The sequence below is a fragment of the Amphibalanus amphitrite genome, unplaced genomic scaffold (genome assembly GCF_019059575.1).
Source record: "Amphibalanus amphitrite isolate SeventyFive unplaced genomic scaffold, NRLGWU_Aamphi_draft 000530F_arrow, whole genome shotgun sequence".
In the NCBI taxonomy this organism is placed as follows: domain Eukaryota; kingdom Metazoa; phylum Arthropoda; class Thecostraca; order Balanomorpha; family Balanidae; genus Amphibalanus; species Amphibalanus amphitrite.
This window is the reverse complement of record NW_024882024.1, coordinates 1-144,179: the sequence shown is the minus strand read 5'-3', so window position 1 is coordinate 144,179 and position 144,179 is coordinate 1. Positions and strand designations below refer to the sequence as shown.

The following is a 144,179-nucleotide window of genomic DNA, read 5'->3' as shown; positions in this document are numbered from 1 at the left end:
TTGACGACTCCAAAAGCAGGTTTGCCACCGAGGCGTCGAACCTCTTCCAAATAAGTTTTCTGGGCGTAGTACGATTCATGGCGGAAACCGTATTTCCTAAGCCCCTCCTGAAATGGCTCCCAGGCCCTCAGCAGAAAGCCATCGACTTCTTCACAGACGTGGTAAACAAGACCATCGACTATCGCGACAAGCATCCAACCTCGTCACGAGACTTTCTGCAGCTGATGATGGACACCAAGGACAAGGACGGCAACCGCATCCTCACCAGTAAGTCCATCATGGCTCAGGCGGTGCTGTTCTTCATCGGCGGGTTCGACACCACGGCGAGTCTGCTGACGTTCGCTGCGTACAGCCTCGCGACCCATCCGGAGATCCAGGAGCGCGTCCAGGAGGAGACAGACGAGGTGCTGTCCAAGCACGGCGCGCTCACCTACGACGCCGTCCACGAGATGCCCTACCTGGACCAGGTGCTGGCCGAGACGCTGCGCCTGTACCCGCCGTTCAGCCGGACAGAGCGCGTCGCCACCAAGGACTACACGCTGCCGGGCACGGACATCCGCCTGCCCACCGGCACCGCGGTGCAGATGTCGCCGTTCGCCATCCAGAGAGACCCGGACCACTACCCGGACCCGCTGCGGTTTGACCCGGACCGCTTCCTGCCCGAGGAGAAAGAGCGTCGCCATCCGTGCGTGTACCTGCCGTTTGGCAGCGGGCCGCGAGTCTGCATCGCCACCCGGTTCGCGCTGTTCGAGGCCAAGGTGGCGCTCGTGGCACTGCTGAAGCAGGCGACGCTGAAGCCGACGTCGACCACCCCGCCTCCTCCGGCGCCTCTGGACAAGAAGTCCTTCATCCTGAGCCCGGAGGGGCAGAAGCTGCCGCTGCTTGTGGTGCCCAGAAGCAAGACCGGCTGAGCTGGTTGTTGTCTCAGGGATGAGTTCCGCTGACCCTCTCACTGCCTCCAGGAGCGAGGACAGACAACGCCAGTAGAGCTACGCTTTGATAGCCAAAGATACTGATTACTGATATGGCCCTCAGCCAACCCTCAGCCTCAGCCCTCAGCCATCCATGATATTATATTTGATTACACTGCTTCTTATCGATTTAATTATTTGGTAATACAGGTGCTAGGAATGATTAACGTTCCCTCCCCATTCCCTCTTTTACATTCAAATACCTAATTGTGGTTTACGAGTCCAAAACTGCTAAGCTCATTTCCATAGTTTAGCCTGCCAGTCCGGGTCGGAGTAGGTAGGCTAATGAATAGGAATGCGCTGATAAAACTCAAAATCCGAGTTATAGACCTCTGTTCACCCCTCTTACGTACAGGTCCAGATACCAGCTGAATTCTTGCATTGTTTGGCATTGTGTGACGCTGGTATGTACACTCGGGGGCAGATTGATGTTCCACAACTCTTTATCCACCGGGTTCCTATGGCTCAGCATTGGCAGCAGCCGCCTGGTACCGGTAGACTGTGCCGCTTCACTTACTTGTCAAGCGGCACAGCCTACCCACACCGTATGCCACCGGTCTGGGTCGGTGGCTGGAAGGCGATGTGGGCCGCCTGTGACGTCAGCGCAGCGGTGAGGGCCGAGCCCGGAGGCATGGCTCGGGTCGGCGCGGCGCGGCGGCTGGCGAGGGCTGGGGAGTGAGGTGGGGTGGGGGCACGGACCATCGCGCGGCTGAGCGAGTGTAGTTAACTTTCGCGTCTCAAGGCGCCAATTATTCTACCTAACAATTGTGCTAAAGCAGTTGTTAAAATGTCCTATCCCCAAGACAGCGCCTATCATCATACTTGCCATGCACATTACGACACACTTAAACGTGACATTGGGACAGCCGATAGAATTTATATCACACGTGCATCGAGTTGCGGAGCTACATTGTTTTTAACAGATATGTATTAAGGCCTTGATTGAGCTCATTGGTGTCTATTATTTCGCACAGCAATCGTCCAGAGACGTGGGAACTGGGGTTTTTGGATAGCGCGGCGTCCCAACTTTAAGCAACTCTTATGTTCCTCTAATGTGTGGTCGCAGCCACCAATAGCAAACCGTTCCATCTAGGAACAAATAAGTCTCGCACCTGGGACGGTTCGAACCGGGTTTCTCCAACCGGTCACCCCACGACGCTAGCGTGTATCCACTGAGCTGCCGAAACCAGCGACCACCCGCCGCGGTCAAACGCGATCAAATGTCACAATACTGTCATTGCCGGTCAGCGGGTCAATGTCATTTTGTTTTGTGCGGACGAGGACCATTCTCGGTAGCTCAGTGGATGAACGCTCGTGTCGTGAATTGGCCGGTGGGGGAAGCCCGGTTCGAGCCCCCCTGAGTGGCTGACTTTTTGGCTCCTAGTTGGAACGGTTTGCTATTGGAAGCTGCGACCACATATTAGAGCAACAGTAAATCAGTCTACCGCTTTAAATTGGAGCGTTGGCTGCGGCACTACTCATAACCCCCAGTTCCCACGTCTCTGGACGATTGCCGTGCGAAACAATAGACACCAATATGCTCAATCAAGGCCTTAATACTAATATGTTATACAAAATATAGCTCCGCACCTCGATGCACGAGTGACATAAGTTCTATCGGCTGTCCCATTGCCACGCTTAAGTGTGTCGTAATGTGCATTGCAAGTATGATGATAGGCGCTGTCTTGGGAATAGGACATTTTAACAACTGCTTTAGCACAATTGTTAGGTAGAATAATTGGCGCCTTGAGATGCGAAAGTTAACCCTCGCCGGACCTATTGGTTTTCTACATACGCGCCGGCCGAGGGGGGGGGGCGGGTACAACCCCCCCCTCGCCGTTTCGCCCCTGGTGGAGCTAGCGCGTCGCGGAAAAAACGAGCGTGTGCGCCGTTACGAGACGCAGAGATTGGTACCCGATTTTAAGGTCCTAGGTCAACCGGTGACCTCTGAGGTCAGGTCAAGTGCCCCAGGGTACGGTTCAGTTTTTGGTGAATAACTTCGCAAAAAACGGCCGCAGAGCCGCGATTTTGGCAGCATCGTGTTCGCCTCGCTCAGGCGCGTCGAATGATATACTTTTTGTCCGGGTCAGGTCAATTTGGGGTGTTGACCTCAGGTCAAGGTCAGGTCAGCACCCCCAGGTCACGAAGTTGGTTGAAAGAGGTCATGTCGCATATCATTCGATTGGGCAGGTCTTCCTGAGCCCATTGGTGGCTTTCTCGACTCGCTAGCTCAATTTGATCAAGAGTTATTGACGAAAAACTAATATGACCTTGATGACGTCATAAATGACGTCACGCAAGGTCAACATTGCAAAAGTGACGCATCTAACCTTGCAAGGAGTGCATGAAATCACGATTCTGTGTGCTTGAGATAGTTGGAGATCGTTCCCGGCGCCAGGATAGCAGTTTTCATTTTTCCCCATTGACTTATAATGGTGAGGTCACGAAAATGACCTGACCTCATATGACCTTTAGGAAAAATCCGAGATATACAAGTTGTGAGACTCATAATGGATACTAGATCCTGCAAGTTTCATTTCCCTGTGACATCTCCTCTGGCAGTGAGGGCGTTGCGAAGTTGCGACATCTGAAGACCGTGTAGAGGTTCACTTATGACGTCATAGGTCAGTGACCTGACCTGACCCAAAAATGCGGTTGGTGTCAAAAGATGCGGCTTGGATCAAAGGTCAGGTATGCCAAGTTTCAGCTCTCTATCGCCAGCGTGTTCGGAGCTATCGCGAAAAAACCCTATGGGGGGGCGGCACCCGCCCCCCCCCCCCTCGGCCGGCGAGGGCTATACTCGCTCAGCCACGCGATGTCCGTGCTCCCACCCCACCTCACTCCCCAGTCCTCGCCAGCCGCCGCACACTGGGCCGATCGCCAGGTCTAGCACGACATGGGTAAAAAATCGAACTTTATGGATGTGCAATGAAACCTATACCAATTTGTTCAAAAATGATCATACTACATTGCTGTGGTCTTTGTTTTCCAACATAATTGCTATTTCATGGCGAAAACTCAGCTTAAACACGAACTTCGGAATCGTTTGGACCGAACTCGTCCCGCGCACTCTTCGACAACGTATCTTTGATCCACGAAACAATCACAATTTGAGGAGGAATTCCACATTTATATACATCAAACGATAGCTCCGGGTCTGCAGAACACACATAACCACATGAAAATGGCGAGCTCTTACTTGGTTCTGATGTATTGGCACCGCAAAGATTTAAAGACGAAAATATAATTTCACATAATTGATGTCACACACAAATAGACTTTTAAAAAAAGTACCGCAGAGTACCGCTTCGAAAATGTCGCTACATGTCAATGATGCATTGCACTACAAGATCCAACAGTCATTTTTTGCGACTTTTTGCGACTTTGGATGTAGCAGCCAAACATCAACCCGCGCCGGACCGGTGCTCGGCGTCAAACGCGCCGGGCCGGGAGGTGTTGATTGAACACTCCCTTTCTAACTCGGCTCTTGGGCCACATAGCGACACGTAGTAAGTGGCATTCGAAAGAGCGCCCGAAATTCCAGATGGAGTAATTAGTCATTTCTAGGTCAGGTCAAAGGTCACGTCACCAGAGGTCATCAAAGGTAAAATGTTGCATATATCAACATTTCTCGAAAACCGGCTCTTACTTCGGGGACCAATAGAGCTACATCGTCGCGAAAAAGTGCATTCAATTGCTCTTTTAGCGGTCTTTCTGAAATGAGCCCTCAGATTTGGCTTAACCCTCGCCCCTAGTGGTGTTTTCCAGCCGCGAACGTATAGAAGGGGTCCGTTGGACCCCCCCCCCCGTTTCGTCCCTGAGCGAGCTAGAGCTTCGCGGAAAAGACGAGCGTGTTGCCCGTGACAAGAGGAAGCTGATGATACCCAATTGTAAGGTCCTAGGTAATCGGTTGACCTTCCAGGTTAGGTCAATGACCCAAAAGTCGGGAAAATCGGGACCTGTTAGAACGTCGTAAAGGGTGGCTGCTATGGTTTTTTTGGGTGCTGATCACGAATATAATGTTATTTACGATCATAGATGATGTCTTCATACATTTAGGCCAGGTCGGGTCAGGTCAGGTCAACAAGTAAGGGTTTTGCCGGGTATTTGCAGTAGGTGGCAACCGCCTCTGACAGCTTTGTAACATGTTACGAAGGCACCAAAGCTACATAGTAAATGTTCAAATGGTTGCTAGATTCTAATTCAGCTCCAAAAACTAGCCTAGAAACATGAAAAACTCGAAAAAGTGAACCAAGGTTATCGAAGGTCAATGACCTTACCTGACCTTCTGGTGACCTTGACACCCACCCTAATGCATGGGAGCAACATAATGTCCCATGTTTGAACGCTTTAAACCAAGAAAAGACTGCAAACCGGCGGCTAATGCGAGCCGACATACGCTGAATCGCGATTCCGGCCAAACATGGTCTCAAAATAAGGTCACAGGCCAAAGATCATTAACCCGGCACCGCCTGGGCTATTTCCGTACCCACATCAGCCGGGGGGGGGGGGTCGGATCCGACCCCCCCCCCATGTTATCTCGAGAACCAATGGTCGTATCGAGCCCCGCGAGGCGGCGTTCGAAAGGTCTCTACGAGACCTTCCCAAAGCACTCTTAAGATTTTAAGATTGAGGTCAACTTCCGGGTCAAGGTCAGGTCAAAGGTCAAATTCAGGGGTTTTGCATGATTAGGCTTACGGACAGCGGAATCGATAGCTGCTGCTCGAAACTCACCACAAATGACCTCAAAGACCTAGTGAAGGTACCATGTGCGTATAGGGGTCATACTAAGTACGGGTCAAGGTCAGGTCAGGTCACGAAAGGTCACGGTTTTCACTTTCTGCTACATGGGCGTGCGACACATGTTTTATGGCTTATTTTTCACGCCAAATCCGATGGTAATGGTTATATGTGACCCCAAGTCACTGTGCTGGTGATAAGTGTGCATTGAAAGCATAAAAAATCGTTTATACCATCCATAACTAAACGAGGGCTAAGAAAAAAAGTCAATTTTTCAACTTTTTATTTTTGACATAAAAATGCACTTTTCTAGACGAGCTTTGTCCCAGGAATCTAGTGGTGCCATTTGTTTTCACATGCTATGTACAGAAGTGCCTCTAATTCGCGAAAATGCTTATGACGTCACCATGCCCTATGCATGTTGGAGCTATTTTTTTACAATTTGGGGGTCAAAAATCAAGATAGAAAGTTGAAATTTGGGACATCTAATGTTCTAATAGAGCTCTATAACATATATTCCGGTTTTTTGGAAATTCTCAAAATTTTGGATTTTATTAGCTGTTTTCCAAAAAAATATAGTTTTTTGAATTTTTAGGGGTGAAAAACGCATTTTATGGAAAATCCGAGATAGCCATTTTAAAGAACTTGCTGAGCTGCGTCTTTTCATGTCCTTAATTTGCAATTTGCTTAAAATCTTGATTTTTGGCGATTTTTTAAACGTTTACCATTTTTTGACTGAAAACGCCATGTAGTTACATCACTAAAATCGATATATCTCAGAAATTTTTGAAATTTTTTTCTTTAAAATTGCACAGGAGACGTCAAATTGATGGGGGAGAAGGTATGCAAAGTTTCAAGTTGATAGCTCAAGCGATTCATGAGTTATTCAAGAAAAACGGAGGGGGGGGGGGGGTCGGATCCGACTCCCCCCCCCAGGCGGTCGCGGGTTAAGGTCAGGGTCATGAAATTTTCAGGTTAGCTGTAAAAGTACTTATCGCGAGGGTACTGAAAGTTTCGTTGCGATCGGCCGCTTTTTACGCGAATTACTCGCGAAAAACCAAGGGTTCCGTTCGAAGATTCAGGCCCTGTCGCGCTAGAATGGCATATCGGCCCACTGTGCGCCGCGCCGCGCCGACCCGAGCCATGCCTCCGGGCTCGGCCCTCACCGCTGCGCTGACGTCACAGGCGGCCCACATCGCCTTCCAGCCACCGACCCAGACCGGTGTCATACAGGTGGGTAGGCTGTGCCGCTTGACAAGTAAGTGAAGCGGCACAGTCTACCGGTACCAGGCGGCTGCTGCCAATGCTGAGCCATAGGAACCCGGTGGATAAAGAGTTGTGGAACATCAATCTGCCCCCGAGTGTACCTGTGTGTGCTGACACTATCAACCACCTGACGCATGAAACGACCAACTATTGAGCTGATAACGGCGCCTATCAGTAGTAATGTTTATGGCATGTTTGTTCAGTCGTGTGGGAGTACAAGAAATTCAGCTGTGTGCTTACCTAGCTTTACACTTATGCGAGTTTAAGCAACCGGACACCCGCTTACCAAACCCAGTGGCGCAATGGGGGACTCGTAGCTCAGATGAGGCATAACTTCAATTTGTAGAGTTGCTGCCAATGGCCTTGGTTCTGTTCTTAGGTCAGATATTGTATCTCTGGTTTTACTCAAGCCAGCAATATGAAATTTCCAATGTCACAGGCTTATTGGCTAAATATCATTGTCGTTCAAAATATGGCCATCTGTCCGATACATAACTGAAACCGTTGTTTGGCGTCTTTTAGTCACTTAACAATTTTACATCCATACGCTTAGTTAATTATTGTTAGTCATTCATTGTATCTTTTATTATCAAATGACTAATTATATTTATGAATAAAAAGCATTCAACCATTGTCTTTTTTATCGGACGGGGAACTCAAATCGTCCGAAGAATGAACAGAAGTAATCGGAATTATGACCAAACGCTAATTATGTAAGCTTTGATTATAACATGGCTTTTTGAACACAGGAATAAGTAATATTTTTAGAGGAAGAGGATTATAAGTAATCCTTATTCGGTCTGTCCTGGGCTTCTTGAAGACATTTCTCTAAGAGCTAGAAGCTAAATTGACCCAATTAATAGTGAAGCCGCTTTCGGCAGGTATCCCCTCGCCCAATGTTCCTCTACAGGCCAGCCTTGTTCCTATGTTGGATATTTCAGGATCCGATAGTGCACCACACCTCTTGGGCTGGAACGGTAGCCTTCGGAGTTCGGCAACAGCCATTCACGCATAGTCATGAGTCATTCATGCGTCTCGGCTCGGCCCTAAGGGACGGTGAATGTCGCCACCTGACAGCGAGAGCTGTGACTCTTGGGGCAGAAGCAGTTACGACATAAGTCACGTGACCGACAGAGGTTAGAGACCGAACGATACGTGACATGGGATGCGTGACACGTGACGCACGTATGCTATATGGCACTTGACACGTCACAAGTGGCATGTCATATGACACGTGACAGGCTGCTTATGGCGCGACATATGACACATGACAAATGACAGATGGCACACGGACATAACATGTGAGCTAGGTAGGTAGGTATGTGAGACTTACCTTTTAATGATAACTTGCAATTTGAAACTTTTTGGTCCGTTAGTGGGGTAGCGTTAACAGTTCAGCATAATCGCTATTAGGACGAATGTTATGTGTTATGTGGGTAGCATGCTCAAGTTCTGCTTTCTGATATTGCGTATGTAGGTAGTAATGCATTAAGTACCTAACGTCACTAAAGTTGTATAGGAACTATGTATCTCATGTTGATACCTATTAGTGACATAACGTGATGTAGGCTTCTGTTGTTCCGTTCGTGCAATGGTTTGGTAAAATTTTGAATGAAAGGAGAGTTCATAGCAGCATTCTTGGTTGCATTCTCTTCAGGACCTCGTCTAACATGTTAACTGGGGGGGGGGGCAAACCCCCGCAGTCACCGGCCTACCCCCCCCCCCCCAGTCAGGGTAAAAATGTCACGACGGGGGGCCGGCAAAAGCGAAAAGGCAAACGAATTTTTTTACTGCAAGGCGTCAGTACACATAAAAACAAATGCGTAGGCGAAACAAGGATGCAATGCAGAGCACATTGGTATAACCGATTACCTCTAACTGTTTTCACGTGTTTATTTTGTTTACCTGATACCATTGTTTTTTTCTTCGCTCAGCAATACGTTTCATTTCGGGTTTTCAGGCGACCTAACTCCGTGTCCCGCATATTCTCTTTCACGTATTCTCCTGTTGTTTCCGTCCTCGGGGCGTTAATCTGTTGTTTCTACCGTTTCTTCCTATCGTCGTCCTCACTACGCGATGTCGAACTTCTGGCTGGACGGTCACCGGCGTGCGGCAAGAGAAGCTCCTAATCGTGATGAAGCAGGCTCCTATTCTGGGTGATCGTAAGCTCAGCTTGGTGGCCTGTCTCTGTGAGCTTACAGAGGCCGACGTGGGTCCAGAAGCTGGCACTGGCCATCAGAGCTCGGCACCTGACGCTCATAAGCCGGTGGGGCCCATTAGAAACCGATGTGGTTCGCAAAAAAAAAATGTATGCGTTCATAGTAAATTGCTAACATAAGGTCAATGTTCAGGTCATTCGAGGGCATCAATTGTCCATTTCGCTCGATTATTCTCAGAAAATAGTCGATTTCAACGTTTTAACTCTGCCTTGCAGGAACAGAGGAGCAGCAGCGCATACAAATAAGTGATGGCTCCCTTAAAGCCATATAACGGGAGCAAGATTCTTAGATAAGCGGAAATAAGTCGTTAAATTTGAACTGTGATGAACAGTAAAGCATTCAATGAGAGGCTGAAATCGTAAACAAATGACCGACTTAAAAAGGTGTAGGGGGTCCAAAAACTATATTTCATTCTTTGTGTGCTAATAACCTTCTGGTGGGGCAATGTGAGGGGTTATAAACTAATGCAAAGGCATGGGTCGGATGTTCTACTATTTTTATTTATTTAGTGTTAAAAAAGTTCATCAGGTTTCAGGGCTGTGATGAAAAATAAGTGGCCTAAATCCGGTGAGAAAACAGGATTTGGGGGTACCCTAGGTTTGGCTCATTGAGTCCCTGCCCCCCCCCCCAGTGAAAATCTGTTAGACGAGGCCCTGATTCTCTTAGATTCTTTCTTGCGCGTGACACATGAATCGTCAGTGTTTACTTTGAGGTACAGGCGGTATTCAACTATCCATATAGTATATTTACGTACATTTCCTACATATATGCACGCATGCGTTAGGACAAGCGAGATACACCATATGTATATCTGACGTATCTACGTACGCGTCTACGTACAAGCGTCTGTACAAACAATAAATATTCTGCTCATCGCCCATGCGCGCAAACACGCACGTACGGAGCAATGAAGCATGGACCGAGAGCTCCCCACTCCCGTAGCGAGCATGTTGAGACCATTTGTAATCGGTACGCCCCTGTGCCTGAAAGGAGATCATCTCTGTAGCGTCGCCTTTCACTAGGGGGCGCCAACAAGGAGCGAGCTACGCGCATCCGACACTCACTAACGAAACACTGGAGCGAGGGGCAGCTACGTGACGTGAAAATCGCCTTTCAACAGGCGCATGAATGTCTTTTTGAATTGTTGATTGGCCATGGCGTAGCAGATGGGGTTGATGGGGCTGTTGGCGTAACACAGGAAGTAGGCGAGCATGTAGACGTGGCCGTTGATGCAGTTGGGACAGAAGCTGGCGATGACGGAAAAGATGTGGTAGGGCGTCCAACAGGCCACGAACGCTCCCATGATGATGGAGATGGTCTTCAAAGCCTTGTTGGCGCGGTTCTCTGACTTGGAGACGTGTCGCTTCTCCTTCACCTTCTTTCTCAGTCGACGGCCGATCGCCTTTACCAGGGAGCGTTTCTCCTCAGATGTGCCGGCCGCCGTCCCCGGCTGGGACGACGAGGCGCGCTCGTCCCGCTCGATCTTCTCTTCGGCGGCCTTGGCGGGAGTGGGACTGGGGGCGGGAGCGGGGGCGGAGGCGGTGGTGGGGGTGGGGGAGGGAGCGGGCTTGGCGGCAGGGGAGGGGGCCGGCACCGACGCTGTCGCTGGAGCGGCCGTCGAGGTCGTCGGTGCGGTGGTGGTCACGGCAGGTGGCGCTACTGACCCGCCGGGCGCTGCTGAGGTGGTCACAGATGTCGCTAGCGTAGCTGCGGCTGTAGCCACGGCTGGAATAGAGGTCGCTGCTGTAGCCACCGGCTGCTGTGCTGAGGTGGTGGAGGGGACGGAACCAGGGGTGACTACCGCGGCCGCGGTGACCTGTGTCTGTCCAGCGTTGGATACCGCAGAAGCAGACGTCAGTCCACCGTTCACCTGACCGTTAGTCGTGGCTTTTGGAGCCCCGGAGCTCGGAGCGGCGGGAGCCGGAGCCTGCTGGGGTGCCGGAGCTGTAGGTGTCCGCGGAGGGGAGCAGTGCACCGGTGGCAGACCCGTACCGTTCATACGGCCGATAGTCTGCACACCTGTGGACACCAGCCGCCGCTTTGGTGACGCCGACCGGCACGTGGCATCATCGGAGCTGCTTTCAGGGCTCGCCCACGCTGACCTCTGACCGCCTGGCCGGGCGTGCACATACGTCTGAGCGCCTGTCTCGGTCAGCCCCCCGTCCAGCGGTGGGCTGAGCTCCACTGGGGTGCTAGTAGCGTACGGCAGGCGCGGGTCGGCGGTCGACGCGACGCGGCACCGCTCGTCGGGATCGGGCGGCACCGGGGTCTGACTGGGCGTGATGATGGCATTCGGCGGCGGGGAGGGCACACCAGGCTCGAACGTCTTAGTCGGAGAAACGGGTGACGACAGCGCGCCCGGGTACCAAAACGACGACGGCGGGGTTTCGGACGAGGGCGACAGCAGCAGCGAGCTCTCGTCCATGTATCGGAGTTGCGAGGCGTCGAGATCGACGTGCACCTCGTATTGGAGATGCAAACCGCCGGGCCCGCCGCCGGTGAACACCAACCGACGGTCCTCTGCCGGACGCTTCAGCAGGAGGTGGTCAGGCCTCAGCGGCTGGCCGTCAGCGAACATGTCTGGAGGATCAATCGCCTCCAGTGAGTGACCCTCGCAGATCACGTCCAGTTCTGGTAGGAAGCCGCCGGTACGCTGCGCGACGGGTGCTACTAGGCCGTTCAGAGGTAGGGCGGATACTCGGCAGCAGCCGCCCCCGCCCCCGCCCCCGCCCCCGCCGCCACCGCCGCCCCCGCTGGAGCCGGTAGAGGCCTCGTCACTGGCATCCATCCCCGTGGATGAGACAGTATCCATCTCCGTCTGAGTACACGCCGGCGCCGTGGCCACTAGCCCTGCCTGGCGCTTATCTACCGAACGGGTGATCACATGAGCAGGCCGGCCTGGGCCATGGCCGTTCGGTATGATGGTTGTCGCCGACTTAATGTCAGGTTTTACATTGTTTATCGGCTGGTTGATGATGGTTGCGGAGCCATTCTGGCCCACAACCATCGTCTTTGGCGAGCCGTTCACTGTGGGAGGGTTGTGAGTTGCGTTTGTGGTTGAGTTGTGGCCAGATGGCGCAGTTGGGCCGGGTAACGGTGCGGTGGTGGCGGTGGTGGCAGAATTCGCCGCACTAACGGGTGGCGCGGCCGACGTGGCCATTATTGCCGAATTCAGCGCACTGGTGACAGTTGTGGCGGCTGCTGTAGCAGATGGAGGGGTAGGGTTGGGTGCAGAAGCCGCTGTGGCCGGCGTGGTTGACTGTGCGTTCAGGGAAGCAGAGGATGCCGCTGCCGCTGCCACCGGTGGTGCCGAGGTACTCGCCGCTGGTGGCGCTGCGGTAGCTGATGTAGGTGGCGCTGGTGTCGCAGCCGGTGCCGTGGACGCCGGCGCCCCTGCAGCAGCGGTGGTGGCGGTTGCTGCCGGCGCGCTAGTAGTGGCCGCTGTCGCCGTGGTTTTCGGGACAGCCGTTGGCTGCGGTGCGGCTCTGACCACCCTGTCTGCGACCTCCTCGCGCTCTGGGATCAGCGGCAGCGGCGCCCTGGCCGGCGGCGGCTCCAGCTTGGGCACGCTGGCGGCGGCACCCTTCTTGGACGACTTCTGATCGGAGGTTGCCTCGTCTGAGTCATAGCTGCTAGACCGGTCGTCGTTCATCTTCGAGAAGCTCGTCTCCTCCGCGGCCGCTCCCTTGCCGTTCTTTTTGCCGTCCTTTTTGCCGGAGCCAGTCTTGGCGGCGTTGGTGGCGGTGGTACTCCTGGAGGCTGCGCCTGACCCGGCGCCGGTGGCCGCGCCCGCCGCCCCACCCATCGCCTTCTTGATGAGGCGCTGTTTAGCTGCGGCCTTCTTCTGCATCTCGTAGGCGGTCTGATAGATCCCGGCATAGAGAACCAGTAGCACAACCAGCGTGATGTAGAAGTAGAACACGATCAGGGCCGTGTTGAACACAGGGTCTTTGAGGAACTGCACCATACACTCTCCCTCCAGTAGGTCCCGATAGCCGATGAAATGCTCCCAGCCGAAGATGGAGATGAAGAAAAGCAGCGCGGGTATTAACCACGTCACCACGACCATCCAGATAACCTTGCTCTTGGTGCGCCAGTTGCGGTATTTCGCCGCTATTTTCACCTTGACCGAGCAGAAACGGTCGATGGTGATGAGCAGCACCGTGTACTGCGACACCAGACACACGGTGTAGTCGACCGACAGCCATAGGTCACACAGGATCGGCCCCATGTGCCACGATCCGCGCAGCACGTACACCGTGAAGAACGGCATCGACACACAGCCGATGAAGAGGTCGGTCACTGCCAGCGACGCCAGGAAGTAGTTGGATGGCTGGCGGATGGTTCGCTCACAGATGAAGGCCAGAAGCACGAGCAGATTACCACCGACCGTCAGGAGGATCATGATGATCATGCAGATGATGATGAAGATGGCGAACGGCAGCGGGAAGACGAGGTTGTAGTCGTCGCCGTCTGCCAGCTCGCCGGCGCCGGTGATGTTGGTCATGTTGCAGCCGGCGGTGTCGTTCCACTCGCACTGCTCGCTGTAGTCGTAGTCGTCGTAGGAGGCCGTGCTGTTGAGTAGTTTCACCAGGCCGGTGTCGTTGCTGATGGGAAACAGCTCTCGCAGCGGCACCGAGCCATTGAGTCCGAGCCGGCGCCGCTCCTCCAGCAGTTCTCGCCTGAAACACAGAGAGCAACACAGTCAGATCAGAGCTACGACTCAATCAAAATTTTCACTCGGCTTCATACACACACATTATGCTTCTTTTCTGTCAGCATATTCTGCTGAAATTTTGTACGAGTATTCCTGTGTAATCCCGGCAGGAAATCCGAGTGTCTCGTTAAATTCCTGCCCCTCAGCCAGTGTCCTCTCTTTGCATTACTAATGGCCGGCCAGGCGGTGGGGTCAGGACCAGTGGCGCTTCATGCATGATGAGTGAAGAGCGCGGATGTGGGTGACACCGCTGTCAGGGGCAGCGTCCTCTCCAGACGGGACTAAAGCCGAAATGTAGAATTTAACAGAGCACGAGGCACGTGGTGCCGGCGGCAAAAGGAAAAATGGAACATGAAAAATTGAAAATTGCATTTTTGTGTTGCTACATTTTGTCTAATGCAATAAAACATGAATCGAAATGCATCGCGAACTTGAATAAGTGGTTTCTCTTTATCTTTCTCTGAAGTATTTTTTTACTTATACCTGCATCACTTTTCCATTGGTGATTGGACAGACTGACAAGTTGGTGCATCAATTAGAACCAACTTGTCGTCTCTATCAACTCCCCCTTTCGGCGTCCTATTCAGCGACACAACCGCCAACCATCTGACCTGCCCAACCCATGTTCTCGCACATCATCGCACATATAATCATATTCGTTCATGCCGTGCCCCATGGACGACCCGCGACCACCAGGCTGGGGTTGCGCCAGGGTCACCGAGGCCGGCACGTCGCGTGTGACATTCCTGTGGCCCAGCGACACCTCGCAGCCGACTGGCATATTGATTAGGTGCAGCGAGGGAGTGCGAGGTGTGTGACATCGGTACGAGGCGACACTGGGACCGGAAGTAGTGCAGGACTAACGCACGCCGAATAATGAATATGCAATATGCATGGAAAGGGCCGTGACGGAGTCCACGCCGGAATCTGGCTATTTCTTGGGGAGGTTTGTGGCCCATCTAATTGTCAGTAACTTTCTGTCAGTCTACTTCTCGGCGTCAGTAGCTTTGTACCGTATTTTAATTGATTTACTTATTATATTTTGTTGTGCCTAGAGCTTCAAAGAGGCAGGATAAAATATGTTTGCGAGACTCGGCGAACCGTAAAAAAAAAATCATGAAATATGCTAAGCAGGGTCACATAATGAAGTTCGCTTTTTAGGCTCATGGTCCATGGACAGTTTGGAAATTTCGGAAATTAGTATAGCCATAGATAACATAAGTCATGTAATCTACTTGTTTTTGGGTATACCAATCAGAATAAAGGCTGCAGAGCACGGGAGCCGGAGCCACAAGAGCGGCACATTTTCCCGTAATCCTAGAAACAAAGAATCTGGGAATCGGGAAGGGTGGGACAGCCCAGGCCCCCGGAGTTACGAGCACCGGTCACAGTCATGCGCGTCTCCGCCGTCGGTTACTTATTAGCGATATAGCTAATTCCAGCGGACGCCGCAGGCGGTGCCGGTCACAGCCATTCCAAGCAGCCGAGCCATTCCAGGAAGCCGCAGTCATTCCACAGCCAACATTTCGAGAACAACTCTGACTAGGAGCGAAACTCTGTACTCGAAACATCAACTACGCTGCCTGCTTGTGTCCATTGTGCCCATTTTCTATGATTTGGTTCAAAATCGCAGAACTAAAAATCAAAATAACGCTGCATACCCACTACCCAGCCTGTGTCTGTTGCTGATAATGCACTACATAAACGTCAGCTTGCAAATATCATTCCTTTTGTCTTATCAGTGTCAGGTATTTGTATTAGGAATAACCATTTATGTAACATGTCCTGAATAAAGTATATAACTCCTTACAGCTGGATGTGAGAAGGTTTTAGACATTGGGTGTAGGTAAGTACCTTACAAGCACTGCAGTCGAATAAGGCGGCTGCAATGATCCAACATAAGGCCGTGCCTATCAGAATGGCGCACCGCAGCATCAACACACGGATTTGAAGACGCGTAAGCCTTTGATTATGAGGGAACGTCAACTTCCTCTGATCGGCATTGACATATGGCATTTGAAAAAAGATTGATCAAGGAAAAAGGAGCTGGCTCAGCGTGTTTAAGAACGAATATGTGGTAGGAATATTACAGATTCAAATCAACAAGGGATTTCAACGAAGATGGAAGGCAAAAATCATTGGCGAACAAAAAATGGTTGAATTCATTGACAGTATATTTTTACGGTAAGGGTACACGTATAACTGTAAGGGTATTGCACCTAACTGGGGCAGACTTTTACACGTAGTGCAATAACTCCGCCAGAACGGCGTAGGTATTCCTGTTAACCATACTCTTTCCAATAAGTCGCACCGTTATTGGAAAGGGTCACTGACCAATGACCATGTAGCCACCACCCGCCACTCATTGCCGTGTTTCAATAAGCCGCCATAGGCCAGTGGGCCCGTTCATATCTGACCGTGTTTCAATAACGGTGGCCACGGCGGCCGGTGCTGACGATAGTAGGACTGTAATGAACAATACCACCCGCATCCCTCCATCGTTGTTTCTATAACCAGCTCCCTGTAAAGGTCAGCACTATTCTGGTGCTGGGGTGGCCGATCCCGGCCGATCAGTCGGTGTTTTGTGGATGCTTCACTGTTGTTTTTGGTTACATTCAATGTTTAGCAGGAAAACAAAGCGCTTGGCCCTAAAATGGCCCCATACCTACAGCTATGCAAAACTATCGCCCAGCCGGAGAGGACGATGATGGAATGGATCAATTCTGTGATATGTAGTCACAGCTGTTATGTATGTTGCATCGAGCTGGATCTCAAAGTCGGTGCCCGTGGGGTTATTTATCCAGGCTTAGTATTCACTCTTTTGACAACAAAAATGATAGAAATGGATCGAGTCAGTGCATGTTTGGGACTAGGTAGGTAGTAGGTAGGTACGCATGAGGAAGTTCGGTGTAAGAGATGCAAGCTCTTCTTTATATATTTTATATTTTTCACAAAATCCTGGATATCGTGACGTTACCGGATGCTGTGGACCATATAAGACATAAGTGACTATTGGTTTATTTTTATGCAGGCCGAGTTTGAATGTCTTTTATTATTAATTTAAGTTTAATGCAATTTAAAAGCGACAAAGTGACCTAATCATAATAAAGAATAATACCTATAGTTTAACGTTGTTCTCTGACGCTATATGCCTCTCTGTTTGATAAAACTTAAACAACACAAGCAGTTTTATTAAGCAAACTACATAGGAGCAAATGTTACAGAAGATAAGACCACCGGACAGACCATTAATTAATTAACCGTAATGATGACGATGAGTCGCCTCACGAGTCCTTAGAGGACTCGAGCTCCTTCGCCAGGTCGTCAGTTCTAGCTCCGATGGCTGTGTGCGTAGTGATTGCCGCCCAGCGCAGAAGCCATCAGTGGCGCGGTGCGCCAAGACCGCCGCGACGCACTCTGAGCCATGGCCGCTATTTCCGGCGTCCTATCGTAGCGGCGTCACTTCCGGCGTCACTTCCGGCCAGGAATGACGCCCCATCCGGCGACAGCGCCGGCGACAAGATAACTGGAGGGGCGATAGAGTGGCGGCGAACGAGAGTCGACCGCGTCGCCCATTGGATCCATTTGGATTAACCGGAATGGCAGCGGACAGAACACGAGCTACTGCAGCTGCCAAAAGCAGGTGGAAGAAGGCAAAGTTGTAGATTCGGCTTTGATATTTTATATGATTATTAAACGGTGCAACACTGTCTTGAGCATGAATTATCAATAGTAGTGTTAAAATATACCTTTTGGAACGGATGAAACTTTTTTTTTACTATCTACCACACCCTCTTATCACTCACCCTCGTTATCATTATGCGGCAGATTGGCCAGTGAGCCCCGGCAGCCCCGGCTGGGAGGCCCTGCTCTCGTTCGGGTCGTGATGTTATGTTCCGGTCCCCCTACGTCGGAAATGTGGCGTGTCAGCAGCCTCGCGGCCCGACGGGACGCACTGATGAGAGCTGATGTTATTCGAACAGATCGAAACGGTGGAAGGTTACAAAACAGACGCCAAAATGAACAATGGGAAGAGCTGGGTTGATTGACGTCGCGAATAGATGCATACAGGCGGTTAAATCTGGTGGCGTTCTATGGGTGTTGCGACCTAATACTAGAATGTCGAATATTTGTAGGCCGGCTCAGTTCTGTCCAGACTCCAGATCAAGCCTCAGGTCTATTGTCCTAGTGAGCACAATTCAGTCAGATTTTGTAGGTACTGTGAGGTTAGTCTGTTCACCGTTGCACATTTGATTTGATGGTAAGCCAACCTCAGAACTGACAGTTACACATTTAATCAGAGTCGAGTTGAAATCCAGCTACCGGATTCCATGATGTAATTAAGTTTCAAGTGTTTAACGTCTTGCCTGGGCAGTGTTCGTGTTCGTGTTTGTGTTCGTTTTCGAATTTACGATACAGCAGGTTCGTGTGAAACACGTTGAACTTACGCTACCACGAAACATGCACTACGTTTTATCACTGCTTTAGGAGCGGGAACGAGCTGCATCGCGATACCGTTTTCAGGAGGCAATCATCGAGCTTTCGCGGTCAGTTCGGGGAAGATTATCGCTACCCGATTTGTCGGCGCCCAAACGGTTCAGCTCGCTGGGCTCGGTTCGAACGCCGCTCACGGGCGCGGTCTCACAAGTGGGCTCCTGAAAATAGCCGACCGAAATCACATCCGACTTCTCGACCAAATAGGCGGCCCAGGTGAATGCCCGCTAACTCGCCGGGCGACCTGGCGCAGTTCTGCGCACTCCATTGTCGAGGCCGAAAAATCTATAGGTCTCGTGGACTGAGTGGCCTGCGCGTTTTGCTGGTCGACCGCAGGGAGTCGCCTGCCGGGGGTCGGCCTCATTCATGCTACGGCTCACCGCGGCGGGGTTCCCTGCACGTTCGACCTTCAATTTGTGCCCGATCAATGGTCTGCAATTCATCGGCCGACTCGCAAGTGCGTTGCGTCGCCGAAAACTGGCCCGAAAAGTGTCGTACTTGATATTGATTTGGTCGGGTAATTTGAGTAGACGTGTGGACACTTCCCTTATGCGTAAACGCTTTGTGCTGTGGGCGTGGCGAGAAGGCCTTTGTCACAAGGGGCTGTCTTAATTCATACGAAAACTTCTACAACATTTGAAGGGGTGTCTTAATTAAAGCTGACAGAATTCCTCGTTAATATTCTCCGCCATCATCCGAAGGAATATTTCGTCTTTAATTTCCTGTGCCGTGTGTGAAAAGGAAGGCTAGGGATATTCCATCGACTCGGCTGTGTCGTGTTAAATCTGCATATCACTCGCAGCTGATGAAGAAAAATGGAAGTTCAAATAGATTTGATTCTCGTCATTCACCCATCGGATCGGGCAGTGGGGCGTTTAATCAAGAACGCTGCTATTCGACGAATCGAGTCCTATTTTGTTGCCTCAAAAAGCTGAGGGAATTTACTGTGAAATTAATTTCGTTGCAAGATGACTTTGATGTTTGAGTGTTTTCTGGCACACTTGTCATCGCAAAACAGGGCAGTTTAATGACTCATCACCAACACAAATGCTGGCACCCAGCACAAAGCTCGTTAAACGGAACCTCCATGATCCAAGCTCGATGGCTCGATATGTTTCACAATACGCAGTCCTTCAGATTCCCTACGTTTGTCGCGACTCGTCGCATCCTTCAGTCACACCTAAGTCAATCTCGAAACGCATCCCTGTAGACATCTATCACGTCTTTCATAGTCTTTGGACTCATTTCTGGGCGCCGGGCCGCGGCGTACTCCATTACGACTCGCGATATTAGCGATATTACGCTACTGGCCGATCGGAGACAGGGAGCCGCCGTCGCGCGCCGACTTATCGCTTCACTAATGGCACGGACCGTATTAGCCCTCTCGGCAGGGGCGCGGCGAAAGCGGCGCGCAAAAACGCCGCACGTCGTGACCGCGCCGCGATCATCGCGGCCGCGCATCGATTGGCTCCTCCTCCTGGCGACACCGCGCCCGGGCGGCGGCGGCGGCGGCGGCGGCGGCGGGGGCGGGGGCGGGGGCGGCGGTCATCAGCAGCCGCCACGGGAGAGCGGCCCGGTTAGCGCTGCCGCTGGTTGGCCCCATCAGAAGGAAATGACGCGGCGACGCGACTGCCAGACTACACTGCCAACGCATAGCTGTTATCACGGGACATCGATTTTCGCGAGGGTGAGAAAGAACACGGGAGCTATCGCAATTTGACTGGTTTTTATTTAAATAAATATGCACACTATAATTTTCTAGGAAGCTGCAGTAATCCATTATGTTCCCAGTCCCGAGGGAAGATATGCATGCATTTTATGCTGTATTTTTGCAATAGATAAGGCCTCTTATAACTACGTGCTACTGTTGAGTGTCATACCTATTTACCGGTTTCCCCTGCGCAAAAAAAAAATGAAAGAAATTGGTTAAAAGTTTAAACTGCAGTTAGAAGCTTTTCCTCGGAAAAAGTTGTTTATGAAGAACTTTTATTCGGATATTTATGCTGCCGTGAGTTTGTTTTCGTCTCCAGGCGGGTTGGCGACAGCAGTGAACCCAGCCCGGGGACGGAGCCACGGACCGTCTATTGAAATACCGGACTGGATCAATGACGAATTGTTGAATAACAACGGTCGCAGCACCGGCACAGGAGGCCGCCGCGCCTGTTTAGGTCCAGGGCGGCCGCACGGCATAGGTGCAAAAAGACTGCAGTGCGGACAGAGTTCGCCGCACGGTGGCGATCGGCGAAACAGTGCAGCTGAACCGGACGGTCAGCCTGGAACGCCTCAGTGGATTATATGTAATAGAGTTTGGGGGAGCTATGTACAAGAATGAAGCTGCATTATTTGAGACTACGCTAGCTGAACTGCAAATTGTATGTTTGAACACATATTTTCATTTCATTTATTCATCTTAATGTTTTAATGAAAATTAATTTCTGACAACCTGATAAATCATCCAAATGATCAACGATTACTTCCTAAGCTGAACCTTACCAAAAAACAACTATGAACCTCATTTGACCAAATCTGCACCAAATCTGCACTAAAGTGTGCCAGATTGCCGTCGTGATAACGGCTAATACTTTCTCTTGAGGCGCTTCATTTCTACTTGTGATATTTTTTTTTTGCATCAAATGGATTATCAATTTAGGCATGACTGTTCTGTTGTTGCATTCTTTGCCGGTCTGTCGCCATCGTCATTTGAGTAGTACTTCAATCAGCTTTACAAAATGACCTCAAATGGACCGAAATATCGAAATGCCTCTACATAGTCCGTACAACTGTATTTGCTCTATCGGTATGCTGGTATCGAAATGACGTCAGGGCTGTTTCCGAAGTAAACACGATTTGCACACGCTCATTGGGCCGAAGAACTATTCTGGTCGACTGACGACAAAGGACCAGTCATTCTATTTATTGCAGTGGTCTGATTCCCATGCTCATGAACCTGAGCGGGCTATTTTCTGATGACAGATCAATGATCATGTGATCAACGGTCGATGGTGCTTCTGACGGTTATCATGCTGTGTGGTGCATCAAGTGCCGGGTGGGTTACAGGGTACACCACGGTTACAGGGGCTACTAGGGTGTACTGGGAGCCGAGTCACTCGAACCGGTGCCGAATATGTGGCTACGGGGAATTGTGAAACGCCTGGCATGGCAAAGTGGATGCGTTCGAAATTTCAGTCGACCCGCGAGGCATGTGCTGGAGACTGAAAAGCAGAGCATGATTTTGTAAATGATGGGGCCATGAACCTTGTGGACTAGCTCATGTCTGAAGGAGGGGGTCAAAATACATGCAGTGTTCAATGCTTAGGGCGAGAAATGCGGAAGCCATTGGAATGTGAATTGTGAACAGCCCATATCCATTACAAACCTAACACAATCGTCATAACCTCTACAGGGTGGGGCAGCATAATCGGGAATAAATATCAAACGGGATTATTTGGTCATGAATCTAAAAATATAGCTCCAAGCACTATTTTAGCAACATCCTATCAATCGGTCACCTTTTACCTATCCCTCATCCTATTTGACCGCCCTCGGCGTCGATGACCTTCTCAAGGCGGGTCCAAAAGCACGCGCATGCACGTGCAACCTCCTGCTTGTCCATGATCGCCCATCAGCTTCGTACCTTGCACTGAAGACTGTTTTTACTAATGATAAGTTGTTCATTAAACTTCTACCAAAAAACGCTCCATGTAAAGAATTTGGTCGGATTTAAATCGGCGGAGTTGAAGGACCAGAAGTTTTTGGTTCATCTCAGGTGGAGGTGCCCTACACAATAACATGTCGTCCCCACTGCAGTACCAGCACGGACAGAGTCCTCGTAAGACGTGATTTGGACCGTCAGTGATCCTCTCTTCCGACGGCTCCACGTGAGTCTGCCAGAGTGCGGTTGTATTTACCAGAGGTGCTCATTTTATCCGGGCTCGATGAAGTAGGGTGCACCACGTGCACCTCCCTTGAAGACCACCCATAGGTCCATCACCCCAACAGGATGTTTACTTTGCATGACCGCTGGAATATTCTCGATACAATCCCCTATATGGCATGCCATTCTTTTTTATCGTATTCCAGTCGGTGATAAGATTTTTTGTCGCTGAAGTTTTGAACATTGTTTCTTTTTAATATGCTCAAGTGCTTCTTCCTTATATTCAAGTGAGTCATCTTGTATGTCCTCTGCTAAGAGTTATTTTACGACGATTACGTTAACCTGTTGTCCTAAGTATCCCCACACAATCCTTATCGTCCGTGATAACACGTTGACCTGCCCAGCAACCTTTACGTGGAATTACAGGGTTTTAAACAAAATGTTCTTGTTTTACTTGTTTAACATTAGTGTCTATGGGCGCGCGCAAAGCACTTGGAGCACCGTCGAACTATTTTGCTGCTCTTTTCCAGGAAGTTGCATGCTCATGGATGTAGTCATGTCAGATGATGCACAACTTTTGGGCGTTTCATTGCCATAATATAATTTATAAAAATAATGCCATGCCTACTCATGATCAGAGCCCAAAAAGCATTCCCGATTATGCTGCCCCACCCTGTAGTTTATAACTAAATTGCCTGCCACTTAAATGTGACTTCAGTACCAGAAGAAGCACACTGATGTCATCACTAAAATAGCCACAATCAGCTGTTTTGATACCGAGATCAGTAGGTGACGAAATTATCGAGTTTCGCTGCCCCGCCGTTCTTCAGTGCACCTGTCCGCTGCTCGTGATGTCTGGCGAGGACGACCTCCAAGGTCGCTGGAGCAGCTGATGGCCAGCCAGAAAAACGGAGGGCCAAATGTGGAACGATTTAGGAACACCTGCCAGCTTTGAGCGGATCTGCGGAGGCCAGGGCGCCTGTAGATATGGCTGGGGAAAATAGCTGGGACAAATAGAAGTTATACTATGAACTGAGACTGAGACTTAGACTGAGACTGAGACTGAGAGATGTCAGCTCGGAGAACAAGATACATTGGGAGTAGTAGATGGTTGGTAGTTGTAAGAAGATCTATTTTTAGTAGATTAACCTATCGACGTGTTCCTTTCTGTGCTATGTGCTGGTCTCCCCCAACATAAGTTACCCTCAACTATACAAAACATCACCCTGAAGTTCTGCGGCATAACCATACCTGGATCCTTGCTCATTAGCTTTCCTAGCCTCCTTGTTAGACTTGCTACCCCCTCATTACACCTGATATGTGTGATATGTTCTGCTTCTGGGCATAACGCGGGTTTTCCTGGGTTTTCTTTCCCATGACAGCCTCAGCCGGCAGCGCCGCCCACTTTCTGACGATCCGCCTATATAGACCAAGTACGTCATATCTGCCCTATGACGTCATCCCCGGCTAATAGCTCGGATGCCCCTCCGCGCCCCACCCCCTATCCCGGCCGCCCCGGCAGTTTTTGGGAGGTCGGCGGGAGCCAAGACGAATGACGAGGAAACCAGGCAGAGAAATGGAGTAAAAGCTAGCGGGGACAGAGACAAACGACTCGGCGACAGAGCAGATGGAACGAGCAGAAGGTTTGTCGCTTTATTACGCTTTGGCCGCCGGTGGCCGCCACTGCGGCGGGGCGCAGTGAAGATGGGTGACTGGGTCGGAACGGGGCGCTTATGTTTATCGGAAGCATTGATGATGTGGCGTGGAGAGGCTGCACGGCACGTGCGAGAGAAATAGACGTTTCGCGGGGTTTAGCGTGCAGCATTGATGTTTAATGTCAAAAAACGCAGCTACATACATATACAGCAGAGAGTGATAACGTTGCGGTGAATGTAGTTAGGTAAATGTCGTTATGATGAGTAGCAAAATACCTATGTCAGTGGCAGACTTGTAAACGACTCTGAGTTGATTCGTGAATCGACTCAGAATCAAACCGTTTTTCGATGAGTCATGAGTTGATTCGAATCACTTCATCGAGGAACTTGATGAGTCATGAGTTGATTCGAATCAATTAAATTTAACATCATGAGTCATTTGATGAATCGATTCAAATTTTCAGACTCAAACAAAGAATCGACTCAAAAAAAATTTGAGTCGTTTACAAGTCACCATCAACACCCTAATAATCTATGCTAGATCACCCCCTCAGCTTTAGCCATCACTTAACTCCATATTTCAGACTTACAAGAGCCTCAGAGGCTCAGGCACAGGCGCCTAATGAGCCAAAAGCATTTGGCAGTTGGTAGGTACTTAGTCTTACCAAACCAAGTGCCTGCTACACTACCTAGGTAGGTAGTAAGGTACCTACATTTTACATGTCAGAAGTCAGAATTGACACCTGCGGCTGCCTTCCCTTCTCCCAGTCCCAATTTGGTCCCAATAATCAATCAACAGCATAAGAGTTTGGGCGTCTATAGAGTCAAATACGCCCAAACTACCTATAGCCTATAAACTACCTATAGGCTATGCTATAATATAAATAAACTCACCTATAAACCGCAAAATTGCGATGCTCAACTGCCAATAAACCACAAAATGCACATTTTTCCATGAAATAGAAGTTTAAAAAGAAACTTGTTTTATGACATCATAGAATCTTCAGAATAATGTAAAGGAGCGGCTTTGAAATATTTCCTCAGCGATCTCCATTCGCCTAAAATATGTACTATGAGTGACGTCATTAATTCGAGAATAGAATGTGAAAGTCATAGCATGTTTTAAAGGAAGGGTGCCACCTTCCGAAATTTTTGTTCTATGAATCTATTTTACTTATTTGAATTTTTAGACGTGGTTAGCGCGTCCACAATATACAAAAAACCGAAACATTGCATTTAATACATTGGCCAAAAAAAAGATCGTTGTTTATATCACCACTACAACTCAAGGTCGTTTGATGTGGCAGCTAGGACGGCTGGCATATCCTGTTGTCATGGCAACATATCATTCTGCCATTTGCATTGATGGCGCAACTGAGACAAAAAGATGAACAAATAAAAAGGAAGAAGATAACATGATTTGAACTAAGTTGTAGGTAACCAAGTAGGTAACTGTTGGCCATATTTGCCAACAGTTAAAGAACATCAAATAAGTCGAGTAAAGGTTTTTCCTTTACAATGCTTAAGAGATCTATGGAACCCTTCACCCTTCATGCAACTTACTAGAAAAACTTCCCAATTAAAATTTTAAAACTTTAGTGTATACCATAAAGAAAAAATATACCCTTTCAAAATGATAAAACATGCTTCAAAAGTATAACTTTTATACATACCTTTGCTGATTTCATGTTTTATAAAATACCCTTAACACGACGAGGAAATAGTGCTGAATATTTTTGCCTGCCCGAATGCTGGCAGCAAAACTCGCAAATGATAACTTCACGTGCGGATTCAATGCTGACCGTCTCGAGCATAGGTAAGTGAAGCCGGTTTTTAGGTTCATGTGAGGCTAATCTTGTAAAAACTGCGTTGTGTCCAAAAGGTGGCACCCTTCCTTTAAGAAAAATACATTAATGGCGCAGTTGATAACTTTCACGTCTGAATCTCGTGACAAATTGGCCGGATGACGTTGCCCGAATTGCACCAATGACAATTTATTTTTACCAAAAGAGTCACTTGGTCAGTGCTCCGGTGCTCCTGATATCGATTAATATTCAATGACGTCATTTTTAATCTAAAATTGTAGCCTAACAATATTTTTTTATATTCCTTCATTTTAATCTCCACGTTGAGCCAACATAAATGGTAAGTGACGGATGGGCTCTATCACAGGTGGGATTAATCCTATTTTTGAGGTTGTACTGTTTGAATAATTTTATCTGATAAGTAAGAAGTAGTAACATTTGTCTCATTATCATGTAGAAAAGGTTTGATTAAAAAAAACATGAATGCCTCTCGGAACTTGTGCTTTTGAATTTTCAAATAAGACTTTCTAGGTAATAATAAGAGATAGGTTACTATGCTACTCCTTAGTCCTTACTCATATTATAATTGTCTCTCAGAGTTACAAATTTATCTGACATTGCACTGTTGACTGTTGAGTGTTGAAGACAGGTAGGTGTAAGGTAGGTACCTATGTACCTAGTCCTACTAGGTAGCTGCTTGAATCTTTGGTCAAGGCTACTATGCTGCTTAATACAATTGTGGTATGCGGCATATTCATTTTATCATAGCTTTGAGTCAAATAATCAACAAATGCCTATAGTGAGTCATGGGTTGAGTGAAATAAGTTCAATAAAAATGTCGTGTGAGTCATGAATTGATTTGAATCGATTCATCAAAATGTCTGAGTCATGAGTTGATTCGAATCATTCCGTTGGCTAGTTGCTCGAGTCATGAGTTGATTCGAATCATTTTATCGAGGAACTTGATGAGTCATGAGTTGATTCGAATCAATTAAATTTAACATCATGAGTCGTTTGATGAATCGATTCAAATTTCCAGACTCAAACAAAGAATCGACTCAAAAAAAATTTGAGTCGTTTACAAGTCTGGTCAGTGGTATAACAGGCTGGTGCCTACTGACCACGTTTCCATGGGCACTTGTGATCCGGATCACTAAATTTAAATCGTACATTTGTTCCCGAACTCTTCGTTACAAGCGATAAGTTTAAGCGGATTAGCTTTATATACATACTTACTTAATCCCTTATTTTGATTTTTATATAGCGTCTAAGATTAGCTAATCCACTTTTACTAATCTAGATCACAGGTGTCCATGGAAACTGGGAAACCGAGAAAAAGTACCTAAAGGAACTGAAATGACCTTCCCGTTGCTAGTGCTATGTTTGTGTTTCAAATCCACCAAGAAGTTTCTAGATATTTTACGGGCTCTCCCACCAGGCTCCGAATAGTGGACTGACCGCTGTTGACTAACGCCCCAAATCTTATGCATTTCATCATGATACTCTGCGGGGCGACCACTAGCAGACCACGATAAATGGTGGCGGTGGAGCAAAAACCTGATTAATGGTCCGCGCTCAACAGAAAACAAGTGTCATCATAGACTCGGGAATAATGGAGCAGAGCGTAGGCCAAGCGGAAGGAATCAGTTCAGAAGAGCTTATATTCACATGCAAAACACGTCTGTCAAAACAGGTCACAATGGTGTTTCAAGATAATTTGATGTCATCGCTCAGCAGCTACGGGCTTAAACTAAAAACATTCAGTCACAAACCTAACTTGGGTGCCCTCAGTTGATTAGTATGTATGTGTAATGGGTATTTAAACGGTCCTGTTTCGTCCCCGCTTCCCATCAGGACCTTCACTCTGTGGAACTCACAAACCCTCGAAGGTATGTCGATAGCCCAGTTATACACCGAGCGCGTTGGATGCACGGGCTACAATGGGCTGCAGTGCTGTGTCCACTGTGCAATGTGTGCATAGGCAGCGCCTATGGCGCTGACTATTGGTGCACCGGCTCAGTGCAAAGCTATCGAAGAGTGTGCAGTGTGCATAGTGTGCGGTTCATGCGAGTCGGGAATTTCCCGGTTCAATGTCAGGCTAGCTGAGTCAATTGTCAAGGCACGTGCCCAGAGAACGACAGTATAGCAGTGACTATCCAATTCTAGTGCGATCTCCATTGGAGTCTGAACTTGGGTCAGCGGCACTGGTGGTGGGGTTACGTGGTACGAAGTTGAAAGGTGATTATTGGAAATTACACTCAGTTCGGCAGACGTTGCGCTGTATTAGTATGTATTGAACGGCTGTCATAATTTGGCGTCAGATATGAAGTGTGAATTATGAAGATCTTGAGGAAAATGTTATATAACCATCCGGGTAAGTATGTAGTTAGTACCTCGTGCATACCACGACAACCCAGAAGACGTCGCCCGCAAAAAGTTGGCTGTGTTACAATGATGCTCAGCCGAACGGTTCTGTGACACCTGCGAACATAAAATACAAAACAAGTAAAGAAGATCGAGGTTATATCGGTCTAGAAAAAATATGCCTCATTGCTACATTTTTCTCTCTCGAAAAGCTCACAAGCATAAAGACAATCGAAACTCAAAGCATTTCAGCAGCTACACGTGCCCCTTCGCCATTTATCCAGGCTTTGTGGCGCTGTGAATTCCCGGCCTGTACTGCTAGGCTGTGCCGCAGACCACCGGTGTCGTGCGGTACAGCCTACCGCCCAGGTGCCGGCTCGTGGTTGAGTGAGGACAGGAAAGCCTGATGCGCGTGCAGCATGCACATTTAACAATATCGGCAGGATGTTTCAATATTCAACCCTTTCTGCAGAGGTTTTTCGCTTTTTTCATTCATATGACGTTTTTCTACTTGAAACTGGGTGCTTCCTCGCCCTATCGGTATTTCCTCTCCACTCTGTCGTGCGCTGCCATGGATCGTATTACACGTGTGTGGCGGCTGGCTCGGTCTCGGTGTCGCCAGCCATGTTGTCTCTTCCCTACCATATATCTGTGCCCTGCTGCATTGTGTCTCTGTCCCTGTAGCAGTCCGTGCCGCCTCTCTTCGTCCATGTCTTAGACTCTGTCTCTGGCCATACTGCCCTGTTTAGTCGTGTCTCTGGCACGGGCGAGCAAGGATGCGCCATAGATCACCGGGTGGAGGGCGATGGGTATCGACCCCGGGTCGGCGGCACGGACCTCCCGACCGCCTGCCGCCGTGCCATCAGCCGTCACGGGGTCGCTGGTCACAGCCCACCCGGGCTGGCGGCCAAAACCGGCGCCGCCTGCCGCACAACCCCCCCCCCCCCCCCCCCAGCACCACGCCCGCCGTCCTCACCACACCGTCCTCCCTCCACCCATATATCGCTCACCGTCCACCACTGCCCGACGCTCTCGGTACCGGACTGACTCTTCATCAGCGCCTGACTCTTCATGTGCTTTGGTGCCGGTAGCATGGAAGCACAAAGGCAAAGATAGAGACAAATATAGAGAAGCACAGAGGCAAACAGGCAAGGAAGATAGACTTCATACGGAAGCTCCAACTTCGGGACTTGGTGGATTAGTTGTGCATTTTGCAGTAGGCGCAGTCCACGGGTCACTTTGGGCCCCCATCTTGTTTGGGCCCTTTTTCTGAAAACCTGCCCCCGCAAGGCGAAATCCGTGGCGCCGTCCCTGCACGGGACTACCACTAGATGACTGGTTCACACTTCTACGTTGTGAACAATCGGTCGGTAATTGACATTCTTTTTATCGCTGATGTCAATTAGATTGGATGACTACATTGCCAGCACTCATATATGAATGCAGGCATTTGTGAAACATGCATGCATGCTGAAGGGGAGGGAGGTTAGATGTAGACATTAATCTCAGATTGACAGTATTTTTGTGAATGTTCACAGGTATTATTAGGTAACTGGCTGTGTCATGCAAACATTTTTTGGCGTTTTCCTACACATTATCTCCCAAACTGAATTTAATAGCTTCCATGTTTGGCATCCATTTAGCATAGTTCCCCATTGCAATGGGATTAAGGACAGCAAACATGGAATTAGCATTGACACCGATCTCGTAAAAGATGACAAATCGTTCTCCTCCACCGACTGGCTTTTCTGAGCGGTATCATCCAAATGCACTTACAACATGTCACCAAGTGTTAAATGTCAGCGGTGCTGCCACTTAAGTCAGTCGGATATTTAGAGTTGACGTTAGTTATACAACAAACTATCCAGATGATGCAGTTTGAAGCTGCAGTGATTGTGAAATATATGAAGAGCCGTCGGTTGGCATTGGTCATTATTGTCCAGCGTTTAATTTTTGCTGTGTAAGTCAAGTATGTACATAATACGAGTAATGCATATAGCGGACACGAGTAAATAATGGGTGAACGTGTGTAGTCTGTAGGTCCACTGATGGCTGAGATCACATCGCCTTTTGGTGGTCAGAATTCATTATGAAAAAGTGTCGCCTATGGCGTTTCATCATGTAAAATGTGCAAATAGCTACACAAATACAGTTGAAAAAATGTGTCAAATTCAGCCCCCATGCATGAAGTGAGTGCCAACAAACACACACCTACTGAGGTGACGAGAAGTTAACTGCTCTATGCGCCTGATATACTTGGTCCGTATTTTGAACGAAGACGTGCTATTTAGAGACTATACTTTAGCGGTTTTAATGTTCAGGGGAGAAACAAGCTGCTTTGTTAGGCACTAAACAGAAGCCACTCCTTCATAAAACAATGCTGAACTTAATGAATAGCAAGTTTTGGGTACCTATTGTTTCCAACTTTATAAAACAATGGTAACATGAATGGAAGTTAACAGGAAGATAATGGCTTTTGCAAGCAAATGATTGGTTCTTTTTCAATATCATGCATATAAAATTTTACATCTTGAGCACTGAGCAGCCCCTTGTTTTTTATAGAACCCGTACTGCAAGTACATTTTACAATATAGTTCCTAACACTTTTTACACCACTTCCTTGGGCTCAGAACGGAGCAAATGTTTTCTTTATTGGCGATATTGAGTTATCTGGTTCCATTTCGCCGCCAACATAATTTAGCGAGCCTGATCGAAACTTGTTCGGAGAGCTAACCTTTGGAGTTGGGATGGCGTTATTTTACGGTTGAGTAGTTCGAGCAGCAGTCAAATCAAACCAGGTGCTCCCCCGTCTACCGCGGAACAAAACCAAACTCTGTGTAGGGGAGAGTGGGGCAAAGCGGCCACCCTAACGCTTCTCACGATGTCAACGCTTGATTGTTAAACTTGGAAAGATTCTTTCTATACCAATGTGATCCCTATTAAGTTGCCTTTTATTTCAACTGCGTTTTATTTCCAAAGGCGTTCACATATGAAAGATATTGACAAAACTTTAAACCTACGCATATTGGCCACTTTGCCCCATACCCTGGGGCAAAGCGGCCACCGGCGTCTTCTCAAATCCCGATATGAGAAACAAAATAGTTGCCTCGTGTACGACTAGGGTATTTGATGGTGACAAGGTTAAGCGAGGATGGATTTTTACTTTATCATTTTCCACCTGTAGGTAAACAAAGAAAGGATTTTCATGAAAATAAACATTTAATTGCATTATTTGGTAACTCATGCAACTGAAAGGTGGCCAAGATGAATGCATGACGACACATTTGAATATAAATAATGTTTTTTATCCAGATGGAAGCAGCTTATGGCCAAATGGGGGGTGGCCACTTTGCCCCGGCCACTTTGCCCCGCGCATACCGTCCGAGACAAAAATATTCCAGCTTAGCTATTAGTGGGGTAAAAAACATTAAAATTGGTAGAATACATGTACGATAACCATGCAATGCATGGACAAGAACGCTTATAAAAATTCCAAAGGGTTATGGAATAACATAACATTTAAAAATTGCAAACATAGTTGGTAACCTGGCAAGAAATGCTTTTCCGTGTTTCACAGAACAATGGTGATGGGCCTGAAACCGCGGTCTGGCTCATTCGAACGACCGTGAAGAGAAGTATAATTGGAAACCATAAATTGGAACTGACGCCAGCTATGAAGGGCTAAAACGATGGGTGGCCGCTTTGCCCCGGGTGGCCGCTTTGCCCCACTCTCCCCTATGTCAGATAGGGAGTCAACCCTACAGCTGCGGGCTCCAACCGTTTCATCCGTGACATCTACGAGTATGTAGATCTCGTGGTAGCAAATGGACTCACCTGTTAGCAAAAATGATGATTAGATGTTACATTTGCCTGTGGCTGAGACGATTTCGTTTCCTTGTGACAAGGCATAAACGTACTGTGAATTTACTAAAACTGTTTTTTTTTTTGCTGCTAGCCGCCTCTGACTGGCTATAACGCCATGGGATAACATCTGGCGAATCTTTAACTTCAAAGATGTTGAAGAGTATGTCGTGCCACGGGTCTGTCAATGGCTCAGGCTGCACATTTTCTCATGAACGCAACTGATAAAGCTGCATCGTATACATGCTAATTATAGATAGGTGCGATTTGGACCAAAGACAATAAGCAGAATTATAAACTCGAATATATTGCGTAAATGTAGGTAGGTATACTGTATAGTGTATAGCCAAGCAAGCAAATACAAGCGCAATGGCTGGTGTCGTCTGCCAAGATTTCGTTATTCCGTGTATTACCTTCGTATTACAGTCGCTCAACTGTAGTTGCTCAGTTTTTTATGCTAAACATATGCAAGTACACACACTGAAGTTGTGAATACTGTCAAAACTTGCCGCTCAGGCTAGTCTTACTAAAAGTTAGATAGGACACAAATTGGCCAAAATTGTGTCGTGCAGTCCATCCAGCATTGTTTCATGTCACTACATAGTGGCATTCGTCGAATGACGTGCTTCCGTAGAGTACGGTGATTATTGGTTCATAAATAATCCCATCGTGAATATTGCTACCTATCATGTCGACGCTTTGAAATAGATGGCAGCCGCTTTATAAAGATGAGGAGAAAAGCAAATTATGATCGGATGGGTCTGCTAGTTACATGAAGCTAAAGGAAGTCTTAGAAGGAGTACAGTGGCATATGTATACGGAAAATATGATCATGTGAAGAAAAAAATGAACTCGTAAGAACTAAGAAGGCATCTGTCTATCCTAACATAAATATAATTTTGTGTCTTCAACTGAACCATGTGTGTCTTCCTCATGTAATTACATTAATTGAAGCATGGACGTAGCATATAAGGATACAGTGAAATGCACATTGTTCAGAAGAAGCTTGTAGTTCAACGTATAGATGAGTTTCGCAAAAGTTCGTTTTCTAACGACATTTTTATAATTGTTGTGATTAAGAAAAACTGCACTGTTCAATGTTCAATCGTGATTTTAATTTTGAAATATGTCTGACACCAAACAGCTCACGATTGTCATATTTTACACCAGCGTGTCTCCCTCCCCCCACGCCCACGCCCCGCCCCCAGAGGTGATGACGACCCCTTATCCCCGGTATACAAGCGACGGCGGAAAATTGGCGCCGTGCCAAAAAACCTCAGCCGGCCCTGTGTCGACCGTTTGTCATGTGCTGAACGGACGGCGGCCGAATTCCGTACGTCGGACACCAGCCGTCGTTTTTCCGGCCTGACACACTCTGCGCTCCAGGGCGCGTCGGTGGGGGCGAGGAGAGGGGCTCTGGCGATGAAGGCACCCACCAGGGAGGACAGGGGGGTCGAGGGTGCCACTGTCCCCGCCAGATGTCGCCAGTATGACGCGGCTGTCATTAGCCATGCATTAATGGCGTCAGCCGGAAGGAGGCGACGCCGGACGTGGCCCCCTCGCCTTCCGAGTGCCGCCCGCCTGGCACCGGTGGCGTCGGAGACGACAGCTACCGTCGGGCGTGCCTGCCCCAACTGGACTGAATTGTATACCGCGTGACCTTTGCACGGTACAGGCCGTGGTATCACGGTGGAAGTACGCCAATCACGGTAATGGTGGACCAGCTGTTCACACCGCGTTACACGGTTGAGCTTGCTGGCGCAGTCAGCGGCAAAGGTCCCTTCAGCTGTGCACATTTATTGTCAGCTATTGTTTCACGATGTGACCAATTGATGATGGAATGACAGGTTATTTCCCCAATGTGAATGGCGAGATATTCTGGTGTTTTTCGATTTACAGAAAGACAATCAATAAATGAATCTCCTTGCTATGCGAGTGCGGCATAGTGCACATAAACCTAATTTTCTGCGCCACTACTGCAATACTAGGTAGGCGGCAGGCACACATAATTCGTTAGTTTGCCCAAGTCTACTAATTTCGCAAATTGTAAAAGCGCATCGAAATTTTTATCAAAACTTCACCCAGGACCATGTTCTCTCTCCGGCTCCTCCTCACGGTTCAAGCCCAACCTGATGTGCCTAATCTCTGCAGCGAGCCAGTCAAGAGGTCGAGTAAATCACACCGCCCTTTCGAACCCATTCGTATCCGGTCCCGATTGATCCTCGCTCATATCGGCTGAGGTCCATCGATTATCGAACTCGGAACGCAGGCAATCTTCTACCAACTGATCGTTAAAGACAAGGTAAACGGCCGGCTGGCAGTCCGACAGGCCCGGCACCTGCAGTCAGGGTTGTATACCAATCAAGTCGATTGAATTGATTGATTTGATTCAGCGCGTATTTTGAGTTGATTGGATTGAGTCGATTGACTTTTCGAGATGACTGGTTGACTGACTCGTTTGACTTTAGCGACTGGTTGACTGATTTGATTCCCGAAAATTAGAGTGACTCGTATGATTGAGTCGATTGAATGGAAAGTTGACATAAGTTTTAGTTGACGAAAAATAATGACACCAATTGATGACATCAAAGATCACAAAACTACACTGAAAACTGCTTGTCATCACAACTGCAATATGGAGTAGATGGCCAAATAAAGAACAGGGCCTAAACATGAACAGCCAACTTTGACTTTCAACTGCAATAACTGCTCCAATCCTGTGATAGAACCTGGCGATGCACCTACCTACCTTTCTGCACTCAGCAGGATTTTTTTTTTAATCCAGATGATAAAGTGCAAGGCCCTTTATACTAATAAAGTATGATTAATTACTAATTCACATCTCCACATCTCCTCAGAAACAACCCACTGAACTCTATAAATATCTGAAACCCCTACAAAAATAACTGAAACAAAAGCGCCGTTTTCGTCTCGCTAATTACGTTTACATTAATAGCTAATTTGCTGCATTGTTTAATTTGCAGCAGAACGTTTGTTGATCCTTTTCTTCTGAGAGCCTAGGCATAGCATATTTCATTTTCCTTAAAATATTTTACCGAATATTATTAAGTGGTTTTATTTCAATTGAAATAATAATTAAAACGAAATTGGTGTTGTACAACCGATTTATTTTATGATGATCTACCATACTACATGATAATCAATGACGTCATCTTACCAAAAAATCAAAAGACGAAGAATAAGGATTTATAAAAGCTTAGCATACTTCTTGGCAAAACGTTTTCTTTGTTTTTTCGCAGTCGCACCAACGGCATTTAATTTTCCTTGTTCTTCTTCCTTTGTCCTGAACTTATCCTGTGGTTCCAGAGTCCCTGTCCTTTCCATTTCCTTTTAAATATATTTTTAATGCTCATCCCTATCCCCCAGTCCTAACAGTTTCAAATTGTATTGCAATAAAATGTTTTGAATTCTTCACATATAACCTATCTACCTTCGTTGGTACTGTTGGTAGCCAGTGACACATCTAGGCAGGTAAGTAGGTACCTACCTGCTTTCCTGCTGTCTTCATAAAGAATACCTAATGAAGTTGTCAAATTTATAGCACATTTTCAACACTTTCATATCAATAGACAATATGGTGTCAGTGTGGCATGTAACCTAGCTAGGTTCATTATGTTCAGGGTTCAATTCAATTCAGAAGAGCTCCGCATAACTCACATAAGAGACAGACGGGGGCTTTACATGGGGTAGATGGCCTGATGACTTAGCTGGAATATGGCCAAAATTAAATTGACAACTTTTAGGTGAAAGGTGGTGATTTGGGTTAAGGGGCGTTTGTTGAAGTCAACTACTGGGTTATTTTGCACCCATTAAATGAAACTTCTGCTCCAATTCTACCCATTGAACCTCAATATCATGATCCACCTGTCCATCACTAGGTATCCTTCCTTATTACATAGAAACTTTGAATGGCATGGCAATTTATAATTTTAAATGACAATATTTTTGTTTCTTCTGTAGCTAGGTAGGTAGGTAGGTACACCAGACTGCTATGGACACTTTTCCAAGTTGGTGGGGCAAAAAACCTAATGTATATCTTGGTTTGAGTCGTTTGATTGAGTTGATTGATTCCTTTCATTGTCGCGTTTGAGTCGATTGAATCAATTCCCGAAAACTGCTCTGACTTGATTGATTTGATTGGTTTCCCAAATTTGTCGTGATTGAATTGATTGCTATTGATTGAGTCGTATACAACCCTGCCTGCAGTTAGTCGTTAACTAACCCCCTGCGGCACCGGCCACCTCGCCTCTGGGCCGACACCAAACGTCAGCCGCTGTTTGAGCTCGACAGAGTGGGTAAATACGCCCGGCTTAGATTCAACAAGATGTGACATGGGACTGACACAATAACCGGTGGCGTTTGATGGAAAATGATGTCGGTTCGGCTTTGAATTTCCGGGAGCTTGGTCACGAATTTATCGTGTGTGAGCTTTCATATTTGAGATCTAAATAAGGCGCGGATAAGATGGTAAACCTTTAGGTAGTTATCTTTCTATTGCATATACCACTCACACGGAAGAAAAATGTCTGGAATATTTTCGATTTTTTCTGTAGAACTTTCGAATATTTTTCTTGCTTTTTTTCTACCTCGTTTCGTTTATCAAGTAGGCTGTAGAAATCTCAATTGTACGAATCGACGGGCTTTGATGCAATGTAATTATGTCACATTATTTGTCAGTATAACTATACCACACTATTGTCAGATAAATATATCCCTTTGTTTTTTTTCTAAGCCTCTCGTCACATTTTAGGTTTCCCAGAATACCAGTAGGCATATGAGCCGACTTCAAATGTCTCCTAAGCAAACAGTGATATTATGATGTGATAAAATTCACACACCATGAAACTTGATAAGTAGATTGGTCTGATGTCAGTTGATCCAGCAACAAAGAAAAAGTATTACTGCTGGATGGTCTGGGTCACGTTTTTCTACTTAAAAAAAGACACAAATTAGTACGCATGCGAGGTGATGATATTTCCTCGATATCGTATGACCTTACTGCCGATAGCACAATATGCTAGGTATTTGAAAAACAGTCGACAACATTACAATTGACAAATGATGCGAGTGGTCGGTGTGCCGTCGGTCGGTATGTACAGCCGCCCAACGACTGTTTTAATATAATTTGAAAATAGAGAACGCTCAAATTTATATTTCGTTTCATGCAAAATAGGTTTTATTGAAAATATAAAACTATAAAACCTACTTTTTCACTTCTAGCTAAATTAAATTACATTTTTGCACCTTCACCGGGGGCAACATTGACCTTTAGAAGTATCTGCTTAAATACTATATAGGATATGACATAAATGTTTGTCAAGTATGTGGAAGTTCCTTTGCAAATCAAGAAAGACAATAACGTGCGCTACAGAAGGGGTGAGGGGGGAGGTAACCCTGATAAAGATAATTCAAATTTGAAATTATTCCAAATGCTGCTCCCTTATCCATTGCAGTGCAGTTCAACTCAACAATATGTTTCTAGAGTAAAATTTGTTTTGGTTTATTTTTATTTGACAGAAACGGTAATTTTTTGCTAATTTCGGGTTTTTGGGGCATGCGCCCCAAATGCCCTCATCACCTTGGATCGGATCGGTACCAGGCATATTGCTGCACAGGTCCGGATTTTCTAGTTGCTTCTAAGCAGTACCTAACGGGTTGTCTGTAAGTCACCAGTTGATAGAACAGACAATATGCAAGAACAATACACCAAACCAGTTGTTACGTGCAGCTGCTCTGAAAGCTGTTTTCTTTTCCTACGAATGGGAATAAATGTGACAAAACATGTCCCATTAAGCGAGCAAACAATACAACAAAGCATACCCTCTCTGGAAGCCCGATGCAGAAAAACAACAATTGACGGTTGTGAGAGGCGGTGGGCAATGTTAGTGAGGTGGTGAGAAAGGTTGGTAAGATGGTGAGAGAGGTCGGTAAAGCAAGGGTTTGGAATAAGAAAGGTTCTTGAAGCTGTGAGGGGCACTTAAATGTCACGGGCCGTGATGGGTTGAGAAGCGGTGAGAGAGGTCGGTAAGACCAGATGAGATGGTGAGACAGGTTGATAGGAGGCTGGTGAGACGCCTGGCTCTCTCACCTCTGTCTGCGCTCCCTCCTCTGTGCTGTGCCGGTCGCGCGAGCACCGTGCGTCATCGACAGGCGCGGCCGCAGCCCATCACAGCGGCGGGTCGGCGCCGACACTCATCGTCAACTGGTGGTACCGGCGGCTTCACCACCCGCCCACCGCCCGCGCCTGCCGCCCACCGCCCGCCGCCCACCGCCCGCGCCCACCGCCCCGGGCTGCACCTGGGCGATCGATGAAACCATCGAAATCTGCCGCCGCCCTAACAGAAACCCCACCATAGAATGTAAACCAGGATAATTTATAGTTTTATTAGGATAATAAAACGAGCTATAAAGGCGCCAAAGAAAAAACCTGTCGCCGCCAATCATGCTAGTGGTGGCGGCTAAAGAGTTGTTCAGTGTTTTTGTGGTTCCGTAGGTGGGGGATGGCGAGAAATAGTGGGTCGATGGCTCCCGATAATGATACTTCTCATGGTTGATTTTGTTTTGTCGTTTGTGTCTCACAACTACCATCTACAGTCGTGTCAATTTTTGCACTTATTGGGGGATGTTTGATGGACTGCCATTAGGTTTTTTTTTCTTCACAAATAAGGCTTTAAAAAACGGCCGATCGCAGCGAAGCTTTCAGTACTCTTGAGATAATAAATTTTACACATACCCTGCAAATTTCATCACACTGACCCATATGACCCTTGACCTGTGACATGTTTCTTGAGACCATGTCAGGCCGGAATAGCGATACGGCGCATGTCGGCGCACATTACGTATCCAAACTTTTTGTGATTAGAAATGTGCAAACATTTGAAATGTTTGTCCCATGCATCATGGTGGTTGTCAAGGTCACTTGAAGGTCAAGTCGAGGTCATTGATCTTTGGTGAGCCAGGGTGACTTTCTTCGAGGTTGGCGACTACGTAAGGTATCTAGTTTTTGGAGCTGATTTCGAATAAAGCGCCCATTTGAATATTTGAGAAGTAGTTTTTGAGCCCATGCAGCATGTTACGAAGCTGTCAGTGATGGTTTACACCTGCCATGGATTGCCGCACAGTGATGCAAATGGGGTTCACGAGTGGCCATAAATACGAAAAAGGCCCAAAATTCAAGTTCACTTAATCGAATAAATCGTAATATGGTCAGTCAGGCAAATGTTTGGGGTGTCTGAAAAAGTATGATTTTAATGTTTTTGTCAAAACCGGCCTCGTGTAGGATTGTCAGAAGTCGAGACATTTTCGATGTCTTAAAAATGACTGTCAGGTACAGGGACCCGCAGTTGCTACTGTACACATATATTACCAATTTAGAATTGTGCTATTATTTGCTAAGTGCTGGCCATTGGAGAAAGGAAATGTAGCGCAAAGTATGGAGGAATAACACATGTTTCCTCCTAGGACGTATGTTTTGTATAATTCCTCTTACCGCAACATATATTCTTTCAAAACTACAATCGTGCTATTTTTCCGTGCCGGTTGCCTCCCCAGAGCCCGTCCTTGGTATCGCCTATAGCTTCCGTTCCCGCTACGTGAATGAAAGTCACGTGACTACTACACGTTTGCACTCAGTACTAACACACCTAGCCCGAGGGCCGGTCCGTAGCGGGGAGGGGTAGAACGCCAGAGCTCCAGCGCAGTGGAGGTGGTGGTGGCCCGTATCATAAAGAGGCAACCGTAAGCAGAACTACAATGCCGCAGTATGAGGTTATGATAAAGTTTTATTTAAATGTATTGATTGACAAGAAAGTGCAATGCTTATCCGATATAATAAAACGGTGTCCAAGGCCTTGGAAGAACTATAAAACATATTCAGCAACGTATAAATTTATGATACAGGCCATGACCTTTCACCTTGCCTCCGGGGAGGACCGCTCAGGACTCCACATACCGAACGAATCGAGGCCTCGCAGCGCGGCGGCAGAGGAGATGGATAAACCATCGCCAGATCTTTCGGTTACTTATGTTTCCAGAAGAAGGGGGGTGGAAGGTGAGGGCTGTTTTCAACCCACTCACCAACCCTTTCCTTATTAACTTACAGCTTACCGAAAAAAATGCAACACAATGGTGGCCGCCACGGATGTAGCGAATAGTGCCTCAGCCACACCGGTTTTGAGTAAACTAAGCATTGGAATTCAGGCCAGTGATCCTGAAGCATTATTTTATTTTTGTCGTGCATAAGCTGGGATGACGTGGGCCAAGTTGATTGCGAAGAAACGGTTTTAGTTTCAGAACATTTCTGAGGCTAGTCGCGCCAAATAGTATACGGTTGTTGCAAAATGTCAAAAAGAATGTTGACGTGCTATCCAGATGATGGAATTAATTTGACACAAGAAGTCAAAAGTGGCATCGTTAGTCATCGTGCATGCGTGTAACTGTAAATCGATTCGTCACCTCGGTTCGAGCTCAATAGTTATTTTAGCGGATGATCGGTTTCGTTTTTTTTTGGGGGGGGGGACAGTTTATGAGCCAGCAACCACCCTCCCCAGTCCCCCCAACAACAATTGTTGACAAATACTGTGATGGCCTAAAATGCCCTCAATTGTGTTACGTATTTGGGGCTCTCAACTTTGATTTGTTGAAGTTATTTGTCTATTCATTATAAAAGCTGTCAAATTTGCCGTATCATTAAACTTTTATTGAGTTTGTATTTCACACTTATCTAAAATGAACTATTTTATCTCTGGCTTCTTTTATGAATGGATGGTCGCATGAATGAACGAATGAATAGCTCTACATCCTTTGAGCATCAGCTGAAATCAATCCTAAAATTTAACCCTCGCCCGTATAGGGGGGGGGGTCGAACGGACCCCCTAGGGTTTTCGCGAATAACTCGCGTAAAAAGCGGCCGATCGCGACGAAACTTTCAGTACCCTCGCTTTTATCAATTTTACACCTACCCTGAAATTTTCATGACCCTGACCTTAATGACCATTGACCTGTGACCTACTTTTCGAGACCATGTTTGGCCGGAATCGCGATTCGGCGTATGTTGGCTCGCATTAGCCGCGCGTTTGCAGTCTTTTCGTGGTTTAGGGTGGGTGTCAAGGTCACCGGAAAGGTCAGGTCAGGTCATTGACCTTTGATGACCTCGGTTCACTTTTTCGAGTTTTACATGTTTTCAGGTCAGTTTTTAGCTGGATTCGAATTTAGCAACCATATGAACATTTACGAAGTAGTTTTGGCACCTTCGTAACATGTTACGAAGCTGTCAGAGGCGGTTGCCACCTACTACGAATACCCTTACTGATTGACCTGACCTGACCTGACCTGACCTGACCTGGCCGAAATGCATAAAGGCATCATCTGTAATCAAAACTAACATGATATTCGTGATCAGCACCCAGAAAAACCCCACAGCAGCCACGCTTTACGACTTTCTAACAGGTCCCGATTTTCCCCGACTTTTGGGTCATTGACCTGACCTGGAAGGTCAACCAATGACCTAGGACCTTAAAATTGGGTATCATCGGCTTCCTCTCGTGACGGGCAACACGCTCGTTTTTTTCTGCGAAGCTCTAGCTCGATCAGGGGCGAAACGGCAAGGGGGGTCCAACGGACCCCCCCCCCTTCTACGTTCGCGGCTGGAAAAACACCAATACGGGCGAGGGTTAATCTACAAGTCTGCAACGAAAAGGTTTAAAAAGCAGTGCAAGTTAAGTGCAGTTCCTAATCTATGCCGTTTTTTTATTAAGTGTCTCATAGCTCCTAAATCTTGAGCCGCTTCTCTCACGATTCATTTTGTGTGGTGCTTACATGCATTGTTCAAGAAGTTATATATTCGAGCTAGTTGGTCAAACTGCTATCGAAGTAATTTAAAGTGCTTCAGGCTTCGGCACTTAAAAAACCAATCGATATTTAACCCTCACCCATTTAGGCATTTCTTTTCAGCGTCTTACATGTAGCGGAGGGGCGTAGAATAGAAACCCTCAGCCATTCGGCCCTTGATAAAAAGAGCCAGAGCTTCGCTGAAAAAGCAAAAAAAAAAAAACGCGAGCTGCTCGTGACGAGAGAAATCCGATGATTTGAGGGTCCTGGTCATCGCTGACGAGGAGAAAGCCAATTATTTTTATGTCCTGGTCAATGTTGACTGTTGAGATCCTAGGTCATGTTGACCTCCCAGCTCAGGTTAATAACCCAGGCACGGAAAATTGGGTCTTGCTTGAATTTCTACAAGTGAGGTTTGCTGGGACTTGGCTTGCTTCTGATTCCGAATTTGCACTTGCTTTGATCAAAGATGATGTATCAAAGCATTTGGGGTAGGACAGGTCACGCCAGATCACCCATTAGGCGTTCTGCCGGCTATCCATGGAATGTTAACCAGCACTTACAGCCATAGGTGTAGGAACGTTTTCGAAAGTGGGGGGGGGGCAGGCTCCCAGAGGCACAAAACCTCACCTACCCCCAAAATCCATTTTCTCCTCGGATTTCGGCCACTTTATTTTCGCAAGCATGCTCAAATTGGTAAAAAAAAAAAACGTGACAAGAAAAAAAATCGACCAAAATCTCGGAGAGACTCCTGTCCAGAAATTAAATCTAATGGACGCGTCCCCCTGACCAGGGCTGCGGAGTCGGAGTCGGAGTCGGAGTCGGAGTCGGTCGGAGTCGACAGTTGTAACCGGAGTCGGAGTCGGAGTCGGAGTCGGAGTCACCGAAAATCTGTCGACTCCGCAGCCCTGCTAGGTCTGCGGAGTCGGAGTCGGGAGTTGGAGTCGGTCGGAGTCGACAGTTCTGCCCGGAGTCGGAGTTGGAATCGGAGCTGGTTTTTGAAAGCCGGAGTCGGAGTCGGAGTCACCGAAAATCCATCGACTCCGCAGCCCTGCCCCTGACCTCCGCAGCCGCGTTGGCACCAGGAGCGGATCCAGGAAAACTCCAAGGGGAGGGTCATGAATCGAAGTAGTGCCCCTACCTATACCCAAAATTAAAACCTCAACTGATTTCGGCCACTTAATTTTGGTGTTGCCCTATTTTCATTTTTTATTTATTTGTTTTTGCCCTGGCAGGCCTGTGGTGCCCCTGGCGGGCCTGTGGTGCTCTTGCTAGGCCGCAGGTGCCCATGGCAGGTTTGTGGTGCCCCTGGAAGGACTGTGGTGCTCCTTACGAGCCTGAAGTGCCAGCGACAGGCCCATGGTGCCTGCGAGGCCGGTGGTGCCCCTGCGAGGCCGTGGTGCCCCTGCTAGGCCGCTGGTGCCCCTGGGCCCTGACAGGACTGTGGTGCTCCTGACAAGCCTGAAGTGTCCCCGACAGGCACGTGATGCCCCTGACAGTCCCAAGGTGCCCCTGCGAGGCCAGTGGGTGCCCCTGGCAAGCCTGTGGTGCCCCTGGAAGGTCTGTGGTGTCCCTGGCAGACCTGTGGTGCCCCTGTAGGCTTCTGGTGCCCCTGACAGGCCTGCGGTGCTCCTGAAAGGACTGTGGTGCCCCTGGGCCCTGACAAGCCTGAGGTGCCCCTGACAGGTCCGTGGTGCCCTTGACAGGCCCAAGGTGCCCCTGCGAGGTCGGTGGTGCCCCTGGAAGGCCTTTGGTGCCCCTGGAAGACCTGTGGTGCCCCTAACAGGTCTGTGGTGCCCCTGACAGACCAGTGGTGCTCTTGCTAGGCCGATGGTGCTCCTGACAGGTCGGTGGTGCCCCTGTCAGGTCTGTGGTGCCCCTGATAGGTCGGTGGTGCCCCTGGTAGGCCTATGGTGCCCCCGGACCCCAAGGGGCAGGGATGCGGAGCCGTGGAAATTTCAGACGGCTCCGGCTCCGGCTCCGGCTCCGGAGAAAAAAATCGGCTCCGGCTCCGGTTCCGGCTCCGGGTGAAATGTTATGGCGGCTCCGGCTCCGGCTCCGGCTCCGAGTAAAATGGTCCGGCTCCGGCGGCTCCGGCTCCGGCGGCTCCGGCTCCGACTCAGTACATCCCCTACGCAATCAATTAAATACGGGTGGAAGAAAAATTGGATTGGTTATACGCGTTACTCTTTGCCATGACCGGCTCACCGCGTCCCCGCGCAAACGCACCTCGGAGAGAACTGGCAGAACAAAGGGCTAGGAAGCGATGGCATTGGAAACGCAGTCGCCGCGAATCGGAGTTCAGTGAACCATCGTAAGCTGACACCCGTCTCGGCTGCATTGGGGGGTGAGGGGTGGGGGGGGGGGGGTGGGATGAGACGGTGCTGGGAGTCGCAGTCCACTGCACTGGTTTGAAAACAATGGCCGTCACCTGATGACTGGTCCTCATGTTCTGGGGATGCAGTAGACGTGGGGGGGGGGGGAAGAGCAAACAGGAAGTTGTTTGCGTACTGTGGGATACTGGGGATATTCGGATTTTTTCATTCACTTGATGGCCCATGACGTAAGTACCATATGTTTTACTGCCTTGTACTGTCAAACCGAACTAGGTCAATTATTTTTTTCCTCTTCAAAAAATAAAAAGGAGCCGGAGTCGCCCCCTTTTTTGGCGGCTCCGGCTCCGGCTCCGGCTCCGGGCTATATTGTTTCACGGCTCCGGCTCCGGCTCCGGCTCCGGGCAAAATATGCCGGCTCCGGCGGCTCCGGCTCCGACTCCGGCTCCGGCTCCGCATCCCTGATTTGTATGTATCACCCTGAAGAACAAACCTGACGGTTCTCCGGCCTGCCCTTCCATGAAGATTTCCATTTGTGCTTCATCGTTATTGAGTGCAATTTTCCTCCACCCAATGAAAGGCAACTATGTCAGAAGCAATAAGTGGCAGCTTAGGGACAGCGCGCGCTGCAAAGAGAGACAATACTGGTGCAGCAGAATGCGTAAACGGCGTAAACTAACAATTTATGTTAGGCGGCCTTGCATTAGTTGATCGGTTACTGGCATAGGCGTAGGAACAGGGGGAAGGGGCAAGGCAATGGTCCCACACTTTCGAATGGGGGCCAGCAATGTTAACTGCCCCCCCCCCCCACACACCTTTTTCTGACTTTTCACTTCTCACGTTTCACGCTAGCTCGTAATAAAAATGTTTTTGGATGCTTCTGGAATTCGCATGGGTGCCAACCAGTGGCGGATCCAAGGTGGGGTCACATGGGCCATGCCCCCTTGCCTTAAAGCCCTTCAGATGGTGGTTTTAATAAGCACACAATCATTTCCCAATTCGCCTGCAACGGTGTCACAGGCCAAGAAAACGCTGAAATACTAGTGTGTACAGAAGCAACTGCGGGTCCCTGTACTTGAAATTCAAGTGCCGCTAGCGTGCGTGCATGTCATACAAACTGCAAAAAATATACATGAAAGTGATCCCCGAAACCTGCTGCTTCTAATGCCACGTCATAAAAAGCCGTATCTATTTTGGTTTGACGGTGAGCTAACTATTTGTAATCATGTTGCAACCGCAGTTTTTTACCAAAAATATTTGCTTTCAATTCACCTACAGCACTTCACACAGTGTGTGCCCGTTAGTGCACCATATCATAGCATTCCCTAATCATTTCTGAGTCGCATCGTGAAAGAATTAAGGCGCTAGCACAGGGCTGACCGGCGCTACAGAAGTTTTCGTCCGGCACGTTCGGGTGCCGCGGCGCAGCGGGCGGCCCGGGCGGCCGGGCCGCCGCGCCGGCCGGACGCCGCGCGGCGGCACCCACTCGCCCACTGCGCGCCCACTGCGGCACCCGACCGCCCGGACAAAAACCTCTGTAGCGCCGGTCAGCCCTGTGCTAGCGCCTTAATTCTTTCACGATGCGACTCAGAAATGATTAGGGAAGGCTATGTTATGGTGGACTAACGGGCACACACTGTGTTAAGTGCTGTGGGTGAAACGAAAGCATTTTTTTTCTTAGTAAAAAACTGCGATTGCAACATGATGATAAATAGTCAGATTACCGCCAAAGCGAATGAGATACGGCTTTTTGTGACCCGGCATTAGAAGCAGAAGGCTTTGGGGATCATTCTCATGCATAATTTTTCAATTTGTACGAAATGAACGCAAACCAGCGGCGTTTGAACTTGCGAGTGTCTGACCGTCATTTTACGACCTAGAAAATGTCACAACTTCTGACGATTATACACGAGGCAGGTTTTGACAAAAACATGAAAACCATGTGATTTCAGATGCCCCAAACATTTGTCTACTCGGCCATATCGCAATTAACTCAATTTGGTAAACTTGACTTTTGGGTATTTATGGCCACTCGTGAACCCCATTTGCATCACTGTGTGCCGGCGGGATACCTACTGGTTGACCAGACCTGACCTGACCCTACTTACCCCAAATATGTGAATATATTTTCTCTGATCAAAAGTAATGTAAAATTCGAATTCAACTCAAGACCCCAAAACATCCAGATCAAACTCACTTTAGCAAGTTCTACCAGGTCCCGGTTTTCCAGACTTTTGGGTGGCATTGACCTGACCTGGAAGGACAACCCCAGGACCTGAACCTTGGGTATCATAGGATTCCGATTGTCACGGGCACTACACTCATTTTCTTTTTTCGCGAAGCTCTAGCTTGATCATGGGCTGGGGGAGGCAACGGACCCCCTGTACGCTATAGCGGCCACTGGCGGATCCAGGGGGAGGCATTTAGGGCCATGGCCCCCCCAAAGGCCTAAAGTGGCCTGTTTGCCCCCCCCCAAAACGTCAGAAAAATTGCTAAGAAAATATACCTTGATGGAGGTTTTTAGCCACTTGGTGAAGTAAAGCTTTCCACAGCATAATATGGAAGCAATATGGTAGCAGTGAGGGTCAGTCAAAAGCTGCGCGAGCGGATTCGACCTTCAAAAAAAGGCTGTTGTTGGCACGTGTTTATGGCGCGGCAGCTGGCAGTTGGCGGTGTTTCGCGTGGTGTGGCATCACTGGCGGATCCAGGGGGGGGGGGGGTTACGGGAGCCTGAGGTGCCGCTGACAGGCCCGTGGTGCCCTTGCTAGGCCTGTGGTGCCCCTGGACCCCGGCAGGCCTGTGGTGCCTCTGGCGGGCCTAGGGTGCCCCTGCTAGGCTGCTGATGCCCCTGGGACCTGACAGGACTGTGGTGCCCCTGACAAGCCTAAAGTGCCCCCAACAGGCCCGTGATGCCCCCAACAGGCCCAAGGTGCCCCTGCATGATGCCGTGATGCCTGTGAGGCCGGTGGTGCCCCTGCGAGGCCGGTGGGGCCCCTGACAGGCCCATGGTGCCCCTGCGAGACCGGTGGTGCCCCTGCTAGACCGGTGGTGCCCCTGGCAGGCCTGTGGTGCCCCTGCTAGGCCGCTGGTGCCCCTGGGCCCTGACAGGACTGTGGTGCCCCTGCAAGGCCGGTGGTGCCCCTGTAAGGCCTGTGGTACCCCTGCTAGGCCTCTGGTGCCCCTGACAGGCCCATGGTGCCCCTGCGAGGCCGGTGGTGCCCCTGGCAGGTCTCTGGTGTCCCTGACAGACCTGGGGTGCCCCTGACAAGCCTGTGGGGCCCCTCACAGGCCCGTGGTGCCCTTGCTAGGCCTGTAGTACCCCTGGCGGGCTGGTGGTGCCCCTGCTAGGCCGGTGGTGCCCCTGACAGGCCTGTGGTGCCCCTTGGCACCAAGGGGGGTCATGACCCATGTGGCCCCCCTTGGATCTGCCACTGATACATAATATATTGATTTGTAAAAGCGTTATGGCTTATGCAATATGCAATTGCAGGCACTTGGTATCCCTCACTTATCCCTCATTGGGGCTCTGGCGGGCTCCTGAGGGCCCATGTCTATCTCCGGGAGCCCTAGACGGGCTCCTTTTGGTCCTTTCAGTCCACTATAGCATAAGAGGTCTCCACGCGAGTCCTATACATCTGAGGGCGTACCCTGACGTCTGAGGTACCCAACTGCAGCTCCAATGGTCTCTTACACTGGCGGATCCAGGGAGGGGGCATTTAGGGCCATGCCCCCTTCCCAGAGGCCTAAAGTGGCCCATTTGCCCCCTCCCCCAAACGATAATGAAACATAGTTCAATCAGTGCGTGGCCCAGGAGCCGAGTTAGACAGGGGGTGTTTTACCACCTCCCGGCCCGCAATGGGACCCAAGCACTGACTCGAAGCGGGTTAACTGGTCGACAAAAGCAATGGTAAGTGTTTACAAAGTAATACAAAGGCATGGGTCGGGTGGGCTACCATTTATATATTTTTCTTTTTAGTTAAAAAAAAATATTCATAGTGTCAGGGCTGTGACGAAAAATAAGTGGCCTAAATCCGATGAGAAAACAGGATTTGGGGGTACCCTAGGTTTGGCTCCTGCATGAGTTGCCCCCCCCCCCCCCAAAAAAAACGCAAGCCTGGATCCGTCAGTGATAGCGGCTGGCACAACGCTAATACGAGGGAGAGTTAAGCATCAACAGCCTCAATTTTTCAAGTTGAGGTTACCCATTTGGAAAAACAACAACTCATGTTACATGGGAATTCAATTTTGACACTCACATCCAAAAGGGCAATAGTTAACCCTCGCCGGCACAGGGGGGGGGGTTGATGCAACCCCCCTAAGGTTTTTTTGCGAATAACTCGCGTAAAAAGCGGCTGATCGCGACGAAGCTTTCAGTACTTTCGCATTGATCAATTGTACACCTACCCTGAAAATTTCATGACCCTGACCCCAATGACCTTTGACCTGTGACCTACTTTCCGAGACCATGTTTGGCCGGAACCGCGATTCGGCGTATGTCGGCTCGCATTAGCCGCGCGTTTGCAAGCTTTTCGTGGTTTCAAACGTTCAAACATGTGATATGATGTTGCTTGGCTCCCATGCATTAGGGTGGATGTCAAGGTCACCTGAAGGTCAGGTCAGGTCATTGACCTTTGGTGACCTCGGTTCACTTTTTCGAGCTTTACATGTTTCTAGGCTAGTTTTTGGAGCTGATTTCGAATTTAGCAACCATTTGAACATTTAAGAAGTAGTTTTGGTGCCTTCGTAACATGTTACGAAGCTGACAGAGGCGGTTGACACGTATTACGAATACCCGTCACGACCCCTACCGGTTGACCTGACCTGACCTGACCCGACCTGGTCTAAATGCTTAAAGACATCATCTCTGATCAAAACTAACACGATATTCGTGATCAGCAACCCGGAAAACCCCATAGCAGTCACAATTTGCGACTTTCTAACAAGTCCCGATTTTCCCGATTTTCGGGTCATTGACCTGACCTGGAAGGTCACCCGATGACCTAGGACCTTAAAATTGGATATCATCGGCATTCGGCTTCCTCTCGTGACGGGCAACACGGTCGTTTTTTTTCCGCGAAGCTCTAGCTCGATCAGAGGCCAAACGCGAGGGGGGGGGGGGGTCGTACGTCGTCGTACGACCCTTGTGCCGTCGAAGGACGCAAAATGGCCTGTGCCAGCGAGGGTTAAACACGTCTATAATCCAAAGCGGATGGATCTCATATGAACTACATACACATCGATGGATATGCATTATAGCCCGTGCGTATTCACGTTTTTCCTTTTTGTAGTTTTACTTAATCCTAGACCGTTTGATTTGGCCCTATTACACCAACATTCTTCCTACTTTGGAAACACAAAAGGCGACGTAGGATTGTTATACAAAGTGGCTTCTAACACCGCACTGGCCATAACGCATTCATTAATTTCCGATATCGCTAATGTTTCTGGTACATATCGATAAACGTTTGCCTGGAAACCATCATCCCTGGTCTGGCCACGGGTCATCTTTATCAGCAATGGGTGTTGTGCTCCCATCCCCTCCCCTCCTCTCCCTTCCCCTCCGTTGGCCCAGAGAGATCGATGACGCTCACAACACATTAGCCCGCGTTCTTGGATAACTGCCCCGCATCGACATACGCCACCGGCCGTCAGAAATCGATGTCAACTCAGCGGCAATTGTTTATTGATTTGTTTGTAAAACGTGCGAACTTTTGAAGTACACGAAAACAGAAAACTCGAACTGCTGGGAAGGACCATGTGTTGGTATTAGGGACTGGTACTTGTGCATTACTTCTTAGTGTATGCGTAAAAGTTCCTACAAACGAAATTACTGAACCTCTTAACTTATTCATTAGTGACGTAACTTATTCCTCTGCAACTACAATTTATTCATGGTAAGTAAGTAATCGCATGAAACTATTTGCATCGAATAACAGATATCTTCATTGTATTGTTGAAGATTTCAGCGTTCACCTTTTTCAATGGTGATTAATGCAATTATGAATGTAGATTGTAGATGGTAGATGTTCGACTCTGTCCTTCGCAATTAATCTGTTCGACCTAAAGCAGCTGATACAAACATTAATACAGACCAAACATCGTCCATCATCATGGATTATCACATGCAAAGCTTAGTGCCCTGCATTTAAGCAGTAAACCCATAATACACTATGCAAACATTTGTACCAAATTTTAAATATCGTTAAATCATGTAGAAACGATTTTTCTTATTTATCGACGCTTTCTTTTTATCATCAAACGTTTAAACCACCTTTGAGCGCTATATTGCTGAGAGCTATTAGCATAAGCCATATAGAACCCAGAGAAAAGGTGCTTAGGATCCGTAATTTGCTACATGACTCGTCACCCCAGTCATGACACTCAGCCACAACCCTTTGGCACGCCTTCACACAGATATTTAGTGTTCTTAGAACTCAGTCCTGTCAAAGATTTGGCTCGTACCCTTTGATTTTACATGACCCCGATCAGAATGTTCCATAAATATTCGGTAAAGTATCGAACATCCCGTCCAACAGTCATCTCCCCGAGAATCTTCTCAATTCTGGTACACTGAAAGCAATCTCAGCTACCGGGTGGTCAATCATACGTGCAATTTAGTTATCTGCAGTAAGGAAAAATTGGTTTTTAGAACCGTATGGAATTCAGCGGCTCATGAAACCTAACTGCCTGCCAGATTTAAGAAGGAAAAAAATATGAACTTATAAATGATGGCAAGATGCACATGCAACAAGCCTATTGGGAGTGACGGTTATAAAAATTAATCTCCGAATGTGTTTTGACTCACGAATGGTTAATTTTTATCGGATCTCCCTGGACAATCAATCACTCAGCGACTGATGATTGTCTTCCTCGACGCTACCTATGTGATCGGCGACAGCCGTGAGCCCTGAACATAATCAGTGCGGAAAGTCGGACGACTTCTACCGTATCGGCTCATGAGACCGCGGAAGGTCTTTACCGGAGAATGGCTCCGTAACGCCGAGTCATCCCGGCAATAGTTTGCCGGTGGAGCGCGATCGACTCAATTTCGGCGCGGCTGGCTCAATCCCGGAGCCGAAAGGAGTATCCGTAGAACTGTGTATCTGAATCGATGGTGACGCACACTTCTTCACTTAATTAGGAGTTGATTGGCTTGCACAGCGGCTATGCCTTTCGAGCCGGACTGTAGTCTCGTACCGTAGTGCACAAGTCAGGTCTCTCCCAGTAGCGGCGATTATCAGTCACGATGCCCCTACCTGCCTCCACCACCGTATGGAATTCAGCGGGTCAGCCGAAATGGACGCAGTGCGACGGAAGACGTTGTTCACCAATAACCAGCAGTGATGGCGTTAAGCTGTCAGCACCGGGGTGCACCGGGAACGCGTGGACGCTGTTTACGAGGTTTATTCTAATGGAGCGCACTGTCGGGTGATGGGACAGCCAGGCCGGTCAGTGGATGACTTGGAAGGAACATCATTATAAAACTGTAATGAGGATGAGAGATGAGTGACTTTAATGAAAATCGCAGTCAAATGTCACTCCATTACCAGAGGTGCCATTTCTTCTAGAGGTGCCGCATTATGCCTGCATCAAAATATTGATCGACCTCAGCATTCAATTGCCCGCCTTTCGTCACCCTATCTTCACATCCACTATAAGCAGCATATCTATAACCACCAACATCTCTACCACCTTCATCACCGCCAGCTTCATCGCCTTCATCATCAGCGCCAGTGGCTCAGCCGCCCCAGGCACTGGCAGACCGTTCGATGAAGTGCCAATCAGGGTTGTATACGACTCAATCAATAGCAATCAATTCAATCACGACAAATTTGGGAAACCAATCAAATCAATCAAGTCAGAGCAGTTTTCGGGAATTGATTCAATCGACTCAAACGCGACAATGAAAGGAATCAATCAACTCAATCAAACGACTCAAACCAAGATATACATTAGGTTTTTTGCCCCACCAACTTGGAAAAGTGTCCATAGCAGTCTGGTGTACCTACCTACCTACCTACCTACAGAAGAAACATAAAAATATTGTCATTTAAAATTATAAATTGCCATGCCATTCAAAGTTTCTATGTAATAAGGAAGGATACCTAGTGATGGACAGGTGGATCATGATATTGAGGTTCAATGGGTAGAATTGAAGCAGAAGTTTCATTTAATGGGTGCAAAATAACCCAGAAGTTGACTTCAACAAACGCCCCTTAACCCAAATCACCACCTTTCACCTAAAAGTTGTCAATTTAATTTTGGCCATATTCCAGCTAAGTCATCAGGCCATCTACCCCATGTAAAGCCCCCGTCTGTCTCTTATTTGAGTTATGCGGAGCTCTTCTGAATTGAACCCTGAACATAATGAACCTAGCTAGGTTTCATGCCACACTGACACCATATGAAAGTGTTGAAAATGTGCTACAAATTTGACAACTTCATTAGGTATGCTTTATGAAGACAGCAGGAAAGTAGGTAGGTACCTACTTACCTGCCTAGATGTGTCACTGGCTACCAACAGTACCAACGAAGGTAGATAGGTTATATGTGAAGAATTCAAAACATTTTATTGCAATACAATTTGAAACTGTTAGGACTGGGGGATAGGGATGAGCATTAAAAATATATTTAAAGGGAAATGGAAAGGACAGGGACTCTGGAACCACAGGATAAGTTAAGGACAAAGGAAGTAGGAAAAGGAAAATTAAAAAGCGAAAACGGCACGGTGCGACTGCGAAAAAAAACAAGAAAACGTTTTGCCGATAAGTATGCTAAGCTTTTATAAATCCTTATTCTACGTCTTTTGATTTTTTGGAAAGATGACGTCATTGATTATCATGTAGTATGGATAGATCATCATAAAATAAATCGGTTGTACAACACCAATTTCGTTTTAATTATTATTTCATTTGAAATAAAACCACTTAATAATTTTCGGTAAAATATTTTAAGGAAAATGAAATATATTAAGTATGTTATGCTTAGGCTCTCAGGGGAAAAGGATCAACAAACGTTCTGCTGCAAGTTAAACAATGCAGCAAATTAGCTATTAATTTACGTAAACGTAATTAGCGAGACGAAAACGGCGCTTTTGTTTCAGTTATTTTTGTAGGGGTTTCAGATATTTATAGAGTTCAGTGGGTTGTTTCTGAGGAGATGTGGAGATGTGAATTATTAATTAATCACACTTTATTAGTATATAGGGCCTTGCACTTTATCATCTGGATTAAAAAAAAGTTTCCTGCTGAGTGCAGAAAGGTAGGTAGGTGCATCGCCAGGTTCTATCACAGGATTGAGCAGTTATTGCAGTTGAAAGTCAAAGTTGGCTGTTCATGTTTACTTTGTTTAGGCCTGTTCTTTATTTGGCCATCTACCCCATATTGCAGTTGTGATGACAAGCAGTTTTCAGTGTAGTTTTGTGATCTTTGATGTCATCAATTGGTGTCATTATTTTTCGTCAACTAAAACTTATTTGAATTTTCCATTCAATCGACTCAATCATACGAGTCACTCTAATTTTCAGGAATCAAATCAGTCAACCAGTCGCTAAAGTCAAACGAGTCAGTCAACCAGTCATCTCGAAAAGTCAATCGACTCAATCCAATCAACTCAAAATACGCGTTGAATCAAATCAATCAATTCAATCGACTTGATTGGTATACAACCCTGGTGCCAATCAGGACAGGCGGCTCCGAGCACAATCGACGCCCGGATTTTATCGGTGGCTGTAAGCCGCCAGGTTTTCAGGTCGCCAGGTTCGCCGCTGTTTGCTAGGACGGTGGGAGAACAGGTTCCTATCAGGTGCGAGACTAATGACCCATTGGGACATCGTGGATAAAGCTCTGATCGATGATGGCAAGAGTATTTGAAGCAGGCAAATTCATATTCAGTAGATTTTAGAAAGGTCATTTGAAAGCTTCTCTCTCCTCCCTTCATCATCATTCTCCTCTCTCTCTCTCTCTCTCTCTCTCTCTCTCTCTCTCTCTCTCTCTCTCTCTCTCTCTCTCTCTCTCTCTCTCTCTCTCTCTCTCTCTCTCTCTCTCTCTCTCTCTCTCTCTCTCTCTCTCTCTCTCTCTCTCTCTCTCTCTCTCTCTCTCTCTCTCTCTCTCTCTCTCTCTCTCTCCGTTTCCATCCCTCTCTTTCTTTCTCTCGTTCACTCACACCCACTTTTCTTTCTCCCCTCTCCCTTCCTTTTTTAAAGTGCGACCACTTTGGTGTCATTTTAGACCCACCTTAACTGACCTTAGTCAATTTTGATAGCTTACAGGCAACCGTTGTCACGTGATAAAAGAGAAATTGATTTTATAATTACCAAGCGATTGTGTTCGCATGTATGTAGGTAATACAGTGTTTCGTGACAACGAGAATGCCTTTTTGAAGTGCTGACACACTTTCCAGTAGGCACTGGCTCGCATTGTTATTGATTATTCCACTTGCTTTGAGTGCAAACAGCACCACAGTCGAATGTATATAGGTATTCCAGTGACGACTGTGAGTGCCTTTATCGGACGTGAGCCGATCAGGGCTCAGTTGAGCGGCTCACGTGTATCGGCCAACACGCAATTCCAGCTCGGGCATTGGCTTAGTGATTGCAGCCCTCTACTTTACTGAGAAAGCATACACAGGTGGTCCCCTTTAGCAGTTTGAGCTAATACTCTACATCAAAACAACCCACAACACGTAATGCAAAGCACAACATTTTCCGCTGGTCAACCATGTTAATCTCATAAGCCAGGATCAACGATTCCAGAAAGTTCCTCTCAAGACTTCCAGCCATACCTTTACAGACCCACCAGACTGCCACAGGCGACTGAGCGCACGAGTGCCGCACATTCAGGTCGGAATCTGCGACCGCGGTTGGCAATCGACGGTCGATGCCCGATCCATAGACCGTCGCCTTTTTAGCTTTAAGTCGGGCTGTTTGTTGCCGGCGGCGAGCAGCAGGGGTCCGCCCCGGCGACAGGTGGCCTCGACACCTGACGCTGGGGTCGTGGTTGTCGCGCGCGTCATGGTGTTGCGTGAGATCATGCGGTAGACTTGGCTTCAGCGGTGTGCAGACTGGGGTATGTTCGTAAATGCACTAATCAAAGAGTTTCAGATGGAGATGAAGGTTGTGACATGATTATTGATTTCATTTAACATTGAACACATATGCTCGTATGTCAACCTGCAATTAAGACATGGGAGTCCGTAACGTCCTAAAAAAATCATTCTCATCTGCCAAAAAAGGTATAGCAATCCCATGTTAAGCTCGCTGCGGCAAACACTCAGCTCGAAACCTTTCAATTCAAATGATTTGACCAAATATTGAATTAGCCAAATATGTCGCCGGAACGTGCTCAGGAGTGTTGTGCTTTCGTTCCAGTTCCGAGCTCGTTATTACCGATCGACCATCCTGTTATTCGACTGGAACTGGATGACATAGTGACAGTGTGACATAGTGACAGATGACATAGTGACAGCGTGACATAGTGACAGCGTGACATAGTGACAGCGTGACATAATGACAGCGTGACATAGTGACAGATGACATAAGATTGCAGTGACAGCGGAGTGCTGCTGTGGAAGAAGCGTAACTTTCCCTTTTCATGTATGTTTTATTTACAATTGTGTTTATGTCCATTGTCCACCTCCTCTGAATCTGTTTGGACATAAAAGAAGCAACAAAACGTAACAAAGCGCAAATTTTAGGAAGGTAAAGTTAACCGTATAATTGTGCGACCTCTGCAACACTGTGGTGTTAGCATCACATGATGGAGGTGGCGTGTTCATAGACTGTTAAGAAAGAAACCGCGCCCGGTGAGGTACGCGGTCGACGAATGCATATCCACCAATCATAACTTGTCCGACTTTTGCCCACACGGCTCAGACTCTTCAGGCCCAACTACGAAGCCGCTCTATAAGAAAGTCGTACTCGTGCTGGAAGGAAGTGATTGGATTCTACTGAAGGAATCTACTCACTCATTCGCCCGACGCTAGTAGGACTATGGATTTTATAATTGACTCTGAGACCCGTCAAACGCATCCTTTTCACGGACGCCCTACGAGTTCCGTCGAAATAAGTGATGAAGGTTTCGTGCGAACTGACAAAAAGAGCAGGAAGTGTGAATTCTGAAAAGCATTGCCATCTACGGAATTCAACTTCCCAACTTTGCATGCAAATGTATTCCTGTTTATAGGACTGTGGTAGAAAACTATATTTAGAAGATAATATAAACAAAATGCCAACGGTAGGCCAGTAGCTATAACAAGCATCACCTCACATTTAAATATTTTTGGCATTATAAATGTTGTTTGCAAACGATTGTGCATGTTGCCATAAACAAATGGAAATTCCACATGCTTAATTAAGAAGATTCGCTACTATAAATTGATTAGTTTCCATCATAAATTTAAGTTGACAGATGCGGCTTAAGACCAATGAAATATAGGTATCACAGAGAACAAAAGCAAATGAAATGTTTATAAAGTTGACTATATACTAACATTCTTTATGCTTACATAAAGCCTTCATCTGAAGACATGTCATTGTTTAACTTTTGCTTTTGTTTTAGTACACACTGCGTTTTGCTACACCGATGACAGAACATTGATAAATAGCATCTGACTGACTAAATGATAAGTTAGGGAAGGGGAGCATCGCGTGACCATTTATTGCTGAGGTTTATGAAGATACTCATATTTAATGTTCGTGTGTACCTGCAGGGTAACGCCACCCGCAAGTACACATTCATGAATACTGATTGCTCTTTTCACATTCAATTTGGTTGACGCATGCTGGCCTGAAAGCAATGTTGGCATTTTGATGAATAGTCTTAGAAAATGACTGAATATGTAGGGAATGAGCACCCTTAGAGCTTTGTTATTCAATTCTTAACTCGATATGCCCCTCTTTGAGCTGGTGTAGACCCTTCAATCGTATCACAATGCATCTGTTTGCATGCAAGTGCGAGTGCTAAACTTTTTGTTAACAAGGCCTTTTTTCCATTGACGAGACAGTTCAGGCAAAGGTCGCTATAGTGTTGATGACATGTTGGCTTGCTCACTCCTATGGAAACCTTCAGCATCAAAAGAACTTCATTCAAGATAATGGCCTTGATCAAGGCCATTATCTCAGAACGCACGCCACGCTATCACTAGAAAAAAAAAATCCCAGCAAGCTCCGATAATTGACAAACAAAGCTGCTGGGCCGGGTCGGCGGCGCGGGTGCTGGTCGGCAGGTTCCGATCGTCTCTGATTGATCGATCAGCAGCGGCCGCGACACGGTGGCCGGCCCGTTAATCTTTCATCACCGGCCGCTAAAAGCCCGGCCGCGTTCCCACGTCGCCCCAAGCGGTCGCACGCGATCGGAGGCCGCACGCCGAGAGACAGCCCGCCCCCGGCACTAATCAGGACTGTCCGGAGACCTGGAGACCCCTCGGACAGCGCCTGAGGGCACGACGACTCGCGGTCGGAGACGCGGCGACCTACGGATGGCGCCTGAGGGCACGACGACTCTCGGACAGCGCCTGAGGGCATGCTGACTTGTGGTCGGCGCCTCAGGGCACGGCGATCTACGGACGGCGCCTCAAAGCATGGCGACTCGCGGCGTCATTCGGCCTAGGTCACTTGTGAGCGAGCTGACTGGCGTGTCGACTGGACATGGACTGAGCTGATGAGTGGATGTATGACGTGCGAGCCAGCGCGGCGTCACAGCTCGAGTGGGTTACGTCACGGAGACACGCTACTGACCGGATGGGCTGATCAATGAGTGATTGTTGGTATCAGGGCAGGGGTGAAATGAAAACAGGGACAAGTCGGTAATGTCGTAAGAACGTGATCTTGCGACCCTGGCTGATCAGGCATGAACATGTGACACCTCCAACCCTCCACTTAACTGCTCCAAGAATAGTTTCTCAGTGTTACAGGAGTCAGGAATTACTTGACAATGGACAAGTAATGACTGTATGTATCTGTATTATACATTTCAGGGTAAAGAATAACTACGCAAAGGAACCTTGTTTTTGCGTACCAATAACAAGTGCTTAAGAGCAAAAATAAACAGTGAACTGAGTGAAAAGCACCTATTCTTCAAGTCAGTTAAAAAAAAAATACGGCTCAAAGAAAATGCCTGTAACCTTCAACATAAGGTCGTGCCCTTATTCGGTGGTTGCCGGGTAGTTTATGGTGCCGTTTTATTACCGTGCTAATTTGCCCGATATATACAAATTTGCCCTTTCGAAATGGCAAATCAGACATTTGTATTCATAATCCATGTTACGCAAGTCAAAGAGCTGTACCTTGTGCTCAGAGTTTGACCCAGTGCCCGGCTCAGTCCGGTCTCATCTCACGGCCGTGCGCCCCTAGAAACTGGCTACACCTGCCACCTGCCGACAGCGACACAACTACAGTGTTCGGGGCGGCGCCAACGCGCTGCCGTCGCCCGGGGCCCGGGCACTGCTCGGGGCAGCGTGAGGTAAATGGCCAGGGCAGTGCTGCCGTGCAAAGGCAAAAACGATTTCGCTGGGTTATAGGTCATTACCTCATGCCAGAGGTCACGTAATAGGTTTTGCCTTTGCACGGCAAAGTGGATGAACGGTCACAGCCACTATAGTCAGACTGGTGTGCTGTCGCGGTCACTTGTCGGTAACGGCCACAGACACTGATCATAGTGGCGTATAGTCGACTACAGAATGTTGTTCCACTTTTCACAGGCAACTATTTGCCTGGAGTGGTAGGCTGTGCTGCAGCACACGGGCTGAGTTCACAAATTAGAGCTTTGTCCCAATGCTCACAATCGACACGCTTAATTGCGTGATAAACGGCACAACTTAGCACTCCGGTCAACTGATAGCTTCTGAGGAGTGGAATATCATTCTGTAGTCGACTTTACTGTCACGGCCACTTGTCAGACCGGTGCAGTTTATGTACATTGATTAAATCCATGTGATGGTGACCGTGTGATGAGTTTCGGTCATTGGCTGTGTGCACATGGGAAGGTCCGTAACACTCCCAGATGTGTTCCCTAAACAAGTATCTCATAGTGTTTTGACTATAAATTATGTTCTTAAATAAATGGATATGTCAAATATATGTGCATTACGATTTATTGAATGTCACACAAAAATACAACTTGCTGAAAACTGAAGAATCATGGTGAGCCTGATAACTTTCTTTTATCTACATTTTTACCTTTGATGTAAAAAATTATCGTATGCCTTACAATGACACGTTCTCTTTGCCATCTCTTCTTGTCGCCCTTTCCAAACACCGTTTTTCGTGTCCTTTTCGTGCAGCATTAGACGGTGGCTCTCTGGCGCTGTTTTCTCCCGCGCTTCTCGCGTGCTGGCGACCATCGGTTACGCACCGTTTGTCGGGGGGGGGGGGGGACGGGGAGGAAGCGATCGGAACGGGTCCCAGATGCTGGTCCGATCGATTTACTGGCACCGGAGACCCACTGGTCAGCCTCCCTGACTGTCGTGGTGACATGAAGGTAGATGTGGCGTTTAAAAAGTGGGGTCAACCGGCTATTAAACAATCAGGCTATAGAAATTGCTTATAACGAGCATTTTTTAGAGAAAAAAAGCGCGAACTTTACACATCGTTTGGGAGTTAATAATGCAATAATGATTTAAAAGAATCATTACGGAACTGCAAGTATTTTCCTTTTTGTATGCCCGCTGCCGTGACGTCATCCACGACCGTGACTTGGTTCTTTGATAACTATTCTGGGCTAAACGACTTTCCATCGATTGACGGTTTGGACAGAAAAAGTGTCATTAAGTGCCGGAGTGAGGCAATGAAAAGATGGTTTTCATCTTTTCTTGAAAATTGACAGAAAATTTTTCCAGAACAAAATGTCGAAACCTTATTCTCTCATCATAAGCTATGCATTGTCATAGCATTGTCAACTGTCATTCAAGAGCATGCGAAGTACGAGTACTTTTACACACCGAATTACATTGCCATACCCAGATCATCAGCTCAAGATAATCAGAGGAAATTTCCGTTTCGCCAACAATCGGCGATCTCCTCTGCTCCCTGATGTTGGTTCCAGTCTTTCCAAGGGAATGGAGGGGAGGAGAGAAGGGAGCAATAGTCAAGGAGCTTCGCCAAAACTAGGGTAGTGACTGCGGACGCGGCGGCGTGCAAGCCATCGTTCGGTCCTCCCCTCTCAGACCCCGTGAGAAGACGTTATTAAATGGTCACCATGACCTGACTGCATAGATTGATGAACCTGCACATGAAATTATGGCAAGTCTAAGCAATAGGTATGTATATTGTGTAATTTAACAACCTCAGTTATGAGCGAGCGGTATCACATGTTATGAATGTATGAACTATGAGATGAGAGCAAATGCTCCTTGGAACTGGAAAGTGTGTATAGCTGTTGCTCAACCCAAAAGATCATCCCAACCCTTGCTTCAGCTTGGTTGATACACCCCATTCCACCAGCATATGTTCTGCTCATTGCTAGCATCATCAGCTTCCAGCAGAACAACCCGAGGGGAGGAGAAACACATCATCATACTGTTACCGAGCACAACAGTCGCGCGACAAACCATCATCGCGCTCTTACGAGCGCTCGTTTTTTCCAGGGCATGTGAGAATGACAAACGGCGTGCATATTCCCTGGAGAAACTGGCCGTAAATCAGTCGCCTCCCCCTACTCACCCTCCCCCTCTGACCCCCCCCCCCCCAAACCTCCTCCCAGCCGGTCGCTGAAGCATGATTGATGTCCGAATATTCTGGCGTGGCTATCGGTGCCAGCCGAACATCGACCGCGTCTGCTCTCACATGCTACGCGGCCGGCGAAAAACGCGACACATAGACCCAATCGGGCCGCCGTCGCTAATCGACGATAAAATTGAATAAATCGCCGTTTTTGCGGCGGTGTTGTCGCTCACAACCCGGCCGGTTAAATGGAGCCGAAAGGCCGACGACGCTCACGTTGGCGTTGGACGCGCAAGAAAAATGGCTCCACAGAACAGCTGGGAAATATCAGAGCTACACGCGAGTTCCAGGGAACTGACTCCGTCTGGAACCGGTTGCAACGGGTCCTTAGAGCTGTGGCGATCCAAATGTTTTTATTCGTCCGTGCCATTTTATTTATGCGTTGCATCGTTATTGAGCATATTTTCTGCCCGGTATGAGAAATAACGAGCGCCATATCATTACAAATGGGAATTTGTTATGCATCACTTAATTGCTCATTTAGCCGTGAACTGTAGCATACCCCATTGTCCTATGCTAACAGCCCAATGCCACCACAGTTGACCATGTGAAGCTTTAGCTCGAAGTTGTTACCAACTACTACAAAGCATATTAATTCGTTAAGTTCTGCCATGCCTGCCCTGACGACTCCATATGATGATTTATCTCGCTGCCAACGTTCACGGAATATTAACCACAGCATCATTAAGAGAATGACTAACCAAAAGCTGAGAATGAGTGATCATTTGTAGAGTGCAAGTCATAACTGTTGATCCCGCGTCCCCACACGAGACAAAGCGACCGCAGTCAAACGATGTACTTCCGTTGTGCCAGGAGCACAAAGCAAGTGATTGTGGGACTTGATATGCTGCGTTAGCCACTAGATAAAGCATCAGCCTCAGCACGTTTTTTCATTCATCTCTCCAATCTCCGCTATTTGAAAATGCAGGAATTCTCAGTTTGTGCTATTATTGAATACAAAACTATGAATAGGTATAAATGTAGCACAACAAAACAAATACAGGACGGTATAGGCGCCTGCTTTGATTAATGCCGAGGAGTCGAACGACACTTACCATCGCGTGAGGTAGTCCCCGGTGATGGTGGCCACAGCCGTCCTGTTGGGGGCCGGTCCAGCCCGTTCCTCGCTCTCCGGAGACCGCATAACGAACCGTCACGGTTGTCACGGCCCGTCACATTGTGTCACATCCGGCGCGGCGCGTCACTGTCCATCGCACCTGGCACGGGCTGTCACACGGGTCGGTTTCCACACCGACTAAGTCCTCCTTCATCTGAGGTCACCGGCTAATCCATGCTGCAAAGTGGAAACAAAAGGCATGGTTAGACATTTGGGCATTTGGTAATGCGTCGATGTTTTGCAAGAGTATACTTCATGTGTAATTCAGAGAAGTACGTGCTGAACTCGTAATTGTAGTAGTGTATGATATAGTCTGTTATTATTTGTATAACGTTGACGCCATACAATATTCGTTTCTTTATTGGGTCCGAAGGAGTCAGTGTGTTTTCATTGGACCTTCTGTCTCTTGGTCTCATGGTGGTAAAAATACATCCAACTTTCGTCTCAAGTCACTTGAGAGTCAATTTACTATGTTTCTCGGGCATTTTTGCCAAGATAATCCCAAAATTTTATTGCACAGCGACCCTCCAAGTTGTCTTCACATTAACAGCCTGACTGTGCTCTACACTGGTCACTGTGACAAGCCGCTTGCGACTTGCCATGTTCAGGGTGACACCGTTGCCGTCTTTTGCAACGTAGAAAAACAAAATTACTTAAGTACGTTTATAACAACTGTGGTAAGGACTTCTTAGAACAACAAGTATCTAGCACTGTTCATATGGATTTTAAGAGGCCAGTCTCAAAACTTCTGGAGTGGACGACGTAGTTTGCAGTAAGCAGTCTTTTGTAGCTATGCCAACTTATCGAAAATATCTCAGCCGAGCAAGAGCGGTCGATTTTCATGCCATACTCTCGCTAAACTATGACAACGATTCATTAACGCAAAGAAGTGCAGGTAAAAGGAAATAAAGTCCGCGAATTTCGCCGTCTCCGGCTTCCACGCTCCACAGCCCAGCGATCAGAGCCGCCGAACCTGTGTAGGTAGGCTGTGCCGCCGCGCTCGCGTGTACGGCGGGCTAGTATACCCAGCCAGTCGGCTGGCTGGCCGCTCAGCCACACACCATGCTACGAACGATAAGATGTTATAGGAAATCCAAAAATGAAATAAGTTTTTGCCAACCAGATAATAAATCAAATCACCACGGTTTTCCCGGTCGTTACAGTCCGGTCGTTAGTTTATCCCCAAACTAGTTTAACCGATTTGGTGCACAGTGCTAAAATGCTACAAGTAGTCCACACACAGAAAAATATTAACACCGTTAGCGGTGTAATTGCACAGTACATATCTGAGCACTTGAGGAAAGTTAATTTAGTCCCTTCCCCGCTTAAATTACTCGCGCTTCCAAATGAACACCAGGAAGAAGGTAATAGAACACTGTTAGGAGGGTTGGGTGTTTTGCTACATGTAGTTTCCAATTTTTTGCTACATGTAGTAAAACACCCAACCCTCCTAACAGTGTTCTATTACCTTCTTCCTGGTGTTCATTTGGAAGCGCGAGTAATTTAAGCGGGGAAGGGACTAAATTAACTTTCCTCAAGTGCTCAGATATGTACTGTGCAATTACACCGCTAACGGTGTCAATATTTTTCTGTGTGCAGCTGCGCCACAACGGCTGATTTTATGCCAATTCACCATTCAAAGTAAACCGTATGAGATATTTGTCGATAAGGCGTATTTCTGACGAGACTCTCCGATTGTTTCATGGACTGTGCACGAAAAATGTTCCTAAACCTCAATGACCAGCCTTAGCAGTATCCGGTCGGTATTTTACCTCACAGTGACCTTGTTTTACCATTTGTTTTATGGATGTATTTACATGAATTACAATAAAATATTTGCAATAGAAACTTACATGGAAAAGCACACTTCCTAAATCCTGTTAAACATAATTTCCTATTAAACCATAGAAAGAAAAGTGGTTTTATATAAAGGGAGATAACATTGTCATGATGATACATAATTTCTCACTTCGGCCCTTTAGAGCTCTGGTATAACCTAACCTAACCTAACCTAACCTAACCTAACCTAACCTAACCTAACCTAACCTAACCTAACCTAACCTAACCGTTGGTATGCGTTTGAAATAACTAATGTAAATATACTCTTATGTGTAACCAGAGCCATCACAAAAGCGTCCTTTCATGCTCCCCTCGCGGCATTTGTCGCCAGGACAACGGCGGCATACGGCGGCGCATCGTGAGCCATATAGTGGCGCATGGAGGGCCATAGAGGCGCTGTGAGAGCGGCACCCTCTCCTCTCGGCGGCGGCCAGACGGCACTCGACCACTCCTCCCGCAGATCTGTCTTGCTCCCTTTCTGAGGCAGTGGCCCCGCCCGGCCGGCCGTCTGTCCGATGGCTCCCCTCCCCAGCAGCGCGCCGGTCGTCCTGGCGGTGCCCCGACCCATGAAAGGACCACCAGAGGCAAATCGATCGCACCACAATAAGACAGGACCGCGCGCCAAAGCCAACTAGCGCGGGCGGTGGCCACTCCGGGCCGCTCCGGGGTGCCCAGGGGGTGCCCGGGGCGTCTGCGGGCGCCCGCGGTCACCCACGGCAGTCCGGTACGATCCGGAGTCTCTCTCCTCCTTCGCTCGCGTGAGTGACTCCACCCGCTGCGTGGCCCGGCTCCGGCTCCGGCTCCCGACTGGTGGCTATTGGCCAGCTCGGCCCGAATTAGCTCCACAGTAGTGTGATGGTGGCACGCGCGCCGCGAGCGGTCTAATAGGATTTGTCCACAGGCGCCGAGGGTCGAGCGGCCGCCGATTGGGGCAGTGTGTGTGGTCGGGGTGTCGATGAGCGGCAATGACACGCTCGGAGATGTAGCGAAGGGTGAAAAAGATGTCGACAATGACTTGACAGAAGGTTATTCAAGAAACCATTTGACCATATAGTTTAATGGTGATGTGATAGATCATTGAGTGTCGAGAAAATCTAGGTATGACAAAAGCAATGGGTAACAATGAATGTTTGTCAAGTTATTATGAAAATACGTGATGTGCCCATTCCTGTGCATATTCTTATTTTTTATTATAAAGGAAGAATGTTGTGAGCACAACACATATACATAAAAGGCATCAACACTTTCGTGCTGGCCGCAAGCAGCACATTATAGAAGATCTCAGATTTGCTCAGCGAAATAGCTATTCGTATCGCCCCTCCAATCTGATCTGTAGGCGAGATCAGCCGGAAGAGGGAACAGGGGCGGATCCAGGAATTTTCGGGAGGGGGGGCGGCAAGTCGAAATAGGGGCGACCTGGCAATCCGGGGGCGCTTCATACAAAGGGGGTGCCAAACCGTCAAAATCGGGAGCTAAAAGCCCGCGCCGTGCTAGGGGGCGTTATCGCGCTCCCCCTCAGGTTTTTTGCAAATATCTGAAAGACGGCTGCGTGCAGCGCCGCCATTTTCAGCTTACCTTATCATGCATCTTTTTTGCACATGATGTAAAAATGTCTGACGCGGGTGATGGAAGGTCAGGTCACCAGGTTATGCCAAGTGACCTAGCCTAAGAAAAAGTTCAAATGCTTACCATTGCTATACCGACCGAACGATTGCTTTGAACCTTTCAGCGATTGATGAAAGCAACACTACTCATGAAATGTATATCTCGGAATTTCGATATCTGTGACCTAAGTTCAGGTCAGTTGTGCGAAGTCTCCATTAGGTAGGTAGGTATAATTAAGTCTTTGGGAGAAAACTGAAAGGCAGCTCTTTTGGACGAGCGCCATTTTAGACAATATCAAGCATTGGGATACATATAAAATTAACACACTGAATAAGAACATTGCACCTAGTGTGACCATTCATTATGTCCCAGAGGTCATCCCATGTCATGAAAGGTCCGCAGCAGTTTTTTTTAAAATAACTTTTGATAGATTCAAGCTAGAGCGATAAATACACCTCAGCTGTGTTCAGCTCGACGATACGCATCGACTGCTATGCAGCATGACCTTTCCCGGTCAGATCATGACCTTGACCTGAGGTCAAATTCCCAAAATTACCTTTCATAAGGTCAACCTTTAGTTTGGTCGACGTGTCTCGACGACAGAAACGCAATGCTGGCAAACGTAATGTCGAGACTCTCTTGAGTCAAAAGTTAGTGCAGGAAAACATTGTTCTTAAAAAAGCTATTTTTAGAATTTTTTGCCCTCTGAAGGCTAAACCGCTGACCTGAGGTCGAATCTGAGCGCAGCTTACAGAAACACTTTTAAAAGGGCTATCGAATGCGCTTTTCTGCGGCGCTATAGCTCTATTGGTTTCCGAGTTATGTGCCGCTGCTTCGAAAACGGAAAATTGTTGAAACAGGCAACATTTTACCTTTGATGACCTCTGGTGACCTGACATTCGACCTGACCAAAAAAATGACCGTTTTGTTTTCGTCCTGTTTTTTGACGATCTTTCGAATGCCGCTTATCGCGTGTCACTACGCGGCCCAGGAGCCGAGTTAGACGAGGGAGTGTGCCCCCCCCCTCCCCAGCAGGACACGGATAACTCAGACCACCAGCACGGCACGGGTTAAAAGTTGTAGATGGGCACCGCTACCCTAGCCAAAGATATTAGCAAAAAGGTGACCTCCATTTACTGGTGCAGTCCTCCTTCTCCCGGTGATGCCCCCTCCTTGTTCTGGAAGCGTCTCACTTATGCTGGTATGCCTCACTTCCCGGGGGCGCCCAACCTCTGCTTGGATCGCCTAATCCATTATGGAGAGACCCACTTTGCTTAAGTCGCCTCATTTCTTCCTTCTAAGAACGACCAATTTGCTGTAGGCGGCCCACTTATCTGGGGCGCCCATCTTCTGCTAGAAGTGCCCCTCTTCTTCCTGATGCGTCCCACTTCTGCTACGAGTGCACCTTTTCTGTTAGGGCGCCCCTTTGCTGCTGAGGAGTCTTTTTTCATCTGTGAATAGGGCGGCCCTCTCCTGTTGGGCGACCCCAAATTCTGCTGGAGGCGCCCCACTTCTGCCCAAGTTTTGGTGGGGTGCCCCTCTCTTGCAGGGGGCACTTCTCTTTTGCTGGAGACGCCACTCTTGTGGGGGCGCCCTTCCACTGCGGGGAACGTCTCTCTTCTGCCAGAGGCACCCCTTTTCTTCTTATGGGGCTCCTGTTTTTTTTTTCTGGGGCGAGGCGTCCCTGTGCTGCTCGGAACGGGGCACACCTCTCCTTTTACTGGGGCACCGCCCCTCTGCTGGGGTTGCCCTTCCGCTGTCTCATGGGCGCCCCTCTTGGTAGAATATACTCCTTTTCTTTTTGTATTGGGGCGCCCCTCTTCTACCGGGGGCGCCCATCTGCTGCTGGGGCGTCTGTCTTCTGCCGGATATTGTCAATGGGGCGCCCATATCCTGTTTGGCGGGCCCAACCTCTGCTGGAGGCTCCCTATTTCTGATTAACTTTTGCTGTGGCGCCTCTCTTCTGCTGGGGCGCCCCTCTTCTGCCAGTGGCACCCATTTTCTTATTATGGGGCTCCTGTTTTGCTGGGGCGCCCAGCTGCTGTCAGGGCGCCCCTCTTCTCGGAATGGGGGCGCCCCTCTTCTCGGAATGGGGGCGCCTCTCTCCTTTTGCTGGGGCGTCGCTCCTCTTCAGGGGGACACGTCTCCTGCTAAGGGTGCCCTTCCGCTGCCAGGGGCGCCCCTCTTGAACAGAAGGTATTTTATATTCTTGTAACGAGACGCCCTCTTCTGCTGGGGGCGCCCATCTGCTGCTGGGGCGACTCTCATCTGCTGGGAATAGGCAATTGGGCGTCACTCTCCTGCTTGGTGAGCCCAACTTCTGCTGGAGGCGCCCTATTTCTGCTGAACCTTTGCTGTGTCGCCGCTCTTATGCTCGGGGCGCCCTCTCTGCCGCGGGATATGGGCGCCTTTTTCGGATGGCGGGGGGGGGGGCGGCCGCCCCCGTCGCCCCCCCTGGATCCGCGCCTGAGAGGGAAACCGCGTCCGCCGAGTTATTGGATCTTGAGTCAGCCGAGTGCCACATGAGTTCGTAATCAAAGTGGATTCATTTCCTCTGCTGGCGTATGGGAAACAATAACACGATTTCGCCGAATAACGACTGTATTCATCCACGCCTGAGACGACTGTTAGGAGCGTCTAGAATGAAGCGTAAAACCCTGCTGGGCTTTCAGCTATATGTAGCTTGGCAGCAGCGCATAACTAAGTAGCTCTGGCGCTGGTAGCCAAGTCCACAATGAGCATTGCAATTTGATATTGCAGAGGTCCTGTTCGCTGTTCATAAATAGGTACTTCGATTACTGACGTGCAGATGAGGCGCATATTTTGATGACCATTGATAATGACAAGTCACAAAATGAGATGAGATAAGTCACAAGATAAGGGTAACGCGAATCGAGCTTTGCGTGCGTGTGTTTTCGCCTGTAGCATTGAAGCTTCTGTCTGCCCGTCCGTCTGGTCTGTTTGTCTGTCTGTCTGTCAGCCTGTCTGTCTGTCTGTCTGTCTGTCTGTGCGCGCGCGTGTCCGGTGTCCGCTATTCTCTCCCGCCCCTGCCGAGCGCCGCCGCCAGGCTGCCAGGGGTCAATGAAGTATTGGAAAGCGATTAGCCGGCCGGGCGGTACCCTGGACGGCGGCGGAACGGTGACGGTGAGAGCGCCAGGCCAGGTTACAGATGATGTTGTCCCGGTTCCGCCTCTTAGCCCGCGGTCGGGTCGACTAATGCTGCCAGCTGAGGCTGCTGCCGAACAGTCGAAACGGACTCGAACTGGCTTGATTAATATTTTGTATCCTGTTTACTTCGTAATCGGGCAACCCAAGGGGAAGGTTGTTTAAAACCAAATATTATCGCCCTCATTAATCCGCATTTTTCACTAGCTTTGGAGCAAAACAATTTTGTGCATCCATTTCAAACTTCCCAAACGTTCACATCTATCAAGAAGCCTGTTTCTCCTGACGTAGGAATAAGACAATCGTTAACAATATTACTGTGCTGCCTCGGGAGTACAGGGTGTCCCCAAATTAATGTCACACCCTCCCACAACCTTTGTTTTGCCTTCTACTGCGCAATATCAACATAATTTCACCGGTACTGGCTCCCAGACCATATTGGCTACATTCTAGTCACGTGACCTTCGAATTTTTGTGACCCTGACCGGTCAAGGGGTGTACGGAGGTCATTTCCGGGGCAGTACCCAGCGCGCGCGGACCAGGTGTCCAGGGTGGTGAAACTGCAGAGCAAATCGTCCCGCAGCGGGGCAGTCGGCATGGTTGCCGGTGGTATGACCCACGGCCAGGTCGCCGAGGTACTGGACATGAGTTGTCGCACGATTTGGCGCTGGTTATCACGCGACAGAAGCGAATAGACGCCTGGGAACCAGCTAGGTCGCGGCAGGAAGCCTTCCGCCAGCCGGGTATAGCGCAGATCGTCATCGCGAAGTGCGGAGCTAAAGACGGGCTTATCCACAAGGAAACTGGCAAGGAGGCTGATTGCCAACAGTCATCCAGTCTTCAAATTGATAATCCATCGGTACCGGAGGATGTCTCTAAAGCTGAAGCCCAACAAGCCACGTTTCCAGCCGAAAACTTCTGCTGAACATGTCCAGGGCCATCTTTCAACAAGTCGGCGCCCGGCTCATCGAGCTAGAACGACGAAGGACTGATACAGATCGAACTTCCCGGCATTCTGGGAGAAGGACAAATGGCCGGTGAATAGCCCCGACCTGTCGCTGATAGAAAATATTTGGGCAATCGTCCTGTAAGAGGTGAGCAAAACGGCGCCAGGATAACCTGAACGCACGCTGACCAGGAACGTCCGATCTGTCTGGTCCAAGATCAGTCCATAGAAGCTAGACATGTTGATGTCTGTTGTCCCGGACCGTATGCTTGCTCGCATCAGGGAGAAGGTTGGATGCATATGTAAGAAAAGCGCGCCTCTCATGTTTGTTATTTTCATGAAATTGACGCTGGAAAGGTGTGACATTATTTTTGGGACACCCTGTAGTTACTCCGATATCAATCATGCTAACTAATCTGAAATTGTTCGGTAAAAGCCACGCTTATCTCCACGACACTCATAAAGGCTTTCTAAACACCTCATATTTTGAACCCTAACACGTACTCGAATACAACACAACTCTACCTATAGAAGCCCCATCGTCTCACGGAATAAAGGACGCAAGCACTAAGCTCCTCTCGTCGTGGCGCTGAGCCGAGCAGTTTGGGTGTTAGCGCGCGCAGAAGTGGCCCTCGAAGTGGTCTCAGAAGTTCCTCTGACGGCTGAGACAGCTGGACGGCAGTCGGCGCCGCTCCCGCTTCTGCTCCGCCACCGCGGCAAACGTGGTGCGCCATTCGCCGACGCGACATAAGTGGCGCACGATTTCCGCCGCAGTTCTTTCACACTCGACCAATACAGACGGCCAGTCGGCTTGCCACCGCACCAGATACGAGCGAGTGGTCGCTAAACACCAGGAAAATAATTCCGAAGATATTGAAGAAGTAGTTGAATTGGAGATAAAAGCATCGACGGGAATGGAGATAGGAGGTTTGATGATTTTGGCATCTTCCTATGCCTAAGTTCAAAGTTCACAGTTGTTTTTTGGAGTTTTTAAGGCGCCGCTTCATTGATCCAAACTATTATGTTCGGGAGAAGTGACTATAATTTTTCGCTCAGAGTCGCGTTAAGTCCGTCCCTTAGCTCGTTTGGTGGAGCTGGAGCATCACATACTTCTTCTGGTGAGATCTCGGAAGCGTATCATCACTTGGGCGCTCCATACAGGGAACTTATGATGTGTTGGTCTACGATTTGGGGATCAGCCGGAATTTTCTGATCAGACTGCAGAGCAACAAGCTCTGCTTGGTGTCATTTCTGGCTTCGTCAACACGTTTATTCAAAACTTTCTTACTCGTAATAAAAAACTCACAGAACCTATAGAGCTGTCGATGAGGCACCTATGTTCAACTATGAAAAATACGTAGCTGGTAAACGTGCGCATCATTTCGGATGGTATGACGTATAACTGAGCTACAGTAGTATAACTGTACTTCATTCAATAATTTTGTAAATGCTAGGGAGATGCGTGAGGCCCTGGCCCGGAGGCCTTTTGACATATAACTTTACCATCACCAGCAGCAGCGTTGCATATATAGTTAGCTGCGCTGTTGTGCGTGAAGACGGAACGACCGCAGGATAAGTCCTTCCCACATGGCGAGCCAGTTGGCCTGCCGTCTCGGCAAGCCCGGCGATAGGGCAGGCTTGCCGTCCAACTTTCGGCAGAGGGGGTGATTGATGACAGCGGGGAGCGGTGATTTTCTGCGACCCGATCATCAGCCGGGCTCCCTTCGCGGCGGTAGGCCGGCAGTCATCAGTGAGCGACCGTTGCCCCAGACGCGCTGCTTCCGAACGGGTGGCGATGCTTCGGGAGGTTGTCGATTTTTTGGGGTGATAAATATGTGTTAATCTGTATCAGACTGACTTGATGTTGCGTCTTTTTTTAACCAGGTATGAAACGATAATTATCGCAAAGTAGAAAATAGAACAGGACTCAGGAACGCACTGATACATGGACGATACTTCTTTTATTTAAATTCAAAATCCCTAAATTCCTGTCATCGCTGCCATTTCTGCTCACCTGTTCAGCATTGATCAGCAAGGCCCAGACACAGCTCCTTAGTCCAGCTTGTTATTCAATTTGTGGTGCTAATGCCAACTGGTTACCAGGAGCGTCAACCTGCTCCACTAAAAGCCACACTCCCGCCTTGGGAGAAGCTCACGCAACCCATCCAGCGCCGCGACATCCCAATTTACCCCTCTCGCTCCCTCATCCTATTCCCCACCCTATCCCATCACCGCCGCGTCGCCGTCCCGTCCGTGTCCCGTCCCGTTTTGTCGCACATCTGGATGATGCAGCCCTTCCTCTCGCGAGTCACAGTGACCGTAATGGATCGCTCGGAGAGGAGAAACTTTGCGTGTCCGGAGGGGTTGTCGAGGGTGCCGAAATGGCGATGAGCGGCTGGGGGTGGGACTGCCTTTGAATGATCAAACAAGGGAGGGATGTCGATCGTACGGTAGACAGACATGCGTCGGAAAATGGGACGGATCGGGAAAATTTGAAGGGTTTCAAATGTATGTATTTTGACGATGATGGCGTAATGCCCAAAGCTTCTCGTAAAGTTGTTGTCTTTTGGATTCGGAAGTTATATTCAGAAAGCATGAGAGTAGGGTCATTATTCTGATATGTGCTCGGGTTTCCTACATAAAAACTGCGCTCCTTTTACTAAGTGCAGTATACATAAAAAACAAAACTAGCAAGAATATATAATATCACACGGGGCCGGTAAAATGTTTCATTCAGGACCGAGGGATTTGTTGAGTTTTCCGCACGAGACCGAAGGTCGAGGGCGGAAAATTCAACAAAGCCCGAGGTCCTGAATGAAACATTCCGGCCCAAGTCAGGGCTGTCTCATCCCTATCTCCGTAACGTGTCGTGTGCGACCAATGACGTCACGGCATTGCGGCGTTCTGATTGGGCGGCAGCTCCGAATCGCCCGACTGGTGGTCCCCGCTCGACAAGCGCACGTGCACCGACTATAGGCATTTGTAGTGGCATTGACGGCAGAAAAAGTGAGCTAATGCAGAGCTCTGAATATACTTGAATAGTGTCTAAGCCGGTAGTAATACGTAAAAACGTCAGATAGGTTTCTTGTTCGTCTTGATTTGAGCTTTTATATGATACGATTTTTACCTTGGTGTCGAGTCTGGCAGCTATGTGGGAGAGCCCTAAAGTTGGGTCATTTTCCATAGGATTGCATTACAGCCGTCCGACGCTTCGTACCTGTGACGTCACGGAAATCGCTGCTTTGGCCTAATGAGCATACCTTCTATATAGGGCCTTGGGCCCAAGTGTGATATTTATTTTAGCATATGCCGTTTAATTTCCATATTTAAGCTTCTTTAACAATTGTACATGCTTGAAAGAAGTGAAAAAACCAAGAACGAATATCAAGAACTAAAAAATGTACATATTCCCTGACCTTAAGATAATAAACCAAGCCGACTCAAGATCACTGTGTTCCATCCTTGTGTCTGGCTCTGAGTTGGATTCATATCAAACCAAGAACATCTATTTCATATGTCATATGAGAAACTAGAGTAACGTTCGTTTTCAATGTTAGAGAAGAGTGGAAGGTATACCATCCTGTGAAGTGAGCGCTTGGTTTTTTACCCATGTCAGTATGAATAAAGTTTTTACTGATCAATGTGAAATGCGTTTTTTGTCAATTCATTGCAGTTGTAAAAGGCATGAAATTGACGCCATAAATGTAGGTGATTAACTAATATGTCTGTATATACATTAGGATTTAAAATATAATGTTATTGAAAACCAACATTTACAATCTGTTCAATAGTTCAAAGCGACCAAATGCAACACGTAAGTTCACGTTAGATTTCTATCAGTTAAGCTCTTTTCCAGCGCCTTCCTCCGTCTCAGGAAATGCTTCAAAAGTTCGCTGATAAAATGTTTTGCCCATGGGCAAAACCTTTGACCAATTGCCTTCAACATTATGCGGTTTAATCCAAAAAGCTTTTACCGCACGCTCGCGCTAATGCTAAAGGCATACTTCGGCATATGCTAAAAGCATAGGTATGTGGAATAAAGTCCTATTGCATGCCGTGCATGGAAGTGAAAGTCAAATATATACCATGTGCGTGATCAGCATGTTTTTGTAATTTTGATGGGCCTCTGCAGAATCGGGCAAACATGACATCTTTCTAACGTCATTTTGGGACAGCGAATGATAACTACCAAGGATCCCTTTGAGCAGTGTGGAAAGTTGATGCAAATAAGGCGCTGCAAATTGTATACTGCCAAGAGAAGGTTTTGCACATACCTATGCAGAAAACATAAAGAGGGCTCTATGTTTGGCTCTGTCAAGAACATTTTCTCTAGTTAAGGGAGGGCTGTGCAATGTTATGGTTATAATGACAGTTTAGTTTTTGTGCTTATGCTTTTCATTATGCTGAACGTGTTGCATTTTCCAAGTGACTTTTTTACTTTTTTCTGACCTCAGAATAGTAATGCGCATCCGGCAAAGGCCCGATACGGCGTGCTTGCTACCGTTGACTGATGTTTCGGCATTTGACCTCTTCTCTTCTAATGTCACTTTATATCACTCCCGCGTTCCTTATTCGTTCAAACACTGCGAAGACTTCACCGTCAATATTAAATTTTGTTTTTATCCCTAACAATGACGACGGACATATTATTTCTGAAAAAACACGACATTTTTCCTTTTGGATAATCAAATGCCACGGTTTTTCCTAGCCGACCACATATTGTGGACACATCGGGAACGCCGCAGCTGTTTTCCCCACAGACTACCGTCCCTCCGGGGACTGCCCTCCGGCACCATCCGGAAACCCCGATCCGGAGCGACGTCAGCCCAGTTCCGGCCGACTGCAGTTGTGAAGTCTCCGGTGCTAGCGCCGGCCCGCCCGTCGCGGTCTCTACACTCTGGCCGGCTTTAGCGGCCCCGTCCGTCTCCTCAGGTGACGGGAGAGAGTGAGGACTTAGGGAGTTTTGGGAGCGCGGCGGTGGTGCATTTGGATGAAGAGCGACTGAGTAGAGTAAGTGGGTGATGAGCTGCAATTCGCACAACTCAACTTTGGTTGCAAGGCAAAGTGCATTAGCCAAGCAGCGAAGTACGCGTTGAATATTCTAGCAAGCTTTGTTTGTTATTCGCCCCAGGCTTTTTCTTCAAGAAATGATTGTTGAACGAAGCTTTTGTTATGTTAAGTAAGTTAGGCCTTAGTTATGTCTGAAGTCAGCTTTGGATGCATATTATTTGTATAATTCATGCTTTGAGAACGGTGAACTAATAGTTGCATAGCTCTGGCGGTATCTAAAGGTATAAATTCACATTTTCCATTAGATCAAGACGATATATGGATGCAAATGCGCTGCAGTGTTTGTTAATTTCCTTGTTTTCTTAAAGGTTTGTAGTTTCCATGAGTTAAATGAGCTTATTTTTTAGGAAACATGGTTTTCCAATTCTATGCGGAAACATAGCGTATAACATTGTCAAAATAGCGTGCAACGTAAAGTAGTGGCAATCGGAATAAAACAATGAAAGAAAAAACATTTAACTCACTGACGACCTTCAAACGCTTTCAAACTAGACCTGGATATAATAGAAAACCTATATCTATGAAGATGGTGAACAAATCGCTGAGATTTATGGGACCGGGCTGTGAAAATGGCATATCTCGTTCGCCTTAATTTGGCGCATCGAAAAGCCTCATCACCACTCACTGCTGCCAGTAACAGCTGTTTAGGCTGGTGGAACTTTAATTGGTTATCACGGGTATCCAGCTTTGAGCTGTCTGCCCATTTGAATTCTTCCAAAACCGAAATATTTTCCATCCCCCATCAACCTTACGATGCTTAGATGTCACATGTAGTAGGTTACGTGTCACATCTTATTTTATGACACAGGCGCGTCCAACTCATATCCGATACAACTGCCCTGTCTAATTCCACCAATCTCAACCCAGTCAGCCACCCCACCGGGCAGCCAGCGCCGCGCGGGCCCTACTCACCGATGCCGTTCAGTTCCCGTTCCGTGTCCGGGCAGTTGGACAAACCAGCAGGCACACCCATCGGCCGACTGACGGATGACTGGACGACCACGGCGGCGGCGGCGGCGGCGGCGGCGGCGGTGGCGCGCTCTTCTCCAGACAGGGGACGCCCGTCGGCCGCCGCCCTCCGGCTCTCTCCCCGCTCCCGCGCCCCCGGCGGCCGCTCTGTCGCTGGTGTCGACACCCGCGGCCCGCTGGCGCTGCGCCCCGCTCCCCGGGGGCCGACGGACGGTGCCGGGGACAGCCCGTCGAGGTGGTGGTGGTACGGGCTGCCGATGCACGGATTGTGCGCGACGGGAGATATGGCCGATGAAGCTGACGATGGTGTTTTCCCCCGGGAAGGGGCGCTCGGCGCAGAGACGTTAAATCGATGAATCGGTGTGTTGTTATTGCGTTAGGGATGAACAGGCGCGATGGAAGGGGACGGTAGATTTGGCCCAATTTTTACATAGCGCCAAGTAAATTGTCTCACTCAAAGGTCAAGCCACACAGTCGGAGCAAAGTTGAAACCACTTCCATTGAGTTCCATACTTCCTCGATATTTTGAAACTTTTCTGCAAACGATTATGATTAACGAATGATTTGGTTGGATAACCATTCAACTGCATATATACTTTTTAAAAGCTCAGAGGAATCCTATACGACAATAGCAAATCCGCTCACTCTGCTGTGGTTTGCCGTGTTGATCATATTTTTTTTACACATGTTATCCTGCATTATTTGCGCACATGCTGTGAAGTTTTAGCCCCAAGATGCTCGTATATAGGGTCAGGCCACCATGTCACGTCTAGTGAGCCATGTCACGTCAAGTCACCCTAGATGGTTGCCTTAGCTAGACTGGTGAACGATTACCTTGAAAAATTACGTGATTTACAAGGCAAGAACCAGGGGCGCGGAAACTACTTTCAGACTGGGGGGGGGGGGCACACCATGATAGAGATCAACCTAGGGTACCCACAAATCTAGTTTTCTCACTGGGGCCACATATTTTTCATCCCTTTGCGTTTTCAACAAAAAAGAAAACATTTGCAAAAAGTGCGGTATTCCGTCTCAAAGTTGTGGGGGCACCGCCCCCACGGCCCCACAGTTGTGGGGGCAAGCTGCTCCCATTGCCCCCCCCCCCCCGGCTCCCGCGCGCCTATGGCAAGAACTAGACGAAATACTTATAGCAATTGCCTAGCATACGGTGCTGTATTTTTGTGACCCTTAGGCCTTCCATTACAAGTCAAAACTAGAAATAAAGTTGCGTCTCCATTGTACAAAAGTAAGCACTTTTAAACCCGGTTCCTATATTGTGTTATATGCGTTTATAACAACAGTAGGTATTGGTCGACTGATCTTGCAGCATGTTTTTTTACGGTGATATTTGTATATCTATTTTTGAAGTTGACATTTCGAGGTCATATTACAAGGCGTTTTGACGACTGAAGCATTGACGTTTTGCCAGGTCAGAATATAAGACGTTTTGACGACCGAAGCATATAATGCCGGCAAAATTGATGTCTTAATCAAATGTTAGGCATTACAATAAGAAAATAACGTAAAAATTAGCACCATTTAGACCAGAAGTGCATTTAAACTTTTTTTAAATCGTTGACCCGAGGTAAAATCTGAAGGTAGGTAGGTACGTCAGCGGAAGAGCTAAGTAGCTATTGCGTGACATTATCTTCGCCCACTATTATTTCCAACCAAAAGACAATTGATCAAAATTATATTGTTGGAAAACTAGAAATACACATGAGCGCATCACAACTATTTCCATAACCATCGTTGAGCTGCGCTGTCAGCCGCATGATGGTCTCCCGGCGCACCCACCCTCTCCGTTATAGGGCGATCGGCGCGCTCTGCGCCACATATGCCGCCGCGCGGAGCTCCGCCTCTCCTGCCTTTGTGGGCCGAGCCTCCCATTTCCGTCTCCCATTTCCGCTATATTCTCTGTCCACATCATTTCGCATAGACATCGCTGGCACCGCGCCAAAATTTATTACCAACCTATTACTTTACTAATATGGGAGGTGCGGGCAAAATTAGGGCTTTGGGCTGCGCTGGACTCGCCGCGGTCATGTCGTGTGTTCTGTGTTTTTCTGGCGATATCGCGCCGCATACTAATGCAGCGTGTGTAAGGGAGCGGAAAATGTCTGTCTGGCCGAAACTTCCTGCACTGAGCAGAATACGTCAGCGAGAGGCGCGCTGCGCTCCCCGGCCAGGGACTCGTTCCTGGGGAGAAATATGTATGCTAGTGCAAAGTGCTCATTCTTAAATATTTTAGGCATGGATGCTTGATAGTTTTTGATAATATGTCGCATTATTCGTTGCATAATTCATAACAGTTGCTATAATAAGCGTAATTAATATGACCTCCACCTGAACGTGACTTTATTTGACTAAAAAATTTCACAAGTCTCGCATTTCATTTTACGAGTAAAATGACCAATTAGTAGCAGGTCACATTATGCAATTTCACAGTTGCCCACGATGTTTGGTGACCTGACCTGACTTTAACCTTTGTTTGTGTATGGCAGCTCGCGCCTCAAAAACGACTTTTTTGTCTGCATATCGCACAGGCATGTGGTGGTTAAGTTACGGTCAACAGCCCATCGCTTTCTCAGTTTGGAAGCTAATAACGTTGAAACCTAGAATGTTGGCCTTTGTGCTGCAAGCTGTCTTCGAGTGGGTCAACTAAAGTCCATGGTGATCGTAAAACTGCTTTGCTAAAAGCTATATTATTGTTTTTACGTTTGTCGGCGACAATTTGCTCAAAAGTTGGACTGCGAAATACATGTCAAGAAATCTGTTATACCTAGTAGTTCATGGATGAGAACCGCATCTCATCGATGGTAAAGTAACTTCTTATTACCTTTTTGCCACGTGCTAGTCCGCCAAAAAGAAATCAAATTTAGTGTGGTAGTGACTGTGAGTTTTTTATCTGTTTTCACTACTCGTCGCCGTCTGACCGTCTTTCCCTTCGTCTCTCCCTCTCCACTTCTTCTTCTTCTTCTTCTTCTTCTTCTTCTTCTTCTTCTTCTTCTTCTTCTTCTTCTTCTTCTTCTTCTTCCATTTCTTCTTCTTCCCCCCTCTCTCTCTCTCCCTCTCTCTCTCTCTCCCTCCCTCTCTCTCTCTCTCTCTCTCTCTCTCTCTCTCTCTCTCTCTCTCTCTCTCTCTCTCTCTCTCTCTCTCTCTCTCTCTCTCTCCACCCCTCTCCATCCCGTTGTCAAGCCATGTCGGCCGGGACCTCGAGTGGCGTCTGTATTAGAGCCGAGCGGTCCGGGGACGGCCGCACGCGCCGCCTCAAGAACCCTCCCAGATGCTACTTGATTACCGGCGCCGCGCCCGGGCGGGGGCGGGGGCGGGGAGGACCCACAATACTGACACACTCTGCCAGCCTGGACGAGCTGAATGGGCAGTCCGCGCGGCCGAGTGTCCTGGCTCAACAATGCCACCTAAAAGTATGTAGTCCGGCATTCTGGCGCCGTTTGGTAAGGACTAAAAAGTACTGTTTCTGGTTTGAAGACGCGGATACTCAGGTGGGGTTAAGTGCTAGACGGAAACTTAGGTGTGAGTTGGTTAAGTGTTTTGATACTTTTAATGTACAATGATTATTGTATCTGTCGGTAGAGCAATGAGTCTTTCACGCATCGCAACTAATAGGCCTAATTGCGGCCAGGATCACTGACAAATACCTGGCGATCTAATTCGCCCAGCGCCTATTTCTTTCGCCTCGGTATTTCACTCGGATTTTTAGGTAGTAGAAAACAGGAGAGATAACCTCCAGAACCAAAATATCGTTACTTCCAAGAATTGGTTATAGGTAATGCTAATTGTAACAGCCATATAATCGGGTTGGTAAATACAGTCGATGTATTTTTCCTTGGCCCGTAGAATTCACTAATGCCTACAGTTTGAAGAACCGTCTCTGATTTGCAGCTTTATCATACGCTGACCTGGCAATCGGTACAACATGGCTGCAAATATTTGCCTAAATAAATACATAAGCCGAGAGAACAGGCTCAAATAGGCCCGATTATTCCCTAGCTCTGCACAACTGGACAACAGCCGTATCCGAATTATCGATCAGGGGTGCAGTGGCGCGGCTCGACACGCGTTCCCCCGGCGTGCCTACGTCCGCTAAACGGGCGGTCGATCGTGTCTCTCTCCTCTCCCCATGCTGACCGCCCTGCCAGCACCAGTGGTCGCCCGGGGGAGGGGGAGGGGGCAGATCGGACCAGTGATTGTTTACTCGTCACAACTGCCGTGCCGATCAGCGGGCCGCATTACAGCTGCTCAGCATACAGACACACAGCACGGACAAATATGGGCCGAGGCGTGCCGATGGACGGGCGAATAGATGAACCGACGGATGGACGGGTTAATCGGAGGACGGGTGGGCAGATGGACCGATATATGGACTCCTAAACCAGTTGAAACCACGAGCAATACCTAACGCATCCGGCTCTCATGTCTTCTGCATTTCGTCGAGATTTTACTTCTCATTTAGTTAGCTCCTATGTCACCATGTCACATTCCTGACCGGATTCTTAATATCTGCACCCCGTGGAAGAATTCTAATAAAATGACTTTGACTTACTTTGACTTTGACTTCGAAAACAGCAAGAGAGCGGGTCGGATGGTAATTTGTAGCATACATAACAAAAGCTTCACAAAACTTGTTAAAAATGACGGGTACACGCAAACGGCACAAACAATGGATCTTATGCCTGCACAATACGACGTTTTGATCGAGCTTTGCAATACACTGATAGGTCATATGACCCTCGATAAGGAACAACCATCAGAAATCAAAACTGCCTCACCCAAACAGCCTACTGATCCCCAGAATCATCACGGCACCAGGGCGTCGATTAGCGCTCCTCCGCGACTACCATCAGTTCCACGAATGGCTGCGACATCTCCCTCCCCACCGCCTGGACCGCCACCCAGCCGGCGCGGCGGCGGCCAGGCGCCCCTCTCCCGCCCCGATTATCTGTTAATGCATGGGTAACGGGCGAGTGGTCGGGCCTGAATGAGACGCGGACCCGGCCGAATATCGATGCAGCCATGACGTTTGGCGTAGACGACCCGGGAGGAGGGGGGAGGGGGGGGGGGCAGTAAGGAGGGATGGTTCGGCGGGCCAGGATTGCGCCGAGGACGCCAATTCGGGAAATATCACACGAATTAGGTGTAGGTAGTCCTGTTCCGACAGGGAAGATATGGCGGCATTTTTTTCAGCATCTCGTATTAGCAGCTGAACGAACTGTAGCAACAGGAAGGTTAGGATTGCTGAAATGTGATGCTGCACCGCAATACATTATACATCAAACGCTAGTTTTTACGCGCTGCATTGTGGTTCTTTGACAAGAGATATCCAGATGAAACTGAAAAAGTCTACGGAAAAACAGTCAGTGGCTGCCAGCGAATATCTCGGTTATCCCGGTTGCTTTGGTAATAGACGAAACATGAGATTCGGCACTGCTTTTTCCGAGCGTGGTTGTCGTTTCATGTGTGAATTGTGACCTGTCATCATGTGAGAAGTGAGCGGGTTGCTTGTCCCGTTTAACCCGCCTTCTCACCAATCTGTTCTTACGCGGCCTCTACTGCTCCCCTCTCCCCCACCCTTTTCACCACTCATCGCACCGCATCTCTGCGTCCGCGGCGCCTGTTTGTCGCGCTCTCTGCGGAGGCGTTCGGCCCAGTCTGTCCGCTAATGGCCTGTTCATTAGGACTGTGCCGCCGGCGCTAATGTCGCCAATCGCCACCACCGACAGCCGGGCGCTCATCACTGCTGGCCCGAGGAGTCGCCACCGGCACGCGCCGAGCGACGCCGGCTCGTCAGCGGGTCGACGCCGGAGGATAGTGCGTGCCGTGGACACGGAGACGGACAGACGGGGCAGTCAGAGACAAAGAGACAGATAAGACGGTGTACGGGCCGCCGCCAAAAAGTGCGTGCCGTGGACACGGAGACACTGACGGTGGATGGGGTGGTAAGACAGACAGATACTGTGGTCAGAGACGGACGGGCAGATGGACGGACGGGCAGGGCAGATAGACGGACAGGCAGTGGACGGAGAGGCAGATAGACGGAGGAGGGGCGACGCAGGACAGTGCGTGCCGCGAACACGGAGACAGAGACGTGGATGGAGGATTCAGAGAGACCGAGACGGTGGACAGGGCGGTTAGACAGACAAACGGTGGACGGGGCGGTCAGAGACGGATAGACGGACAGAGTGGACAGAACAGTCGTGAATACAGATGCACTTAGAACAGAACGATCACAAACTACGGTCTCCTTTACTACGGTAAAAGAGACAGTTGAGAGCCGCCGCCCAGATAGAGACGGACGAAAAGATTACCGATATATAAAAACGGTGGGTGCAGAGATAACAGGTAGGTGGTGAGCGAAATAGTCATCAAGAGACACACAAAGACGTTAGCGAATCGACCCTCAGCTGTTTATTCCGGACGCACACCTTTCCCCATGCCGCCCACAGGCAAAGACAGCAGCCGAGGAGTATTTCACCACGCTATAACACTGCGTTATCGCATACTGCAAGCGCTCAACGCCTGCTGGAAAGCCCAGGTTGAAAGCGGGGCGGACAGTTCGCGACACAGATCGCGTCCACAGCCGCCTAGCACCGCTCACAGTTCGGTAAATGCTGCCGGAGCCAAGTCCTCCAAAACTTTGTGCGAGTCACCCAGTCTCCGTCGTTCGCAGCGTATACAGGAACATGGTTAGTAAAACGTGGCTGCGACGAGCAGATGGTAACTTTCGCACTGGATAAGACCGATCCAAAACACCACCAGGCTCGATTCAACTTAAAGCGAGTGATCAACAAGTCACCTCCAGTTCTGCTGGCTAGACTTGCGCAAGAATACCGACGAGTTAATTCACCTAAACACACATCATTCTTCCATTCAAAAACTCAATCACTCTCACAACCTTTCACACGTTGGATCGTTGGGCGCACAAATGGTTATACCGTCTCCGGGGCCTAACGCAGAGTTCCACAACCATTCGTCCAACAATAATCGTTGCTCCGGTCCAGAGGTAAGTGAGATGGCACCCCTCCCGTATCCCCTTCCTAGTAAATATCGGACGGCCGCTGGCGGTCTCCGTGTAAAGAGCCGTCCACTAGGCCAAACCTGAGGAGCGGACGGCCATCTTCTGACCACGGGCGGCTTCAGATCGGCTCCAGATCCGTTCAGGAGAAGCTCAGGAGCAGCTCAGGGACCAAGTAACAGCCGGATGGCACCTGACCATCAGCAGGTCAATAGCTGAAGAACAGCTGGTCAGTGGCTGAGAGGCAGGGACGCAGCTCTTCTGGTTCCGCGATCAGCTGGTCTTCAGCCGCTCAAACATGAGCACCGGGTCGTTAATTCACTATCAACAGGCGATTCCTACATAAAACCTTTCTGTCTTCTAAACGCCCTGCCCCGGCGCCTGGCTCCAGATCGGCCGTCTTCCAGAGGTTCCGCAATGTTGCAGACTGACCACCGCTCACTCCAGGCCCGGATAGAAAAAGAGCCGTTGCCTCAGCCCAGATCGACTCACAGTCTCCTGCTGAGAGCGAGTGACCGTCTCAGCCGAGAACGGGTGGCCGTCTCAATCGAGAATGGGTGGCTGTCTCTTGCAGCGACCGGGTAGACAGCTCATCCGAGAACGCATGGCCGTCTCAGCCGAGAATGGGTGACCCTCTCTTGCAGAGAACGGATGACCGTCTCAGTCCTCCAGATAACTGGACGGCGTCTCAGCCGAGAACAGGTGCCGTCTTCGTTGTGCGTACGCTCACAGATGGTTGTTGAGGAACGTAAGAAGCGTCAGCTCGTAATGTTCGCTAGACTCTAGCGCACGTAGACTGTGCCGCTCGTTCGGGTACACCTGCGGAAGAAAGGAACACAAACGTTGATGCTGAGTGGTTGCTTGCTTTAAAGCGTGCTAATGAGAAAGACTTGTTTGATAAACCGTCAGTAGAAAACAAGTCCATCGTTTGTCGTGGCAAGAAACTGAGCCACGTAAAAATGCATAGAAGAGATGACGTCGCTTCAGCACTACCGCCCATATTCTAATCATATCTGCAGCTGGTAGGGTTTACCGGCCTATTTACCTGCAGCTGGTAGGGTTTACCACCCTATTTACCTGCAGCTTACCAGCTCCAACCCTCCGTTTACCGGCCTATTTACCTGCAGCTGGTAGGGTTTTCCGGCCTATTTACCTGCAGCTGGTAGGGTTTTCCGGCCCGGATCAGAGCCGAGATGAGCTGCTGTGTGTGGAAAAAGTGCACGTTCTCGTCCATCAGGCCGTGGAAGATGAGCAGTCGGTTCGGCTCGCTCGGAAACTGGTTGGCGTAACTGAGCACCTGTGGACAGAGAGATAGGGACTGGAGTTAGAGGTTGGAGTTATGTAGCAGAGCACTTGTGGACGGATAGACGGGCTTTGAGTCAGGGGTTGGAGTTCTGTAGCTGTGCAGATGAGGACGAGTCGAAAAGGTTAGTGGAGCGCCTAGGGAAAGACAGATAAATATTTGTGTCGCGTTGTGTTTGCTACCCAGGACACAGGAATCGACAGTTCCATATACACTACACAGGGTAGGAGTAGGAAGGACAACACGAAGACTTATCGTAAAGCAGACTTATCGTAATTCTGGTACTTCGCTACCTTATCACGAAGACTTGTTGAGAGTACGGACCAGTCAGAATTATAAGTCAGCGTGAATCTGCGTCAGCAATGAGAACTGAACAGTCTGTTCTAATTTGACCTGCTCTATTCTGAATATCACCGACAAATCCTTATCAAGGTAATAGGAAACTGCAAGCAATAAACCTACCGCCCGGTTACACACAAACAAACAACTAAGACGTCACGTCGGGACGACACATCAAAATTAATCTCAAGAAACGCGTCACATCTGCAGCTCCCATCTCGGTCTTCATTAGCTCAAACGGCCGCCTCATATTTCATTATTGAGCACCAGCGACGCCTATGACGAGGCATAATTTCGCGTCATAAACCGGCCTCAATAGCCGAGCGCCGGTGTCAGCCTGTAGGGCTCTCTGCGCGCGAGGTATCCAGCTGTAAAACGCCGCCCCGGGGGGCCGCCGCGCCCGGCGCGACGAGGCAGCCGCGGCGACACGGGAGACGAGCACAACACAACGGCCCCTCCAATATTGCCGCGGCAGGATTTACGCTACGATAAATACCAGCAGACGAGCCCTGTGATAGCGAGCAGCCAAACGAATATGATATTTGATCCGTTTACACTTTACGGTTTAACAAATACATAAATTGATTTTTTCACATAAATTGAATATTCACTAGCATTTAACATTGGCATGTATCCTTACCCTGCTCGGCCATTATTTGATAAGTGACAACCATCACACTGAACATGAGCTGCCAACGGAAAGCTGTTCGCCGGCAGAGGCTAGAGAGCGGTAACAGCAAAGGGAAACGACCACAAAAAGGTAACAACACAGTCTATATCAACACTGGATGAAGTTATAAACCTACACAGAAGCGGAGAGATGCAGCAAGTGACTCAGAGGAAGGACGAAGCTGTAGAACCTCTTATGTAGGGGGATGAAACACTAGCGACACAGGCAACATGGCAGGTAAGAAAAGATGACATCGTAGAACTTCTTATACAGAGGCGGAGTAGAATGACATTCAGAGTGGGGAGCTCAGACGAGAGCCCCACTGTCACGGTCGGACTCGGCAGCAGTCAGCTCCCAGTACCGCCCTCCCGAGAACACTTGAGTTGCCGACCGGCTCAGCAGAGAGCTAAGGAGGGCGATTACCATACTGGCGACCGGCAATCGACGCCGGCCGACCGGCCAGCCAACGGCGACCAGACGAAATCAGCAGCGTGATCTACCAGCGTTAGGCTAGTAGCGTAACCAAGAATCAGTATAACTGGCGGTCAGTTGAGTGGTAAAGCGGCATAAAAACCAGCGTTAGACAAGTAGCATGACCACGAGATAGCTAAGCAGCTGGCGGCTCTAATAACCCAAGCGTTTCTCCTCGAGAAGACACCACTTGACTCAAAATGGCTTTAGAAGACACCCTCACAGTGATTTGTCATGCAAGAACGCTCGGTTAGATTGAAATCAAAGGAAATCATTACCATATTTCGGGGAAAGACATGCTTGAACGGTAAAATTGGCAGACGCCAGGATTAAACCGTATGGGTCAACGAGAACGCCTGCAATGAAGCATGGGAGAGTGTATGATAGTGAAGGTAGATAGAGGATGTGAAAAGTTGACAGGATTATGAAAGAGAGGAAAACGGAACGCGGAGCGATATGTGCTACACACATCTAAACGATTGTAAATCATAGGACTTACCGATCAAAAAATTGAACGAAATATACCACCTATGTATACCACCAAACTCTAGACAGAATACACATGGGTAAAACAAACGAAATCATCTCACCCTCTCCGAGAAGAGCCACTCCCAGTCCACTCACCACCCAGACCCCCCTACACCAATCCACACCCACCCCATTCCACCTCAAACAAACCCCAGGAACTCACCGCGCCTGCCTCGTATCCACACGGGTTTCGGCAGGGCAGGTCCATGTACCGCTCTGTGTAGCCAGTGTCGTACAGACTCCAGGACACCACGGGCGCTCCGGGCACCGCGAGCTGAGGGGAGGGAGAAACCGGGGGTTAGAGGAGCGGTATAACAAGGGGTGCAGAGGGAGTCAAATGAGGGCAAAAACTCCAAGCATCACCAGCTCATGGATACAGAATGATGAGGCCAGAATAAATGGGGAAGTGTTCAATAAATAACCGTAGTGATCACAGCTAACGTGAGCTGCGATGTCGCACTGTCCTACACACCAACCTGTCAGCTCAGTTCGTTACCAGAATACTGCTGACCGATTTTGTACTCGATACCGTACGGTAAATACACGTCACCGTCATAACGCGGCTGAATTAGACCATTACTCCGCCAGCTGCACCGAAAGTGTCCCAAACCAGCACCTCCCCTCCCCTACGGTCGGTGAGAGCCATCAGACCCCACTCGCCCGTACCTTGAAAACGTCCGGCCGCAGGGCGAGTCCCATCAGGCTGAGGTATCCGCCGTACGACCAGCCCTGGATGGCCACTCGACTCAGGTCAATCATGCCGGTCCGGTCAGCCAGCTGGTGTAGCGCGTCCACCTGATCGGCGATCTCCACCGTGCCCTGCGGGGTGACACGGGGTCACACAGGTGTCAATATACAGGGCTCGCTAGTGTGATGCACATTGCACGTGCTCACTGTGCCTTGGGGGCATAAGGAATCATACAAGGGTCACGTTAGGGATATACAGGGTCACTGAGGGGCCAAGGGAGTCAAAGAAGGGCCAGGGCGTTTGCTATATCCATCGTACACGAAAGGTGACGCGGCGTCACACAGGAGCCGGAGGTTGGACATTTCAACTTTACAGCATTTTGCTGCATACGCATGTCTATGTACTATTGGATTACGAGGTAGCGCATTACGGTCATGCATATTCACCACATAAAACAGCGTAGGTAATGCAAGTTCATCTTGATTAAAGGGTGAAATGGTGATCGTCTAACCACAGTATCGTCCGTAAACAACAATTGTTCACCATTCACCGTCAGCCCCTTCCCCCCACCCCGCTCCCCCTCCCCCTCCAGCCGTGGTCTTACCATCCTGTTCTTGATGTGTCCCTCGAACTTGGTGCCACGGTTGTGGGAGCCTCGCGAGTCAATGCAGACCACACAGTAGCCCTCCGCGGCCAGGATGTGGTTGCGCAGGTAGCGGTATCCCTGCAGGGAAGGGCAGAGGCCACCGGTCAAGGAGGAGGGCAGACAAAGGCAAGATGCAATACTCAGTCGCTACATTACAAGGCAAATGTCAGATGTCAAGATGTCAAATGTCAAATACGTGCTTCCATAAAATTGACCCTAATGATACCATGGTATGAGCCTCAGAAAAAAGGAAGGCGGGTTAAATAATATATATGTACCGAAAGAGGGCGGTTATATTTCTGCTCAGCAATATTTAGAATGTCGAATGAATGTCGAATAAGCGTAGAATACAAACGCACATATTGATATTTGAGGATAATACACCCGTCACGCGGCAAACGCCATAACCTTTCTCAAAGAATCAATTATATGCTTTATAGACCAATCACAATGCAAAATTCGACCTTCCATCCGCGTATTGGTCACTCTCACTATTCAAATCCTACCCTCGATGTCCCCAGCTACACCAAAGACTCAAGTTTACCATCTACTCCCTAACGCATACACGTCGCATTTTCTGGCGAATACCCTCTCAGCCATTCACTCTGAAGGTCCGTCCCTCCTACTCCCTCCCTCTGCCCTTCCCCTCCCCTCCCTCCTTCTCACCTTGAACGTATTGGTGACCACCTGCACCTGGGGTCCTCCGTACACATTCACCACGGTTGGGTACCGCCTGCCCGGTACAAAGCCGGTCGGCGGGTACACCATGGCGAACAGCTGGTCTCCGGAGCCGCGCAGCCGGCAGCTGTGCAGCTGCGGCAGCCAGCGCGGCGGCTCAAACGAGCACGGCTCGAGCACCACGCCGGCCGGCAGCAGCTGCACCTCGCCCGAGTTGGAGGACGAGTGGAGACGCCACACCTGGCAGCTCGGGGGTGTGGAGAGGTTGCTCTGGACGGTCACCAGCGCCGTGCACTCCTGAAGAGAGGGTAGGGAGGGGGTTAGAAGACTGGTTACTCTCTACGGTCACCGCTGCTTACTCTGTGGTTACTCCGTGCACTGCTGGGGAAGGAGAGGGTAAAGAGTGAGGGGAGCAGCTGAAAATTAAAGGGAACTGGCTGTCAGATTGACTGTGAGCGGGTACAGTGAGCCGCTGCACCGTAGGGATATTTCCGATCTAGCCTGTCTTAAGTCCCAGAACCGACTTTTCATTTCAATCATTCTTTCGACTTCATTTAGCGTAAAATTGTCTGAATTTTCACGTTATGTATCTCATTCTACCTAAAATAATATTTTTGAGCACAAAAAATGAGCCCAAAGTCAGGCCTTGCTTACCTAACACGCCGGGTGAAATTGAATGCTAAAAGCTAGTACTCGTTTATGGGGCTGATAACTCGAAAACAATCATTTCCAGCATTATAAATCGCATATGGTCAAAAAACTACATCGTTTCGGATTATGCAGAGGCATTTCAATAACATATTTATCAAATTTTGAGACTCACACCGCCAAGTTTAAAATATGCTGTAAACGGAATTTAGCTCAGCAGTACGATTTGGAAAAACATAGAAAATCAACAACTTTCGACAAAAGTTAACACTTTAATTCTTATACCATTCGATTTGTCGCAGAATTCTGGTTCGGGAACATATTCAAACTTTTGCTACTTTTTGCTCCTCTCGGAGTAAAGCGGTCTATAGTATCGAGAACGGTACTACGGCGGCGCCCGGCTCAGAGCGATGAGGAGCATGCAGGCTACCGCGCGTTTGACCCCTGACCTGATCTTTCATGACGTCACATATTTGACGTCATACCGTTCAGCCAATGAACGACGGCACTTACTCTTGAAATGCATCCTATAGGATTACTCCTCCACCTGATATGACTGAACAACTGAATTTCGTCTGAATGCCAGCCCGACGAATATTGATAAGGGTGATATGCAAAGGTGGATATCAACTGCTCGAAATTGTTAATCGGAAATGACTCATCCATTTTGGCTGGCATATCAGCTATTGATTTATTACCAATACGTGCTTATTTTCTATATTTTAAATTAACGGCATTGCTTATAGCCGTAAGATAACAGTTCATCTTGTTGAAATTTTCTGTCACAGTAAATCGATAACGCGGTTTTGCGACGATCTTTATGCCTGATTTAATGTGCTTACCCTTTCCATCTTTCCATTTTTTTCGTGGCAGACGGTTGTTGAAATATTGATCAGTACTGAATTACTGATATGTTAGCTGCATGACCTAAATGGTCTGGATTAACGACGGTGTGAATCAGGGCCTTGTTTCGCCGGTGATAGCAGCACGCTGCTTTTACACGTGTCAAATTGGGTTTCCATGGAAACATCAACAGGCCCATTGCTCCAACACTACCACAAGTGTGACGTCAGCTCGCGCAATTTGATAGCAGCGTGGTAGCAGCATGCCGTGAAACACCGCCCACGGCGCCCAGGTAGGTATTCAGAACACTCGGAGGATGTGCTCATCTTTACAGCCGTAGAGAGATTACTTGTGATGTTAGCATGGACTGTAATAGTACGTTCTAGGCTTGTTTAAAACTCAAAATGCGTTATATTTCATAGCACTTACTTTTATACAACATTTGAGGGCACTACAAGCCTGCACCCTTCACCCAGGAATAAAGACAGGCTAAATCGGAAAAATCCCCACAGTGCGCTGTTGTGTGCAGAAACGAGAACAAGACATTAGTTTCACCAAAGTTGGCGTGCAGCTCATCATTTTCAGAAAGAATATCAACACAAATGCCTGTTCTAAGCCGCAAACGGCGCTGGGCACAGCGCCACCATAGTCATTTCAAAATTCATGTCGCCATATTCCTGTCTCCCTCCCACCTTCTCCATGTCCAAGGATCCCTCCCACTTCTCCCAGGATCCACGAGCAGCCGCCGGAGGCATTCCTTTCCAACTTACCGAGTCAAGGTAGGCGTTATGGTAGAAGCCCGGCTGGGTGAGCTGCTGGCACTTGCCGCTAGGCTGGAGGAACGATGTCACGTATAGGTGGCGCTCCACAGGTGTGTCACGGCTGCCCTGTGCGTGACAGTGGAAATGGAGTGGTCGGTGATGGCACGGGGTGAGAGACCGGCTACACAGACTACGGCTCTGCGTGTCATGACACAGGGGCGTTTGTGAACTCCGTCTGCAAACGTCAGCCGCGTGGAAGAACTATAAATTTGAGAAAAGGGTCGGTTGTGAGACACCTAGTTCGGGTACGTTAACTTTTTACTCATTTTTAGTTACTTCACATTAACGTTACGTTACGTTAACTTCACATTTCGTTAGCCTTATAGTCGGTACCGGGAACACAACGGTAAAAGAATGTATAAGCCAGGCGATGCTTTATCAAAACAATGCTCCAAAACCGTGCCCAGTCCCACAAACTTGGCGCCCCATCCAGTCCTGACAGCCATTCTCACCTGGAAGAAGACGAGTCCGCGTTTCTCGGAGACCCAGATCTGTTTGCTGTCGAGGTTCCACTGACCGGATGTGAGCGGCACTTTGGTGACGGCCGGGTGCTGGCTGGCAGACCGGCTGCCCGGTTGGCGCGTGATCTACCGGGGCAAAGGGGCAGATTGACGGGTCACGGGAGGTCGGGTCAGAGCAGGGGACAGAGAAAGGTCCACGATTGGACAACCCCTGGCAAACCAGCTGGGGAGGCCAGGTTGGGTTGGATTAGCAAAACAAAAACGATGACAACGGATTTTACGACGTTTAGCTAAATGGGGCTGGGTGATGCTCCCACTGAGATGCACGCCTTGAATGAAGGCTTCTAGAGACGGATCGGAAACTGACAATGTCAGCTGGTACCCTGGTGCAGAAGTACGGTAGCAGCACGTACCTGAGTAGTGACCCGGTACAGGTGCGTGTATCCCGTGGTGTCGTCCATCCATAGGAAGCACACCTGGCCCGGGTCGCTGGTCGGAATCACGTGGAATATGTCGTGCACCTGTGAACGAGATTGAAATGTCTCAGCTGCCGCTATTCCTATATGTAATAATCTTGGCTATTCCCACATACATATTTTGGGTGTCGAAAGAATTCAACGGCATACAAGAGATCATAGCAAAAGCACAGATGTGGATGGGTGTACCATCGTGAAAAATAAGTCATGGTGACTATTCCGCACCGTACGTCTTCAGAAGTACTCTTCCAATGGCATTTATATTCCATAACTTTACGATGACAATGTGGATAACATACATGTCACATGACCAAGGATTGGGAAAGACAGGACCGCAAAGTGGAAATCTCATCAGTCAGCCTTCCGGGTCAGTCAGTGCCTTGCATCCACTGGACACCACAACCCACACAGCCTCTTCCCTCCCTGTCCCACCGTCGTCCACCACCCCTGTAATGTAGGTACATGACCTATAGCAGACTCACGTTAATCCAGACATCAGTCTGTGCCGACAGCAGCACCTGTACGGGCGCGGCCGGCGGCGGCGGCGGTCCGGGAGTGGCGTCATCGGCGACAAACAGCGCCACGGGCACCAGGACCAGGTCCAGGCGACACTGAGAGCGGTCCAACAGCTGGCAGTGTACGCTGGCGGGACGAGGGGAGCGGGTGGTGAGGTGGCTGGTAAGGCGAGGGGATGCTTCTGACGGCAGAGGCTAGTCTAAAATTGGTGGTGTTAGGCATGTATTTGATAAAAATGTGGCGATCCGATGGGGTATCACCCATGAAAGAAGTGTTTAAACACGAACATGTCAAAACAGAAAACCGATGATACGCAACGTTATGACGAATCTAACTCTACAGCTGAAGCGGATGACAGACATTCCCTTCAGATCGGGTCGTTTTATGTCTGTACATAAAACGGACTATTTTCATAGCGACTTCACCTTCAACTAGTCCTCAGTGACCCTCACTCTTCAGTTGTGCATATCAGCTATGACCGTCTAACCAAAGGGAAACTTACATACACTATCAGGAGCATGCATTATCCACCCTACAAATAAAATACACACTATCCCCTTGCAGTGTCACTCACAACTGCTCGTCGAACCATCCGACGCGCACCAGGTACTCCATCCAGGGGAACATGGAGGCCAGCGGTGTGCTGAGGTGGCGCCGCGTCAGGCCCGCCACAGTCTGCGTGGGGCCCTCCAGACGGAACTCGAGCAGCTTCAGAGCAGAGGTGGCGTTCGTTGAGCCCGCCCGTGGGTACCTGGGGTGGAAGGTGAGGGGTCAGTGGTCAATGGTCACCATTCGGTCAATGGTGAGGGGGAATGGTCACTGGTCAGTGGTCAGAGGGCAGTCAGGGAAGACGTGATAGGGGAGCCAGTGTGCGAGTCAGCAGAGTCCGTTCACCGCAAGAGGTGAGCTTTAATATTTGAGCTTAACTAACAAGACATTCTTCGATAAAAGCACAAAATAACATTCATGGCCAAAAAGTAGCTTTGCTGAAATCCTTATCGTGTAGACACGGTGTAAACTAGCTTAATATATGTTGATCTCGTTTCATAAATGGAAATGAGTTTGTAATTCAAGTAAGCGTCTAACCTGATGGCCTCTGGTTCGCTGCCCTCCTGCATAGTGTGCAGATAGAGCACCTCCACATGGGTCTCGTCCACCTCCTCGTACAGAATGCGGTACACGCCGTCTGAGGATACACGCGGCACCGGCAGTGTCCGTCACAATCACAGAATACGTGTTAAGCGCTGTATGATGATAGGGAAGGTAGTGTTCATCTCCAACCACTAGTCAAACATCAACAAACAAAATAAGGCATGTAAATTGCAAAGCCTACAATCGCAATCGAGGGAAATACAACAGATACATTCGGAAATGGAAAGCCACTTGCTATGTGAAATGAAACATGAATGTCGAGGATACTATCTCCAGTGAAAATATAACCTTTAACCATTTGCAACAAAGCCTAGTTTGTTTTCCTGAGCCCGATATTCAGGCCTTATTACAAACATAGCACTTCTATTGAGCCACTCAACAGTCACCCTCCCCCCCCCCCCCGGGAGAAGGTACTAACAAGGAGAACAACACCCCGCATCTCCAGACCATCTCACCTTCGGCGGTGGGCGCCCACCAGAAGCCGACAAAGCGCGAGAACTCCTCCTGCATGACGTACGAGGGAAACCCGGCGCTGAGCGCATCATCCTCCTGGTGGGTGCGGGTCAGACGGACGTCCGACTCTGACGGCATCGGCAACGGTAGGGTTAGATACCGTGGGGCAGGGTGGGGGGCTGATACGGCGGGGTATGAGATAGGGTCACTCTGACAGGCTGGAGCGGCAACGAAGTAATTGTAAGAGTTTAGTGGGAGTTGATTAAGGGCGAGCGTGACAGTCTTACAGACGTTTCAGTAATATAAAGTGCTGATTGGATGTAAATGAAGTTCAAACGTAGGAAACGGGAGGTTATAGTTATTTGAATAGCAAGCAGCTGTTCTCCAGACGATTCGTGATCCTACTCCAGTGCTATATTCTACAACTAGCACATTGAAAACAGGGCCTAAGTGGCTCATAAAACATCAAACTAATGGAAAATCCGTCTAATTGGAGTTCGGACAACATTTCGCAGATCACGACTTTTACACTCCGTCCCTTAGTCTTAATAAAAACTGCCCCGATGCTCCCCATTTCCCCCATAACAACCATCCAGTCCCACACCCCTCAAGCTGCCCCCTCACCTGTGCGCGTGTTGAACAGCCAGATGTCCCCCTCCTCCACATAGGCCAGCAGATCGGGGTTGGCCGGGCAGATGGTAGGGTTGAGACGCGGCTGGCCCCGCGTACTGGGGATCTCCACCGGGTAAACCGCCGAGGCCTGGAACGACGCACAAGGCAGGTGTTAGAGGGGGCGACTGATGCATGCAGATGTGAGGTTTCATATCCAGTTATTAGCCGATGGTTCTACCAGGCTCAAACTGAAATGGTGAATACAATGCTTGCGAGCGCTAATTACTTCGCGTATTTTCCAGCTTAATGCAAAACGCCAGGAGCTGTCAGGCACGGCTAACCATTCAATGAATAGCATCGAACTCAGCTAAAAACAAAACAATGTAACACCAACATTCCCTGCTTTGGTCACAATTAGCTATTATCCCCGGTTCTGTCGCATGTCTACCGTCTACTATGATCACGTGACCACTGACCCTGGCGCTGTCGTCGGTCACGTGGTAGACGCTGTTTCCTGCGGTGAAGATGAAGCGTCCCGACTTCTCGTGGAGGCCGTACTCTGTGATACCGCAGCCGACCACCCTCTTCCTCTCGAGCTGTAGCTGCTCGGCGCGACTGGAGCGGCTACCGTATCGCACACTCTGAACGTGGAACGTGGGGAGGGTGGGGTCAGATGAGGGTTTACGGACGTCTCCCATAGTAGAAGAGTTATGAAGTAGCATGAGTAGGTAGTTGACGTAATTGCGTAGCGGGTTTCATAGACGAACAAGAACTGGATATCAAAAGACCGATCCACAAGCCCATTACATTCAACAAATCGCAACCAATCTAAGCCTATCGATATATAATCCCCTAAGAACTTAAAGCCTGATAAATCGACCAAACCCAGTCTCTGACACAATCCCTGCCTACTACATCCCCTGACACAGTCAGGGGTTCAGTCCAGAATATGATACAATTAGTGGCCCATTCCGGCCTCTGTGACAATCAGCCTCTCACCTGGAAGGTGGGGTCGAACAGCTGCTGCCAGGGCAGCTTGACGTTATCGCTGACGGCCGCCTCCGGCGGCACGTCCACGTAGCACAGCTGGTTCTCCGATCCGGCCCGTGCCGACAGGTAGTACACCCTCAGTCGGCCGTCGGCCAGCGCGCGGAACGAAAAGTGCTGCGGTGTCCGCGACGACAGGGCGCTCAGCGAGCGACGCAGCTGGTGCAGCGTCTGCCGCATCTCGGCCCAAGAGCGCTGGCCGCTCATCGTGGCTACGTTGAAGGAGGGGGGGGGGGGGTAGCCCAGCTCAGAAATGCTGGCCGCTCATCGTGGCTACAATGGAGGAGAGGAAGGGGAGGGTTAGCCCACTTCAGGAATGCTGTCCCCTCATCGTGGATACGTTGAAGGAGGGGGGGGGGGGTAGACCAGCTCAGGAATGCTGTCCTCTCATCGTGGCTATGCTTGAGGGGAGAGGGTTAGTTCAGTCCAAGAATGCTGCCTGTTGATAGTGACAATGCTGGAGAGGAGAGGGGGAAAGAGGGCAAAAGGGGGCATCGTCTCTGCTGGAGAAAGCTGTCTGTTCAGGAAAGAAGTAGGAAAGTGAAGGAAGGTCCTACCTGCTGGTGCATTGTCCAAGAAAATGGTGCACCATTACTGGAAACACAATAGGGTTTTCCAGGGAATTATTGGCCTTTTCTTATGGTTTTCATATCAAAATTGCTGATGCTTGAATTTTGTGTTAAAAATTACATACATCTTCTCAATCTTGTTTTATGAAGCTTCATTCACATTTTTCACCCCAGCTGGTGACACTTTTTGAATGTGTTGGCATGCTTTGCAGTAGCTTACCATTCATGAATGCCAAGATCAGGAAGCATGAGAAATGAAAACATTTAAAATAACAGAAAAACAATGGCAAATGCTTCTGAAAGAGCACAGCTTAACCAGACTTGTTCCCTACTCTCAGGCTGAACATCACCTTACCCAGCAAATACAGAATAAGCCATCCTAGACTTGAAAAGTATGTGAAAGATACTTATGGGTACAGATAAGAAGCCCGTCCTGCGCAGTGCGCATTCCAAATAAAACTTTAAACAAACAACACAATTGCAACCCTAATCTCGAAAATCTGAAGCAGAGCAGAGCCAGCAGAGGCCAGTTTTACCAACAGAAAAATAGGCGCCTACCTGAATTTTTGTTTTTGCCTGAAGACCGCGTCACATACGGAGCATAAACAGTAAGGTAAAGCCATATCTGCTTACGTGTCCATCACGTTCACACTCCATATATGGAGCGGTCTTAAGGCAAAAAAATCAGGCAGGTGGCTATTTTTCTGTTGGTAAAACTGGCCTCAGAACTCCAGCAAGAAACTGAATAAGACAGCACTTCTCAAATCTCACCAATTACCTGCAGCTTCAGATCGTTAACCTCTTAAGATAGCCTTGAAATAGCCTTAAGTGACAGCTCCCACGATATAATTACCTATCAAATTAAGCTAATTACAGCTTATATCGCAGGTAAAAATGAAAGTGAAAACACAGTTCACGAAATGATGCAACCCGAAGCAGCCGAGAAACTGTCGTAAATGCGCCATTTGATGTAGAAATAACAGAAATAAATATCTTGTAATAGTGATTTATTCGCCTTTAAGAATATCAATGACGTCATTAAGAAAAAATCAAAAGCAAAATGGAGTGCAGTATCATTTTGAAATGTTTAACCATTTTATTCTTATTTATCATTACCGGTCGAAGACAAATATAGCAAAAATATCAGAAAAAATGGCTTAATGATTGTTTCTTTCTATTTTCTATGACGTCATTTATCAAAAAAAGCAACTCGATCTCAATTTCTGCAAGCATGCATTTTCTATATCCTTGACGAAGAATAGTGTGTGAGAGATGCTTGGATGCGATGCGCGTGTGTGGACGCGTTTGAGAGTTGTGGGAGGTCGGGCGGCTTTTTTTGTGTTTTTAATTAATTGCTGCTCATAGGGGTCCATCATAATGGCTGCTGTGACCATGCAAAGTTTTGGAACAGTAGAAGTATTTTCGAGTTTGACAGCGTACGACCTTCTCGATGTAGAGCCCGTCGGCGCGCAGTACAAGAAGTTTTGTTTGGCACGTGTGAATTCTCACAGTCTTGGGATCGAAGCTGATTCAGAGGAGCAAGAAGAGGATTCAGCAGTTGAGGTGGTTATCGAGGATGATATTACCTTTCTTCGCACCCTCTGCCCTAAGGAGTGGAAGAAACAAGATCACTACAAGGTTCTTGGTCTTTCAAAGCTGCGGTACAAGGCCACTGAGGATGACATCAAAAAAGCGTACCGTCAGAAGGTGTTGAGGCATCACCCAGACAAGCGTAGGGGTGCAGGGGAAGAGATCAGAGATGAAGATGATTACTTCACTTGCATCACTCGTGCCTATGAAACTCTGGGAGTTCCAGCAAAGAGAATCAGCTATGACTCAGTCGATCCACTTTTTGATGAGGAAATCCCTGATGGCAAAGTCAGTAAAGAGAAGTTTTTCAAGGTGTACCGTCCAGTGTTTGAGCGAAATGCACGCTGGTCCACTCGACGTCCAGTACCAGAGCTTGGAAATTCTAAATCCTCACGAGATGATGTTGAACATTTCTATAGCTTCTGGTATGACTTTGACTCGTGGCGTGAGTTCAGTTACCTGGATGAGGAAGAGAAGGAGAAAGGTGAAAACCGTGATGAGCGTCGCTTCATTGAACGGCAGAACAAGGCGGCCCGGAAGGATAGGAAGAAAGCTGAGACAGCACGCTTGCGGCAACTGGTTGACAATGCCTATGCAGCTGACCCACGGATTCAGAGGTTCAAGGAGGAGGACCGTGATAAGAAGGCTGCTCAGAAACAGCGTAAGCAGGAAGAGCGGCAGCGCCGTCTCGAGGAAGAGGAAAGGGCACTGAAGCTGGCCGAGGAGGAGGCTCAGCGTCGCCGGGAGGCGGAGGAAGCAGCGCGGCGCGAGGAACAGGAAACGGCGCGCCGTCAGAAGGAGGCAGCGCGACAGGCACTCGCTCGCGGCCGGCAAGCACTACGCCAGTTGTGCGCTGAGAAGGACTACTTCGCCGAATCCGACGCCGAGCGTGCCGACCACATGATGGAACTGGAGCGCATGTGTACCGTACTGGACGCACTCAGACTGGACCAACTTAACGAACAGCTCTCCCAACCAACTGGCGGTCGTGAGCGCTTCCTGGAAGAGGTCGACCACGTCAAGAAACAGGTGGAACAAGAGAGAATCTCTGGCGACACGGTGGCCACCAAGACGACTGCCAATGGCGGTAAAGCCAAAACAAAGGCCTGGTCGCACGATGAGCTTCAGATGCTGATAAAGGCCGTCAAACTGTTTCCGGCCGGAACGAATCAGCGGTGGGAGGTGATCGCCAGCTTCATCAACCAGCACGTGTCCGGCTCCAAAAGGACCGCCAAGGAAGTGCTGGCTCATGCCAAAGACTTGCAGAAGTCAGACCAGAAGCTCAAACAGTCTGCCAACCAGAACGCGTATGAGAACTTCGAAAAGAGCACGAAGGCTGCGGGCAAGATCGACGATACTGGAATCTCCGAACGTACCGAGACTCCGCTGGATCAGCAGGGCAGTAACCAAGCGCCCTGGACTCCAGAGGAGCAGAAACGGCTGGAGCAGGCGCTCAAGACGTACGGTCCTCAGACCAAGGACCGTTGGGATCGCATAGCGGAGTGTCTGCCCAATCGCACTAGGAAGGACTGTATGCGGCGCTACAAGGAGCTCGTGGAGCTGATCAAAGCGAAAAAGGCGGCTCAGGCGGCTGTGTCCGACAAAGCGTAGTTGTCCCCGCTACCCATGTTCAACATAGGATGATGATTCGGATCATTGCCCCCTATCCCTGCCAGTGGCAAAGATGAGGCTGATGTACATGCGTTGATTGCCAACTTTGTGTTAGTCATCTGGTTCGGAATGCCGGTGCCTCATTTGCTATTTGTCCTTTGGCTAAGTCCAGAAAAGGTGTCATGAAACGTGATTGTGTACTTCATTCTACTTATGTAGAATTTCTGGTATTATGCATTCAATAATACTTTTGAAGATTTTCGGTTGTGTTTTTCGTGGGGAGCATCCGCGTAACCATCTGCAAAAGGACTTGACACAGCGACACTGTCTATCTAGCTGTCATCAGCTGCTTTCAGACATTCACATATCCTGCTACTATTTCATTCATTGTCAGAAATTAATTCGCAATCTCTGGCATTCAAATTGAGAAATTATGCGCTTTAGTAAGAAGACTGATTGTTAAGACAGATCGTTCAAGATCCACACACCTGGCGATCGCGGCACTGTCGAGTTGGCTGAGAAAGGGATTATTTAACACGTCAACAGCAGGCTGCCTTTCCACGTCTTGATTGAGGTGAATGAAGGGTGGCTAGCACAGGGAAGGGCAGGGGAACGGGGCAGGTCGATGTGTCACCCAAATAAAAAGAAAACTTCAGCGTTCACTGGAAGTTCCTGCCGTACCTGGTGATCGCTGCTGACGCTCATTTCTGGTCTAAGCACTGATGTGAGAATCTGAATTCATGAGAGCGCGCCACCGAACAGCTTTTAGTGCTTGTACATGCACCTACTAATTCGCCTCGTACTCACGAGTACATCGGTGAGAGCCACCAAGGGATGTTTGCACCCTGCATGGATCCGGCTTTCTATGAAGTCACTGACTTATACGAGATGCTTTTAAATCTCCCCCCTCCCCCCATTCATTCCCTGTAATGAATCCTTACCTATTGATTCTCCATTCCAGATGTCGTAAGGCGCAAAGTGAACGCTGAACATGGAAGCTTTTGCGGAGCAAGAAGCTGCTGACGTGCGTACTGAAGGCAACTCAAAGTACTGTATCATCTGCTTGGAAAGCGTTACCGCACCAACTTTAGTTAAGCTTCGCAGTAAAGTGAACGATGCAACTTTGCGTCTGAATGTAGATAATGAATCAGCTGAAAGCAATGAGACTGAAGATCATGACAAAGACATTTTTGAGCCCATTGACGATCGGCTCTATCACTGTAACACGCAGACAGTGAGGGCAGTGCTGCTAGCCATACTACGGCCGCTGCACCGACCCCTGCCTGCAGGGGATGTCCTGTGTCGTCGGTGCTTCTCCCTAGCAGTGAAGGTGGACACTCTCCGGAGGCAGGCCTACACGCTAGAGGCGCGGTTTCTGGCCCGGCTAGACAGTGGCGAGGCTCGTTTGGCGGCACCTGCCTCGGTAGTGAAGCGGCGGCGCGGTCGTCCTTCCTGGGCTCGATCGTCACCGCCGGGAACTCCCCCAGAGAGCCAGAACTACATCTCCGCGGCACCTTCACCTCCCTCCGAGCGGCCCGCGGGCTGCTCCTCTGCTTCCGATAAATCCGTTCTCATTAACATCGAGATCCGCCGGGACGGCGACGATGGGAGCGAAGTTCAGGCGGAATCTGATGAGGACGCCGCCTCTGTTGGCTCCCCTGATCCGGAGGCGCGTGACGATGCCAGTCCTGTGGCCTCCCCTTCCGCACCCGAGCCGCCGCCGCCACTGCCGGACGACCCTCCCCCCACTTACATCCGTGAAGACGAGACCTCGCAGTGTGGCGTATGCGACCTCGTGCTGGAGACCCGCGTCGCCTGTCGGGAACACATGCGCCAACACCTGGCCAAGATGGTGTACTTCTGCCCGCTGTGCCCAGTAGCCATGATGTCACGAAACGCCCTAGAGGCGCACGAGATAGAGCGCCACGCCGACTCCCCGCTGCGGCCGTATGGCTGCGGGCAGTGTGGTGAGACGTTCCCCACACCGCGGTTCCTGAGGCGGCACCAGAATGAGGCGCACGACCGGCGACTGCCGTGCAGCCGCTGCAAGAGGACCTTCCGCCGGAGAGCTGACCTGGAACGGCACCAGGATGTGCACACTGGCGCCCGGCCGTACGTCTGCAACAGGTGGGTGGACGGCGGGCGGTGTTCGGTCGTGCAGGGCGAGGGATGATCAATCGAAAATGGAAGGATGAAGCGCATACCATTGTAGAGGCCCATTGCCGCTAGATAATTTCTGATTATTTAGCTTTGAGTGTTAAGTTTATTGGCAAATCATCAACGGGGTATTCCCCAATCACCGGGTGCTTCACCGGACGTGTTCTCGTATTTTACGCAGTCAGCCACAGTAGCTAGTACAAACCGTACAATCGAATTAATAACCATTCACTTTTCGATATGCGCAGACTAGACGTTTCCCGTGACACCCCGCATGTCCAGAGGCAGTACATTCCAGCCCTTCTATTACTAATAAAAGCCTGCCCGTCTTCCCCAGGTGCATATAACACTGCTCGAATCGTCTCTCTTTCCCCAGGTGCAATAAGAGTTTCACCAGCCAGCCTGTGTGGAAGAAGCACCTGCGAACACACGGCCACCGACCGCGGCCGTACCAGTGCCCCCAGTGTGGCATGTCCTTTCTCTCGGAGCTGCACCTGGCCGTGCACAGCAAGAGCCATCGACGCACGGGGCTGCGCTGTGAACACTGTGAACGCAACTTTACCACTGAGAACCGCCTGAGGAAACATGCCGTGAGTAGAACGGGAAACACGGCGTCAGGAAAGCGGGGATAGATCGTGAGGGTGGGAAGGGTCTAAGCAAGTGTGGGATGGTGCAATAGGGAATGTGTTTCGTGTTCTGTGGTGTCTGCTAGCCAGTCGAATATGGAAATTTGCTTAGCTTCTGTGTAATCGAGCTTCTATCGAGCTATGAGTTGTGAGCTATTTAACGTGCTACGCTTATATGTGACACTGGTTACTTTGTATGTATCGATGACGCCATACTTTCTGCTGTGTTGTAGGAAACTTGTTTGAAGAGGCATAGCTGTGATGTCTGTGGGAAGGAGTTCACCAAAAAAGTGCTGCTGACGCATCACATCCGAACGCACACCGGGGAGAAACCGTTCATCTGCGAGTACTGTGGTGTCGGGTTAGTACGGCCCCACTAAGAGCAGCTAGTTAGAAGAAATTCCTCGTTTGTATATACTTTCCAGGGTCTTATTGGCATATGTGAGAATAAGACTTGTGTAAATCATGTCCTTCATTCGTTCATCCATCCATCCATCAATTCATGCCTGCATTCATTCACTCATTCATTCATTCATTCATTCATTCATTCATTCATTCATTCATTCATGCATTCATTCATTCACTCATGAGTCATGCATTAAAGGGACTATCCCACCTTCTAAAATGTTGTTAAAACCAGCTAAATTGTGCCCGACTTTATAGATTGGATGACCAGGAACACGGTTCTGGCATTTATTTTTCATTAAACATCTTAGGCTTCCCATATTCCAAACACAAACTTTCAAATATGTGACGTCACAGCCCAAAATTACCTCCTTCCCCAGGCCACATTACTGTCATAAAGCTGATTCTTTTTACTCTGTAGGCACCGCAACAAAGTTCAGACCAAGTTTTAAGCGATTTTTCAACGAACAAACCCATTTAAATCAGAATGACTAAACGAGGTGACGTCACACTAACGGTCGCTCCATGTTGAAGATACGGCCTTGTACAAGGCCCATTTTCAAATGAAGGGAACGAATTTCTTCAACACCAAGAGGCCGCGGGGGTTGAAACCTAGATAGATAGTGGTTTCTGAACCTCGCCGCAAACTTGGCTATCTCAACTCAAACCCCCTCCTTAATTCATTCACTCATGCATGCATTCATTCATTCATTCATTCATTCATTCATTCATTCATTCGTTTGTTGATTGCTCATCAAGTATGTTGCCTGTGTCACTACCCCGTGACCAGGTCAATATGTCACTGTCCTGTGACCGGTCAATGTGATATAATGTTCCCGTTATTTATCCGTGACCGATCAACGTGTCGCTGTGACCGCCGACCGGTCAATGTGTCTCTGTCCCCTGACCGGCCAATGTTTGACAGTCAGTTTCTCGCCAGGTTCGCCCAGCGATCTAACCTGACGGCCCACCGGAGTGTCGTTCACCTGCACGAGAAGCCGTTTGTCTGTGACATCTGTGACAAGGCCTTCACTCGGAAACTGCTGCTCACACATCACCAAAGGGCCGCTCACTCAGGTTCGTAGCTATTAAGCGGTCGTCATAATGGTCGTCATTTGTGCAGAGCTGACTGAGAGATTCAAAAGAAGAAGTCATAGTTTTTGTTTGCGTCAGATATGTTCGGCCATTAGGTCCAGCTGTCTGGTAAATGGTGATCCCTTTGCACTTACAAGCGGGATGTCCGCTGTCCCACTGTTAGTACTGTAATTTAGGTTAGATGTCTTATGTGTTGCATCATTCTACCTTGTTTATGTATGCTTGGTAACATTTTTATTCGTTTGGTCAGCTAACTTATATCATAATCTCGAGAACATCAGCATACCAGTCACCTGACGAGCCACTTCTCCCTGCCCCAGTAAACGGCTCTACAGACACATGCCGGCCTCCTGATGACCCACTCCTCCCTGTCCTGGCTAGGGGTGGGATAATAAACACACTTATCACCTAACGAGCCACGAGCCACTTCTCCCTGCCCGGGCGAGCGGTGTCACTTAACCAACCACAAACCAGTCACCTGACGAGCTACTCCCTGCCGCAGGCGAGCGGCCCGCGCGGTGCCCCATCTGCCCGGCGTCGTTCGTCTCGACTCAGCAGCTGCGGGTACATCAGAGGGCGCACCAGACGTCCAAGGAGCGCTCACATCACTGCGGCATGTGTGCGAAGAGCTTCAACTCCGCGCAGCGGTGGAAGGCGCACGTTCTGTCAGCACACTCGTCCAAACGACAATTCCAGTGCCCAGTGAGTTAATGTGGGGCCTTTGGAGCGCCTAGGAGACTGGGCGTTCGACTATTGACAGAGGAGCGGTGCCATGATCATGGTCGCGGTAAAACCCAAACTTATCGTGAAGTGTTTGATACGTTTTGTTTTCCTTCCTCCTATCTTCATCTTTCTCTAATCTGGAGATCCGGATAGGGTAGAAACCCTTGCCCGTAAGCGTAAAAACCGGCAGATCGCGACGAAGCTTGCAGTACTCTTGAATAAATCAATTTTACACCTGCCCTGAAAATTTTATGATCATGAACCAAATGACTCTTGACCTATGTATTTCTCGAGACCATGTTTTGCCGAAATCGCGATTCGGCGTATGTTGGCTCGCATTAGCCGCGCGTTTGCAGTCTTTTCGTGGTTTCAAGCGTTCAAACATGTGATATGATGTTAGTCCCATGTATTAGGGTGCGCGTCAATGTTACCTGCGTTACCTGAAGGTCAGGTCAGGTCATTGACCTTTGATGACCTCGGCTCACTTTTTCGAGTTTTACGTTTCCAGGCTAGTTTTTTTAGCTGAATTCTAAATTAGTAACCATTTGAACATTTACGAAGTAGTTTTGGTGCCTTCGTAACATGTTACGAAGCTGTCAGAGGCGGTCGACACCTACTTCGGTCTTCGAATACCCGCCTGGACCCCTACAGTCTGCTTGACTTGACCTGACGTGACCTGACCCGGCCCAGCCTAAATGCATGAAGACAACATCTGTGATCAAAACTAACATGATATTTGTGATCAGCACCACGAAAACCCCACAGCAGCCACACTTTACGACGTTCTAACAGGTCCCGATTTTTCCGACTTTTAGGTCATTGACCTGACCTGGAAGGTCAACTGATGACCTAGGACCTTAAAATTGGGTATCATCGTCTTCCTCCCGTCACGTGCAACACGTTCGTTTTTCCGCGAAGCTCTAGCTCGATCAGGGGCCAAACGGCAAGGGGGTCCAATGGACCCCCCATCCCCCTTATACGTTCGCAGCTGGCAAACCACCAATACGGGCGAGGCCGAGGGTTAAATGCGTCTACGATGCTGGATAATGTGTCAATGTGTAAACTGTAACAAGTCTAGTACCTCAACCCATCAAGCCTATTGCATCACATTCTGACCCGAAGCGGGCTGACCTGTCCCCCCCCCCCCCCTGATCCGTCCCTCAGGAGTGCGGCAGTGCGTTCGCACGCCGTGCTCAGCTGCAGGCCCACATGGAGCGCCAGGGCCATGGTCCAGGGCCTGGAGATGTCATCGACATCCAACAGTCGACTCAGCATACGGCACAGGACCAGTCCCCATCCCAGCCGTCTTCGCCGCTGGTCCTAGAGGTACGTATAACAAGCTCCTGCACCGCTTGCTTCGCGATGTGGTCCTAAAAGGCGGTATCAGCTAATTTTCTTTCGAATGGTGTTTGACTCGTATTGTTGTGTCGTGTGGAAGCAGAGATATGAACGGAAACGTGTCGAGGATTTTTTTTATATAAAAGTGCCGTTAACCCGCGCCCCGCTGGGGGTCCTGGGTTTCCACGCCCTGCTGGGGGGAGGGGTTGAACACCCCCTTCTAACTCGGCTCCTGGGCCACGTAGCGATACGGGGAAGGCGGCGTTCGAAAGAGCACCTAAAATAAGGAAGAAGTCACCTCGGTGACTTTTTTGTCAGGTCACCAAATGTCATTGGAGGCCAAAATTCGCCTATTTGTAGGTCAGATTTCGACAGTTTTTAACAAATCGACGCACAGCTCGGAAACTAATAAAGCTACAGCGCCGCGGAAAAGCGCATTTGATAGCCCTAGTAACGCTTTTTCTGAATAATTCTCTCAGATTTGACCTACCTTCAAGGGTTTTACCTGCAGCAGGGGACAAAAACTGCCAAAATAACCGTTTTTCGGAAACAAGTTTTTCTTCTATAACTTTTTACTCAAACCTTGCACGAACTATCTTTTACCGGCATCGTGTTTCTCTCGTCAAGACGCCTCGAATGAATTATCATTTGACCTTGAAAGGTCAACTTGAAAATTTAACCTCATGTCAAGCTTAAAGCTTGACCAGCTAGGTCATGACCTGACCGGTAAGGGTCAAGTTGCAGATCAGTCGATCCGTATCGTCGAGCCAAACACGAATAAGGTGCTTTCATCGCTCTAGCACGCCTCTATCAAAAGTTATTCGCGAAAAACTGTCAGATACCATTGGTGACCTGAGATGACCTCAGGGGCACAAAAGGGGTCACGGGTGCCATTTCCATGTTCAGTGTGTCAAATATAACAGTAATTCAGTGTTTTAGAATGTTTTAATGACTTCCGTCAAAAAGAGGCGACTTTCCTTTCAATTTTCTCTCATTGACTTATAATGGGGAGGTCACAAAATTGACCTGACCTTAGGTCATCGATATCAAAATTTCGAGATAAAAGTTCGCTTGAACAGTTTTTGACTAATCGGCGCATAGTAGGGAGCTAATCGAGCTGCAGCACCACGGAAAAGTGCATTCGACAGTGCATTCTTTGCTACCTATGTTTTCAAATTGAATTGTAATTTAACGTTTTAGCTTCCAGGGGACAAAACCTCCTATAGTTCATTTTTTTCAAAACAGGATTGGCTCCAAGTACGCTTTTCGACGTAGCATGTGTTTTAGCCAGCGAAAAGGGCAAACTTGACCTGAGAAAATCGAACGTCGCCTAATTTTATCATGTGAATTAAGTTTAAGTTTAAGTTTTAAGTTTAGATTAATGGACTGTCATTAGACTAGGTCTATTCTTGCGTCCATTTCATTTTGTCTTGTATCGAGTCTTCCTCTTGGGTCTTCAATGATTCGAGCATATGCAGACGAGAGGGAGCGTGGAATACTAAGCACTAAGCCAGGGTATAGAATGCTTGTTTGCGCAGGGGTGTGGGAGCCGGTTTTCTAGCATCTACTTTTCCACATTACACATTTAACCTTATATCATTTGCAAATCTTGATGATGACCAGATCATGACCAGTATTAGTAGCATGGGGGAGTCTCAGAGGTAATGTAATTATCCCCGATAAATTACATACGTGCGTTTTGGAGCTAGATATTAGCACACTGGTGATGCCATGCTATGGATTGGAACTTGCATTGCAATGTAATGTATAACCACCATGGACAGAACTGCTTACTCGATTTTGACCTCGGTAACAGTGAAAACCGAAGTTTTTTCTCTAAAATTCGTCGACTCTTACGGACATGTGCCACCATACGGACACTAGGTGCCAGGTGCCACGAGTGACGTCATCACCGCGACGCCCGTGCTCCTACCCTGCGACTGTTACTATCCGTACCCCTACCACTAGTCACTACCACTACCTCTCGCTTGGTAACATAACATTGCTTCGCGTCGCGAACGGGTATTCTCTCATAACCCGTTAAATTCTCGACACATTAGTGTTGGTCCCGTTCCGATCGATTGCCCGGGTGGTGTTTCACGCTTGGTTTCACGGCACCGCGCTGCAGCGCGCGACGCGTAGCGGTGTATTGGGTTTCCATGGAAACATCAATAAACTCGGACGCTCGCAACGCTGAGGCGTCGCGGCGAATTCGTCGCAAACGCCGCACCAATAACACTATTGGTGCGGGGTTTGTGGTCGTGTAGTGGTGGCTTTAGTGGTGTAGCGTACGATAGTGGCGTGCCGCGTGTCGAGAAACACCTGAGCTTGCTGAGATATTCGGCTTGAACCGCACCCGTCGTGTCCGCGTTGTGGCGAGTTATTTCGAAAAGATAACCCGCCGCGCCGAAGTGCCTGCGACCGATCATCATGCGTTTCATTGCCCGACGACTTTTAGGCTGAGACAGTGAATGAACTTGGAATGAACTGTGATGGAAACCATATTGCTTATTGCAACATGAACACCATATTGAGTGAAGTAGTGAATTATTGAGTGAAGTTGTGTGTGCGTGTCGTGTTCGAGGGGCAATAGGACTCGTGTTTAAAAAAGTACCTACCAAATTGAGCTTGAGATACAATATGGGTAAGATCATGACATCTTGAGAAGGAGCTACAACAGCCACGCTCAGCTGTGAAGATGTCAGACCCTGAACCTGTCCAAGAGGAGGATGCTATGCCACCTGATGATGCGGACCTGCCACCACCGAGTGACGACCCTCCTCCAGCAGAAGCTGCTGCACCTGCCACAGAAGGAGGCTCCCCTTCTCCCCACTCTGGCCAACCACCTGATGATGGTGCTGTCTCCAGCTCACCTACAGAGGCCTTGTCGGCACCTGACGCAGCTCTGATGCCCAGCGAGGCTCCGACTGATGCTCCAGATAATGGGACAAGGACTGGACAAGAGCCAGTTGGAGGAGACACTGATCCCGGCACTGTTGAGGGAGGACCCGATGATACCGTCCCACCGTCGGCTGATACAGGGACTGGGGAGGCAGTGATGTCGGAGCAGACAGAGACCAGTCCACAGGCGGAGGCAGCGGAGGAGATGTCTGGCGCTGACGGGGAGTTTGGACCTCTGAATCCAGACGGTCTGGTGGCCACACCGTCCACCTCCCTGCGTCCGACGCCCAGCGAGGCGCTGCGGCCGGCGGCGCCCCCTCCGAGTGAGCTCCAGTTGGAGCCGTCACAGGGCCCCGGCTCCGGGGACCGGCTCTACTGGGAGGAGCGGCTGGCCGCGCTCAGCGAGGACCGGGACGATGACGACCTCCCCGCACTACCGTTCGATGGTCTCGGGACCACCGCTCAGCCGACCGGACCGCCGGTGGTGGCTGCTGCCGCTCCGCCCGGACGGAGATCGGTGTCTCCCTACCCGCTGTACGAGCCGCCGGAGGGCACCGTCACCGACGATGGCAGTGAGCTGTCGGGTCAGTTCAGCTATGACGACATGACTCCGCGCAGTGTACCCTACCCCCGATACCGGGCCATGTCGCCCGGCGGGGACGCCGCCACAGCCGGGGACGGGGAAAACGACGGGTCCATCCCCGCGGCCCCCACCAGTGACCGGGACAGCCAGCCGGCCTCCGAGCCGGCCGGTGCCGAGTCCGCCGGCGGTGACTCCCGGCGCTCCTTGTCAGCCGGCGGAGCAGGACGCGGCAGCGGACGTCCCGAGAAGCCGCTTCTTCCGCCCGACCATCCGCTGATGGAGAGATTCCAGAGGGCACTGGCCGCTCTGCTGAAGAAGCAGATCGGGAAGCTGGACCTGGACCTGGTGGAGCTGCGGAAGGAGCAGCGCTCCCGCACCAAACACCGTGAGTCGTGCGGCGTGCAGCTGTACGAGCGGCAACTGCAGCTGGCCAGACAGCAGGAGCAGCAGCTGCAGCTGCAGCAGCGGCTCTCGGAGGCCGCCGAGGCGCGGGCAGCTGCTGAACAGACGCTCACCGCCGTCCGACAGAGACACGGGGAGATTGGGAATCGTCTGGAGGCCGACAGGGAGAGGGAGCGGGAGCTGCGTGCCGATGTGTCTGCTCTGGAGAAGAACGAATACCACCTGAAATCGCTGGAGGCGGACGCCGACACGGAGCTGCAGCTTCGACAGAAAATGGCAGAGAGGGCCGAGGCAGAGATGTCTCAACTGGAGCAGGATAAACAGAGACAGGATTACCTGATTGCTCGTCTGTCATCGGACGCCGACCGTTTGCGCACGGCCATCCGTCTGAACCAGGTGCAGACAGGTGCCCAGACTGAGGAGGCCAACCTGGCCAGACAGGTGCTGGCAGAGGCGCAGCTTGAACTCGAGACGCTGGTGATGGAGCGTCGTCACCTGACGATGACGTGGACCAACAGCCTGAACCGGATGCAGAAACGGGACGAGGAGTACTCGCAGCTACAGAGCGACGCCAGTAAGCTGTCTGCCGACCTGCACACCATCGACGGAGAGATATCGGGATACATGCGCTCCATCGCGCAGGCGCAGGAGGACAACGAACAGCTTATGATGCAGCGCAAACGACTCCAGGCAGAGAGGGACAAATTCAAACGTGCCTACGACCAGACTATGTCCAAGTTTGACGAACACAAGACCGAGTACGCCAAGTTCCGTCACATCCTGGGAGACACAGAAGACAAGCTCTACCAGTGCCAGACGGATCAGCGGCACGTGGAGCGTCGTATGAAGCACCTGCAGGCCGACATGGAGCGGGTGACGGACCTGAAGCGGCAGGTGGAGGACAAAATCCTGGAGACGATGCAGGAGCGGCTGACAGCAGACAGTGCCGGGAAGTACACGGCCAAAATTGTGCACAAGACCAGGGAGGTCACCAAATATATGGAGGGTCAGGTCGCTGACGTGGAGAACAACATCGCCCGCCTGCTGCTGAGCGTCTCCAACGCCTCCACGGCGGTCAGCTACATGAACACGGTGCTGGAGCAGCTGCTGGCAGAGGTCCGGCTGGCCGAGGAGAACCTCAATAGGTACCAGCAGGAGGTCCACCGCGGCAACGCCGTGATCCAGCACAAGCAGAACAAAGTGCAGGAGCTCAACGCACGGCTGGGACAGCTGATCGCGGCGGCTGGAGGCCAGGAGCTGGGCCCTCTGGAGATCATGATCGCCTCGCTGCACAAGGGAATTGACCAGCTGCAGCAGCAGGTGGACGGCGTTCAGCAGTACTACATCCGTCTACAGAATGACCTCGTGTTCTCAACGCAGGAGCGCGACCAGCTACAGCACGTGGTGCACACTAGGAAAAAAGAGCTACTGATCATGGAGCAGCGTAAGTTGCGCGTGGAGCGCTCCATTGAGACGGAGAGCAGCTCGCTGCACTCGGTGGATCTCAATGTGAAGCAGCTGCGTCAGGCAGTGTGTCATCTGAACGTGCGGCTGGCGGGTGAGACGCGTCTTCACCACCAGCTGGCGGCCAATACGTCCGTCATGGAGTACGAGCTATGCCACCAGCTCCGGGAGACGGAGACGGAGTGTGTTCAGGTGCGCGGTCAGATTTCGGAGAAGGAACAGCGCCGCGCCGCGCTGATGGCCCGGATGGCGGACGCCGGCGGCACAGAGCTGCTCTGGGAGCAGAAGATCGCCCTGCTCAAACAGGCCAAAGAGAAGCTGAGAGGCGAGACGGGCTGTGCGGCCGAGGTGCAAGCCATGAGGCTGGAGATTCACAGGATGCAGGTGCGGTACGGCCAGCTGCTGCGGGACCAGGAGCGTCTGATGACCGAGATGGAGCGGGCCGTCGACCGGCGCGGCACCATCGCGCTGCGGGCAGAGAACGCTGACCGACGCGGACGCCAGAAGGCCGTCAACTTCTTCCAGCGCCAGAAGAAGCTGGAGGATCTCAGACGGAAGTTCAAACACGCCAGACGGGACGCTTCCCACCTGGCCGGTGAGATCCAGCGAGCTGAGCGGCACCTGGAGAACCTGACCTCGGAGGCAGTACCGGGCCGGCGGGCGGCCGTCAGCGGACTGCAGCAGCTGCTGGAGAGGCTGCGGGAGGGTCTGCAGCATCGCGCCGCGCTCCGGGGACAGAACCTAGGCCGTATCGTTCTGAAGCAGCAGAGCTCGCGCTACTACCAGAGTGTACTGGACGGCACCTACAGCCCGCACCTGAGGTCCCGCACCAAACTGCAGCTGGAGCTGGAAGGAGTCGACGAGAAACATAACAGTGTACGGCTTCTGGTGCTGCAGCTACTGAGGGACCGACCTCAGCTGCAGGAGAGGCTCGCCTTCGTCAGGGACCTCCTGAAGCTGTAGGCGGTGCCGAACATCTTCTCAGGCTGTGGGCAGTGCCGAAGTTGACAGGGGAAGACGATTGAGAAGACGTTGCTGAAAATAGTGATTGAACATTAAGGACTGGGAGATGAGGGCGAACGAGAGTGACGATGAAGGTGACAAGGATCTTCTCGAGCTGAAGGAGATGCGGAAGACTGTGGTGATAGCGGTGATAGAAACTATGAGGACTGGTTGGGGGGACAGAGATGGTGGCGAACTGTCCTCGATGTTGATGATTGCTCAAACTGTAGAGGCTGGTGGAGAGAAAAAGGATATGATGGGGCGGAGATTAAATGAGTAAGGAACATCTAAGAAGTTAACTAAGCGAGCTGCGTGGTGGTAGATGTCTGACAGTAAGATTAACATGATGGCACGGTGGCACCGATGGATTTCATTATGGGTACGAGCGTCGTAACGAGTGTGCTGTTCTTATTCCAAAATTAGTTAGCAGTGCAGCCAGTCTAATAATGCGTCATCTACATTGCTGATTCATTTCCCGCCAAGTGGTGCCTATCTAACGCTAAGCGGCTGACCCCACTTGCACTGGCGTGAGATCTCAAAAGCTACGCTTGTCAGTTTGCGATGATTGAATGCTGCTTGTTTAACAATAGATCTCAATGATTAATCTAGTCGTTTGACGTGTATTTGTGTTGCGATTTTGGCACGCTCCGTCCAACTGTAACGACTAACAACCTCATTCTTGTTTGTTTGTTTGTTTTGTTGGGTTAGGCCCTTTCGGTCCAATGAGACCATTTCAGAGCCGGGAGGATGATAGGATATAGGGGAAGACATTTGTGTGGGCAGGCACCCTAGTGAGTCGCCGGGGCTGAGCCCGTCCAGAGGACAGGCCACCCAGCCCCAAGGCACTCACTGCACCCGGCTACGGGGTGCGCTCCCTCGGGAGCAGCGGTGCCGCTCCAAGGGAGCAGCCCGCATGAGATAAAGTTGCCTGTCCAGACCGGAGGGGGGTTGCGGCGTGAAGGAGAAGGATTTCAGTATCCTGAGGATAGAAGCACGGAACGGTGACGACCTCATTCGGATCATAGGTAGGGCATGAAGCATGCCCGCTCAATACTATACACAACATTATTATTATTATTATTATTGTTTATTCAGCATCGCCATGCGACAAAAGATACACACCCCGCTCACACACACACGCGCTAAATCAGCACTTAGGAGGTCAGTAGCCTAAACAGGCGCCGCGAGGCCTGACAGTTGCTTCCTATGACCATCTTCAGGCTGTCTACAAGACCGTTTTCCTGGAGTGGTGCCCGTACCAAGTCACGATCGATGTACCCAGCAGCGATATGCATGACAGCACCGAAGTCCCCACCACACAAATTATACACGTGGCCAATAAATGACCCATCCAGCTGTTCGGGGTACATGGCAAGTCTGGTTAGCCCAGTCACGTAGGCTTGCCGGAGACGGTGGTCGGCGCGGAAGGCATTGCGAAATGCGCGGAGAGCATCACCTCGCAGCACATCACCGATACGGGGCACCCCAGCAGCAATCAAAAGAGCCGTATGGTGCGCAGAGCGCGACAGGCAGAGCGCTGCCTTAATCAGCGAAGCCTGCCGGCAAAAATTGACAAAATTACCTACGGCAAAAATTGACTTCATTCAGTTTCATTCATTCCACACGTCCTGTTGAATGCCTACCGTTAGGCGTTATGTCAGCCTCTGTAGCAACTGTGTTCGGTCTAAACGTCTGACGCCGTCCTCTCCCTCCCAGGCGCCAGCGAGCGGACCGGTCCTCGTTGAGCCGGTGGGGGCCGACGACAGTGCCATCTATGAGCCGGTGCAGCTAATAGTGAGTGAGGCGCCACCGCTAGGGGAGGCGGGCGACTAGTGGGATGCAACATGGGACCGTCCGCAAAAGAAATCGTTGTGTCCGCATACCAGATGACGTTTCTGTAAGATTTTGCAAGTTTGAACCATGGATTGTGAGAGGATCGATACGGCTATGTCCGCTAAACCGGCTGTGACAGTAGTTTGTGCCAGTTGTGTGCTTGTAATATAAATCACGCTCCGTAACAGTCCATTTTTCGAGTGTTTTGTTGGTACCATGGTTGCTACTTTTTTTGTCCAGGTCACACACATCCAAGATGGCGGATGGTTTTCATATTGAGCGCGCAACACGTCACATTACATTCCAGTCACACACATACGCACAGCACAACATTCCAAAATACTCCCGATATTCCGCCGAGCGTACATGCACTTGGGCGGCGGCCGTGGCGCGTCCACTGCGCCTGTCTGTTGACAGAAACGCTCTACAACATGGCATATCCGCTTACAGATCAGTCACAATCCTACAGCTAAACGCCGACCATTTGGGAGTACCATGGAGGCCCCACGACAGTTTCACGGAGAGACGCAGCGGCGGTCTCAGATACATCACCAGTGTGTCAAACAAGAGGGTCAGACACAAATCACGGTTTCTATGGAGACCTGCGGCCGTTCGCTCACCGACGCTGAACACCGATTGGCCGACGAGAAACCGCTGCACGGCAAAACACGTGATGATTCCATTGTCACACTCAGTGGGCTAACAAGGGGTTTTTCATGCGGATCAAAACACTGGCCATCCGCACATAGGTGGAATGCAGGTTGGAACGCTAGTTAAGGTCTAATCCGGGTACACCATTCTGTAGAGATTCTTAAGAGCAAATAAACGTGATTGACAAATTACTCAGCCATCGTCCTTTTCACCGCTAACTCTAGGGCATCAATCAATGACTGATGTTCACACTGCCCTATGAAAGATGTTCTCACAAAACTGGCTTACTTCTTACATCGTCACCACCTCCACTAACGAAAAATATAATGATACACACATCGCCGGGTTCTCAGAAGATCACGAATTGTCTGATAGTTGGCATTCACGGGGAGATTCATTCATAGCGCGTTAAGTAGCACCACAGCGAGAGCTCACGCAGTAAAATCTCCAAAATACGGTATCCACCGATACCTTCCGATCTTTTCTTAGCTCGTCACCTTCTCGTTACGTCATCCAGTCTTTTCCCGAAGCTCAATTCACGACAAGCCGCTGCCTGCTAACCGTCTTCAAACATCAGCGCTAAACAGGTATGCTGGCTGACAAAAATCACCGTAACACGAGTGTCTGGAGCCATTCACCCCGCCGTAGTACCATGTGCGCCGCTCCGGTTGGTGGGTCAGTAGGGCGAACCAGCCTCCGCCTGCATCGACACAACACTCTGCTTTATTCAACCTCAGAGCAGCTGTACCGGGCTTTGCAGGGCCGGTATAAAGACATTCAGTCGCCCTCGCTCTTTCTCTCTAAGCCTGATGAACTTTGAAGACTCCCCCCTGCTCGGACAGCGGCGGCGGTGGTGACGGCGTGGTCTTCCAACTCCAAATTCCTACGCGCGCCGGCGGCGGCCGGGGAAGGCGGGCGGTGGGCTGAACGGCAGCCGAGGTAGACGGAAACAGTCCTCCAGGAACCGCTCCATGGTGTGGTAGTGGTGGCGACGGATGCCGCCCAGACCGTGGTTCTCGTCAGGGTACGTCTGAAAGGGCGGATAATGGTCAAACAGCTTTCAGCTCAGCATAGAGCCAGCACTCGGAGACGGGAATAAGTAATGAGCGGCGTTCATGATGTTCGGCTGAGTGCCGATAATTGGCGGTGCCTGTAATCAGATATTGATAATTGCAGTATCTACCCACACATACAAGTGTCATGAGCTCTCCTAACACTGTGCCTATTGATATCTGATAACACAATTGGACACTGGACTGCAAATTATCTGTGCAATTAGAATCGAAAAAGGTATCGTGGTTCATTATACTCATATTTAATTGTACTACGGGTATTTGGTTGTTCAGTTAATGAGAAAAAAAGATAATGGGAAACCCTACGCTTTAATAGAGTCTATCGAATTATTCCCTTATACCATCTACCAGAACCGCTACATTACATCACAACAGCTGCCAGGAGACTAGCCAAAGCAGGCCCACCTCTCCCTCCCCACCACGGACCTGCTGCCTGAACATGATGTCGGCCTGCTCCAGCGAGCGGGACAGCATCATCGACTGCTGGTAGTGCACGTTGTCGTCGGCCGTGCCGTGGATCAGCAGGTACTGCTTGTTGCGGAAGTTGTCCACCGTTCCAGACACGTCACCGGCCGCGTAGCCGCGCGCGTTGTCATCCGACGTCGGCAGACCCATGTAGCGCTCGGTGTAGATGGTGTCTGAAGGGAAAACAGAGGGCGGAAAAAGTCAGGGGTTGTTCTACGGAGAGACAAAAATGCGAGTTTGCCCTGTGATGGAAATAAACTATTAGCTCATAGCTGCCTAGGAGAAACGGGTACGAATGGTTGACGGAATGCCCATGCTACTAAGGTTTTGAACATTGTCTCAACTCTCAACAACACTGATTTCCTTACAATATGCACGATACCATTACCAAATACTCCACCTAAATGCCATCAGCATCCCACCGCAGCCCTCTTTACTCCCTTACGTTCCCTCTGACCCACCAAGGATCCTTCCACAACCTCCTCATCCCTCCTAGTCCTCTCCCTCCAACCGTAGTAGCATGATCTCTCTCAAACCCACCGTAGTAGATCCAGTTGGTGACGGGCGCCACCGAGATGCCGCACTTGAACACCTGCTGGGTATCTGTGGCCATCACTCTGGCCGTCACGTAGCCACCGTACGACCAGCCCCAGATGGCGGTCCGGTTGGCGTCGATAAAGTCGTACAGCGCCGTCAGCTTCCTGTGGGAAAGGGGGGGGGGGTCATGATGACTGTTCGTAATTGTTACGAGTGTGTAGATACGGTGAAATGAGGGAGATAACGATGCAAAATCACAGACCAACGGGAGGATAAAAAGGATTATTACTTTAGCAAGAAATTTAGCCAATCCCTTAATTATAATTGAATACTACGAGTATGATAAAAAAACACCCAATCAATATCAAATATTCGCTTTCAACCATCCATCTCTTCTTCCGTATATCCGCCATAATAGCACAACGCTCCCTTCTTCCTACTCCTTTGCCTCGCCCTCACATACCTACACATATACACAGACATACAGAAATCAGTAGGACACACATTGAACACTCTCGCCACCACTCACTTGGCCACAGCGATCTGATCTTCCACCTCGACCATGCCCATTTTGTAGTAGATGGAATGCAGCAGTCGGTCGCCCCGGTAGCCCGAGCCGCGACCGTCAATGGTGACATAGATGATGTCCCGTTCGGTGACCAGGTGGTCGTCCCAGGCCACGCCCCAGCCGTCACCGATCACCTGACTGTTGGGGCCGCCGTACCTGTTGGGGTGGAGGGGGAGGGATCGTGAGGGTCGGCGTACAGGAGAAAAGGCAAGGCATTTGACTGACGATAGGATGTTGACTTAAACCGCAATTAATTTTATCGCTTTGGATTATGTTCTACAGCGAAAAAAAACGATGAATAAGTTTTAAAATAAAGTCGGAAATCCAAGAAGACGTGGACATTCGTACAACTGACGTCATGTCTTAAGACTGCGACTAATGGGCCACAGTGCTCTCGGGGCTTCGTACTCGTATCTGCACTGTGGGCTTTACTCACGTGTAGACGAGCATGGGGTACTTTCTGCTGGAGTCCTCCTTGAGTCCGGGCGGCAGCTTCATCCTGACGCGGGCCTTGAAGCCGTCCGCCACATCCAGCATCAGCCTCATCTCCTGCAGAGAACAGAAAGGTGATGGCGGTGGTTGGGTGTCGAATATGCGGGCGCTGCTCAAACGCTGTCCATCCCAAGCGATTGTTATTTGTTTTCGAGCACTCCCAGGTGTAGTGCGGCTTGGCACTCGCACCTATCAGTCGCATATCGCGAGGAAGCAACAAGCAGCTGCACAGCCACGGAGCAACATGTATTTGCCTTTGCTATCTAGGAATTACTTCAGAATTATTTCATATATCTCAGTCAATGCGTACCTACAATCATTATCCATCAATCGTGCTTTCCGCCCAGCCTGATGTCCCCCTCCCCTTCCACCCCGCGTCTCCAGACCTCACCTGCGGCAGCACCTTCCCCGCCAGGTCCCTGCTGAGCGCCTTATTGTCAGCGATCAGCATCAGCTCCTGGTGGTTCTCCGTGTGTCGGAGGCTGACCCGCGGAACCGTGCTCGGTCCCTGGCACGTCCACACATAGTGCGATCCTCCCGTGCTGAAGTCGAAGGAGTTCTTGGCACACGGCTGGCCGCCCGGAGCCGTGGCATTGCACGTGATGCAGGTGATGATTCCGGAGGTAGCGGCCTTGATGTCGGTGACGGTGTAGAGGTGGCGCTGGGACGCCTCCTCCTCAGGAGCTGCCTTGAAGTAGCTGGAGAGGAAGATGGCGCGGTTAGACACTGGTCGATGAGTAGGAGGAATGACTCATATTTTATCCATTATTATTCAGTTCGACCTAAGCTGCAAAATGGGATCCATTATTTCTGGTTTCCGCATAACGCTACATCTTATTATGGTCCGTCTTATCCCTCCCCTTACCCATCCCAGTCTCTTCCTCCTTCCTTCTCTCTATAGTTTCCTTTCTCCTTCCTCCCTCCTTCCTCCCTCCTTCCTTCCCTCCATCCTTTTCCTTCTCCGTCCCTTCCTCCCTCCATCTCTCCTCTCCTTCCCTTCCACTCACATGAGGTTATTATCCTGATCCCAGTGCAGTATCTCGGTCACGGTCATCCTCCCAGAGGTGATAGGGACCCGCGCTAGGCCGTTACGCCACACCGTGTGGATGTGTTTGTAGTGGCCGGCACTGCCCTCCAGCTTGGGCAGCAGGGTGATGAACGAGGAACCGTCCTTACTCCAGATGGGAACCTCCTCGATGTCGCACCATGCGTTGTCCGGGCTCGGCTGGTCCAGGATCTGAGAGAAGTGCAGGACGGGAGATCAGTTACGGAGACGGAACACAGACAGGCCGTGTGAACGAAGGAATCGTAAGGTCTTAACTCTTTATGTTGGAACACAGCTTATACGCGCGCGGATCGCAATCTCCTATTGGAATCTATAACATATTTGTTTTCGCTCCCAACAGATTATTCAACATTAACGATTAACTACGAGTTAACAGCCATAAACAATAGACATTTATGCATGGTATAGAGCAACTCAGAGTAACATCTCCTCGTCCTTACACTACAAGCATTCCTGACGTCACATCAGCGTCGCACCCACCGTGCTCATCTGTGACGTGGCCGCCGTGAACAGCGTCATGATGGTATGGTTCTGATGTCGGTTCATCCACGTCAGAGCCAGTGACGCGTTGTCGGCCCACGCTGCGCGCGTCAGGTAGTGCTCCCTGGAGGGCGAGGACAGTCGTGAATCACTCTATCACTCAGCCGGTACGTGCTGTCCGCGTTGACCAGCGAGACATCACACACGACACAGCACGATACGACACGCGGTACGTGTCTCAGCACGTGGCAAAGAGTACGTGGCGGTACGTGGCACCTAGTACGTGGCGGCACGAGCCCATATTATTCGCCCGTGAATAGCCTCAGTGTTCGATATCCGGCCCAGCTAGCCGGGTAGGCCGGGCAGAAGGAGGTAATATCTCCGCAGGCATAATACCGCCCGTGCGTGATATGGTTAGGCCGCAGCGGACTGCTGCCGCGGCCCAGGGGTGTTTGCGGTACGGGGTGCCGGTATGTAGGGGCGATATGTGGAAATTGATTGATGGGCGACTCATGCTTCCAATAGGCAGGGCGGGACGGGAACAAAAAAGTGGGTTTAAAAAAATGTTCACGATGAAACTGACTTGTTCACATGCAAACCCAATGACCATTTCCACTTAAAGATTAGAGCACGAACTAGAATGTCGCAACGCAACGACACCATAACCACTACGAAACTTCAACGGAGCAAACAAATTGCCTAATACAAAACACTCATGACACATACAGGTCGATTCTCCGTCACAACCCAAGCAAGTCTTACTTGTTGCTGAACTCTGCTGGCGGAGGCACCAGCTTGACCGCCGGTTTCTTGGCTATGGCTCTGTCTAGATCCACGATATACACGGCTACGGTGGGGTTATCTCGACCGGGCTGGAAACGAAAAAAAAAAACGGTGAGAGACTAGCAAATGAGACCAGACGTGCTGTCACTTTTCGAGGAGCATGAGCCAAAGCAGCTTGACAATCAACAGCTTGAGCATGAAAACCATGAGTTATTATTGTGAGATCATACGATATAGTTATCATAGCAGACTTCTGTATATACAAAGGTTCGTGCAGATATAAAAGTAAGATGGGACTGTACTACAGATCCTCGATATACACGTAGCCAAGTGGGTACACGCCTGGAGGTGCCAGAGCGTAACAGTGATGGGGTTCTGGCACGCACCTTAGGGTATCTCAGCGGAATAGTGATGGGGTACTGGTACTCACCTTGGGGTAGCGCAGCGGAATAGTGATGGGATAGTGGGATACTGGTACTCACCTTAGGGTATCTCAGCGGAATAGTGATGGGGTACTGGTACTCGAGTTTGCCGGCCTCTCCGTACAGTTGCAGCGGCATGATGTCCACATTGGTGTCGTTGAAGGAGGCGTAGGCCATCATCTTGCCGTCCTCGCTGAACCAGATGGTGTTGTCCTCGCCAATCACCTCCTCTGGAACGTGCATGAACGTGGTCAAGACAACATCAGAAGCAGCAGTAGTCAGTATCAGGGCACAGACAACCATCAGTAGGATGAGCGTCCTGTGCGGTTTGACGGCTGACAAGCAGCTGTGAATGACCGCCGGGGTGTAGCGGCCGCTCCTCAGGTGATCTTTCCGCGAAGGTCAGTTGCGGCTCGGCGGCACGCAAAAGTATGTTACCGTGCTGAGAACCCACCCACCACAAATTAGCCAGTGAACGGATCCAAGCTTCTAAAATGGCGTGAAAGCGCACTGTCACGCACCGGCTACCACTTATTCATCGGCGCTGATTCCAGCGCGGTGGCTAGGTCCGCATAATGGACGCTTATGCTGCGTGGTGCGCTAAAGGCACGTCCCAGGAAGGGGTACTGTTTTTCTGATGCTGGGGAGAGAAGCGCTGAGTTCGGCAACAGGAAAGGCAGGAATGAATTTCTTCTCAATTTCTCCGCTATGCAGCGTAACATAAAGTACAAAAGTCAACTCAGATATAAACGTTGATCGACACGGTAAACTTTCGCAAGGAGAGTATAAACTTAACACAAAGTCGCCGTTCCCTCGCACACCGACGAACATGATGTGGTCACTGGCCATGTAAAGCTAAGTACCTCAGCACTCGCCCACGACCCCTCTGGCCACCGACCTTCGTACACCCAGTCGGGGATGCCGTTGTAGACGACGTTGTTGATGCCTGTGCTGGTGACCTTCACCACCTCAGGACTGGTGATCAGTGGCCGGATGTAGATGTTGTTCTCGAAGACGAAGACGATGCTGTCCCGGCCCGGCACCCAGGTGGCGTACTGAAGCCGCCGCCTGGGCGCGTCCGGCCCCAGGGTGAGGGGTATGACGCGGCTGGGGGGAGAGATTTGGGTCAGATGCGGCAGGACTGTATGAAGTGCAATGAGCGGGAGCGGAATAAAAAGAATACCACATTTAACAACAAACAATTTGCTGCTGAGTGTTGATTCAATAAAGTTCGTTTAGAAATGTTATGCCCATGCAACTTGCATCCATGACTTAATCTGCTACATTGAAATGAGTATACGGTCTACGGCAGCATTGCGTACTTACTTATTTTTAACATCGTAGATATCATATAACGATAGCCGGGTGTACCGATAAATCTGGAAAGAAAAACAAACGTAAAGAGTCAGTCAAAACAAGCCACACCACTGACAGGTGGCTGGCTGCCCTACCAGCAGCCCCTATTGCCAGCTTCTCTGCAAGATAACATCAACAGTGGCACTTAATGCAACACCTGCACAGTGCACACCGTATTCACGAATCACTTGCTCAACACCTGAAGGCTGAGGGTCGCTAACGTGCAACCGATGTGGCCATCACTCACTCGTGTTTTCTGCTCCCTGCCATAACCGTGCTCTGATTAAAATTACTTATTAAAATTTCCACAGGCTAGTCGGAAGTCAGGAGTCTACAGGCACAGTGGAGTGAACGCCCATTCAGGTGAATGTTGGTTGGCACGACATCCGAAAACAACCTTAACCCGCGCCCCGTAGGGCTACCGGCGGACCCTACCACCCGTAGGGGGGGGGGCCGTTTCGGCCCCCCCCTAAGATCTCGGAAATTTACCGGCCGATTTTCAAAATTCAAACGGCGTTTGATAGCCCCACCCGGGAACTACCTTGTGACCAAATTTCATTGACCTAGGTCAAACCGATGACGTCACAGGTCAGGTCAAAGGTCAGATTTTCACCGTTCACAGGCATTTCAAGAAATGTGTTGTGAAATCGAGTAAATTGGTAATTTATTGAAAACCATCGATGGTACATTGTTCGTCAAACACATACTTTGGTATCTGAGGTCACTGATACCAGGTCAGGTCACAGCAAGGTCAGGTCACGGGGGTCACAATATGAAAGTGTCGTGTGATACATGTTTTATGGTCCATTTTACATGACAAATGCGATTATGTGGGTTAGGCAGCCTTTGGGGCCAGCCTAGGTCACGTTTTGGTGAAGGTCAGGTCAAGGTCAGGTCAAATTAGGTCAAATTTCAAAGTTGATATTTTTGCATAAATGGGTATTGATTCGATGCAGCTCGTCACGGGGAGTCTAATGGTGGTCTTTGTTTTGCTCTACGAGGTATAGAATTGCCAAAAATTGAGTTTGAAAATTTGACGTCATCATTTTTGAACAGTTTTTTCGCTATAACTTGGCCAAAAAACAAGGTATCGATCTGAAATTTGGTATGTAGATAGAAGACGGTAGGTACTATCACATATGTTCCGGTTTTTTCGAAACTCAAAAAACTTTTTGGATTTTTTGGCTAATATATCCAAAAAAATGCTTTTTTGATTTTTGGGGGTCAAAACTCAAAAATTTCAAAAATCCGAGATGGCAGTTTTGTAGCCCTGTCAATTCTACACCTTTTATGTCTTGGTCGTTTTTCTGTATCTTCAAAGCTGTAGGCCTGACAGGTCTTCTCGCGAATGTCTTTTTTCGGTCGAAAATGACAGAACATGACGTCATTCTGACGTCATTTGTGGCCAACCTATCATAGCCTCTGGAAAAATTTTTTGTCACAATGTGTAAAATTGATGCCCGGAGGGGTCCTGAAAGTTTGGTGGTGATATCTCCAGCCGTTTACGAGATATCGACCGAAAAGGACAGGGGGGGCCGTTTCGGCCCCCCCCCCCTACGGGGCGCGGGTTAATGGGTCGACCAGCCACCAAACAACCGTTTTTGCTCGTCAGATAGGGCGTGGCTATAACCGGCACCGTTATATTAATGTCAGCTAAGCGTGACTGCGTTGAACCCGTTCCATAGCCTTGTCACAGCCGGATGTGCACTCACGTAATTGGTTAGGTTATCTAGATAGACAGTCGGTGGTACTTGCAATGTCACCCAACTGCTCAGCTAGCTGATGGTCAGCTGTCAGCGGCTGAGAAGGAACACACACACACACACACATGCTCACCTGTTTGGCACTATGAGGACACAGCACGTACTGACGACTGTCGGACAATGAGCGTCGGTGGGAAGCCAGCTTACTCTGAAACATAAACAGAACGGCATTATAAGGGTGGTCTACAGTTCACGACTCCACACCATACTATGAGGAAGTACGGCAGGGGTAGCAATCAATGAAATGTGGGGACATCGCTGACCTCTTGGAGCATGGTCTGTCAGTTGGACTAAAACTGGCTAATTTTTGGCCTTGGGGTTGTATAAATTCATCAGCAAACACACTTACAATCTAAGTAACAACAATGCCTAAATTTGAAAGGGAACTTCCTCCAGCGCACCATGCCACTTCCCCCCAGGCCATGCTCCACCACTGACCCCAACGGCTGCAATCGGCAGCGCGCGCGACATAAAGGTAATAGGGCTCAGCCTGTACACTCGGGGGCAGATTGATGTTCCACCACTCCCTACCTATCGGGCTCCCATGGCTCAGCACTGGCTGCTGCCAGTGGCAGCACTGGGAGCACTGGCACTAGCAGGTAGTGCTGACCAGTGCTGAGGGCAGGCAATACTGGCAGCAGCCAGTGCGGGAGCCTGGGAGCCCGATGGGTAGGGAGTGGTGGAACATCAATCTGCCCCCGAGTGTACCATCTAGGACCTACAGCCTCGAGGCAATTACGCAATCAACCGAACACTCTTGACTAATGATAATAAACAAAGCTTCCGGACCAATCACAATAAACAGCGCTTCCTCATATGGACCCATTAGCAGCACTGGGCTGTGGGGAATAAAGCGACAAGGAAAATAGCGGTTGCTGCTGCCGTGAATATAGCGTAAACATGACACCATTAGCAAAAACAACTCACGATGATTGCACGTCACCGGTTATATAAAATGAAGGTAATGGCCAAGTGAAACGACGACGGATACGATTTTTAACTTAGGAGTAACTAACTATACTGCTGTTGGTCGGCTAATTCGTATCGGCGAAAAAAAAGTAAAATTAAAGCAATACGCAATGAATGGACATAGGCGTTCGCAGGATAGGTATATTAAATTAGGGGCGTTCGTATACTGCTGTTGGTCGGTTAATTCGTATCGGCGAAAAAAAGCGTGAAATTAAAGCAATACGCAATGAATGGACATAGGCGTTCGCAGGGTATATTAAATTAGGGGCGTTCGTATCTATGTATATTGTGATATTTGTTCACCGTACAGCTTCTGAGAGGAAGCATTAAACGTCCGAATGCGATGCCTGGTCTGGATGCAATACCTACGTAACATACCTTTACCTCGAGACGTATTTGGTTTTGGATTTTGAGAGTATACCTAATGCACGTCTTATGGCGTCCGTTCGATAAGCATAAACGTAATATTTCGCCCCGAGATCGGATCCCCGCTGGCCGCTGGCCGCTGGATTTAAAACAGCCAAGCGATCATGATTAGGTAAGAAAACCATGCAAAAATAAAACTCAAGATAATTTAATTGCTTGATCAGCCAGCCTTAGCTTGATAAGCATAATTTCCAGAGAATGTGAAGCATAGATACATTGCAAGCAGCGGCTCCGTCTCTCAGGTATCCTTGAGCTCGAGCATCGATGCAATCCCATGCCGGACAACGGACGCTGCATGACCTGGCCCGCTGAGCCTGAGCAGCCGGGTCGCGACTTTCACGGCACCATCGCGCCTGGTTAGTGATGCCGGCGGCCAGCGAAAGGCGTCCACTGGCGACTGAACCCGCTCCCTTCCCGGGGGAGCCGGTTACGATGGGCCAGTGCCGGTCCCGTCGGATCCTCTCAAGTCTCAGTTCCTTTCCTCCCGTGGACCGGCCGTAATCAGCCGGCCCCGGGCGGTGTCGCAACCGGCAGCTCTAAGCCGTCCCACGGTAGACGGGACCTAGACGGGACCTCATGAAGGCGGTAGCCGCTCGTCAAAAGACCGAGCCGTATTCAAGACCGTCCGACCGCCTCCTGAAAAATGAACCGAGCGGCGAGAGATGGAATTAAAGCGCCCGTCCTCTTGAAAGATTGACCGCACAAAGGACTTTCACTGAGGGAGCAGCATCGCCACCCATAAAAGTTCCATATCGCATGAGAGACGCCTCTCGCGGCATTGAAGATTCGTCCTTTGGGGACGGGTGTTTCACTTTCGAAGTTGGAATGCTGTGAAAGCTCCCGAAAACGGCAGTTTTTCATCGCCCAACAATAGCATGGAGGGCGTTCGGCGGCGCAGGAATGTCGCCCCGCCCCGCAGTGGGCGACCGACATGACCTCAGCTCGTAATGAGGGGCTCTCGGCCGGACATGATACGAAAAACGCACGGCGCCACAACAGTCGGCTTCTGTGGAGGTCGGGTGTGCTCTGCCAAACGTTGTTTTTAATTTTGTCTCAGAAGACACGCGAGGTTAGACGATTGGTTTTGTCACAGAAAAACGCAATTTTTTCGCTGACGTTTTGCCGTTGGGGTCGTATAATCCTCATGTCGCGTCGAATCTTTTTTTAATGAGTGGCTGCAGATGAGGCTGTTAGCTATTTTACTCTTAACCTCCTAATTTGTTAGGGCTGTTGAGTGTTGGACCACACGACCCTCGGCCGACAGCACCTCCACGTACGACTACAGCGCTGCAATCTATATAACTATAAAGGTACGCTATAACTATTCAGCATTCGCATAATGGACGATCACACTCGTCAATCAAGTCACGATACTTCTTTGTTTCATGCGATGACCTTTCACCCTGGATGACCAAATGATGAGAGGAAGAGACGCATATAAAGGAGTTCCTTGTCTGTAAGACCCTGCAAAGGTCATGACCTTTATACAGCTTCCGCGACGGACGTCGTCATTATCATGCGTATCAGCGGGGTCACCCGGCCTGCAGACTGCTTCCCTTCGCAGCATCCAGCTCGTTTTATCTCGCTGACGTCAACGGTGAAGCAACAAAGAAGAATAAGCAGCACAATAAAAAGATCAAACATGCGATATGTGACCTAGGAGAGCATCAATTTGAGGAGCTCTTCATTATGATTCAACGCATGGAATATCAAATATGAGAAACGCTGTTTTCAACTTGACACATAAGTCACATTACATACAACTGGCATTTGATGCGTCTCGATGGGATAAATCGGTCACAAAAATCGGCTAGGTAAATGGTTAAAAAGCCTCGGGGAAAATCCCTGCCCATTCGGTAGCTGACCCTAACCGTTTAATCTGGAGTGATGGAGTTCACGAGACAGAAAGTTGCACATTTTATTAAGCATGTTCATTGTAGAGAAACAGTTCCCGAAAAACGCGTTAATTTGGACGGCTTTTGGACATATGAAGGCTAAAATGTTAACCCGAGTTCAATTATGTTCGAACTTGCAGTAGTTCTTTATTCGCAACGCTCATGAATCGAATTACTTTTGCTAGCCGTCACAGGTTCAGAACTCACCCATTGTGCACGAGGTATCAATATTGTCCGAACTTTGGTCTTGACATTGAATATGAACAGGCCTTCGTCTGAATCATCGATGTTCTCGTCATCTGCAACAAAAAAAAAAGAAAAAGGTCAATATTACTGACAGTCGAAACCGAAAACATAACACGGCATCCACAAAACGAGACGGTGGCATGCTTACATTAAAACACTGTCACCCGTTCACACGGTAAATCCGCCCGATCGCACCGCTACCCTCCTAACAATTTACAATCGACAGCATTAGTCAGCAGCTTGCTGAGCATGCTGGAGCTGCTTCTCAGAACTCTCAGCATTCTCAGATCGTACCGTGATCATTCATAACATTCACACGCTCTGCAGGCTGGCGAATTTCACAAAATTCCACCGTTTCCATTAACCGCCTTTCTGGCTATCCGATCGGGAAACCGCCCCGGCGACATGCATGACACAGCAGCCGTGGAAATACCATGCTCGATCACTGCAACATTCCCCAGCTTTTCCTCTAATGTTGCTTGTGTGTTGTGTTGTGTGTACTGCGGGCAGCGCAGTGTGCGCTTGTAATGACACGGCACGTCAATACTGCAATACAATAATACGACAACACGGCAATATTCTCCGAAGAATCAGCGACAATAGATACGGGCAGATAGGAGCAGATCGACTCCAGTATCGGACCCACACGGCCCCGCGACCCATCATTAGACCATCATCCAACGTGTCATTAACGAAGATAAAGTGGGCGATGGACATCTGGGCGAGGCCGAGCCCGGAATGAGTCTCGTAGGCGCCATAGTCTCTCCCAGCTGTGACAGTGAAATCGATTATTTTATAGATGGGCTCGAGTGTGATGACCGCAGATTGTTCCGGTTTGTCGCCTAGATGAACCGCAGCATAGAACGGAGATGTGGCTTGTAGTGGTTTGTTTGTGGTGTGGTTTTAGTTGTGATATGTTGAAATGCGAAGTGACCCGGTTTTATACATCAGAGGAAATGTGCCTTCGTTATAACGAAGATCTTTTGGTGCGCTCATCCTTTTATTAGATTTACTGAACGGCTGTTTTCCTATTCAGGTAATTTGAACTTGGAGCGGTTTTTTAACCCGCGCGGGGCTGGGGTCTCCAGCCGAACGCGCGGGGCTGGGGGTGGGTAAATTTTACCCCCCCCCCCTGTTATCTCCCGAACTAATGGTCCCATTTGGAAAATTCAAACGCCAATCGAAAGATCTCATCACGAAAAACTAAAAACATGTACTTAATTTAAAGTTTGAGCCTTGAGGTCAAGGTCAAGGTCAAGGGCGGATCTAGGGGGTCGTTTTGGGGGGGGTCACCAGTCGGCCGACATACCAGGTCTGGTGAATGAATTCTGACGACCGGGGGGGGGGGGGGTAGGGAGCGAGTATGTCGAGATCAAAAAATGACATTTGATCTTCGTCGTTTATAAGATGAAGTTTTATCGTAAGTCACTCGGCTCAGTAGTTTTAGTTAGTGAAACCCACCTATATAGGAGCGTCGCCACGGATTTTTTACTGGGGGGGGGGGGGAGGCGGGTCGACCGACTTAAAAACCCAGAAGTAGATATAGTTACCTCACTTTTAGCCTAATGCATTAGTAAATAGTAGCATACAGTCACGATCTCTCTTATTGACCTGTGTATGAATCGGCGGCGCGAAGCGCCGCAAAAATTTGCAAAAAAAAGTTGTCAAAACACAGCTCTAAAACACAAATATTACAACCTTTTTAGCATGCTAGTACAAGCCGGAGTTCCTTCACAGTACACATATGAATTCCGATTCAATTTGACACGGTTGGTGTTATTACAGTCACTGTTATTTCTCTCTTATTGATTGGTGTATAAATCGGCGGCGCGAAGCGCCGAGAAAATTTGCAAAAGAATGTGTCGAAACACAGCTCCAAAACACAAATTTTACCACCCTTTTAGCATTGCAGTACAAGCCGGAGTTCCTTTACAGCACACATATGAATTCTGATTCAATTTGACACGGTTGGTTTATGTAATTACAGTCAAGATTTCGTATTGACCTGTACGTATGTACATAAATCGGCGGCGCGAAGCGCCGCGAAAAATTTGCAAAAACATTTGTCAAAACACAGAGGGGGCCTCCTCTCTACAGAGGACCACCGATCTCTACTGCGGGCCTCCTCTTTTCACAGGGCCTCTTAACTACAGAAGCTACAGGGCCTCCTCTCTACAGAGGGCTTCCTCTCTACTGAGGGTCTCTCCCTTTAAGAGGGCCTCCTTTACAGAGGGCCTCCTCTCTTCAAAGAGCCAGAGGACCTCATCTCTGCAAAGGGCCTCCTCTCTTCAGAGGGCCTCTTCTCTACAGAGGGCCTCCTTTCTTCAGAGGGCCTCTTCTCTACAGCGGGTCTCCACTCTTCAGAGGGCCTTCTGCATTCAGGCGGTCTCCTTTCCACAGAGGGCCTCCTCTCTACACAGGGCCTCCTCTCTACATAGAGCCTTCTCTCTACAGCAGGTCTCCTCTCTACAGAGGGCCTCCTCTTTAAAGGGGTCTCCTCTCTACAGGGGGCCTCCTCTCTACTGAGGGCCTCCTTTCTACAGAGGACCTCCTCTACAGAGGGCCTCCTACCTACTGAGGAGTCAGAGGGGCCCTAGCGGTCAGACACAGACACTAGCGGTTATTCACTGGAGGCCCCAGGAAGTAAGAAGGGCCCTAGCTGTCAGGCTGGTCAGAGGGCCCTGAATGTCCTGACGTGATTTTTGGGATTCCCGTGAATTTCTTTCGCCTCAGACGTGATTTTGACCTGCCAGGGCCCAGGGGCACTAAAAATAAAACAAACAAAATAAAAAATGAAAATAGGACATCACCAAAATTAAGTGACCGAAATCCGTTGAGTTTTTAATTTTGCGTATAGGTAGGGGCACCACGAATTAAATTCATGACCATCCCCTTGGAGTTTTCCTGGATCATCCCCTGGTGCTCGCACGGTTGAGACAAAAACGAGTAAGATTCTGGTCTTCAATACGCCTTTTCACGCAACACGATCCAGAAAAACAAAGGTATTAGCTCAGAAGTGTTTGACAGGTGATTTTGAGCATGCAAGACGGCGTCTATAGCGCATTTAGGTCTCCGGCTTTTGGGGGGGGTCAAATGACCCTCTCAGACCTTTTGGGGGGGGTCATGACCCCGTGGACCCCCCCCAGGATCCGCCAGTGGTCAAGGTCAGGTCAAGGGTACAAATTGCAAGTTTCTACAGTATCGGCCTTGCACCGTAGTTGCCGAAGAATGGACTGAGACTGATTGCCCAAAACGTGTTCTTAGGCTACCAAGACAATATTCGCTGCATACAATATCATTCAGAGGTCAAGGTCAAGGTCAAGGTCAGGTCAGGTCAGGTCAGGTCACCAAAAACAAAATATAGAAAAGGGCATGTGCGACACATGTTTTATGAGTCATTTTATTCATAGAATTTAAAAGGCACACTCAATAGGTGATATGGACCACATCTGGATGAATTTCAGGTCGAGGTCAGGTCAAGGTCAGGTCAAGTGAGGTCAAATTTTGAAGTTGGTTGTTAAGGCCTAAAAAGGTGTCTATCTGATGCAGTTTTTCACGGCAAATCGAATGGTGCTATTTTTGTTTCCGTACGAGGTCTCGAACTTCCAAAAAATTCATTTTTCAAAATTTTTGTGTGTCGTGACGTCATGAAATTTTTAATAACTCCCACATTTTTGAACAGATTCTTCTAAAAATTGGTATATAGGTACACATAGACCACATCTCTGACCTATATTCCGGTTTTTTCGATACACTCAAAATTTTGGATATTATAATTATTTTCCCAAAAGTCAGTTTTTTGAAGAAAAAAAAACTTTGGCCAAAATCTGATTTCGCGCTCGCTGAAAAAATTGAGGCGCTCTCGGTTTATGAAGTGTGTGTCGTGTTCGTTCGCCATACAGTGTGAAGTTTTAACAATGTGTGTCGTATTTATTGTTTTTATATGTCTGACTCCGTCTATTATTGGGTTTTCGGACCTGTTGATGGTATGCAATAAATACAAATACAAATACAATAGTAATACAATACAAAATCCAAAATTTTCAAAAAACCGAGATAGCCATTTGATAGACAAAGTAGAATTACGTATAACCTTTTTTGTTACGTCTTGATTTCTTTAAAAATGAAGATGTTAGCGGCATTTGAAATTTTGCCGTTTTTTGAGGCGAAAATGGCGAACATGACGTCACTAAAACGTCAATTTCTCAAAATTTTCCGACGGATTTCGCTCAAATTTTCAGGGAACGTGTTAAATTGATGTAAAAAGGGTACTGAAAGTTTGGCGGCGCTGCGCGCCGCCATTTTTGAGTTATTGCAAAAATTCGCGAGGGTGGGTAAAATTTACCCCCCCAGCCCCGCGCGGGTTAAACGCATTAGTCTTGTAACTTCTTGTATTACTGAGTCAATTTTGGCAGAGCTGCTGGTGCAACTACACAATGCGATTATCCTACCACAAAAACACTTCCTTCTTTGAGTTTGAGGTAACGCACATACAGGTTTCTTGACCTCAGCCACAAATTAGTAAGGGGTCGTTTTTTGTGAACACCTATTTCGTGAGAAACAATGCCAAAAAATTGTCCATACTCCAGCAGCCATCAGATCCGCTCAGTTACGACTCGGAACTGACTTGTTGTCACGATACCTTAGCTCTTACAGCTGTGCTCGGACTAATCGCTTAGCCGAGCCGAACACAAAGCTCCCGTCTGTCCAACACCAGCATCTACACGACTGTACCCATGTGAGCAAGTTGCGACATCGCCCGGTGGGCCGGTGAACGTGAAAATCACACAGCTGGCAGGTGTGCGTCTGTACTTACGAAAGGCCGAACACCAATCGATTCAAATTAGCACCACCACCGTGAGTAAAATTTGTTCGATACCCTCAGAAACACGGAAGACACCTGAAAAGAAACACGCAGCAGGAGGCTGAGTGGATGGAATGGTACAGGTCTCGCGGGTTTTAGCGGTAGGTCGCTCGGCGAGCGGGAGGGCAACCAGTTCCGCCTCTGTATCGGTGACCATTTGCTCCGCCCAGTTACTCGCGAGCGCGTACTACGGCACATAGTAAAGTGGGGAGGGAGGGGTTAGAGTGGCAGCCTGCGTAGAGGCTAAAACCGGTTTTTATCGTCTGGGCCGGCGACACGGCATGCGGTCAGGGGACGGGGAAAGGTCAGAGGTCACTCACATGTGCAGTACCGTGTCCCGTCCTCTCTGCGTGCTGGACAGCGCACGACCTCGGCCGTTGGCCAATCGGCATTGAACGGTCAAGGCCACCCGTAGCCAGCGGGCGGGGTGAGCCGGCAGCGCGGCGTGCCGATTCATAGGTAGTCGTCTTAAGTTTTAGCCGAGGCCGGGAGACGGCTGTAATGTTATTTCTTGGGAACAGTTCTGTCATTTAACCCGCGCCTCGTTAGGGTCTCCCGAGCATCGGTCCCATGGGGGGGGAGCATTTTGCCCCCCCCCCCCCATAAGATCTCGAGATCACGCAAAATAACGACAAGCAGCAAACGGTGTTGGATGGCCCCAACTAGGAAATACCTTTTGGCTCAATTTCATTGACCTCGGTCAAACCGTTGACGTCACAGTTCAGGTTAAATGTCGAATGTTCACCGTTTACAGGCATTTCAAGAAATGCGTTGTAAAATCGAGTAAAATGCATGTCATTCATCGATAAGGAATCAATGAATGACAATTTTCGATGGGGAATTGTTCGTCAAACACATATTTTGCTATTTGGGGTCACTGATACCAGGTCAGGTCACAGAGGTCAGGTCACTGAGGGTCACAATATGAAGATAACTATTATGTGATGCATGTTTTATGGTCCATTTTACATGACAAATTCGATTATGTGGGTCAGGCAACCCTTGGGGCCAATTTTGGTTATGTTCTGGTGAAGGTCAGGAAAAGGTCAGGTCAAATTAGGTCAAATTTCTAAGTTGATTTTTTGCATAAAATGGGTATCGATTCGATGCAGCTCGTCACGGGGAGTCTAATGATGGTCTTTGTTTTGCGCTACATGGTCTAGAATTGTTAAAAATTAAGTTAAAAAATTGACGTCATCAGTTTTGAACAGCTTTTTTCGCTATAACTTGGCCAAAAAAGGAGGCATCGATCTACAATTTGTTATATAGATCGCAGAGAGCAGGGACTATCATATATAGTCCGTTTTTTTACTCGAAAAAGAACTTTTTTGTTATTTTATAACAGACCAATTTTTCAATTTGGGGGGTCAAAACCTCAAAATTTTGAAAATCCCGGATTGCAGTTTTGTAGCGCCGTCTTTTCTCTAGCGACGAGATAGAGAGCTTTGAAATTGCTTGTTAACTGAAGCTTTTGTAAGCGTTTCAAGATTTATTTTGCTCATTTTTGCTCGAACATGACCTCAGTTTGACCTCAATAACTCCTGACATAAGTTAACCTAAGACTTGAAGTTTTGTGTGAAGGTGTCAAATTGGTGCCCGGGAAGCTATTAAAAATTTGGCGGGGCTGCGCGCCGCCGTTTTCTTGCTATTCAGGAAAATACTCAGGGGGCTATATTGCCCACCCCCAACGGGGCGAGGGTTAACCGTGACCTGCTGAGGCTGGAGGCCGTTTCACAACAATGTTTTGCTTTCTGCCGCAATATATTTCCAAAAATTTGTCACAAAACTGACCAATAAATATGTTGTATGAATGAAATTGCAGTATTATTAAAAAGGAAACTAAGCGTAAAAGTTTAAGTAACATCACTGTATGCTGATTTTTTGCGTTATTTTTAGAACAAAATCGATGTAAGCCACTAAAAGCAAAACATAACATTGTTTATATAGGAATATGCCATAACTCGCAGTTACTCGCACCCATATCGGCGTTTTCGCAGGCGCTAACGTTTGGGCGGGGATGGATCAGGCCCCACAGTTGATCGGCTTTTGATCAAACTAGAGCTTCTTGAAAAGAAGGAGCATGTTGCACGTGACGAGAGGAAGCCGATGATACCCAATTCATAGAACATAGGCCACTCGTTGATCATAGGTCATACGTTGACCTTCCAAGTCAGTTTAATGACCCAATAGGCGGAAGGGTCTAGACCTGCCTAGAAGTTTTGTCGTGAGCTTTTATGGAGCATTCGGTATGAGAGAGAGAGAGAGAGAGAGAGAGAGAGAGAGAGAGAGAGAGAGAGAGAGAGAGAGAGAGAGAGAGGAGAGAGAGAGAGGGAGAGAGACAGAGAGACAGAGAGACAGACAGAGAGACAGACAGAGAGACAGACAGAGAGACAGAGAGACAGAGAGACAGAGAGACCGAGACCGAGAGACCGAGACCGAGAGACCGAGACCGAGAGACCGAGACCGAGAGACCGAGACCGAGAGACCGAGACCGAGAGACCGAGACCGAGAGACCGAGACCGAGAGACCGAGACCGAGACCGAGACCGAGACCGAGACAGAAACCGAGACAGAGAGAAATTAGCCTTTTTAGAAAACGGTCGGTATAGATATTAAGCGACAATGCACGGATTTAAAATGAACGTTAATCCTTCTCACAGCTAGCCTGTTCACTTCAGTGTTTCCATTTCCATCGCTGGGGCTGGTGACCTCGCCTTAGGCCATGTGACCGGAAACCGGCAGCCTAACAGCAGATATTTATTCTAGGGGCGCAGAAACCTTGAAGATTGGCTGTGCCGCAATGTCATTCCTAGTGGTTTTGAACCTGACTATAGATTGGCTCCATCCGCTCCGCAGATCGGCAAATCTGTAGTTAAGCAGCCCTGAAGGCACCAGCCAAGTTCCTCCGCTGGTCCCGGCCAAATAAGACACAAGGAACCAAACACAATTTCACTTGTTGGGACGTTTCTAATCTTAAGTCTAGAAACGAACGGTTAATGAGACCTGACACGCCGAATTCTGGCCTATAATGGGCTCTAGAAACTGGTCACAGATCAAAGGTCATTTCGGTCAGGGTCATGAAATTTTCAGGGTAGGTGTAAACTTTCAAGTGCAGATGGCCTGAGCTTATCCTGATTCCTGACTGCATAGGTATTTATTTACTTATGGTGAGAACAATAACTTACGGCACTGAAAGCTTCGCTGCTATCCGCCACTATTTACGCGAGTTATTCAGGAAGAACCAAGGAGAGGGGTTCATTTTATCACCCCTAATAAGAAGTAGGGTTTCCATTAAAAGTAAACGGTAACATCGATAAATAACATCTCCTGTTTATTTCTCAATTCAAGATGATGAGTTCTTTCGTAATGTTAATAAATGCTTATTAGGTAAACAACATTGTAAGTTGACCATGTCACGACATTTCCATTCTATTTTATCCTGTTCGTTCTAGCCCCTCTCGCCTGCCCCCTCCCCTCCCCCTCCCCCCACACCACCACCACTACCACCAAACCGGCTGAGTTGGCTGAGGCGAGGCTGGTTGAGGCGAGCGCCTCCCCTCCCTTCATGCCAAACAGCGCCTGGCTGTCGTGACCTCTAGCCTCACCGCCCGAAGGCTCGCCCACTGTCCAAGGACGCCCTGCGCGGGCCGCAGTGATAGCCTCTGCCGAGTCCCGCCTCTATCCATCGTTCACCACGCGCTGGATTCATTCATGCCTCTGTGTTTCAGCGCCCTACCCGTTGGGTGGCACCACTGTAGTCATAGGCGACTGCAGGGAAGCCGCGGTCAGAATGCCCCAAACAGCGAATTTTGAGGTTTTCTTTTAATTTATCCGAAACTAGCCGGCATACGATCAAACCTTTTTCCATGATCATGAAAGAGAGCTATACGAATAAATCGGTCACATCTTCAAGCCTACAAAGCTGAAGACGAAAAAGATATAGCCGGAAAGGCAAAACCTACGCTTAAAACTCGCGGGACCTGTACGTTTCACGAGCTGACATCCGTTTCGGCCGTGTGAAGTAAATTGAAGAGTCGACAAGCGATGCTGAAGCTGAGTGAAACTAGCCACACCCGTTCCAAGCGTTTGACCTTTATTGCTGAGCTGACGTGGCTCGCACTGTTGACCCGTCATGACCTGCACTGTTGACCTGTCGTGGCCCGTACTCAGTGCACTGTTGACCCGTCGTGACCTGCACTGTTGACCTATCGTGAGCAGTCGGCTCACTTGCACCGTGGGGCGCCGGAACGGGACGCGGGGAGAGAGTAGACGGAGGAGGAGAGAGCGGACTGAATGGGAGAGAGGGAGGGGCGTGTGCGGATCAGAGGAAGACAAAGGTCTCCTGCTGAGTCCGGTATGTGTGCCGTCACGCCATACGTGTGACGTTCGGGTCAGGACCGGCGGGGGTGGGCAGAATTCACTCCACGAACCGCCCGACATCATCTGTGGCAGATCTCATACCTAAGAAGTGGGTTTAATTGGCTTTTTATTGGGTACCTATAGGTTTGCATTTTGATGATGCACGAAATGTATCTCGTTAAAGGGACCCTCCCACCTTAACATTAGATTTGAGTTGAGATAGCCAAAATGGGGTCCCTGGCTCAAAATTACCGGTTTCGGCACTAACAACATCGAGAAATGCCTTAAATCGGAAATATTGAATTTCAAAATTGCAGCATTTTGATTCAGAGGGGCTAATGCATAGGAATACCCCTCTGAATGTGTGACGTCAGCGCAGATATCTAACGATTTTTAAATGTTTGACTAAAACGTTTTGTAGCACGCGGTGGTATATGCTGCTTATGCGCGCAACAAATGCCGCACTTTCAAATAAAGTCGCTAGGAACAGCGGAGATCCCAAAAAGTAAACAAAAGTAAAAGTCTAATATCTTGAAAACCGGTGAATATTTTTCGATGAAATTTGGTAGATATTCGTTTTTGCTCTTTCTGAACCGAGCGACATCACTTTCATGCCAATTCATTAACTTTTTTGAAGGTGGGAGGGTCCCTTTAAGCATACTTAGAAACAGAAAGCCAGACATAAATCGCACGGTCCAATGAGATATTGATCCGACGTAGCCCCAATTTTGTTATCCACTCTCTAAACAAAATGAGGCATGTAACCCAAAGATCACTACCTCATCTGGGCAAATGAGGATTCCCCAGCACCATGAATTCGCCCGTCCAATCCCCTCCGTGCAAACGGGGTCGGTATCCCAGTAACACTGACGTCATAATTGGACTGATTGAGCCAATGATTGGTCGTCCCGGATGTGACGCCCCATGATCAGAATTGATGAGCTCCTTTGTACGTAACTGAAGTAGTCTGGTGCCCGGCGCCTGCACAAAGCGGTCACTGGGAGACGTGCGATAACGTCACCTCGTTTGGCTATGAATATCCGAGCTGGAGCGATTTTGTTTACCTGCTAGCCCTCGATCGTGCGTAGGACGGTAAGTGTTTTATGCAATGTGAAGCCTTTTTATGATGCATTTATTGCAAATCTTACGTTGAAGCATCAAGCATGCGGCAAAAGAATCACGAGTATGTTACGGGGCAAAATTGTTAAAAAGGCGGAAAGAAGAAAAGACAAATAATATACCTACAACTGAAATAAAACCAGTATAACGCCTTTTGGGGCGATTAACGGAGCGAGCGAGAGGGTGGGCCTTGCACGTGCGAAATTTCGAGGGGGTACCCCCAACTGAATTGAGCACGGCACCCTACTAACCGGTTTCTAGCGATGTGCCAAATTTGAGCACAATCGGCCCAGCCGTTCTCGAGATCTGGAAGCGGCACCCTGCACGCGCGCACGTGCAGAAAGGGTCCCAACTGACTTGTGCACGGCACCCTACTAACTGGTCCCTAACCGTGTACCAAATTTGAGCGCCATCGGTCCAGCCGTTCTCGAGATCTGGAAACGACCCCTGCACGTGCGCACGTGCAGCAGCACCCCAACTCTGGCACATGGATATGCAGTGCCTAGTGGGTGCCTACCTACATGCCAACTTTCAGCGCAATCGGCCAAGTAGTTACCGAGATATTGCAACAATTACAAAACTGACACCTCTTCGTTTTGCACGTGGCACGTGCTTAAGGGGTCACCCACATGCATCGGGAATAGTCCAATACTTGGTAGAAGGAATGAAGCTACCCTACAAAAATTACCACGTCATGTAAATCGGTCAAGTGGTTGCTGAGATATAAGCCTCGCAAAAGCGTCCGCACGGCCGGCCGGCCGGCCGCTCATACTCAGAAATTTCCGTTAATCTAAGGAAAGACTACGCTCGCTTCGCTCGCTCCGTAACTACTATATTTGACTTAACGACTAAAAAATGTTGAGGCAAGCCCTTACACGCAAGATGCAAGCTTCTAATTAAAGGCAAGATATGTAACGGATGGTACAGATAGCAAAAATGATATATTGTATTTAAATGTGCATTATGACGCATACAATAAGTTGCGACAACAACGATTTAGTTATCTAGAGGAAAATCAACTTGAGCTATAACATGACATATACAACGACGAAAAAGGTATCTCGGCTTTTCAACGTGCACCCTTCAATTTGTTTTGGTCAGAATCGTAAATCGTAATCGCCCGCCTTCCAAGCCAGTCTCAACTCTCAAGACGTCACAATGTGTAAACCTGTTCATTAGTGAAGCGTTAATCGACGTCGGGAAAGACTAAACAAGGGCGTGGTCGAGCGAGAGTGACAGGTCAACAATATGGAATGAAACGAGTGAAATTGGCAACGCCAACGTACTCAGTGATGGCGGACTACATAGAATGGTAGAACAACTGGAATATAATTGGACACAAAAAGTAGGCGAGATGTGTCTGGCGCTCGCTAGCGCCTGCTCAATTTCCTGTCAAATCCTCACTCTGTGGGTGGCGTGAAGTCCGATCCATCCATTGTAGGCACCCACACTTTGTCTTCCCAGCAACTTGGCTTACTACGCATCGAGTACTAAATAACTAAGGTAGCCCTATGGCGCTAGTGAGTGGCGCGTTGCCGCAGGAAATGACTGGTGGTATAATGATGAACAGCCGTGACTGGCATGGTGACAGTGGCGAATGGCAGTTGGCGGTGTCGCACTGGCATCGGTGGCGGGCAGCGGTAGCAGCTAAATTGAGGTTTAAGGTCACTGCAGTGACAGGGTCATACGGTAACCAGCTAACATCCATCTCATCGAGGAAGACGATGAGCGTTGTTGAAACTTTGAATGCGGAAGGTCACCAAACCTCTGTCAGGCTCAATGACTCTGAGAGAGTTGAGTTATCTGCCAACTTCAACCATGCTCATTTGCACTTTATCAACCGAGCTTCTTCGAGATATGTCTTCCCCAGGGATGCGGAGCCGGAGCCGGAGCCGGAGCCGGAGCCGGAGCCGGAGCCGCCGGAGCCGGCATATTTTGCCCGGAGCCGGAGCCGGAGCCGGAGCCGTGAAACAATATAGCCCGGAGCCGGAGCCGGAGCCGGAGCCGTCAAAAAAGGGGGCGACTCCGGCTCCTTTTCTTAAGAGGAAACAATTATTTACCTAGTTCGGTTTGACAGTACAAGGCGTAAAACAATGTGGTATTCAAAATAGCCCTGTTATACAAATACAGAAGCAACGTGTACCAATCCCATCGCCTTTTTTCTTCCACCCGTATTTAATTGATCGCATAGGGGATGTACTGAGTAGAAGCCGGAGCCGGAGCCGCCGGAGCCGGAGCCGCCGGAGCCGGATCATTTTATTCGGAGCCGGAGCCGGAGCCGGAGCCGCCATGACATTTCACCCGGAGCCGGAGCCGGAGCCGGAGCCGATTTTTTTCTCCGGAGCCGGAGCCGGAGCCGAAGCCGTCTGAAATTTCCACGGCTCCGCATCCCTGGTCTTCCCGATGGGTAAGCAGAACCAATCAGTATCTCACTGGCACTGCATATACATAACAAATCTGACATCTCATACCTGGGCTAATGCAAGCAGCTAATACGTCTCCATTAAGTGCACACTCAAATTACATTTAATATTTCCCCAAACCACACTTGACCACTAATACCTTCAGGCTACACTTCTCACCAACATGTATAATAACTAGAAAGAACTCTCGTCCCTGTAATCACATTCGAGATTTTATGAGGTAGGATCATCTTCTCCCAGAAGCTGGCTTTGTCCCGCTTCGGCCAAGCACGAGCATACTCGTAATCACATGCATATCAAAAAGCAAACAAGGAGCCACTTGCCGCCTTGAATACTGTGCCATTCTCCTAGCTCGTTGAGATAAAGCCGTTAGAGGAAGCATGCGTTCTGAGTGCGATATTCGCTTTTGATCCTCTACTCGGAGAGCAGCACTCGCTGACGAACCGCCCTCCAAGTGCAGAAATCACCATTTTCTTCTCCCATAATTGCAGCGTTGCCGCTTATCTTACCTTCCAGTACAGCAGCCCCTGCAATTCCCCTTCTTCTCCGAGCACAACATCCACCACTTCCCCACCTCAGAGTACAACAACTCCCACTACCCACTTAGAGTGCTTCGAGTGCATTCGAGTGCGCATGCACACTCGAATGCACTCGAGTGTGGCCAAAGAACCGAATGGCCGAACCATTGATCCTACCTCTTAGGTCCTAGAGTAGCACCTATACCACTTCCCCTTCCTCTCCAAGCACAAAACCCAACATTTCCCCTCCAAAGAGCACACTTACCGCTGATCCACTCCCCGGCGAACGAGTCGGCCGTGTAGCGCATGGTCAGCACCTCATTCAGAGTGATCACAGAGCCGTTGGTGAGGGGCAGCGGCCGTGTGACCGAGGGGCCTGCACGCGCCTCCACCACCGGCCCCTCGCGGGTCAGCAGAATCACGCAGGCGATGACGATGGCAGAGACGACCAGCACTGCGCCGATACCGATGAAGAGGCGCCGGTGCGGCCGCGACGGACCCTCGTCCACCAGGTCCTGAAAGACCGGAGGGATGTGTGTTATACTCTGGGGTTGTTGATTTACGGTAATACCTGGATCTTTGGCGACATGATGCTATTGTCACTCGATAAACGGGTTAATTCAACACGTATTAAAGATTTGCGAGTCTCATCTTCACTTTGGAACGTCACGGGAATTCTTAAGGAGTTTAAGGCTGGCATGCTGGTTGCAATAAACTACCAATGCGTGTTCGTCGGGGAAAATATAGCAGCTCTGACACTGCTGATAAAGCTAGCTAAACTTCCGGCCAAATGTGCTACCATGGAGCAAAACATCGACATCTGTGTCATACACAGATCAGCTAATCGATCACTCAACAGAATCCTGTCAACAAGAAGGTCGAAGAAACGAGCATCACAGAAACTAAGCTTAGCCGTGCAAATCCACACCATCGCAATCGCAGACCGATCACAGACGAGCGGTCCTTTCAGCTAAGTTAACACGTCCCACGCACTCACACCATTTATAATCTGGCGAGTACCACCGCGTTCCTGCAAATCATTCCCAATCAGTCTCAATTACCAGTAACTCTGAATGAATCGGGATCGTGGAAACGAGCCCGGAGAGTCTCACAAATCAGCCCCGACCCGGACACGCCCGTCGCTGTGTGGGATTACACGCACGGCCGCGGGCCGGATCTACCCCCGGACGAGCACCGCACCGACAGGTCATGACTCGGCTGTGTCGGACGGTCATCAGAGGCCGACGGGCCCGGACGGGGTCATTTGTACAGCGTTTGTTGATTGTTCCATGGTGATGGGGGTGGTGATGAATGACCGTGATGCAGCGGCGGGGGGGGGGGGGGTGAATAGCTGAGCTGTGCTGGCAGGATTGCGCTGACTGAGCTGAGAGCGCTAAGCTGATCGACAGAGCCGGGCTGTGCAAATGTGCGCTAATGTATCGAGCTGTGCTGCACGCTGCTGCGCGCTTCGTACCGATGCGTCCTTGTACTGAGATGTACTAATGTGCACTGATTTACTGAGCTATACCGACGACCGCCATTGCATCGAGTTGTACCTACTGATGTAGGTCGAATGTGCAGATGTATCGAATTGAAGATACAGGTGTGTTTAACTGCACCCATCTGTAAACTACAGACGTGCCAGACCAAGCCTGGCCATGGCCGAGCTTCCCTCCTGAGCTACCTACACACACCTGTCGGCAGTGGGCGTCTCCGTCGCCGGTTTCACCGTCCGATGAGCGACCACCTGTCGTCTGCTGGACGTCAGGCCGTGAGACCTAGCCGCGGTCGTATCGGCTCCGTCACATCGCTACGCCTCGATTCCACTATCATGTCAAATTATCCATCGTCCATCCGCCAATCGTCCCTCCTCCCTAATCAACTCATTGCTTCACCCCCCCCCCCCCCCCGTTCTACCCAATCACTGCGAGCCAACCACCACTTGCAGTACTGGAGGAACACGTTTGAAATGGTGTAGTGACGGCTGCGGTGGGTGCCATTGACAGCCCACTGACGACCAGCTGGTGCTGGTAGTCACAGCTCGGATTTCACCCCTGTCTGGCAGGCAGGCTGTCTATGGGCGGTGGACGGTCAGTGGACGGAAGGTGGACGGAAGGTGGACAGACGGTCACGGTCAGTGGCCGGTGGACCGACGGCTGAGAGTGGTTACAGTCAGTCATGGCGGTGTCCAGCCGACATTTAACTGTTTGACGTAATGTATGATTCGAGGGGTGCAGAGTAAGCACTGGGTCAAATGGGACGCAGAGTGATGATCTCTGCGGCGATTTGTGGTTGCCTAGTGAAAAATACGATGATTAGATCCGACAGTACCTAACAGGCATGTCAATCCGGAGAATCTTGGCTTATTTCTGACGCGATGGCAAATGAAATAAAAAGCTGTTATTGCTTCATGTTTATTTTGGTAACTTCTTGGAGGATAAAAAAGCTCCTTCGAGAGGAAGTTCCGCTTTCATTCATTGTGTTACCTACATCGAGTTAGCGACGCCATAACATATGCTGTGCTGCCAGCAGCGAACTAAGCGCTTTATTCACCCTTTCCGCCCGGCCTGCGCCTACAAAGCACTGGAAGGGTGACGGGGGGAGGGAAGAGGGGGTGGCAGACCGTGACGGTGTGCTGTTGACGCCGTGTGACGCCTGTTAGCGTCACGTCACGTCTCGCGGCGTGACAGGGGCGGCGACACTGAACACCGACACCCAGTGTCGGGGCAGATAAAGGTGACATTGGTCACAAACTTGCTGTCAAGCACTCATAATTCAATTTTCAATTTATATGGTGTACATAATCTTTGTTATGTCCGGTGTCAAAGTTTACAATCCCTACATCTGCACTAAGCAGTGATAAGTGATAACGGTTGTTTGTTATAAAATATCACCAACTCGTTCACTTTCGACCAAAGTGAAAGATCGACAAAAAATCGACTGTTCGAATGGGAATAGATAAGTTTCTGCAGGGGCTCACGTGATAGCTTCAGCTTTGTATCCTCGTAAGTCCCATGTGTCTACCCTGCATTCCGGGTCGAGACTCGAGCCGACATTATGTAGCAGTCTGCAAGCCAATATTCTGCAGTTCCATTATTTCGTCTGCAGTCTGCAGTATAGTCTGCAGTTCCAATATTTCGTTAAATAGAAAAAGTATTCCTTTAGCCAAGAGACTCCTAGTCCAGTCAGTCCGGTCAGCAGGCCGCAAGAATCAGCGACATTGTAACAAATTCAGTAACCTCAAACGAGCAATGGGTTGCCCTGAAATCGTCCCTACCGCGCAAAGACCAACATATGCCACATGCGCGTACCTGCCGTGATCAAATGGCGCTGTGATACCACGCGAATATGAGTTAGCGATCATTCACCGCGATTTTCGCTCTCGGCCGCATTATGTTCAATATATGGACGCCATCATTCTCCGTGACAAACACAGTCGTGAGAACAGGAACACAATGGCCATCCTTCTCAGCACGGCCCAATCCGTCACCCAAACGTGAGGCTCGGAGCCATCCCCGACACAACCTTCCAAGAGCGGCGCGTGAGTTTACACACCTGCCGACTCCTGGATGACGGATGCCTCACTAGCAAACTCCGCCGAGAGCCTTTCACTGATCTGGGAACGCGGAGCTGGCCGGAACGGGGACAGCCACTCGACTCTACCACTATCGGACAACGGGCGCGGCGAGGCGCGTCACTTTTGTCGCCGCAGAGACCCTGCAGCTGTGCTACCATCGGTGAAAGCCTCGCACGCGGCATAACAGGTCAGTTCGATCATCGATGCTCGTTCAGACAGTAAAGATATTAGCATGAGGGCGTGTCGATTTGAGGCCGGCAGATACAGACTCTTTCAAGCGGGACGGGCGATCTTGTTAGAGACGGTTGGTTGGGCCAATCTCACGGCTGGTTGCCCTTCCAGGTCCGATGGATCCGGCAGTGCCGGCGTCTGAAACTCGCCCTCATTGGATGGAGCAGAGGCGGACGGTTCACAATGAGGTCCTGCATAGGTCAGAGATAGTGCCCCGGAGACCGATCCAGTTGACCGGAGTCAGATGGACTGGCAAAGCGAGCGAGAGAGCGAGAGAGAGAGAGAGAGAGAGAGAGAGAGAGAGAGAGAGAGAGAGAGAGAGAGGAGGAGGAGGAGATAGAGAGAGACAAAGATTGAGAGGGAGGATAGAGAGGGAAGGAGACCGGAGAGAGTGATAGAGAAAGAGAGAGAGAGTGATAGAGAAAGAGAGATAGAGGGAGGAGGGAGGGAGGGAGGTAGGGAGGTAGGGAGGAGAGAGAGAGAGAGAGAGAGAGGAGGAGGGAGGAGGAGGAGGGAGGAGATAGAGAGACGAGACAAAGATTGAGAGGAGGTATAGAGGGAAGGAACCGGAGAGAGTGTGATAGAGAAAGAGAGAGAGAGAGTGATAGAGAAAGAGAGAGAGGGGAGGAGGGAG

At 49.2% G+C, this 144,179-nt stretch overlaps 6 protein-coding genes across 8 annotated transcripts in view; 3 read left to right on the top strand and 3 right to left on the bottom strand.

Annotated features, from left to right (window-relative positions):
- The window catches only part of LOC122393319 (cytochrome P450 9e2-like), a 1,939-nt gene extending 718 nt beyond the window's left edge, over positions 1 to 1,221 (top strand). Inside the window, exon 1 of the mRNA XM_043389237.1 lies at positions 1 to 1,221. This exon is cut by the window's left edge and continues 718 nt beyond it. Within this exon, the coding sequence (XP_043245172.1) occupies positions 1 to 911 (911 nt within the window). The 3' untranslated portion in view covers positions 912 to 1,221.
- Positions 1,222 to 9,920: 8,699 nt separating this feature from the next.
- LOC122393318 (mucin-2-like) lies at positions 9,921 to 13,873 on the bottom strand. Its single transcript, XM_043389236.1, has one exon. The coding sequence runs from the start codon at positions 13,701 to 13,703 to the stop codon at positions 10,287 to 10,289; it is 3,417 nt and encodes a 1,138-aa protein (XP_043245171.1). The 5' UTR covers positions 13,704 to 13,873; the 3' UTR covers positions 9,921 to 10,286.
- Positions 13,874 to 81,982: 68,109 nt separating this feature from the next.
- LOC122393330 (dipeptidyl peptidase 9-like) lies at positions 81,983 to 96,497 on the bottom strand. 3 transcript variants are annotated; one of them, XM_043389257.1, is made up of 17 exons: positions 96,312 to 96,497; positions 94,917 to 95,176; positions 94,394 to 94,558; positions 93,930 to 94,065; positions 93,308 to 93,433; positions 92,787 to 92,886; positions 92,275 to 92,451; positions 91,667 to 91,826; positions 91,122 to 91,229; positions 90,700 to 90,834; positions 90,197 to 90,313; positions 87,924 to 88,232; positions 87,216 to 87,335; positions 86,590 to 86,742; positions 86,087 to 86,197; positions 83,766 to 83,909; positions 81,983 to 83,431 (listed from the first exon to the last, which is right to left on the bottom strand). In XM_043389257.1, exons 2-17 carry the CDS (start codon positions 95,169 to 95,171, stop codon positions 83,339 to 83,341), a joined length of 2,409 nt encoding a protein of 802 aa, XP_043245192.1. In that variant the 5' UTR covers positions 95,172 to 95,176; positions 96,312 to 96,497; the 3' UTR covers positions 81,983 to 83,338. The 3 variants fall into 3 exon arrangements, with proteins under 3 accessions (XP_043245192.1, XP_043245193.1, XP_043245191.1); XM_043389258.1 differs by having other exon boundaries at positions 96,387 to 96,486; XM_043389256.1 differs by having other exon boundaries at positions 94,917 to 95,181; positions 96,312 to 96,460.
- A 298-nt stretch (positions 96,498 to 96,795) lies between these two features.
- Positions 96,796 to 98,994, top strand: LOC122393331 (dnaJ homolog subfamily C member 2-like). Its single transcript, XM_043389259.1, has one exon. It carries the CDS (start codon positions 96,911 to 96,913, stop codon positions 98,732 to 98,734), a length of 1,824 nt encoding a protein of 607 aa, XP_043245194.1. The 5' UTR covers positions 96,796 to 96,910; the 3' UTR covers positions 98,735 to 98,994.
- On the top strand, positions 96,803 to 113,450 carry LOC122393332 (zinc finger protein 2 homolog). The gene is made up of 8 exons (XM_043389260.1): positions 96,803 to 96,854; positions 99,696 to 100,861; positions 101,268 to 101,481; positions 101,751 to 101,878; positions 102,863 to 102,999; positions 103,520 to 103,719; positions 104,905 to 105,066; positions 113,147 to 113,450. The coding sequence occupies exons 2-8, from the start codon at positions 99,726 to 99,728 to the stop codon at positions 113,261 to 113,263; spliced, it is 2,094 nt and encodes a 697-aa protein (XP_043245195.1). The 5' UTR covers positions 96,803 to 96,854; positions 99,696 to 99,725; the 3' UTR covers positions 113,264 to 113,450.
- A 53-nt stretch (positions 113,451 to 113,503) lies between these two features.
- Positions 113,504 to 140,282, bottom strand: LOC122393317 (venom dipeptidyl peptidase 4-like; the record flags this gene model as incomplete). The annotated part of the gene is made up of 15 exons (XM_043389235.1): positions 113,504 to 114,944; positions 115,414 to 115,625; positions 115,993 to 116,153; positions 116,519 to 116,713; positions 116,994 to 117,106; positions 117,441 to 117,747; positions 118,057 to 118,286; positions 118,596 to 118,719; positions 119,358 to 119,467; positions 119,861 to 120,030; positions 120,699 to 120,907; positions 121,127 to 121,179; positions 122,993 to 123,067; positions 126,417 to 126,508; positions 140,003 to 140,282. Coding segments are annotated over 15 exons (2,478 nt in total), but the record flags the coding sequence as incomplete, so codon positions are not given.
- Positions 140,283 to 144,179: the final 3,897 nt, after the last annotated feature.

Bases quoted from the DNA above. Each gene is read 5' to 3' on its own strand.
- LOC122393318 (XM_043389236.1), bottom strand. From the start codon at position 13,703: ATGACCAACATCACCGGCGCCGGCGAGCTGGCAGACGGCGACGACTAC.
- LOC122393330 (XM_043389257.1), bottom strand. From the start codon at position 95,171: ATGAGCGGCCAGCGCTCTTGGGCCGAGATGCGGCAGACGCTGCACCAG. The intron at 90,835-91,121 runs GTACGTGCTGCT...TTGCCCCGGTAG, and splicing joins TGTACCGGGTCACTACTCAG to ATCACGCGCCAACCGGGCAG. The intron at 83,432-83,765 runs GTAAATAGGCCG...TTTCTTCCGCAG, and splicing joins GAAAACCCTACCAGCTGCAG to GTGTACCCGAACGAGCGGCA.
- LOC122393331 (XM_043389259.1), top strand. From the start codon at position 96,911: ATGGCTGCTGTGACCATGCAAAGTTTTGGAACAGTAGAAGTATTTTCG.
- LOC122393332 (XM_043389260.1), top strand. From the start codon at position 99,726: ATGGAAGCTTTTGCGGAGCAAGAAGCTGCTGACGTGCGTACTGAAGGC. The intron at 100,862-101,267 runs GTGGGTGGACGG...CTCTTTCCCCAG, and splicing joins CGGCCGTACGTCTGCAACAG to GTGCAATAAGAGTTTCACCA. The intron at 101,482-101,750 runs GTGAGTAGAACG...GCTGTGTTGTAG, and splicing joins ACCGCCTGAGGAAACATGCC to GAAACTTGTTTGAAGAGGCA.